This window comes from Crinia signifera, chromosome 3 (assembly GCF_055691185.1).
Source record: "Crinia signifera chromosome 3, ASM5569118v1, whole genome shotgun sequence".
NCBI lineage: Eukaryota > Metazoa > Chordata > Amphibia > Anura > Myobatrachidae > Crinia > Crinia signifera.
Window position 1 is genome coordinate 39,282,461 of NC_139219.1, and position 144,179 is coordinate 39,426,639.

A 144,179-nucleotide genomic window follows, 5' to 3' on the forward strand; every position below is an offset into this window, starting at 1 on the left:
ATGTCCTCGTGTTCTGTTGCTCCTCTTTCTGTGAAGAATGTCTCCCACCTGTACCTTGTTAAAGCCCTTGATATATTTGAAAGTTTCTATCATGTCCCCCCTTTCCCTTCTCTGCTCTAAAGTATACATATTAAGATCTTTTAGTCTTTCCTGGTATGTTTTGTGATGTAGGCCATGCACCATTTTAGTTGCTCTTCTTTGTACAGTCTCTAATGTATTTATATCCTTCTGGAGATATGGCCTCCAGAACTGAACACAATACTCTAGGGCCCTTATTCTGGTCTGTGCGGCCGGAGCCGCATACGTTGCTCCGGCCGCACAAACCAAACCCCGCCTACAAGACGGATCGCCACGGCCGTCCGTACGCGGACGGCTGGCGATCCGCATGAAAATGGTGGGGCGTACGCCTCCACCATGGTGGGAGCTGCCCCCTGCATTCGATGGTCGACGACCATCGAAGGCAGGGCCGCACGCTCCCCCCGCTCACGCAAGCTTAGACCACACGGACAATCGTCCGTGTGAAAGCTTGTATTTGGGCGGAGAGCTGACATCCGGCGATGTCAGCTTTCCGCCCCCATCACTGGCGTCATAGCCTCATTACCATGCATACGCCCCGCGTTTGCATGGGAACGCCCATGAAACGCGGGGCGTATACATAGGTAAATGAGGCTATCAAGCCCCTCACGCCCCTATACGCCCCCTTTGCGGCGTATAATTTTTGTGTGCGGCGAATTCGCCTGCACATGCGCAGAGTGACCTCTGCGCATGTGCAGAGTGAAAACATCGGCGGTACGGCCGCACGCGGGCCGTACCGCACAGATTAGAATAAGGGCCTAGGTGAGGTCGTACCAATGACCTATACAGTGGCATTATTACTTCTTTATTTCTACTGCTGATACCTCTCCCTATGCAACCAAGCATCTGACTTGCCTTCTTCATTGCTTTGTTACATTGCCTACCTGCTTTTAAGTCCCCTGAAATAGTGACACCTAGATCCCTCTATTCCTCAGTAGTTTCCATTATAGTGCCATTTATACTATATTGAGTCTTTGGATTTCTGAGACCCAAGTGCATGATTTTGCATTTTTTGGCATTAAACTGTAGTTGCCATTCTCTTGACCATTTCTCTAATCTGCCTAGATCCTCAATCATTTGTTTTACCCCTCCTGGTGTGTCTACCATGTTGCATACCTTTGTGTCATCTGCAAAAAGGCACATTTTACCCTCAATTCCATTTGCAATATCACCAATATTTCTTGCAAAACTACATCTGTTGCTGAATCAGGCCCAAAGAATGCTAAAGTTATTATTGGTACTTGTTTCCTAGCACGGCGCCCGTCGTAGGTGATCGCATACCTTATCTTAAGGTATGCGATGGACGCGACCAACGCGATTTTAGGGCTATTTTTAGCCTTTTCCCCGACAATTAAAAAATCGCATCCATCGCATGCCTTAAGTTAAGGCATGCGATGCGACTGATGCGATTTTACATAGGGAACAATGTTAAATGGGCCAATGGACCCGATTTTTCATTGTATACCCACCCTTATGGGTATTTTACATGACAAATGCCACCCCCATTGTTAACGCCACCCCACGATGAACGGCAACCTGAAGCGTGGCGAGCGCAGCGAGCCCGCGAGGGTCGGCGGTACGTGTCCTCTGACCTTTTCATACCCCCACTATCCACGTCGGCGTGGAGTTGATTCTTTTTATAGTGTGGCGAGCCCCGCGAAGGGACGCGTAATACCTGTGAAGTAATGTGCGTCTGCTCGCCACGCTTCGGGCTCAGTGGCTCGCTGCGCTCGCCGCACTATATAAAATCAACTCCACACCGGCGTGGATAGTGAGGGTATGAAAAGGTCGGAGGACGCGTACCGCCGCCGCTCGCCACGCTTCGGTTTTGGTATTGATCGTGGGGTGGCGTTAACAATAAGGGGGCATTTGACCCATCAGGGTTGGTAAACAATAAAAATTGAGGTCTGGGGACCATTTAACATAGGGGCCAATGTAAAATCGGGTCTCAGGGACCATTTTACATTGATTCCAATGTAAAAATCACGTTTCTGGGGGTTCCGATGGATACAATTTTTATCGCTGGCGCCGTGCTAGGAAACAAGTACCTTTTTATTATTAGAGATGCCTTTGTGTACCAATGAAACAAATGCTTTGACAAGTATGGAAACCATGTGAAAATAGAATCTGTCCCAAGTGCATAATATTGATTATACAGATATGTACGAGTTAAATAAATATAGAGATTTTGTTACCTTATATATTGAACTACCCTTGTGTGTGTGTATACATTTATATTTCTAAATATATCTAATTTATAAAATAAAAACAGTTGAAAAATAAATATTTATTTTCCTGCAGTTTCTTTTTTTTTATCTTGAAATCTTTATTTTGCTAAATATGCATACATAATTCACCAATGTAAAACATCAGTTTGACCAATACCACTAACAGTTAACAAAAGTTGAAAAAAGAGGATTTTGATCGTTCTGAGAAAAGTTTAAAGTTTTTGTCGGCCCAAAAACATATTTTATTACAATGTTATTGTATTTTTGCATGTATGAGTGAGTGTGTGTATGTGTGTGTGCGTGTCCCCCCCCCCCTCTTTCTCGCTCGCTCTCTCTCTCTGTCTGCTCCTTGTGGCTGAGCAAGGCTCATGTTCCTCTCTCTCTCTCTCTCTGTACACTGCCAGCCCCTGATGTGATGGCGAAGAAACCCCGTTGACAAGGCACTGCTTTTTCATGACGGTGAGTTTCCCTTTGAGTGTATTATAATTTTGTGATAAAAATTTCAAGGAAAAAAAATACACACAACCTCCTTCCTCCCTTCCTTCAGGGAGGGAGAGGAAAAAAAAAGAGATGGGGAAATCTATCTGCAGACAGACAAGGGAGGAAAAAAAAAAGAAAGAAAAGAGGAGCAAATAATACCCCCCAAAAAAGCAGTTGCCAAAAAAGAGAAGCCCCAGCAGCATATTAGGTGTCAGCATAGAGAGCTAGTTATTGGCTGGGGCTTTTGTTGTCACCCCCTCTTCTTTACTCCTCTTTTTTTGTGTGGCTTTTTTGGCAGATGCAGAAAAGGGAAATAATAAAATATTTATTTCTGGTTCGAGCTCTCCTTGTGCCATTGGGGGGTGGGGTGGTGGAGGTTGGAGAGGATGGTGTTGGTGGGGAGGGGGGAGATTGTTTTTTAGCTGGAGGTGGAAATAAAGTAGCTGCTACAAAGGTGATGGTGCAGCACACAGAGGAGGAAGAGGAGGATGGGGGGGTGGACAGTTTTTGTTTTTTGCGCTCTTTAAGCTGATGCAAATCGCAGCACAGGGAGGACAGAGAACTCTTCTCTCACTGACTCATTGATTGGAGCCGGTTTAAAATTAGTTTTTCTCTCAGTCTCTCTCCTTTTCTTGCTCCCACCTCCCCCCTCTCCTCCCCGCCCTGGATCAGCACAGTCAGGGACAGACAGGGAAAAAATAGAAAAGAAAAATAATCTTTAGCTCTCCCCTCCCCTCTCCCCCCTGTCTCCTGCCTTCGCTGGAAACCGCTGCAATATCGGCGGCGGCGACGACTGTGGGGCTGCTGCTCGTCCCGGCGCACAGGCTCCGGGGGTGAGGAAGGCCCCGCCGGCCGCTACCGGACACCGAGCCTGACTGTGAGGCAGCCCCCATCCGCTGCGCCACGGTTTCCCTACGAAGAGGACGCAGCAGTAGGCTCCTGCGATATTGCTGTCGCTGCGGCCTGGTGGTGGCGGAATGGCGGCCGGGGCTTCCGCCGGCTCTTGTGTTTTTTTTTTTTTTTTTTTTTAATGTCCTTTTTTTGGTGTTATAAGATGGATTTGGAAACGAATGCGGTTTACGGACTTCTACTCTGCGCTGGGCTTTTGTGTTGGGAGTGTGCGGACAGTGATGGCGGTGTTCGGGGTTCCCGCCGCGGCTTATACGGGATAATAATGTACATTTTACGGTGTTGCTGAGGGAAGAGGGAAGATGGCGCCGGCTTTTGGCAGCGAGCCAGGCTGGATGGCGCACTTCACCTCGGCCTCCATCTTCTGTGCTGCGCCCTCCTCCCTGGGCTCGCTGCACGGCTGTCTGTGTGCTGTTGCTGTGGGATTTCGCTGTGTCCTTCCGCCCTCAGCAGCTGCCCCGGCTCTATGTCCCCACTGCTTGCTGAGTAATGCCAATAAATGTGCCTATTTGGGCATTTACCTGCACTGTACCTGTATATATGTGTACAATAATATATATAAATGTTTTATATAAATCTGTTCATGGCTTCTATATTTGATTTCTGACTCCCATTAGGCTGTAATATATGTATTATATTTATGTCTATATTAATGCATGTGTAGGGCAGCTGGATGTATATGATAACTATATTTCATTTTATGCTTTTTGCAGCTGTGCTTTTAAAAACTTAAAGGGCTAGTCCCCTTGTGGACATTGTTTTTTAACTTGAGAGGGGGGGAGGGGAGAATATGGGTACTGTAATATACTTTCTCAATGAGGGGTTAGTTTTAGTACAAATGTGAGTCTAGTTCAAATCCATATGTTACAAATGCAATTGTGTGATATTAGGTGGTATTTGTACAAAGCTACTTGGTGTGAACTAATAGACTTCCCCAGATGAGGTATGGGGTGGGTGTAACATTGCCAAAATTCTAGATAATTAAAGGTTAATGCTGCTCCTCAGCTCTAAAGGGGGAATTGGAGTGTTTTGCCTGTCAGCGACCAGTAGATGGCACCCAACGGAGCAACTCCAGTGGTGCTCCGTTTGGGTGCTGGGGTTAACATTACTGTTATGATGTTTTGTCATTTTGATGGGCTAGTAACTAGCGTGATAATGAAGGTGCAGAATTTATGCACTGTTCTGCTAAGTGCACCTGGGATAGTCAGTCTTACACACTTGCTATCCCCTACTCACAAAACAGTCCCTCAAATGTGGCTAAAATTGTTCTGGTTGTAAATTGGGAGGAGGGAAGCGTTGGATGTACTGTGGAATCTGGATCATCTGGGTATGCCTGTTGTGTGTTTTCTATTGGGGGAGGGGAAGTTGTATGACATGCATTTCCTGTTAGAACATGAAGTGTAAATTTACACTCTTTGCATAAAAAGTTTTTAAATAATCTTTCAGAATATTTCTGAACACTTCTTAAAGCAGTTGTCCACCAAGCCGCTAAATGCTATGCTCATTTCAGACAAAACGTAGCTTGGATCTGGGTCACTAAGCACGAGTAGAAGACTGTGTCCCTGATTACACATGGGTGACAACCTGGGTTATTCCCAGGTTGTCACCCTTCACACTGGGCTGAGTCTTCTGACTAATAAGTACAGTGAGGTTCTTGGAGATGTCAAATGCTTTGTCAAATGCTGATGTCCACCTTAAATCAGCTCCTTAGCATGACCCAAGTCATCAAGACCCTAGTCATATCTTACAGCAGGGATGCGGAACATTTGGCCCCTCAGCATGCCCTGCTACTGTTTTGCTATTTGGACATACTAAAACTGTTGCGCAGGGTATGCTGGAATGTGTAGTTTCACAACAGCTGATGGGCCGAAGGTTTCCCATCTCTGCCTTAAGCACAGGAGCTGTGGCACTGGCCGGTTGTTTGGTGATGGGATTTGGGACTATCAACCTAGGTAGATTCTTTCAGACAGGGCCTGATTCAGAGTTGGTCAGAAAAGCCAAATCTTTCTCAAATGGGCAAAACCGTATTGCACTGCAGGTGGAGCACAGTTAATATAACCTGTGCAGAGTTATGCTGAAACTGAAATCTAAATTGCAGTGTACAAATAAAGCTGCTGGTCTTTACCCTGCCTAAAAACAAAAGTGGCCGAAATCTAAAGGTGCCAATACACAGGTCTGATTTGGGCTGTTTTCACCCAATTCTGACTGATCGGACTGACGGATCGGGTGTAAAATGGCTAAATCGGAGCTGTGTTAAAATCTGATCCGCGGTCCAGTGTGCATCGGATCGGAGATCATATGTGCTGCATCTATGAACTCTGACATGGCCCCCTTCCCTGCAGCAGGGAACGGGGATCGCATGCGATAAGTCACATGCAGATGTATCGCATGCAATCCTACCACCCGGGAATGTCCTGGGCAGCTCAAGGCAGATCGGATGCCAATATCCTGTTTCGTGAAGTTTGATCAGTGTATGGCTACTTTTATATATATATATATCTCATATTGCCAGTGATTTCATGTTCTGTGGGAGATAAATCGCCGGGAGTGCACTCCCGCTGCCAGACCTTCATGGGTGCAGGAGTGTGGTCTTCCGATTGGCTAAAAATTGTTGGTCACTGGTGCACAATGCACTGTACTCCAGTGACCAGCGATTTCTAGTCAAAATGAGGTAGAGACAGAATAGCTTGCAATTTTCAGCCAAAGTCGCTGAAGAAAACAGTACACCGAGCAATATATTGCTGAGAGATATTGCCAGTACACTGAGCAATATATTGCTGAGCGATTTGAAGTCAAAATCGCTCCGCGACCAAATTGCACCGAGAGTACACAGCTTTAGAAGAGGTCAGGGAAAGCTGCAGTGTGAGATCATGGATGTGAATTAGCCCAGAAAGGTGAAAAAAAAAAAGGGGTGGGAGAAGGAAAGATTATTTGTAGACAGGTGGTGAGGAGATGAGGGGGAGGGAGGGGGGTAGTGAGCAGTCATGGACTGGAGGAGTAAAGGGAGCCAGGAAGAGGAAGAAATCTCCATTTATTTTTTTTTTTTTTTTTTTTTAAAGCAGCAATTTTTAAATACTTCAAAATCAAACTGGATTTGCAGTGTAATGATTGTCGCTTTAAAAAAACCCTGGAGATCTCTTAGTAAATCTCTCAATTTCTGAATCTCTCATCCTAGTAAATCTCCCCCCATGTGTCTAGCTTTATTATTACAGGCTACTGGTGGTCTTGTGGGTTCCTAGGCCAGAGCTCGACAATTTTTTTTAAAGTGTAGGAGCCAGATGCCAGACAAACTATAAACCGGGACTGTGCGCGCTAAAAATTTACACTGATACACACATAGCACTGCAACACTGAGCTCCCCCAGCACATTGATACACACACAAAACAGTGCACCACGGAGTCCCCCCCCCAGCGCACTGATACACACATAACACTGCACCACCACCCCAGAACTCTCATATACAGAACTTATATATACTGCACACTGCATACCTCAGAATATGACCCTCTAGAGGAGGGACAGTGGCCGCTTTGTGCGGATGGCACAGGGATCACCAGGCATCACTCCAGTGGGTGCCCCGATGAACTGCTCCTCCACCTCCACAATGCTGGCTGCACCATTCCCCCCTCCTGTACACGGTACTGCATGTGCAGCGGCGGCACACAGAGCGCAAGATGACAACTCGACCCCTCTGGCTTCAGATCAGGTCCGCGGCGCAGCTATTTAAAATCTCAAGGCTTCAATCGGCGCTCACTGCCGGCACATGATTAGCTGCTGAACCGTGAGCTCTTCGATAAGCTCGCAGCTATGCAGCCAATCAGGTGCCGACAGCTCCGCGTGAAGCCTTCAGATTGAAATACACGTGCAGCAGACCTGATCCATCAGATACAGAGGCAGCCAGCGGGGGTGAGTTGTCACCTTACGTATCTGCTCTGTGTATTTGTGTGCCAGCGTTCCATGTGCAGGACCGTGTACAGGAGGGGGGAATGGCGTGGCTGGCGCTGTCATGGTAGAGGAGCAGTTCATCAGGGCACCCGCTGGAGTGATGCTTGGTGATCCCTGGGTCACCCGCAAAAAAGCGGCCACTGTCCCTCTATGAGTTTTGAAATAGCCGTGCCGACCGCCAGGGCTCCTGCTCTGCTACAACGGCAGCTGGATGAGTTGTCCACCACTCTGCCGGCTCCATTAACGCAAGCCACCACCCTGCCCGGGGAGATGTGCTTCCTGCGAAACCTGGTCGCCAGGAAGCAAAATCTGGTTGCCGTGGCGACCTGGTGCCCGGGTTTGTCCAGCCCTGTCCTAGGCTGTGAGTAAATGCAGATTAGCGAACAGGTCTGAATCCGGCCCAAACCTGCATAGTTTTTACATAGGTGTGGACAAAGTGGTTTTAGGGGGTTATTCAGACTTGATCACAAAGCTGCTTTTTTCTCAAATGGACATGTAATGTGCAGAGAGTTAAGGTGCATACACACGGGTGCGATTTGACCTTCCGATTTTGACTATGGAGTCAAAATTGGAAGAGAAGTTAACATAAATTGCACTGTGTGTATGCAGCTTGCAATGCCGATGATCACTTCCCGTGGTGTCGGTATTGCAAGGAAAAATAGCGTACAGGCAGCCCAATTTTTACTAAATTATATGCAGTATAGTGTGCTAGTAAAGTCAAAATGTCAAGTAAATATAGTCAAGGTCAAGCATGTATGGTTCTGCGCTTCGGGGAGTAAAGGAAATGTGTGGTTCTGCGCTTCGGGGAGTAAAGGAAAATTGCATAGTCAAGATCATACTAGGCAAAGGCCTAATTCAGGTTGGCTTGCAAAATCTCTCTCTAATGGGCAAAACAATGTGCACTGCAGGTGGGGAAGATGTAACCTGCAGAGAGAGTTAAATTTGAGTAGGGTGTGTTCATACAGAAATCTAATAGCAGTGTAAAGGCACACATATATTACAAGTCAGACCTAATTTTCCCTGAGCTCCCCGGGAGAGCTCACTAACGATATGGCACTTGATGTGCCATTTTTGACATGGGATAAATCGCATGCAATTATCCTGGATAGCTGCAGGAGAATAAAAAAAAAAAAAAAAAGTCAGGGTCTGGGTTGTGCTAAGTGCCCGGGAGGTTGTGGGTGTAGTGTCTGCAGTGTCTGTTAGTGCTGAGCGGACAGTGGCGTTAAAATTTGAAATTGTTTGGCTGAGAGCTCAGGGGCGATACCCACTGGGTGCTCAGGGCAGCCTGGATCCCACTCTGCCCTCCCCTTCACATGTGTGTGCCAGCGATGCTTTATGCACCGGGTCAAATGGGGTGTCAAACACATCCGATTTGGCCCGATCCATCGGGATCGGGTGAAATTGGCCCATATCGGATAAGTGTATAGAGAGACATGCAAAGGGTTGTGTTTTCGTTACACATCCCCTCACATGTTAAAGAGGGGAATCGCCAGCAATGGGCGGCATCTCTGGTGCTCGGTAAATTGCAATCCTTGCAGCTTACTGAGCCAGCCAGAATGACCCCCTTAGTCAGACAAAACCATGGGGCAAATGTACGTAACCTATGCAGAGTTTTTTTCTTTGCTGGGTAAATACGGTCTGTTTTAGTTTTACAATTTCTGTTTGAATACACCCCACCCAAATCTAAATCTCTCTGCACATGTTACTCTACCCCACCTGCATTTAACCTGGTTTTGCTTAGAGAAAAAAATGTGTTTCGTGATTTCGTCTGAATTACGCACATAGTCCACACTGAACAATGTTAAGAATTTGTTGTAACAAATTGTCATTACTAGTTATTAGTTTAAAATGTAAGTTAGTGTGTAGCCAGCTAAAAGGTACTTGATTTGGTTGATAGCAAGTCAGGAAGATTGTAACAGTGACACCAAGAAGCGTGGACGTGGGCTGCTACATCTCAGAGGTGTGTCCTAAAATAACTTGCATCCAAATGTACAGTGTATGAGCCCCAAAGCAAAGTTAGTAACATATAATGTACTTGTTAAATACACTGATATATGTCAGGACTTGTTCATGTATTGCATTTTACACGTGTTAGATATAAGAGGACACAAGAAACCTTATTTAAAATGCATGTAGCCTTACGAATAGTTGTGCTATATAATAAGGTGACAACTTTTCTACATTGAGAAAGAGGACACAAATACATTGAAGACAAAAAATATCATAAAAGAAACAAGGAGCAAACCTAAATACAGTAGCAGGGTGGGCAGTGGCGGAACTAGCTACTCATAGGCCCAGGTGCTTTGTAAACGTACCACCCAACTTCTAATCCATGGCAGGAGGAATATCAACATGCGCCGCCCAATATTTGGGGGCGTGGCCTACAAACCCAGTCAGTGAAAACTAAAAGCCAAACCCATTTTGTACATCTACATTTTCATTTAAAATATTTTTTACATATATCAGCACTGACATCTCCACCCACCCCCCACCTTCTCCATTCTCTGCTGCTCCCATCACCAATATGTTCACTGTGCCCTGACCTGCCTCCTCTTTTGAGACAGGGCTTGGGCTGGGTGTGCTGCTACTAGCTGGAGTCTGGACTCAGGGCCGCAGGGTGCTGCTGCGGGCGAAGCAGCTCTCACGTGGCTATTTTATTATTGCTGCGTACAGTGCTTCTGCGCATGTGCAGAAGCTAGTGTTTGAGCCCGAGAAAGGAACAGCACTGCGCAATCTGAGAGGTCTGATCACGGAAGCCGCTGCCGCCGCAGCAATTTAATTAAGGGCAATAAAGGAGGACATAAAGGGGGACACTTTTCGAGGGAGGACAGAACTTACAAAAGAAGGACTGTCCTCCTTAAAGGAGGATGGTTGGTCATCTTATATATAACCAATCCAATGATTTGGCACTTATGATTCCATTTAAATGTATAAATCTCTGATTTATTTATTTTTTATCAGAAATGGGCATAATGTGGGTAAGTTACATCAGGGAGATTTCTACACTCTTCAGGAAAACAGGGATATTACTACTATTTCAATGCAGGAGTATAGGCAACTATGATTTGGTTTGATTTTGTGAAACCCATGCAAGTGCCCTGGCACCCAGTTTAGGGAGGACTTGGTTAAAATGTTCAAATACTTCCAGCTATTTTTTATCTTTACCAACAGTAAATTTTATATATAAACTTACTGTACATAGTGCCTGATTCAGACCTGATCCCACAAATTTGCACAGTGGGCAATTAGCGATACACTCTGCATGCGTTCAATTCACAGTACGCATGCGTGAGGCCACCCTGCAATGAACTCCTGCAACTAGTTTTGTTCGCTGGCCATTCGCAAGGTGGTTGACGGAGTGGGCCTGTGGGGGTGGAAACCTACAGTTTTTTGGGAGTGGCAAGAAAAATTCTAGGCATGCCTGAGAAAACGCTGTGTCGGCTTGGCGGAGGGTTTGTGACGTCAGCTTCAGCTCCATGCCTGTTTTTCATTGCAGCGGCGAGTAAGTCTCATTCTACGCGGCGCCTGTAATGACGGCCCTATGTAAAATCATTAGATGGTGAGCCTGTTACGAAGGATTTCGGACATATTCACACGGGTGCGAACGTATGTGCACCCGTACACATTAATTCGCACAGCTAGCACATAATTTGCTTAAAGGGATTTTCTTGGAGCAAGGCGGCGACTTCGCTGCCTGCTGCGAATATGCAGCCATGCAATAATTTGCCCCCCATAGTAATCAAAAGACAAAACAATAGGCAAAAAGTTTAGTACCTTACAATTCACAGCAAGTTCTTAGTACCACTTCTCCTGCTGTAATGGCTGCATTTGCTGTTGTAAGTATCTGTATATTACATTCCTCCCCTCTTGTGCTTTCCTGTCTGCACATTCCTACTTCACTTCATGGGGGGTTTTCTACTGGCAACATTAATTTGAAGGAGGGGGAGGCTGATAGCTACATTTTAGTCATAATGGGCTATCCAATTAAAACATTTTTTAACACGTGGGATCTGGGATAAATTCCTGGACCCATTTTTTTATCGCGGAAAAACAGTTCCCCCTAGGGCTGGTTATCAGGGATTTTGCATAATCCCCGATAATTGCTGACTTCTCAGGGCTAATTGGATAGCCCCGGGGATCCATTAGCCATGGTACATTACAGAGTCTTATTTGGATCCCTCTATGTGAGATCTTATAGTCCCTCCCTATGAGATCTTATAGTTCTATTGGAAGAGAAGTCTATACAATATCAACATTTAAATTACTGAATTGTGTGCATTTTGAATTAGCAAATTCGAATTTGGTTCAATATGTCGAAACAAATTGAAGAATCTTTCAAAGCTTTAGTAAGAAAAGTTTTGAAAGAAATTTTGATTATATAAACTATATCGACAAGTGTTTTCAGTCACCTGACCATTACATCACCAGAGACCGTAATGAAATTTCATTTAAGTACAAATACTTTAATATGTAGTTGTTGCCCCTTTTGCAGCTAGAACAGTTTCTCCTTCGAAGGCTTTCCACAAGATTTTTTTGTGTTTCTGTGGAAATTTACACCCATTTATTCTGTGGAGTATTTTTGAATGCAGACACCAATGTTGGTCGAGAAGGCTTGGCTTGCAATATATGTTCTAGTTATCCAAAGATACTAGGATGTGCTGGGATTCTGTATGTTCGGATCGTGCTCTGTCTTCTTCAAGTATTTCTTACTCAACCCAAAGGAAGTTCAACCAAACATTACAGTGTTATTTGGTGACTAACCATCCTAGCACTGCTGATGTAAATATGTACATGTTGTGATTTCAGAGGAAGTAGTGGGGTAAAGCAAAAGAAAAATCAACAATCTTAGTCAAGGTAACATTTGCAGGTAGATTTAGTAAAACATTTAATATGTTAAAATGGCTTAACCTCCACCAACTGTTGTAGATTGCTGTTATATTTGAACACTTTTCACTGTAGTTAGTGGTTGTTATGACTGCACTGCGACTGCAATGATATTTAAGTACCCCATGCACCATATGGTACTACACCAGTCCACATTCACTTTGTCATTAGTGGATTTGCAGTTTGTGAAATTTAAGGTCTGAACAGAACTGTGGCAGACAGTTTATTCTGTGTGGGGTGTTGTGGTTGGGAACACATCTTGTTAAGTATGAAGGACAGGTCCAAAATACTTGTAACTATATATACCCTCAGTTAGTAGAACCGAATGGATCATTTTTCAGATTCCTTGGAATTTCTTACTCAGCCTTTGAGCGATATGGACGTGCTTAATACAAACTTAACATCATAGTATATATTTATTAGGTTTATCAGGTTCTTATATATATTAGGGGCAGTACAGATAGTGTAATGGTTAGCATTACTGCCTCACAGCACTGAGGTCATGGGTTCAATTCCCACCATGGCCCTAACTGTGCGGAGTTTGTATATTCTCCCCGTACTTGTGTGGGTTTCCTCTGGGTACTCCTGTTTCCTCCCACAATCCAAAAATATACTGGTAGGCTAAATAGCTCCCAACAAATTAACCCTAGAATGCCTGTGTGCACGTGTACAAGTGTAGGGAACATAGATTGTAAGCTCCACTGGGGCAGGGACTGATGAGAATGTTCAACTATACTCTGTAAAGCGCTGCGGAATATGTGTGCGCTATATAAGTAAATGTTAATAATAAAATAAATATAGCGCAGCAAATTCCGTTGCGCTTTACAAATTGAAATAGTGATAAAACAAACTGGGTAGTTACAGACAGTTAGAGGTAGGAAGGCCCTGCTCGCAAGCTTGCAATCTATTGGGAAATAGGCATTAATACACAAGGATAGTTGTTCTCATACTCATCCACCAGATTGCAAAGGCTCTTGAGCTGTATGAGACAGTGACCCAGCAATGTTGGCCAGGGGTCAGGAGGATATGTGTGTACTGTACAGTGGGGATTTAATTGGGTCTGAAAAAAATATTGCTTAAAGAGGTGAGTTTTCAGGGAACCCGTAAAGGTTTAGAGACTAGAGGCGACTCTTAAGGGGCCAACTTGTCCTAAGGACATGTCAGACCTGATTTCCCTAGCAGCCCTCCAGGAGGGCTCACATGCGATTTTGCACTTGATGTGCCATTTTTTCACAGTTGATAAATCAGATGCGATTTATCGCATGTACAGTAACTCCCGGAGGGATGCAGGCTATGGGACCCGGATGGAGGGGCCCAGGAGCCGGGAATCAGGCTGCAGGAAAATACAAAGAAACCCATACAAATGAATGGGCAGCCACTGGCTGAGAGAGCTCTCTCAGCCAATCAGTGGTCGCCTGTTCATTTGTGTCTTTTTTTTTATTTTTATTTGCCTGGCTCTTGGCGTCCCCCATTCCAGCACCCCCCGCCTAGCTCTCGGCGTCCGATGCAATACATTGCGGGTGCTGAAAATTTGCCACTGACGGCTGCAAATAAGATTTATCTGCTATTAATGTGCAGCATGTATGATCTCCGATCCGATGCGCACGGGACCGCGCATCGGATCGGATGTCATACACATGCAATTTCGGCCGATTTCATCTGATTTCTTGGCTCGATCTGCCGGAATTGGGTGAAATCGGGCCCAAATTGCATAGTGTATTTATTGTGCGTGAGAGACCATTCCACAGAGTGGGTCCAGCCAGAAGAAAGTCCTGCAATCGTGAATGAGAGCGTATAATGTGCGTGGATGAGAGACCTAGATATTATGAAGAGCGAAGAAGTTGGATTGGGAGTTCTTTTGTTTGCTTGTTTTCTGTAGTAGAAATGGGGTATAAATGTTCTATATTATACCCCTTTATTATACCCCCTTAACAAAGCCGGGTTGGACCCAGGATCACGACCCAGCTCCGACGCATTCAGATTAAACCCCGGTAGCCCATTATTTAAAGGGCGACCTGGGTTTGATCATTTTTATAACCTGGGTAGAAATGCTAGGTTGGTCGACCTAGGATATTCGGTGTGGTGCGTTCACACCGCACCTCTACACATGTCAAAATGTCACTAACCCTGGGTTATCTGTGTGATGTGAAAGGGGTATTAGGTTACAAATGAAATACAAGGACATTGTTAAAATGGGATGCAGATAACATCTCAGCAGATGGGATGCTGGCAGTCAGAATGTGGACATGCGGCTGTAAGACTGATGACAGAATCCCAACATCGATGAGGATGCAAACACCAGAATCCTGACTGCTGGCATCACCATCATAAATATGTGGGGCGAGTAAGATTTTTTTAGGGCAGGGTGCTGACCACCAGGCAGGGCACTTTTTTCAATTGGGAGGGCACATGTTATATAAGAAATTTACATTAGAAGAAAAAAAATAATAATAATAAATATAAATTGCACACTGCGCTAGGATTGCGCCCATTTAATATTGTCATACTCTGCTATGCCTATTACATATTCTGTTGTAATGACAGTTACACATTATGGCACACACTGTAATGCCTCTTACACATTCTTCCACACACCATAATGCCCATTACACATGATGGCATACACCGTAATACCCAGGCCATTACACATGATGACACACACCGAAAGTTCTCAGTGGTATGTTCGCACGGTGGGGGGCAGCATAAGGGCTCACAGTGCCGCACACAAAAAGGGCAGGGTGCATTTTGAGGTTTTGCAGCACCCTGCAAAAGAAGCTTAGAGGGAACTCTATGTAAGTATGCTTATTGAACCCTGCATCAGGATGCCAGCGTTGGTATTCTGACCACCGGCATCCCAACGACCTGTCATCCGTATGTATTCTATTAAAATTATACACTAAGTGGGTTATTTTGGTTCACTCGCAAAGGTAAATTCCTTCTCAAATGGACAAATCCGTGTGCACTGCAGGTGGGGCAGATGTAACTTGTGCAGAGAGAATTTGCTTTGGATGGGGTTTTACTTCAAAGTGAAATCTATATTGCAGTGTAAAAATAAAGCAGTCAGTATTTTCCCTGCACAGAAACAAAATAACTCACCCAAATAGAATTCTCTCTGCACATGTTACATCTGCCCCCCTGCAGTGTACATGGTTTTGTCCATTTGAGAAGGAAATTGCCTTTGCGAGTGAACCAGAATAAGGGCCTAAATCCAAATACTACTACCAAACTATAAGGTTGTCAGATGTACTGTAAGGGTCCAATTTTTTGGCACATTGTGAGGGTGAGTGATAACCTGTATCACCTCCCTGAAGCCCTGCAGCCATGATGGGCATAGCTGGCTGTCGGGTATAATCATCTCCAGACATAAGAGGCGACTTCAGAGCTGTAACATTTCCAACCAAAAAACCCAGTAGCAGCAGTCGGGATAAAGGAGGGCCTAGTTCATTAGGGGCTAATTCAGTAGCAGAAGTGCTAAAATCGCGGTCAGGCAATTTTCGGCCTTCTGCACATGCGCTACAACGTGCCTACTCAAAGCTTCCAGGAAGGATGCAATCACACTGAGTAACAGCAGTGGGCATCAACACATTGTTTAGGATGTGTGGTCCTTGTGTAATAACCAGGAAAAAGATTGTCAGTTCTTTTCTTTTCAGGTAAGTATTATTGAAAGGCTTTATTATACTGCAACTGGATAGGCCTCATTCCGAGTTGGTAATAATGGTTAGACCACAATAAGCAATCACATACTGTACATCTCAAAATAATAATACAAGCAAATTACTAAAATACATTTCAGTAACACCAATATCATTACAAAAATAAACAAAGTTCACGCTTATTTTCTAAATGTGTTTGCAATATAAATATACTGCTCCTTTAATGCAATAGCTTAAATTATGAGTCCTTGTTGTGATAACTCTTTACTAATCTACAGTATTGAGATGCAAGAGCTGTTGTTGCTGCTGACTGTTCTGCTTTTTTCCTAAAAGGGTCACTTTTGGGTGGCAAAGGACTAATGGTTTAAGTTTGCAGAACTAAGATACTCAGATCCTCCTGTCTTGTATATTTGTAATCCAGGGGAATTTTAGGTTACAACCTTAGAGGTTAATGGTCATCAAGCAATGTATCCTTCCTTACTTGTATAATAATTAAATACTTTTCATACTGTGTGTGAAGTCTGTTAAACTCTATTTGAAGCAGTTCATGTTAACTTAGGTTTAAACTAAAGATACTATGTAGCTTTATATAAGAATCCACAATTGGAGTTTTGTGCACATGAAACTTGTACAAGTAATATTTATGACAGGGTCACTGCTGGCTCTCACGATATAGTAGTCTGATTGTACACAGGGCTAAGGATCCTTTACTGAAATAGTATGAGAGCATTAACAGGTTCACAAAAATCAGTCTCTCTCTCTCTAAGGTGTTTAAATCTGTCTCCTTTTATATTTGCTGAGGCTCATATAACTATTTTAATGCCCTCTTTTTTGACAATTGTAGAGAACAATGCTCTGATAATCTGACTTTTATGCCAGTATTTGTAGACTCTTACTGAGATCTGTAGGGAGTTCAGGGATTCCCTGCCAGTCCTTCCAGCAGTCCATTACCTCTAGGCTGCATCTCCATTGCCGCCCTCTGCCAGCCTCCTTACAGTTAGGCTGCATCGCTGTTGCCGGGTCTCCCTGGAAGGCTGCTACATCACCTACAGTTAGGCCTCACCTCCTGTCAGCGGAATGGGATCATTCGTCAGACTGCATTTAGGTCTACAGTCATTAGGTCGACCCCACTAGGTCGACTGGCAGGAAGGTCGACCTGACTTAAGGTCGACATGGGCCAAGGTCGACATGACTTAAGGTCGAATTTGCATAAAGGTCGACATGAGGAAGGTCGACTGGTCATAAGGTCGACATGGGTTTTTCACTGTTTTTGATCCGAATGTCGACACAGTCGACATGGACACAGTTGGCAATGAGAATCGGACCCTCGCATCGCTCGCTTCGCTCGCAATGCTTCGGGCACGGTGCCTCGCTGCGCTCGGCACACTATTTTATTCTCCCACCACGCCCTAGTGGATGGTAGGGCATGAAATACCGCCTGTCGGCACATGTCGGCTCAAAAAACAGTGAAATACCCATGTCGACCTTATGACCAGTCGACCTTCCTCATGTCGACCTTTATGCAAATTCGACCTTAAGTCATGTCGACCTTGGCCCATGTCGACCTTCCTGCCAGTCGACCTAGTGGGGTCGACCTAATGACTGTAGACCTAAGTTCATTCTAATAGATGACCGCATCCCCTGTCAGCTCTGTCTGGCAGTCTCTCCACAGACCGCCCTTCAAACCTTGTATGTCTGTAGGTGTCTGCTTCCTCACCCACCTCTCCTTCACAATCTCTACAGGGAGGCTGTCTCTCACCATCTGGCCCGAGGTAACACACTGGGTTTTTTTCATAACAGTCCAGTGTAGCTCAGTCTCCTCAAAATGGCTACCTTCAACCCTCTCTTCCCAGCCCAACTGTCAGTGCAGGGCTTTTATTTATAGACTGCAGTCACATGACCCACTGTCTGCACATGCTGTTGTAACTGTTAGCTGCCCCTCACAGTTCAGTATTAAAGTCTCATAACATTTTACAAACATTAGGGTGCCATTTATTTTCAGGGTATCACACTTGCCCTGTGCTGGGTTCCCCCCAGCATGCAATAGCATAGTCGCAGATTTGCTACGTTGCAAAACTGTGACTGCTACTGAATTAGCCCCTATGTTCACAAATGTCCCAGTGGCAAGATCCATTGGCAGGCTGAGCTAAAGCTATGTCTACATGCTGTCCTAAATACCAAACAAGAATGTGCAGACCGTAGTTACAGCAGATTTAACACCTGCCACTGTCCGGCTACACCATGCTTTATTTTAGCTGCTTCACTTTTGTATTAAACAGTGGTGGCCCTCAGCATTGGACTGCAGCCCCGTCCACAACTCAAATAGGGGAGTCACACCAACTGCCACCACAGACGCTGCAAAACATATAGAAGGTGATGGTTATTAATCACTGAGGCTATAGCGAGACACACCGCTATAGTGATGCCCCTACTATACACACACGCATCGGTCAGAAAATTGCTTCACATCACTATGTGTGTAGGCCTCTTTAATGTAATGAAGCAGTGATAAGGGTGGAGACATGTGACACTGAGTGCTGCCCATGACAACCAATCAGCTGCTCTGATTTTATAGTATTTTAAATTGTTACATCAATGCTGATTGGTTGCTCATTGGGAACTTCTCCACTGGCTCACTTCTTTATTTACCCAGTGTGTCTTATGTAAGAGAACTGCATCTGAGACATATCATCTTCAGGTAAGAGGCAGTGTACAAAAATGGTGCCTTGTTTTCTTCAGATATTAGTCTTAGAACCCTTTGTAGACAGGCTTCAAGGCAGCAGAATGAGTTCCAGTCAACATGTCAACTACTAAAATGTTGACATTCTGAAAATGTCAACATTATGAATGTCAACATGTAGATTGTCAGAGGTTCCCATGGAGACATCAGTTTGGACAAATACGCGCATAAGCAGACTGGGGGGGCCATTGGAACAGGCTGAATTTGGCCCTGTCCGATCACTAGTGAATCATCCCCCATAGTTTTTTCCTGGTGTTTTCTCTTTCCTCTGAAAGACCAAAATGGTATCCCAGAATATATGAGAGTAGTGTGTACTGTAATAATAGTCTGATAACCAGTAAATATATTAACACACCCATTGGGTGCTAAGGTAGTCATTCTCTGTACTTCTGTAATTGTTCTACCCCATACCGCTATAGTAGGAAACACAATAGGGTTCTACTATGGTGCAGATCAGTTTGGAATCAATACTGTATATTAAATTTTACAGATGATATATATCATGTACTCACAATCAATTGGCTGTGGACATTCCTTTATTATCCCAATGTGCAACAGTATTTAGAATGATCTGAAAATATTGTTCACATCGATGAATGTCTGATAATTTAACACCAAAAGGTTTGTAGAATATTAGAAAATATTAATGTACAGTTTTTTTAGCCAAGCATAAATAAACCATATGCATGAAAGGCAAGATATGTCTATCTGGTATCAGACAATGCTAAATATTGTTATATATAGAATGCATTCATTTATTTATTCATTAAAAAGCAATTTTCAATGTAACATTTAGTGAATGTAACATATAACATGAAAGGACCGATAAATCCAATTAAAAAGTGAAAATGTTGATCAAATAGTATTCATTTCTATGGGGGCATTTCTGTTGTCCTCTGGTGAACTTTTATATAAATGGGCATCTATCAGAGCTATTCAATTGTTTCTCTGATCAGATATTCTCTAGTAGTTTGCACACTTGACAGCTCCAGGTTTAGTCATGCAATGTGGTCAAAACCATCTAAAGATCTTTGTTAGACATCTAGGGTGAGATTTAATAGGATGAGAGAATCAGAAAGTGAGAGATTTGGTAAGAAATCTCCAGTTTTTTTAAAGCGGCAATCATTTACACTGCAAAAACAGTTTGATTTTGAAGTGTAAATGATTGCCGCTTTAAAAAAACTGGAGATTTCTTACCAAATCTCTCACTTTCTGAATCTCTCATCCTATTAAATCTCACCCCTAAAGTCCTAATTTGGGCATCCAAACCTATGGACGATTTTACACATTTTTTCTTGCATGTCCAGAGGTTGCGAGCAAAATTGTGACTGCCGCAGCTGATGCTGGTTTGACTGATGAAATATTGAATAGCTCCGAATAGGCGCTCATCATAGGCGTGCACAATTGGAGGGGCATGTCTATCGTTACTTACTGGGCATGTCTATCTCCGCCTACTGGGTGTTTGTGGGGGTCCCAACTGGTGGATTTACCGGCCACCGGCTCAGGACCCTACTCCCCCCTTCCCGAAGCACCAGCTTAGGCAGGACCCTCCTCCACCAGGTGGGACAACGGGGGGACAAGTTCCCGGGTGGGGGGTGGGGGGGGAATGCCAGTGTAAAAGTGGCTGCGGCTCAGGCTGGCTCCTGCTCGGCGTGGCTTATTGGCTGGCTGCCTGTCACTATCTGTGTGACTAAGGTGAGGAGGTGCTGACAGGCCCGGAGCTGTGGTGTGCTGGCTCCAAAAGGCGGGAAGGCTGGAGTGCGAGCGGGAGGGCGGGCACGAGGACAGGGGTGTGCGCTGTGCCTTATACATGCCCTATATGTATACACTGATATCAATGTAACCAGCACCGCAGCACCCAGTCTGTACACTGAACCCAGCCACCGCGGTGATGATCTGTATAGTTGGCATGCGGGCTGGAGGCCGGAGGCAGGAAAGTAATGAAGTCCAGATCCGGGTGCTGCGCTGCTGCTGCGGGCCGTGAATCAACATTTTTGCCTGCAGTCATGTGGGGGTGCCGGCAGTCATTAGGAGGTGCCAGTGCCCCCCCCCATGCGCTTATTAATATAAGCACCAAGCAGCAGGCGTGAGCCACAAGTGAATCTCCCCCAAACATATTGTTCTTCCAAAAAAGGGATGACTGTAAAACTTATTTTAATGACAAGAGCAATGATCTCAGACCATGGAAGAATAATATAATTAAGGTCAGGGTTTTAGAATTATAGAAATGCCTTGTATAAACAGAAGGTGATGGCTTGACCTAGCAAGTAGAAGGAGGCAGGGTGTGGGAGCTCCAGGAAAATGCTGTTAATTATCCTGCCTACGGACATTTGGACGCCCCAGTTCTACTCACCTCTGTCCCCGATACTCTCCTGCTGCCGACGAGCTCATCCTTACTCCTGTGAGGCGTCTGGTGTGGCCGCAGCAGGACCTCTGGCCTGATACCGCTGGCTCTCTAGATCGTGCACACTTGGGTGTCATCTTGGAGGCTCCATCCCGTGGTGAACTCCTCCTGCCGCGGCTGCTGTGCCTGCAGAACATTCGCTGTTGCACCTGTGAACAGGTCTCCTGGGTGGGAAGGTGCCTGACTGATCGGGCTTGGTGTGCGCTAACTCCCTGCCAGTTGTGCAATAGTGTCCGGGCGCCATCTTGGAAGCTCCGGCTCATCCTGCGGAGCACTCCTCCAGTGACTGCCCTGCTATTATCTCCAACTACCATTTTCTACCCTGCATATTCAAGACCTGCAACTTAGAAACATAGAATTTGACGGCAGATAAGAACCACTTGGCCCATCTAGTCTGCCCCTTTTTTAAACATGTTACCTCAAACCATATTTGATCCTTATTTTTTTGTAAGGATATCAATATGCCTATCCCAAGCATGTTTAAATTGTACTACTGTATTTGCGTCTACCACCTCTGATGGTAGGCTATTCCACTTATCTACAACTCTTTCTGTGAAGTAATTCTTCCTCACATTTCCCCTGAATCTTCCTCCCTCTAGTTTCAGTGCATGTCCTCGTGTTCTGTTGCTCCTCTTCCTGTGAAGAATGTCTCCCACCTGTACCTTGTTAAAACCCTTGATATATTTGAAAGTTTCTATCATGTCCCCCCTTTCCGTTCTCTGCTCTAGAGTATACAGATGGGGCCGGGCTCATCTTTGCAGGGGATGGCGATGGCGACGCCATCGCCATTCCCTGCTCCTGCGCCATCTGTGTGTCGGAAGGGGACGCGCGCGCACGAGGTGCGCGCGCGTCCCCTTCCGACGGTGCTGCCGTCCCCTTCCGACGGTCGCCCGGTGCCCACACCGGGCGCCCGCACCCCCCCACAGCCTCCTCGGGTCCCCCCTCGAGCGGGAGGCGGACAGTATTGCGTCCGCCTCGCCGGCCGGCCGCCCGGATACTGAGACGCGCGTGCGTGGGGGACGCACGCGCGTCTCAGTCAGATGGCGCGCCGTGTTGCTGGCGGATCGCCAGCAGCATGCTGCTGGCGATTCGCCAGCAAGCATAAGGCCGGCGCCGTCTGTACATATTAATATCTTTTAGTCTTTCCTGGTACGTTTTGTGATGTAGGCCATGCACCATTTTAGTTGCCCTTCTTTGTACAGTCTCTAATGTATTTATATCCTTCTGGAGATATGGCCTCCAGAACTGAACACATTACTCTAGGTGAGGTCGTAACAATGACCTATAGAGTGGCATTATTACTTCTTTCTTTCTACTGCTGATACCTCTCCCTATGCAACCAAGCATCTGACTTGCCTTCTTCATTGCTTTGTTACATTGCCTACCTGCTTTTAATTCCCCTGAAATAGTGACACCTAGATCCCTCTCTTCCTCAGTAGTTTCCATTTTAGTGCCAGTTATACTATATTTAGTCTTTGGATTTCTGAGACCCAAGTGCATGATTTTGCATTTTTTGGCATTAAACTGTAGGGTACTCTTTACCTAGCACAGCGCCCACGATCTTGATCGTGGGCATCGTGAGGTAAAAAATCGCGTCGGTCGCGTCGTATGCGGGCTAAAGATGCCCGGACGCGACCGACGCGATGTCCACGATTTCCCATTGAAAACCATGTTAAACATGGACATCGCGTCGGTCGCGGCCGGCCATAAATGTGCACACGATGGCCGCGACGCGATGCCCACGATTTGCCATAGGAATCAATGTTAAAAGGCCCGATGGACACGATTTTCATGTTAAATGGCTGAATGGACCCGATTTTACCATAGGAAACAATGTTAAATGGGCCTTAGAGCCCAAATACTTACCCTGAACTCTGAAATGGCCCCCCCAATTGTTTACGCCACCCCACGATCAACGTCAACCCGAAGCGCGGCGAGCGCAGCGGCGGTACGCGTCCTCCGACCTTTTCATACCCCCACTATCCACGTCGGCGTGGAGTTGGGAATAGAATAGTGTGGCGAGTGCAGCGAGCCACCGAGCCCGAAGCGTGGCGAGCGCACGCGGATACCTTCACAGGTAAACGCGTCCCTTCGCGGGCTTCACAGGTGTCCGCGTCGCCATGGACACCTGTGAAGCCCGCGAGGGGACGCGTATAGCTGTGAAGGTATCCGCGTCCCCGCGCGGGGTCTCGCTGCGCTCGCCACGCTTCGAGCTCGGTGGCTCGCTGCGCTCCCCACACTATTCTATTCTCAACTCCACGCCGACGTGGATAGTGGGGGTATGAAAAGGTCGGAGGACGCGTACCGCTGCGCTCGCCACGCTTCGGGTTCACGTTGATCGTGGGGTGGCGGTAACAATTGGGGGGGCCATTTCCCAGTCAAGGTTGCCTATTTGGCCTCTGTGGCCCATTTAACATTGTTTCCTATGGCCACATCGGGTCCATTGAGGCATTTAACAGTAAAATCGCGTCGGTCGGGCCATTTAACATTGATTGCTATGGGAAATCGGGTGCATCGCGTCGCGGGCATCGCGGGTACATTTATGGCCGGCCGCGACGCGACCGACGCGATTTCCATGTTTAACATGGGTTTCAATGGGAAATCGCGGGCATCGCGTCGGTCGCGTCGCGGCCAGACATAAATGTACCCGCGATGCCCGCGATGGGCGCCGTGATAGGTAAAGAGTACCAACTGTAGTTGCCATGCTCTTGACCATTCCTCTAATCTACCTAGATCATCAATCATTTGTTTTATCCCTCCTGGTGTGTCTACCCTGTTGCATACCTTTGTGTCATCTGCAAAAAGGCACATTTTACCCTCAATTCCATTTGCAATATCTCCAATAAAGATATTAAAAAGCACCGGTCCAAGTACAGATCCCTGGGGTACTCCACTTGTACCCTTTCCCTCCTTTGACTGTACTCCGTTTACTACAACTCTCTGTTTTCTGTCCTGCAACCACGCTTAATATAAGCACCAAGCAGCAACTTCATATTTGTCTGTTACCCTACTCTGCTTGGTGGTGTGCTAGCAACCGTCACCCCTGAAGTTGTTGCTTGGTCCTGTTATTGGGTTGGACATCTCCTGTGTATTATCCACATATATCATGCCTCACAACGTATACCACCTCCTTGAAGCTATCCATGCCTCTACTCAAAGGCTGCTTAATATGTTTGGAGAACCTACAGTGGATACCTCTCCCTCCTCTTACACCTCTATAGTGTTCATTCTAGCACCCACCATCTTTGAAAACCCATGCAGTTCCTCTTCCCTGCTGTGGTGTTTCTAGCACAGGTCTGGTTTGCATATCAATGCTGATATACAGACCACACTGTGCTAGAAGTATTACAGCAGACAGCGACACCCCAGGCAGGGAAGAGGAACTGTATGGGTTTTCAAAGATGGCGGGTGCTAGAATGAGCACTACCTTTGTGGCAGAGTTTAAGACAGGTATACATATGTCTTGCGAGCCATCCATTCTTAAATAACCAATAGCTTATTCTATCCTCGACATGCCCCTGCCTGCGACTCTGCCTAACAATACAGATTCTGACTACTATACTGTATATTCAAACACTGTAAAGTCGCCGCAGACTATTCAAAGTCTTCTTCTGTTCTTTTGATGGATGCCATAGGACTTTGGAACTTGATAGCTATGTCTATGGTATGGTACACCTCTTATTTTAGTTTTGAAGGGCCCTAGGGCAAAATTGGTGCCTTGTCCGTCTTCGGACGGGATATCGAGAGGTGGCCGGACTGACCGTGTTAAATTTGTTATTTATAACAGTACCACTTCCCACCACATCTATTATTCCCTATGTCGATGTGAATTTATAACTCCTGTGTATCTCTACATTGCTGCTACATAACCAAATATCCTATTTGAATTTCCACTTTTTTCTACCTGTTTAGAATTGTAATGTTATTTACCCCGCTTGTCCTTGAGATATGATTATGATCCTACTATGAAGCTGCTTTAATAACTATTTTATGGGAGAGCTAGGCATATCCTACCTTAGGGTCATTAGTTTTTTTTTGCCTCACATAAGGGGGGGGGGGGTTATTAGGCAGCTTTTTTTTATTTATTTTTTTAAATACGTTTTTATAGAGTTTCATATGTAATAACACGAAAAAGCATAACATAGCCATTGAGTATACAGTAGACTAATAGTCATAATATAATAGACAAAATATTATATATATAATATAACTGTCTGCAAGGTAAACAATGTAGCTTCAATTATCGTGTACCATTTGCTGTTACCTTGCCTCTTTAAATGAGAGAGGCACGGTATCACCGGTATCAATCAAGTAAACAAATTAAGTAAATGTAATGTCTAACCCTGAGAAACCTAATCATTAGTTCTCATTTCGCAAAGATGGGGTTTTGTCCTCCAACAGCTAGGCCATGCAGTCTAATATTAAAACAGACAGGTAGACAAATAATACAAACATACAAAGACAGAGACATAGAGGGGGGGGGGGGGGGGGATATAAGACTTGTTAGTAGTATGTCTAGCTGTATTATAACATTTACAGTCAATAAATGATCATTTTGACTAATCTAAGACTTCTGGCTCAGCAGAATGTAGTGGGAAGAACTTGTACGGTACAGACAAATATTAAATAAAATCAATTATTAAATAAAAATAAACCAGTTTGAAGTAGACATAAGGTTAAAAGTAGCATAAACCGGAACCTGGGTCTTATGCAGATGTGCTCGACAAAGGACTGGTTATATAATCTTCTTGATTTTGAGGAGGGCGGGAAAGAAGAGCTGATCTTGAACTTGAGTGATTTAGGCCTTCCAAGTAAGGGTACAGCCTTGTCCATGTCATATGATTGAAAAACTGAAGGATTGCAGATTTGGAATCTTCATCTAAAGAAAAGATGTAATGTCGCCATTTTCTGAAGAAAGATTCAGAGGAGGTATTGTCTGAAAGAAGTAGGGTTCTTAGGTCAAAGTATAGGTGTTGTAGAATTCTCGTTTTCAGTTCTTGGATACTTGGGACCGATTTTTTGATCCAATGTCATAGAATTAACTTTTTGGCCCAGGTGAAGATAATAACCAAAATTGGTTGCGAAATAGGATGAGACAGTCACTGAGTCAAACTTTAAAAGGAGACATAAGTCTGGTGAAGGTGGAATATCAATTTGCAAAGTAGTTTTTATGAAGTTAATGGTTTTGTTCCAAAACCTTCTGATTTTTGAACACTCCCAAAAGCAGTGTAGGAGCTTTGCATTTGCCATTGCGCACTTATAACATTGGCCCGGTTCATCAGCCACCATGTGCTTTCTTTGCGCTGGTGAAATAAATGCTCTATGCAAGAATTTCAAATGTGTTTCCTGTAAATAGGCCGAGCCTAAGTGTTTAGAATACATACAGTACTTTTGTATTACACAGTCCTGACCCTCTGGTATACTTGGGATATCTTGGGACCAACTAGAGAGTAAAAGAGAGGCTTGCTGATTTAGTGGATTATTTACTTCGATCAATATAGGATATAAAAGGTTAATTCTATACGTCATTTTTTCCCTGTACAATAGAACTTTCAGAATAGGATGTGGAGGGATGGTTCCCCCTACCAACGGGCCCAGTGACAGAGCATAGTGTCTTACTTGCAAGTAAAGGTAGAACTGTGAATTAGGGATAGAATACGTCTGTACTAGTGATTCAAAGGGTAATATGATTCCACCTGGGTCAAAGACTTTGGAAACTAGTGACAAGCCTTTCTTCCTCCATCTTTGAAGTGAAGCATTTGTAAGTGAGGGTGGGAAATTAGGATTTCCCCACAGAGGGATATATGGAGAGGTTTTATGGTCTCGTTTTAGTTTTTTGTGGAGGGAGATCCAATTAAGGTGCGTATCTCTGAATAATATATTTGTCATTATTTATTTTGGGACGTCAGAGGCCTTCAAGTGTAATAGGGCTGCAGGGGAATAAGGGAAGAAATTTGCATGATCTAAATCCAGATCAGTTTATACTGATTTCTCCAGTAACCAGTCGCTAGCGTACCTGAAGAAGATAGAGGTGGAGTATGCCTTAAAATCAGGTATACGAAGTCCCCCTTTTTGTTTAGGGGGCATCAATTTTTTCAGAGAAATCCTGGCCCTTTTACCCTTCCAGAGGAACTTTTATATATGGGTATTAATCAACCGCAGGTCTTTATAGTTTAAGGCTATTGGGAGCAATTGCATGGAGTAAAATATTTTAGGGAAGATAATGGATTTTATTTATCTCCCTACCAAGGAGTGAGAGAGGCAAGTGTAACCATGAATTCATTAGTGCTATAATTTTAGTTATAGTAAGGGATATGTTAGCGTTATATAATTTGTCCGTTGTATTTGTTATGTAAATGCCTAGATATTTAAGTTGTGATTGGGCTATTTTAAATTTAGCAAAAATGGGTGGTGATAGTTCTGTCTTTTCTAAGTTGGCTTTATAACCTGAAATCATACCGAATTCTTGTATTAAATTCACAATAGATGAAATAGACTCTGCGGGATTATTGATGAAAAGCAGCATATCATCTGCGAAGAGCGATACTTTTAAGGTATGCCCATTGATCGATATGCCATTAAATCCCGGAGATTGTCGCAGAAGAAGGGCTAACGGTTCGATTGCAATGGCGAAAAGGAGAGGGGATAGAGGGCATCCCTGCCTCGTCCCCTTGTAAAGTTGGAAATGTTCTGAGATTTGGCCATTACATAAAATTTGTAATACTGGTTTTGTGTATAGGAGTTTAATGTATTCAATAAATTCTGTTGGAAAACCAAATTGTGCCATGGTGGAATGGAGATGGGACCAATGAACAAGGTCGAAGGCCTTTTCGGCGTCTATGGACATAATTATTCCCGGGGGGAAATGTCCAGATTTATGTTGCATGTGTTGTACTGCAGTAATTACTTTCCTAACGTTTACTACAGAATATCTCCCTGAGATAAAACCTGTTTGGTCAGGGTGTATAATACACGTCACATAAGCCTTCAGCCCTTCAGTCAGAATTTTGGCCAGAATTTTGTAATCTGAATTTAATAATGAAATCGGCCTATAGGACCCTGGCAGGGAAGGGTCCTTCCCAGGTTTGGGGAGAGTCTTTATATAAGCAGAATTAAAATGATGGGGAAGGATTTTATTAGTCAAAATATGGTTGAAGGCCTTAACTAGCGAATCAAGTATGTGGGGGAGCATACATTTATAAAAACTACTACCGAACCCGTCCGGGCCCGGGGCTTTACCTTTTTTTAATGACTTAATGACTTTGGCTACTTCATCTTTAGTTATAGGTGTTGTTAGAGCTGTTAATTAATCAGGAGGGAGTTTAGGGAATTCAATTTTGGAATATAAGGCTTTTATAGGGGCTATAGGGATTTTAAAGGGTCTGCATATAAGTTAGAATAGAAGCTCATCATCTCCTGGGCAATTTGTTTATATGATGTTGTTGTTGTTGCGTCGTTGCGTTTAAGGGGATGGATAATAGCTGAGGGTCTAGATCCATTAAGAATGTTTGTGAGAAGTTTACCCGTTTTGTTACCAAAACAGTGATAACGATAATTTATACTGTACAGACATTTATTTCCTTTGTTATGGAGATACTCGTTGAAGTGTGTATTTATTAAAATGTATCTTTGTCTATTGAGGGAAGAGGGATCTTTTTGGTATTGGGAGAAGGCCTGTGTTAGTGATTGCTGAAGGGTTAGGAATTTTGCTGAATAATTTTTATTTAATTTAGCTGTATAAGATATAATATTGCCTCTCAAGACAATATTATGTGGTAGGGTGGCTTTGGGGCTTTTAGGGAGGTATTTTGTTTTGTGTTTGACACGTTGATACTATTAGCCTATTTTGTTATTTCATTCTTCTCGTTATACGGCTATTCTGTTGGGAATTTATGCTAAGTGCTTCTAAATATCCTATTAAGATAAGACATCATGTGCATTTGAGTCTCAATATGCTGGACACCTACCCGAATGGCGCCTTCTGGTATATTCGCTATATAACTCCTGCAGAAAATGTGGTCCTTGCTTTGTACCTACTTTTTTGTTCCTCATGCTGTATTATATTTTCTACTTGATTCAAGATGTTTATGTATCGACGTGTTGGCCTGTTTGGGCACTATGGCCCGTATTCTGATTGAGTTGAATGGCTCCGAGTGCAGTCGGACGACCGATGTTTGGTGTTTGCGCATGTGCAGAGGCAATATCTGCGCATGTGCGAACGTCTCACATGTACGAACACGGCGTGAGGTCCGTGCAGAAAATCATCGTACGGAACCATCCGAGCAGGGGGTGGAGAGGGGCGTGAAGGGCTGTTTGGACTCATTCCCATATGCGTACACGCCGCGTTTCATCTGTGTTCCCATGAAAACACTGGGCGTACGTATGGTAATGCGGCCACGACGCACGTGTGGGGGGCAGACAGCTGACATAGCCGGATGTCAGCTGCCCGCCCATATCCCTGCTTTCATACGGAAAAATGTCTGAGTGGTCTGGAGCACTCGGTGCTGTGACCCTTCGGTCCATCATTTGATGGTCGGCGACCATCGGAGGATGGGGGAGGTTCCCACAGATGGGGGAGGTGTTCACATGAAGCATCCACTCGCAGTTCATTCACTCAGCGTCTTACTGCATTTGGACGGTGTGAGCGATCCGTACGGTAAGCAGGGCTAAGAACACTCGGTTCCTGTCCGAAATATGCATCCGTCCGAATCAACTAGAATAAGGGCCCATGTTCTTTGAAAAATCAAAAAAATTTACTGAATAAAAAAAACAAAAACAGAAGGTGATATTCTAACGCTTTTAGGAACCATAAATTCTATAAAATCTTTTAATAACTTCTTTGTCTGAGAACTCTAAACTAGATAGAAACTTCATTGTTCTACCTAAAAACTACATATGAGGATTCTTTAAGTGAAGATATAATGACCATATTATAATTTGCTGTTAGGTGACTAACATCCACATCCAAATGTAATCTGTAATGCACTGTGACTGCTGATAAAGTTCAAACTAAGGGCCTAATTCAGGTTCCTGTGTAGAGCTCCAAAAATCAGTACTCTTCGATTTCTGGCAGTCTTCTCACGTGGGCACTTTAAGTAGTGTTGTGGGCGCCTGGAGCGGCGACAACCATTAGGGAAAGGGGGTGTGACGACGGAGCATTTTGTGGGAGTGGTCCGTACAACGAAGGCGTATCTAAATTGCTCGGGGGGGGGGGGGGGGATGGTCGTGTCTGTTGAGATCCAAAACATGGCCGACCTGCACCTGGTTTTGCCTGGTACTGTGCTCGCACTTTACCTGCCCGCAAACTTTTGCAGGTACATTGCAGGGAGGGACCAATTTGACCCTCTTCATGTGTTTTCGACCCTGTCGACCTATTGCATGTTGGCCTTTTAGGGTAGACCTGTTGACTATCTAGACCAGTGGTTCCCAACCCTGGTCCTCAAGTACCCCCCAACAGTGTACATTTTCCAGGTCTCCACACAGAATCACAAGTGAAATAATTAGCTCCACCTGTGGATCTTTAAAGTGTGCCTGAATAATGAGTGCACCTGCTGGGTTACCTGGAAAACGTGCACTGTTGGGGGTACTTGAGGACCAGGGTTGGGAACCACTGATCTAGACACTGTGAGGGAAATTTACTAAGATGGGACGTTGCTATGGGCATTATTATATTTTGCACCTTCATGAAGATAATAGGTAGTATCTGATTGGTTGCCCATTGCAACATCTCATGTGAAAAAAGAATCCTCATCTTAGTAAATTTCCCCGTCTGTCTAATACTCAACAACCGTGAAGAAGGGCTTTGGCCAAAATGACGCAATTCACACAGAATTGCATCATATTGGCCGCTCCCCTTCCTCTTAGACCCACGGCATTATCCTCCTTGTCCTGCCCAGTTTACAGTACGGGATGCGGGAGGAACACCTTACCTCCCCTCCCTCCAAACTTCCCAGGGGACTACACGAAAACTCAGGAGTCCTTCCAGGGGATGATTTGTTTTATTTTGTCTAACAAATAAAAGGTTTCCCAAGGGTGCTTCATAATTTTAATTATTTTTTCCTTCCAGGTTGCATCTCTTGACTTCTGAAGCTGTATGTGACCATTGCAGCAAAGGATTACTTGTCACAATGAACCTACTGAAGTCATTTCAATATGGTCTCTCTTATGAACGGCACGAATATCGCTTGTGCTGAATCTTTGGAACACAAGGTACTTTCTGCAATTTTTTTTTTTTAAATGCAATTATCTATATTTGCTTAAAGAATTTAGCTGCCCAATGACTGTGCACTACATACCCCCTTGGCAGTCATCCAGTCCAGTATTCAAAGGAATATTTTATAATATAGAAAAGTACTTTAGAACATATTTTTGTGCGTTTAGATATGTACCCTTCTAAGAAACCTCTATTTATTTCTGTAGCTGACATGGATGATGATGACGACTCCGGTCTTCTTGATTTTATCGGGTAAGTGCACAGCTTAATAAATGATTGCTGCTTGTTAATAATGTTATATGCACAGATATGGTGGTCATTGTGTAAGTATGCCCATTAGCTCTAATTCTGTGTACGCATGGTCCCATTTACTGTCATTTTCAACTAGATTTTGACTATAGCAGCCAAGTCGATTTGAAAATAACACTGAATCGAACAGTGTTAGCTGCATTCAATGCAGATTTGATCCCGATGCGAGGCCCCGCGGCATCGGCACCGAAAGCAAAAATAGACTGGACACCCAAGTTTATTTGTGCTTCAATCTGCCAGATCTAATGCAGTTCCATGCTGCTGAATGCAGCACCCCCCCCCCCCACCACCACGAGCCGTCCTTGCGCTGTCCTCCTGCCATCCCTCCCTCCCTACTGGTCGATGCCGACACCTGCTGGATCCCAGCGCCCGTTGATAACGAAACGGTATGTGTACACGGCTATAGAGATAGGGTCTGGGGGCTGTTTTGGGGGTGTGGTACTTTTGCATATATCTGTGGATCGCCCCTCCCCCCTCCTGTCCAGAGAAAAAAGGCATTGATTATGGGGGAAGGGCCCTGATGACTTTATTCAGCGAGAAACGCATCATCGACTCCGCTCAGATGGCCCACTGATCAGTGGTGTAACTAGAAATTTTGTGGGGTTTTTGACTGACAGACACTGTCATGGCCGCGCCCGCGCCGACTCGCCTGTGATCAGCGAGCACACGGGCAGCGGCAGGCGGCCGTTGTGTGTGTGAGACAGACTCACTGATGATTGTCTGTCACACGCACTCAGTGCACCGGACGCCGGGCGGACCCCGGCGCCCACGCAGCCCCCGCTCCCCCAAGCAGCAGCGGGGGCTTCCTTACAGTATCTATGCCACTGCCACTGATTCTTTTTTTGTGGGTGGTCATTGGGGAGTTTGTGATCAGCTGACTTGGGATGCGGATTACTTGCCCGCCTTTCCTGGGGGCCAGGAGCACCACTTGATTTCCAAGTGCCTCCCAGTTATAAAGGGGTTAAGGCAAATATACCCATAATACAGATCAATGTACCACATACAGATGGAGTTGCAGCTGTTCATCCCGTCATCACGCCAGAGCTTTCTCTGGCGTGACATTCAACGAGAAAGGAATGCAAAAGCGTCTCACATTGTTGTGAACGACGCGCCAAGATGGAAAGCTCTGTCACACTGTCTGGATAAATAAACCTGGCTCCATCTGTAGGCAGTGACATCGCTGTGTAATACACCTTTTAGACATACTACCCGGGAATTACCCGGCATTTTGACTGCTGGGTCATTTTCCCGGGTGTAGCCTGCACCCTTTCACATTTACAGTAACAAATTACCGGGTGAAGCAGTTCTACCTGGTAATTTGCAGAAAAACCTGGGTTTTTCTTAATGTCTGAAAGGATCAACCCGGGTCGTAAATCCCGGGTCCTCAACTCAGGTAAAAAGAAGGGTCGAGACGGGGGCGTGGCTATGGCGGCGAGCGGGTAGGACGCGTTTGGACGGAGCTCCCTGGCTAACCATCCGATACCCCATCCTGTGCCTCTTGCGACACCTGAATTCCCCGCCAGCGGTTGCCCGGTGACTCAGGCTAGCCCCGTACTAGCCGCCCGCTCGACAGATTCGGTCCCGGCGTAGCAGCCAGCCCGCCGGACCGAGGAGAGGACTGCGGCCTACCCCCCTTGCCGCACAGCGCACATCCGCCCAGACGCCAGCCGCTGCTGCAGCTGAGACCGCGCCGTGGAGGTGATCCCCGCGAGAGACTCACCCGCTGATACCCTCCGCCTGATAACGGCGTCCATCGAGGGGGAAACATCCTCCATCTGTCCATCCGGAGTCTGGTGAGTCCTGTGCTGCGGGCGCCATCTTGGGCTCAACGCAGCACCTATACAAGCCCACAAGCCTGCAGCAGCCCCCCCAGAAGGGCTTCATATCCCCTGCCAGCTGCACCTGCCCAGAGCGTTTTACACAGAACTGCCATTGCCCTGAACTGCCTGTGGTGAGGGTGGCTCACAGTAACTCACACCCCACCAACTAGATCCAGCACTATAATTTACCCTAACAGAGACTGCCTCAGCTGAGGAGGGGCTATATATTGGCCTGGCACCGGTCAGCCATGGTGAAGCAGAATCATAGCACCTCTGCAGCAAAGCTGGCCAAATTCGCAAGGGGGCAGGAGGCGCAGGGCCCATCGGCACCGCCGGGGGACTCCGGGCAGGGCTCTGGGGACCCAGCTGGCCCTGAGGCCCCCCCCGACGACACTTCACCTGCACCCCATCCCTCCAACAAATCCTGGAGGCCATTGCTGGCACTGAGAAACGTTTATCTGATAAAATGGAGAAGGTGCAGTGTGACCTATCCCTCCTTAGACAGGACGTGCAGCGCATCAGGGAGCGTGTGGGGGAGGTGGAGACCCGGGTCTCAACGGTTGAAGACGCAATAGATCCTATGAAAGCCACAGTCTCTACCCTGACACAGCAGGTCACAAGTATTCAGAATAAACTAATGGATATGGAGGGCCGTTTGAGGAGAAACAATGTCCGTTTCGTCGGCCTGCCGGAAAAGGAGGAGGGCACGGCGCCAGAGGCTTTTTTGGAGGCCTGGCTGATCGAGACATTTGGCAGAGAATCCTTCACCCCTCAATTTGCTGTCGAGAGAGCCCACAGAATCCCTGCCCGTCCACTCCCTCCGGGGGCCCCACCCAGAACTTTCATAGCCAAACTCCTACATTATAAGGACCGTGATGCGATCCTGCAACTGAACCGCACCAAAGGCCCTATGATTAGGAACGGCGTCACCATCTCTACGTTTCCTGATTTCGCCATAGAGGTGCAGAAGGAGAGGGCCTCTTTCTTCCCCGTGAAACGCAGGCTGCGAGATTTGGGCCTTCCCTACTCCATGCTCTTCCCGGCCCGGCTACGGGTGGTGGCGGAGGGAGAGACTAAATTCTTCAGCAGCCCTCGTTAGGTGGCAGCCTGGCTCGATAGATTTGCGCCTGGTCCTCGCCAGTTAGCTCCGGCCTGATCCTCTACAATAGCCAGAAGTAGGACTCGATTTACACTTATGTGGACTTTTCATTGCACTCTCTTATACGCTCTCCAGGAGATCCCAAGACGTCTGAGTGGTACCGATGTTGCTTGATTAACGCAAATTTTATTAGAGATATATTACAATTGATCTGATATACTATGCCTTATGCGGGAGGTGGGGGGGTGGCGGGGGGAATGTTACTAAATGCTGTGTACTTTTTGCATAGGTGTCGCTTTAGACAAATGAAGGCCCAATATATGGCCAGGGGGCCCCGATGCTTGCATTGGTAGTTATTAACTGACTGCTCCCATAGTTCGGAGATATTGCTGACCTTTCTTGGTCTCCATAGTTACTAGGTTAGGGTTACAAGTATGCCTAGGTTGGGGGAGGTATACAGGGAGGGGGTGTATTTTGTTGGGATTGTTTTTTCTATGTCTTCTTGTTTTTCTTTTTTCTTTTTCTCTATTAGTCATGCAAGGTATATTGATTTGATATGCATACAATTGAAGGGTATGATGCTTTTTGAAGTAATGGTTGCGGTATATTCAGGTCCACAAGGTGGCAGCACTGATATAACAGCTTTTTACGGCCCGCGCCCTATAACTCAATATGACGCAACTTAACATTTTAACCTGGAATGTCCGGGGGATAAATGATAGAGTTAAACGTTCCCTAGTTCTTAAAATGGTTAGGCAGTACGGCTCGGACATCACCTGCCTTACCGAGACCCACTTGGAGGGAAATAGACTAATGTCCTTACGCAGGCCCTGGGTGGGATGGGCATACCATAGTTCCCATACGACTCACTCTAGAGGGGTTTCCGTACTAATTAACAAATCCGTACAATTTGTGCTGCTAGATGTTAAGACAGACCCACTGGGTAGGTATGTCTTCCTCCAATGTAAATTATACTCCCAGTCCTTCTTTATCCTGGCGGTCTATGTCCCCCCTCCTTTCAACTATGATGTCCTAAAACAAGCTGCTGCCTATGTGGCCCAATCCCCTGATACACCAGTAGTATGCCTTGGGGATTTTAACAAACTAATGAACCTACGGCTAGACAGATGGTGGCCCCCTGGTTCCGTCCCTACTGACGACCGCCCCACAGGCTTTGCAAAGTATGTGGAGTCGATTGGTTTGAGGGATGCCTGGCGACTAAAGCACCCCGCGGTCACTCAATACTCCTGCTTCTCTAAGACTCATAACTCCTTCTCGCGTATTGATCTAGCCCTACTCACTCCCTCAGTATTGCCCAGACTCCAAAACATCTGCTACAAAGCGAGGGGTGTCTCGGACCACTCTCCTCTGATGCTGACGGTGGGGATGGAATGCCAGAGGGGACAGTCCTTCTGGAAACTACATCCCTCCTGGTTATTACAACTTGGAGAATCCTCGGACCTCCAGACTCTGTGGGATGGGTACTTTGATATCAACACTGGCACAGCCCCTGCCCCGGTAGTGTGGGAAGCATTCAAGGCATACCTGAGGGGCACCCTCATATCTAAAATTGCCTCTATTAAACGAACACATAAAGCTAGGGGTATTGAATTGGAGGATGAATGTCGACACACAGAGATCACACACTTGGAGGAGGGCTCGGAGGAGTCCAGGGCAAGGTGGGAGTTAGCACAAACTACCTGGGTCTCCCATTTGGAGGAGCGTAACACCTGCAGCCTGTTATTCAAATCCCACAAACTTTACATGAATGCGGACAAGACAGGCAGCCTTCTGGCTCACCTGGTACACTTGGACCGCCCTACCAACTCTGTGGCCCAAATATTTGACACTGACGGAGTACTGAGGACATCCCCCAGGGAAATAGCGGATGTGTTTCTCACTTTTTACCAGGAGCTATACCGCTCACGCCTAAGATGCTCGCAGGGGGAACTCACTGACTATCTAGACCGCATAGATTTACCCACACTGTCTGAGGAAGCTAGATCCTCCCTCGAGGCACCGGTTACAATTATTGAAATAGAGGCTGCGATCCGGTCCTTTCCCGGTGGGAAGGCTCCGGGCGTGGACGGGGTTCCGGTAGAACTATACAGGACACACTTGGACTTATTCGCTCCTAAGCTGTTGAACCTATTTAATGACCTCCTTGACCTCAATGTCCTGCCGGACTCTATGTCCGAGGCCGTTATAGTCGTTATACCCAAGCCCGGGAAAGACCCTGAACACCCCGACTCATACAGACCTATCTCCCTGATTACCACTGACATCAAAATTTTGGCGAAGGTCCTGGCTATACGGTTGAATAATGTGATACTGTCCATTATTCATCCGGACCAAACCGGCTTCATGCCAGGTATGTCCACCAGTATAAATTTAAGACGGCTGTTTACACATATTCAGGCCACCCATGAGGAGGAAACGTACTCAGCTATTGTTTCGTTCGACGCCAATAAGGCCTTCGACTCAGTCGAATGGCCTTATCTATGGCTTCGGCCCACAATACCTAAAATGAGTCCAGCTGCTGTACCTCCACCCGATGACCAGGGTCTCTGTCAATAGCCATGTCTCACCTCCCTTCGCGCTGGGAAGGGGTACTAGACAGGGATGCCCCCTTTCCCCTGGTCTTTTCGCTATAGCTATCGAGCCGCTTGCTTGCATCCTTAGGACACACCGAGACATAGTTGGGCTCCAACTGGGTCAGAGGACGGACACAGTGGCACTCTATGCCGATGACTTACTTCTCCTTTTAAAAGACTATAGACTGTCAGTACCGATTGCCCTGCAGCTGATGGAGGAGTTTGGCGGTTTCTCCGGCCTCACTGTGAACTGGTCTAAATCCTCCATGATGCCCCTAAGAGGCCCACCACCGCAGACCCTGGGCACCCCTCTTCCACTTAGCTGGGTTTCCCAATTCAAATATTTGGGGATTAATATCACCAACACCAGTCAGGACTTTATCCCTAGAAACCTACATCCACTGCTGTCCGTCGTTAAGGACAAACTGTCGGTGTGGACCAAGTTGCCCCTAAATGTCGTCGGTAGGGTCAACTTGGTTAAAATGATCTTACAGCCCAAGATAACATATGTCTTAAATCAATCCCCGGTGTACGTACCCGCTTCTTTCTTCAGGCACCTAAATAGCTTACTATCTTCACTGATATGGGCTAATAAGCGCCCCAGAATCAGCATCAGCACCCTTACTAGACCACGGATAGATGGGGGTCTGGCTTTACCACAATTCAGACTATACTACTACTCTGGCCAGTTCTCGCACCTTAGGCATTGGATGCAGGACACTGACCAGAGCTCGCTCCCGACCACATTTTTGCACCAAATATGTCCCGACACTACAACCACGCAGCTACTATTGGGTGGGAGGATACCCGGGGGGGCCCCTCCGCTGGTGGTCCAGGCCATCAAGATATGGCAGGAGGCCCAATCCGTGATGGGATACACGGCTATAGATCCTGGAGCTCCCCTCTGGCATTCTACCAAATTGTCTGAACTCGCTTGTTTGTCGGGCAGGAGTCTGTGGTCATCTGGGGGGGTGGTGACGATTGGACAACTATATGAGGCAACCGTGCTAAAATCCTTTCAACAGCTAAAGGAGGAATACGGGTTATCTCAGGTGTACTTCTTTAGATACCTGCAGTTGCGCCACGCCCTTAACACCCAGTTTAACAACAGCCCCCCTGTGCTACTATCCTCCCCGGCAAAAATATTCCTTGCCAATCTTGGACAGGTAAAAACCATCTCTCTAGCCTATTCATTCCTGTTATCCTTTTTACATAAGGACTCGCTTCCCGCCTTGAAGGCCAAGTGGGAGGTCGATGTGGGTGCTTTTGAGGAGGAGTGGGAGGAGGCACTGGCATCACCACGATATGCCACGGTCTCCGCAAGGTTTCAACAAGTCCAGCTATTCATTATACACAGAACATACCTAACACCGTGCACTATGGTTAAATTCGGCGGACGGGCCTCCCCGGCCTGCCCAAAGTGTGGTTCCACACAGGGGAACCTATGGCATCTCCTCTGGGAATGTCCTCTGGTTAACTCTTTCTGGGCGACGGTTAAATCAGCCATTATATCAACTGGGATATCTGGGCAAACTGACGCCCAAGATGTGTATTTTAGGAAGCAAGGAAAATACATCATTGAATAACACGGAGGGACAATACGTGACCAACTTGTGTTCCCTAGCTAAAGTTGTCATAGCTAGACATTGGATGGCTAGCTCGGGACCCACGATGGTGGAGTGGAGAGCTCTAGTTAACACCGCAGTACAGCATGAAAAATATGTTTACATGTCCGGGGTACCTTGCCTAAATTTGACAAGATATGGGGCAAGTGGCTGGAGTCCCCGCACTCAGCACATTCCTGATGACACAAAGCTGGGCTATAATGTTAACTGTGGACGCTGATAACCATACCGCTCATATACATGTAAGAACTGATCGACCCAAGATTATGTATAGATTTATCACCCTAAATGGGATTGAACCCCTAATATGCACATTAATTAATGACTAATGTTCTCCCTTTTTCTCCCACCTCTTCTTCTCTTCTTCTGTTTCTTTCTCTCTTAATGTATAATTTAAAATAAACAAAAAATTAAATTTTGATACTCAGTCAGAATAGGATGGCGATATCACCTCTCTTTATCAATTGATTCTTTATTATATTTTCTAATACATATGTAAGGTGACGATACTGTATGTGAACATAATGTACGTTTTGATATTCAATGCTTGATTTTGATTGACTGTTCCACATGCACAATGCTTGATTTTGCTGTTCTGTTTTGTATTAATGACCTGTGAAATAAAAATACTTTATTAAAAAAAAAAGAAGGGTCGAAGACTCTGGTTTTAACACCCGGGTTGATCCTTTCAGACATACCAAAATCCCGGGTTGATGCGCGTTTATGTGCAAAAACCTGGGATTTTGGTGTATGTCTGAAAGGGGTATAATACCCCGTTCTCACTGTAGGCAAATTCCTGGGTCTAGCATGTCGACCCGGAAATTTGTCTTTTAACACAGGGTTTTTTTGCAGTGTGAACGGGTCGCATACCCAGATCTCATACACGGGTAAAACCCTTCTTTTTACCCGTGTTTGAGATCCGGGTATGCAGAAACGGGTTGACCCGTTCTCACTTCATAAAAACCTGTGTTAAAAGGCAAATTACTTCTTCACCCGAGAATTTGCCTTGCAGTGAGAATGGGGGTCGGTCCCTGCTGTCCCCGGAATTTTAATGCCGGGTAAAAGCAGTGAGAACACGGTATAAGTAATCTAATTCAGTTGTGTAACTGCCATAGCTACATATTAATTTATTTACAGTTTCTTATATAGCGCAGCAGATTCCGTTGTGCTTTACAATTGGAACATTAATGTTAAATAATGGCTTTATCTGTCACAATAACAAGGTATAGGAGGCAGTTGGCCAACTTAATGTTTGCACTTTAAACAATATAATCATGAAATATGTCCTCAGCCATCTTGTTCAAATGTAATTATGATTCTGCTTCACCTCTTCCATTATGCTTGTTATATGTTGAAAACTTTTTTTGTTTTTGATCTTTCAGTGACCAGCAGGCATTGAATTACTTTCTGCACGGATCTGACAGTAAATCGGTAAGTTTATCATCTTGCGCAGCCTTCATTAAAGTAACCTGGAATTTATCCTGATTGGATTTTTCAATAACCTTATTATTTTTCTTTTTTTACAAATCTCTGTAAAAACATAGTAGGCTTTCTGTGTGATGCTGGGTCATATGGACTAGTAGTAGTAGTACGTTTATTTATAAGGCGCCGCAAAGTGTCTGCAGCGCCGTACATAGCAAACAAAAACAAAAATTACAAGGTAACGTACAGGGTGTGTTGAAAAATACAGTATGAATAGGGGTATAGCTGGTAGAACTAAAATCAGCATCAGTTCAGAAGTAGGTGTCAAAATTGTCGAGGAGACTGAAGATGAAGTAGAGGAAGGGAAGAACAGGACAGGAGCACAGGTGAGGTAAAGAGGTAGGGTGAGTACGTGAGGAAGGAGGACCCTACTCATAAGCGTTAACATACTAAAAATAGGTGGGTGGACGAACGAAAAACAATAGGATAAGTAGGAACGGAGGGGAACGGAGGCAGGATAGGAGGATCAAAAGAGGTTAGGAGGAGGGATAGGCTAGTCGAAAAAAGTGGGTTTTGAGGAAGCGCTTGAAGGAGGTAAGGGAATCAGAAAGCCTGATGGGTGGTGGGAGGTTGTTCCAGTGCAGGGGGGCAGTGCGAGAGAAGTCTTGGACACGGGAGTGGGAGGAGGTGATTAGGTGAGAGGTCAGTCGGTGGTCAGCGATGGAGCGAAGAGGACGGGAGGGAGTGTGGATAGAGATCAGTGAAGAGAGGTAAGGAGTGGTGGAGGAGGAGAGAGCCTTGCAGGTGGTGGTGAGGAGTTTAAAGAGAACTCGGAAAGGAATGGGGAGCCAGTTAAGAGATAGACAGAGGGGGGAGGCGGAGGTAGATCGGCGGGAGAGGAAGATGAGCCTAGCAGCAGCGTTAAGAATGGATTGGAGAGGTGCGAGGCAGGTGAGAGGTAGCCCAGAGTGAAGGATGTTGTAGTAGTCAAGGTGGGAGATGACAAGAGAATGAATGAGAATTTTGGTCGCGTCAGTGGAGAGGAATGGTCTGATGCGTGAGATGTTGCGTAGGTGAAAGCGGCAAGACTGTGAGAGAGCACGAATGTGGGGGGTGAAAGAGAGGGAGGAGTCAATGATGACACCGAGGCAGCGCGTTTGGTCGGTGGAGGTGATCTCGGTTTCACCAATGCTGATGGAGATAGTGGGAGAAGAGGGGGTGTTCGGGGGATGGAAGATTAGAAGTTCAGTTTTAGCCATGTTTAGTTTCAGGAAGCGTTGGGTCATCTAGGCTGAGATGGCCGTGAGGCATTCGGAGACCTAGGACAGGAGTGATGGGGATAGGTCGGGGGAGGAGAGATAGATTAGGGTATCATCAGCATAAAGGTGTTAATGAAAACCATAGGAGCTGATAAGGGTGCCCAGAGAGGTGGTGTAGAGGGAGAAGAGGGGAGGGCCAAGGACTGACCCTTGGGGAACACCGACTGGCTGCGGGGTAGTAGGAGAGGAGGAGCTCGGAGTGGAGACGGAGAAGGAGCGATCGGAGAGGTATGAGGTGAACCAGGAGAAGACCGTGCCAGTGATGCCAAAAGAGTGGAGGGTGTTGAGTAGGAGAGAATGGTCAACAGTGTCAAAGGCAGCCGACAGATCAAGCTGGATGAGGATAGAGAAGAGGCCTTTTGATTTAGCCGATAGTAGATCGTTAGTGACTTTGGTCAGGGCAGTTTCAGTGGAATGTAAAGGGCGGAACCCGGATTGGAAAGGGTCTAGAATGGAGTTAGCAGTAAGGTGGCTTAGGAGACGATTATAGGTCAGACGTTCTAGGAGCTTGGAGGCAAAAGGGAGGAGGGAGATGGGCCTGTAGTTGGATGGAGAGTTGGGGTCCAGATTTGTATTTTTGAGAATTGGGGAGACAAGAGCGTGTTTGAGGGAGGAAGGGAAGATCCCAGAGGATAGGGAAAGATTAAAGAGATGAGCCAGGTGAGAGCAGACTGACGGACTGAGGCGACGGATAATATTGGAGGGGATAGGATAGAGCGGGTAGGTGGAGGGAGAAGCTGATTGAAGGATAGAGTGGACTTCAGCAGCAGGGGTGGGGCAAAATGAGGACAGGGGTTGAAAGGAAGGGAGTGGAGATGTAGGAGGGGAGGAGGGAGAGGGTGAGGTCATGGCAGCAGTGATGGCAGTCCTGAGAGAGGAGATTTTGGTTGAAAAGTAGGTAGCAAAATCGGTGGCTACGATGGAGGACGGAAGAGCTGGAGGAGGGGGGGGGGGGGGGGAGCAAGGAGTTGAAGGTGGCGAAGAGCCTGCGGGGATTGGATGATTGGGAAAGGATGAGGGACTTAAAGTAGGATTCCTTGGCCAGAGCAAGGGCAGAGCTGAAGGAGGAAAGAATGAATTTGAAATGGAGATAATCCGCAAGGGAGAGTGATTTCTTCCAGAAGCGCTCAGCAGTGCGAGAGCACTTTTTAAGGAATCAGGTGATAGGCGAGTGCCACGGTTGGGTAACGTCAAGTGTGTTGACGTTATGCCGTGAGACAATGTGCTTGGGGGGGGGGGGGGGGGTGGGAGAGGGGGAAGCAGTGAGGGAGAAGGAGATGAGGTGATGGTCAGAAAGAGGAAAAGCCAAGATAGTGTAGTCAGTAAGGGAAGAAGGGCGAGAGAAGACGAGATCGAGGGAGTGTCCTTGGATGTGGGTGGGAGAGGTAGTCCACCTATGCAGGTGTGTGAACTGATCGTGGGTGTTAAGCTAGTTGGAATCTCAGGCTAGAGCTAATATGTGGAGGGTGTTCTTTATTGCTATGCTGGTGTGCATTGGAGCAGGGGCATGCATATAATTGCCGTCTTCTTGTGACCACTGCTTTTGGGCCTTATTCTAGTTCACTCTTAGAGGCAAATTCCTTCTCAGATGGACAAAACCATGTGCACTGCAAGGGTGCAGATGTAACAGGTGCAGATAGAATTAGACTTATGTGAGTTATTTTGTTTCTGTGCAGGGAAAATACTGACTGCTTTATTATTACACTGCAATATAGATCTCACTTTGAAGAAAAACCCCACCCAAATCTAATTCTCTCTGCACAAGTAACATCTGCCCCACCTGCAGTGCACATGGTTTTGTCCATCTTAAGGATCCCATACATGCTCCGTTCTGGGCTTCCGTTTTGTACTTTTAAAGTACACATCGTATCGCATCGCATGCCTTGTGCATGCAATGTGATGCGATATGATGTAAAGCTAGTACAAAAAGTATGTGCAGCACATACTTTTTGTACTGTACGATGAGATGCGCGGGAGCGCGCATCTCAGAGTACAAAACGGACGGAGCAGGAACGGAGCGTGTATGGGCTACTTAAGAAGGATTTTGTCAGAAAGAGTGAACCAAAATAATCCCTATTGTCTCTTGTTTGATCTGTATAAATTGATTTAGAAAATAAATTTTACAGCTTGTACCCCTTTCAAAAATGTTTTATTTTTAATGGAAATGGAACCTAGCCTGCAATTTTTTTTTAGAATGTTAATATTTACAACCAAACTGGAAAACACATGTGCAGATTATACATATTAACACCATAATAATTTCCTGTCTTAATAAAATTTTATTTTTGTTAACATTTAGCTTTCCGATTCTAAATCGTCCGTTAAAAGTGTACAAAGTCTGGCGGAAGAAGAATCCAGTGATGGACTGCAGCTCTCTAATAGCATTCAGTTCTTCGAAGACGACCTTGGATCTTCCTCTATCCCAGACCTCAGCGAGGACATTCTTCAGAAATCGCTGCAGGAGGCCAACATCACAGAGCAGATATTAGCAGAAGAGGCTTATTTGGATGCCAGCATAGGATCCAGCCAACAGTTTGCAAATGTTTCACTTAATTCTCATTCATCAGCATCTTTTACTCAGACTACCAGTGCCCCTAATTACTCAGGTCAAACATTACATCCCGTAGGAGTGACCCACACGCAGGTTGGCACATCGTTTGCAAGCAATACAGGCGCGCAGCATGGTTTTATGCAGCAAGTCGGAATTATTCCTAGCCAGCATATGCCCAACAGTAACCAAAGCAGTTCTGGGCAGATACACCTTATTGGCTCGATCAACAATCAGACTCCAATGATGACGATTAACAATGTGGATGGGTCACACATTATACTGAAAAGCGGTCAGCAGGCACCTTCAAATGCAAGCGGTGGACTATTAGTGCAGAGGCATACTCCGAATGGAAATGCAATGTTTGGCAGTCCGAACACAAGTCCAGCAAGGCATTCGGTCACCGTTCCATTCAATAGTGGCCATTTCCAGACTTCATTACCTGTTCATAATATAATTATTCATAGAGGACCAGCGCCAAATTCTTCTAAAGGCCCAATTAATATTCAGCCAAAGCCTGTCCAGGTAGGGCAGCAGGCCTCATACAATGTCAATCATTTAGGAATACAGCATCACAGGCAGCAAGGGGTCCATTTTATCCCTGCAAACTCTTCCCAAAGCTCTCCAATGGGTCAGAAAATGCCTGGTAGTCACCAAGGATCTCACATACCATCCAGTCAGCAATCCGGTGGTAGTATAGTAATCCATTCTCCCTTAGGTCATACACATGGTCATCATAACCAGTTCTTCATCCCTACAGGCCTCTCTGTAAACCCTAATTCAGTCCAGCACATCCAGACCATAAATAAGCAGCTTGTGCAGACACAGGCCTCACAGCTTGGACCCCACCAGGTTCATGCAGAACAGGTCATGATGAACAGGAATACAGCTTCCATGGTTAGGCCTTCCCAGCAGTATCAAGGGCAAATGATAAATAACCAGGGCACAGCTTTGCAATTTGTTTCCGGTCAGACCTTCACAGGATCAGGAGGGCAAGTCATTTTGAACCATGGACAATCTCAAGTTGTCGGAGGACAGATGTCACAAGTATCCCCTACACTCTTACATTTGTCACCTGGTCAAGGCAATACCGGTCAAAGTAGACCAGGTATGTCATCCACACCGTCTGGTTGCCCAAACATGTCACCTGCAAACCGCTTCACTGTTCTAAGCTCTGGCACAATGCTTCAAGGCATGGGGGCATCATTTCAGAGTCCGGGAGGAGGTGCAAATTACATTGCTGAACAGCAACAGAACCGACCCCAGTCTGCAGTCAGTGATTCTCATCGTCAAGCTGGCAACAGTATGTTCTGCCCCAGCACAGGCGCACAGCAGTCATTTTCCTGCAATCAGGTAATTCATCATCCTGCATGTCAGGACTCTGTTAGCACATTTTTTTTTATTATTGTATTTGAAGCAAGGTGTGCATTGGTACATTGGTCAAAAAGGATTTAATTCAGGTTCATATATACATTGTTGAGAAAAGCTTACATACCATTTCATCATCAGTGTTTACATGTATACATTGATGGCAAGGGTGTTGGTACAAATGCCCTATACATTCTCCTCTGAACGGAGCCCCAAAGTGGTCTTATATAGTTGGACCCTAACGGATACATTCTGTAGGCCTCTCCCCATTTTACCGACTTAATCACAAGGAAAACTCCCCAGTAAGGGCCATTATAGAGATTTTTTTTTTTATTTATATACCCCCTTTTTTGTTCCTTAAGTTAGTGAGGTGCTCCGTTAAGAGAGGAAATCATAGGTTTAATCCTAACTCATAAAAAAGAGATCATTAAACATACAACAAATAATATAAAATATACAACGTAATTAAACACCAAATAATATAAAACGACATAAGGAGCCACTGTTATCTTGCTTATTAAAAAATAGGTTTCACCCACTAGGCTATCCCTATATTAGTGATTTAGTGCTCTTTTGTCCCAGGAGCCTCTAACTATGTGGTAGGTGGTAACGATTATCTCTATTCTTTCTCTTTGCCTACCTCTCTCCTGGTTGGTTTAAGTGGTACTAATCGGGTCTTCATGTAGTGCTACTCTCGTTTCATACCAGCTTGTTATTTGAAAAAAAATTCTTAGATGTATCTTTATTATGTTTGGTTGTTTTTCTATAATGGCTCTCCATGTTTCAAAGAGCTCTTTCACCCTTTTTTCTTTTTGGAGTCACGCCTCCACCCATTCCATACGGAATATGTAAAATCATTTTTCCTCAAAGAGTTTCATTGAGGGGCAGATCTGTCTATCCACCTGTGTAAAATGCTTTTCCTGGCTGCAGCTGATATTGCCAGTAATAGTTTTTTTTTACCTTTTGCGATCTTTATCTCTCAATTATCCCGAAGATCGCCTATTCTGGGGTTAGTGGGAAAGCGTATGCCAGTATATTGGTGGAAAATTGCCATACTTCCTCCCAGAATTTTTTGATCTGTCCGCATTTCCACAGGCAGTGAAACAGGTCTGCCTCCATTCTGTCAAATTTTAGACCAGTGGTAGCCAACTCCAGTCCTCGAGAGCTACCAACATTTCAAATTTTCCAGACAACCTAGCTGCTGCAAATGTGCACTCATTACTCACTGACACATTTTAAAAGATCCACAGGTGGAGCTAATTACTTCACTTGTGATTCTGTGAGGAGATCTGGAAAACATTAACTGTTGGTAGCTCTCGAAGACTGGAGTTGGCTACCCCAGTTTTAGACATTTACTGTTTGGCGCTATACCCATATTAAACCTTCTTTTTGGTGTTAAGTATGTCTGGTGGGTGATGTTATAGAACATTTCTGTATACATTATTGCTGGTATGGTTTTTACTGATTCTTCAAGTGATTTTAACAATTTTTCTAAGGACAGGTTTGGAAAGTCTTCTCTCCATTTTATTGTACCTGTTTTTATTTTATCATAATCCAACGATTGGTATAGAAATTTATAATGGGTTGTTATGATTTTCTTATGTGGCAATTGTTTTTTAAGGAGCATATCTAGGGGGTTATTCAGATCTCTTGGTGTTAAGTGTTGAAGTACCTGGTTTGTGTAGTGTTGGGCCTGTAAAAATGTGAGGTTATGCGTAGTGAAGGTGCCATATTTTCCTACCGCCTGGGCATATGTCAAAGTTTTACCCCCTTGCTCATCCCCCAGATGTTCTATTCGTCTTATCCCTTGCTGTTTCCAGATCTTAAAGGGGATTCCTGATTTCCCCTCTTGGAATTCAGGATTTTGTAGGAATGTTATAAATTGTGATTTATGTGGGTTTAATTGCATTATTTTTCTTAATATAAACCATAATCTTCTAGTTGACATTAATAATGGGTTATTCAGTGTATCAGGCTCTATTTTTGTTTTTTTCCAAATGTAGGAAATTAGCGAGGTTTGTGTCCCCTATAAACTCCTGCTCCAGGGCTGTATTTGTATAAATTTCTGACTGCTGTATCCAGTCCCTTAGGTGTCTTAGCACAGCCGCTTGGTTGTACCACGTCACATTAGGGAAATTAAAACCCCCGTTGTTTCTTTTCTGTTGCATCTTGATTAAGCTAATTCTTGCCATTTTATCTTTCCAGATAAAATCGCGAAACAGTTTATTTACTTCGGATGCGTTTTTAAGTTCAATCTATTTTATTTTTTCATCATATGTTATTGCTTGTAATTAACTGTGCTTGTGGGCTATTAATAAGCACAGGAGAGTAGGCTGGACTTTAGGCTGGTACCTGAAGTTATAAAACAGATATATTAGGCAATGAAAGGGTTAGATGTTGGCAGGGCTGGGGCAAGGCTTCTCAGCACCCTCGGCAAAACGTCGACCTATCACCCCCCCCCCTCCCCTCAAACCACACAATACCCGCTTTCAAGTTAAATTGTGGAGGTGACAGCTGCCACGTGCATTAAATATCCCCTCCAGATCCCTGCGCCTTGGGCAGTTACCTAAAGCTGCCTAATGGTAGAGCCAGCTCTGGACTTCAGACATTTAAAGTCTCATTTTAATCAACCGATTTGATCCTAGGACCTACGTATCATAATGAAAGTTAGGGTTAGGCTGCGGTGGGGAGGGGGAGCTCGCCAACCCCATCACGGTCTTTGCCTCCTGTTGAGTCTCTACATTGGGGGAAATTTACTAAAAGGACCATTTTGGCCAATCTCATGTACGAACGGGTAAGACTGGGATTGTCCGGAATTGGCCCGAAAACTCGAACGGAGAATACTAATTTAAAAAGGTGCCGTAACCTCTGGATTCGTATTTTCCGATGGTGAGGTGATTCGCATTTTGGCTGTTGAGTTACGGAGGAGCATGAAGCATCTCATGGATCACTCAGATCTGGGCAGTGCTTCTCTGTGTAAAAAAAAAAGAAAGAAAAATAAAGACATTGGGGCAGATGTATTAAGCCTTAACAAAAGATAAATGCAAGGGTGATAAGGAGAGATAAACATCCAGCCAATCACCTCCTTACTGACTTTTTTTAGGCTGTAATATGGCAGTTAGCAGGTGATTGGCTGGACGTTTATCTCTCCTTATCACACTTACAATTATCTCTTGTTAAGGCTTAATACATCTGCCCCTTTATTTAAAAAATGGCGTGGGGTCCCCCCAAAGCATAACCAGCTTCGAGCTCATGTTAGTGTTAGAAATAGATATTGGGTTCTGTAGTAGAACTACAGGGCCCAGCAAGCCTCCCCCGCATGCTGGGACTTGGAGAACCACAAGTCCCAGCATGTGGGGTCATTAATGGTGGTCCTACTACAGAACCAGTACCCCAAGAATATACACACACACCTGTAAATTAAAATTGTAATACATTCCACATGCATTCCTACACACTCACCTATAGGGTCGAATGTAGACTTGTCCAGTAGATCCACATTGGTGAAAAAAAAAAATTCATACTCCCCATCCCATCTCGCTTCCTCTTCGGTCCAAGTAGCATTCGGGGCATAAAAAAAAAAAAAAAACCTCAGCCAGTATCCAGCGGACTGAGGGAGCTTGCAACCCCTCCTCGAGAATGAGGGAATTCAGTCTTCCCTCAGCCAATCAGAAGCGGGCTCCATAAAAGCCCATGTTATGAATTTAACATGGGCTTCTATAGTGGGAACTGACAACTCAGGCTGACCGGAAGGTGACGCCATTGAGGGCACTTTTTCCCAGCTGCTAAAATGAGCTGCCATTACATCCCGGCCATAATGTAAGGACATCTTCCATATATAATTTTCCCTGTTAATATAATGTATGGACAACTTCCATATGTGACTATTTCTGTTAGTATACAGATATAATGTATATAACTTCCATATGTGACTATCTCTGTTAGTATACATATATAATGTATATAACTTCCATATGTGACTATCTCTATTAGTATACAGATATAATGTATATAACTTCCATATGTGACTATCTCTATTAGTATACAGATATAATGTATATAACTTCCATATGTGACTATCTCTGCTGGTATACAGATATAATGTATATAGCTTCCATATGTGACTATCTCTGTTGGTATACAGATATAATGTATATAACTTCCATATGTGACTATTTCTGTTGGTATACAGATATAATGTATATAACTTCCATATGTGACTATCTCTGTTAGTATACAGATATAATGTATATAACTTCCATATGTGACTATCTCTGTTAGTATACAGATATAATGTATATAACTTCCATATGTGACTATCTCTGTTAGTATACAGATATAATGTATTTAACTTCCATATGTGACTATCTCTGTTAGTATACAGATATAATGTATATAACTTCCATATGTGACTATCTCTGTTAGTATACAGATATAATGTATATAACTTCCATATGTGACTATCTCTGTTGGTATACAGATATAATGTATATAACTTCCATATGTGATTATCTCTGTTAGTATACAGATATAATGTATTTAACTTCCATATGTGACTATCTCTGTTAGTATACAGATATAATGTATATAACTTCCATATGTGACTATCTCTGTTGGTATACAGATATAATGTATATAACTTCCATATGTGACTATCTCTGTTAGTATACAGATATAATGTATATAACTTCCATATGTGACTATCTCTGTTGGTATACAGATATAATGTATATAACTTCCATATGGGACTATCTCTGTTAGTATACAGATATAATGTATATAACTTCCATATGTGACTATCTCTGTTGGTATACAGATATAATTTAGAGATTCAATATGTGACTTTAAATGTGATTTTGATGCTTCTGTGGCAGGGTCAGAACAAAATGCTGAACAGCCTTTCACCACTCTCACCGTTGAAGAACCAGGATAGACAGCCGCATACGCCAGGTACGTGTAGCTGCGCTGCCCTACCATGTACCCACAACAATGTTGTTCTATACTGAAGGTTAGAACTGTATGCCACCACAGAACGCCTTGGCGTGCCATGGTTTTATATTGCTCTTCACAGGTTGCTCCTACTCTCTGAAGCCGATAAATCTGGGGATGCACCCTGTGCAAAATGCCCTATCAAACTCGATCCTCCGGCCACTTAAGAACCACTGCTTTTGGTTTAATTTCCCCCCAAAAAACATTATGTCTGATGTAGCACGTTTGTGTGTGAAGCTTTTATTTACAAACTCCAAACTGCATCCAGACAGCTGGGATGAACTTACGCCTCTGTATTGCTATCCAGCTACAGTACCAGTGGTCTCTCTATAATCTGCATGCAGGGGCATGTTTATTTACAGAGCCTTGCCCCAAATGGGAGAATACTTTTAAATATAATGTAGAGATAAGAAGCTTGTCTGCTTTAAAATTTACATGTATGTGTGTTGGGCGCAATGCATCAAAAGGGACCACAAATACAGGACAAGGGAGGTGCATGTACGAGTATTTTTCAAAGTTTGAATGGGGGATGTCTATACTTATTTAAAGTTACTCATGATTTTGTCTTTTAACCCACAGATCACAATTCTGGAAATAAACATTTGCAACATCATTTATTGTCACAAGAATCTCTCATGGCATCACACCTGCTGAATGCTGAGGTAATAACCATTGCACATCTCACATTTATGCGGTTACAGTAGGTATACGTTTATTTACTGTGCCCTTTCATTCAGAGAAAAACAGAAGATTGTGGCTAAAATATCGTGCGCTAAAATAAGCAGCCCTAATAACCACTTCCAAAAGTTGGAGAACCACTCCAAAAAGAATTATACATACAATACCATACAGAGTTATGTTAATTTTTTTCAAGTCGAAACCCCAAAAAAGAAAGAAAGAACCACAATAGTGTAATATTGTTAAGCAATATAATATCTTAGAACTGTGACAGTATTTGACTCGTACCCAATGATGAGGTCTACATATGAGGTAGACAACAGCGCATAATGGGAGGGACGACACTCGCCACTGTGGAACACGTACTCCTTTCACTCTCCTTCTTGGATGAGATGTTATCTTAAAAGGATAGAGAGGACATCATGGTGCAGTATGTACACATTTATTAAAAAACACAATTAAAATGAATAACAGCGTACAGGATCTTGGGACTCTCACCATTCAGTTTTGTCCACAAATGCATGTAGACAAAAAAGCATAAATTGTTAATCCAAACAGGCATCCCTGGTTGCTGGAATGAGGTGGGAATCCTTCAGATCCTGTCACGGTTTTCTCCTAATGACCACGGCCGACCGGTTTCAGTACCTTGCGGTATCTTTATCAAGGCATCAAGATCCTGTACGCTGTTGTTCGTTTTAATTGTGTTTTTTTTAATAAATGTGTACATACTGCACCATGATGTCCTCTCTATCCTTTTGAGATAACATCTCATCCAAGAAGGAGAGTGAAAGGAGTACGTGTTCCACAATGACGAGTATCGTCCTTCCCATTATGCGCTGTTGTCTACCTCATATGTAGACCTCATCATTGGGTACGAGTCAAATACTGTCACAGTTCTAAGATATTACATTGCTTAACAATATTACACTATTGTGGTTCTTTCTTTTTTGGGTTTCGACTTGAAAAAATTTCATATTTCTAAGCGCCTTGAAAACCTGCCAAACTTAAACTCTGTATGGTATTGTATGTCCCCTTTTATTGTTCTGGAACCTTTCATGTTTAACAAACATAAAGTAACTAGAAGTGAGCACATTGCAGAAGTCTTTCTAGGCCCCCAGTTAACTTGACCAGCCTTGTACAAATAATTAACCTAGGTTAATGTATAGAGCGCTTATATATGGGTGGTTTTCTTGGTTAGCTGCTGCTTAAGGGGGTGGTCGGTTCCCCAAATATATAGAAAAACAGAAAAACAAGGTATAAGCAGCGCTTTCATACAATAATTGCAAGTGTATGCATCAATCTTAATTGTAAAAAATTTAATAAAACAATACACATAAAATACAGTAATAGTAAAATACAGTAGAATTATATGGACCACTGATTGGAATATAGTCACCACCAATGTTGGAAAGACCTGCACTGATCTTGACAGCAAATGTCCAATGTGAAATGGAGGGAGTCCGTCCAAACGTTCTTATGTCACCTGGGGATGCTTGGTTGTTGGCCCGTTGGCAAATGTTGGTATAGCCAATCCGGGAAACTTTATTTGTATAGGCAATCCACTTTACAGGAATAGTTGGTCGGTCTGCAACCTCTCTCGTCAGGATTGAGGACAGGAACAGGATCAGATGATTTAGCAGGAGATATTGATTTTGCAAAGGGTGGTGTAATTGTTCTTCTCAGATGGGTGGTCCATATAATTCTACTGTATTTTACTATTACTGTATTTTATGTGTATTGTTTTATTAAATTTTTTACAATTAAGATTGATGCATACACTTGCAATTATTGTATGAAAGCGCTGCTTATACCTTGTTTTTCAACTTGACCAGCCCTCATAGACACTAAGATGATGCAGATATACTGTATCAGCCATCTGGGTAGTCCGCCAACCGCCCGTACATTTGCATTTATCTCTTATTAAGGCTTAATACATCTGCCCCCATGGTTTGAAAAATGACAGTTAGGGGCTAATTGGTTGATGGTTTATGACTCCATTTGCTCACTTTCAAGGCTTAGTACATCTGGCCCTAGCCTTTTGACAAATCCACCTTGAAGAACAAAAAACAAAAATAAATGAATAATATGAGGAGAAATTAGATGAAAGACTAAAGGACCCCCGACTCCACTGACTTCTGCAGTATTAGAAGTACCTGAATGTGGTGCTTTGTAAAGATTGTTTCTGTTTCTCTATTGTTAGGTAGAGGGATGCCCAGGAGGACTGAAGAGGTCGGCTACTAATCAGCTTACAAGAGAAGCTCTGTGGGTTTAAGTATATAAGTAGACATGCCCTTAATTTAATCCAATGCATATGCTGAAAATGTCACAATATATTTTGGATTTTCATATATTTTAGACTTCTACAGCAGCTGCGTAAGGACCAGGAGCACTCAGTGCTGCCAGTTAAAGGGGAATTCCAATCATTACACGATGCTGCTCAGAGGCTTCTCCCATACCACGTGTTCCAGGGATCACTACCTACTGAGGAAGACTTATATAAAGGTAATTCACAACATTGCCCATATGCTATGATATATCGCAGTATCAGGTGGCAAGAATACAGAGGGCCCAACTTTGGGGGGTGATTCTGGTTGGTTTGCAAAAGCAAAATCCTTCTTTAATGGACAAAACCATGTTGCACTGCAGGTGGGGCAGATGTAAGATGTGCAGAGAGAGTTAGATTTGTGTAAAAATAAGGCTGCCAGTATTTACTCTGCACAGAAACAAAAAAACTCTCCCAAATGTAACTCACTCTGCACATGTTACATCTGTTTATCTATATATTTAATTGAATAAGCATTTTTTGTGTGAGAGCAAGTACACCGCAATGACAGCACTGATGTTGATGGTTCAGGTGTCATCTAATATGGTGTGTGAAGTAATCAGATTGCTAAGGATTAACGTGTTAAAGTTGTGATCTGTTTCCATAGAAAAAGCATTGAGTGGGGGGGGGGGGGGGGAACTTTTTGACTTTCCCTTTGGCTGGTAAATTGCACCTTTTTTCCAAATTCGGTTTATATAATGAATTCTTTCTACTTTCGGGATACAGTAAACTGTCGGGATGCAGTAAATGTCCAATGATTTCAAGCAACATGGTTGACTTGTTTTATTTTATTCTATACACTTATCTTATTGTAGTTTTTCAATTGTGTGCTGCACATACTTTTTGTACTGCCCTTGGATCGCATCGGATGCAAAACGCATCACCATGCACCGTGTATGGGCACCTTTATTGTTTATTCAGTTTTTATTTTACAGTATCGATATTTTTCTTTCTAGTGGACAATGAGTTTGAGTCTATGGCCACGCATTTTTTAAAGAAGACCCAGGCAATGTTAAATAAGTACCGCTTGCTGCTAATGGAAGATGCAATGGTATGTAATGTAGAAATAATGAATGCGTATCACTGCATGCAGTATTTTATGCTTAGTATTTTAAATGACACAATCTGGCATTTAAGAAAATATGTAAAGTCTCAGTGAAAAACCCCCCACAAAGTCCATAGTAAATTCTTCATTACGGAATTCTGCTCAAATTGTGCTCACCAATTTCCTTGTAAACAGATGTCATCCTCTTTGTAAAAATACAACTCTGCCGGGAGCAGCACAGTGTGTATTAGGGTCTGAGCAATAGAATCTCTGGCAAAATGGCCACGTGCCATTTTTCTGTCGATTTCGGCAGCGCTCCTGCTGCCATCACTGGATTGAGTAGGGTAAGTATAAAGAAAATGGGTTCAGCGTGGGACTCAGGGACCTGTGTGCACAGCGCACACTGCACCCATTAGAAATAGACCACTGCCTTTGAGAAGCATGGAACCTGGAACTCTTGCTGTTTCTACAGCTTTCCTGTCTGCTCTTTTTAAGGTAACATCTTTTTTCAAGATGGCTTTTCTTTTATGGATGGAAAAAACTTCCGGAAGTGGGCAAAATTTATTATGATTGGTAATTATCATCATGGCTCCTAATAGTGGGACCAGACAGCTCAATTGTATATTGTATTTGCAGCTTTAAAGGGGCATACACACGTTGCGTTCATCGTAGCCGCCGCTATCGGCAGCCACGGGAACCCGGTGGGGTGTCAGGATTGCCAAGTGCATAAGCACTTGCCGATGCCATCGAGTGACGAACGACCATAGTAAAAATACACTGTGCCTGGGATTCAACATTGCGGCCATTAGTCACTATGTTCCACACAGACAGCCAGTTGAGTAAGTCTCAGCATGCAAAGCTGGCCAAAGGAAGTGGGGGCTGCAAAGCTAGGAAGTCTATGAGGTGAGATCATTGGCTCCCCCTCTCATTCGCCGGGACACGGACGTGCGAACGTCTCACGCGATTGCTCGTCCATTGCCAATAATGGGGCACCCGCTCCATGGTGCACCGAGAGCAGCGCAAATCAACGTGGCTTCATCTGTAGGTGCAATTTGTGGATTGCAATGCCTCTACCCACCTCTGAATCAGGCCCATAGTCTGGTATAATAATCCTACTGATATAGCTATGGTTTCAGGGCTCTTGCTCTGGCTGCTTGCAGTACACTACACACTGCTTCCTGACTGCCAACCTGATTGGAGGCTCAACCAAAGTTGCCCAGTTCAATCAAGACCATCAACAAAGCACTTTACAGTTCTCCAACAATGGTTGGGAAACCATTGATGGTTGATCCATTGATAGTTTTCGAATGTGCATAGGCAAATGAAAGAGAACCATGGCCACCCATATGCAAAGGAAAGGAAACCTGAAAGAGATCCATTGGGTCCCTGCTAGCAAGTGTAAAAACTCTGTTGTGGGCAAAAAAACCCTGATGTTTGCAATCCATTGATCATGGATGGACAGTCCTTCCGCATGTGTGCAAAGCAACAGTGGATATGTGTAATGAATTACTTGATGAGGGAGGGATTATGTCACCAACAGCACAGAATTTTGCTTAGACCAATGGATACAGTACCTCGTGACTTAAGCCGCTTTATACATGTGATGCGGCATGGGCAGGCTGGTTGCTACACTTGGTGGTGAGCTGCGTAGAAGACCCAGATTTGTTCTCGCTCTAAAATAAAAAAACTATTTCTTTCCTCTCTCTTTAAGCTATAGAGATGATAAGTCAACCAGAGAAGAGATAGCATAATGCAAAAATATATTTGTATTTCTCCAAAGATGTTACTTAGACTATATAATACAGGTTGAGCATCTCTTATCCAAAATGCTCGGAACCACAGGCATTTTGGATAAGGGATTTTTTTAGATTTTTGGAATATAGATTTTTTTCCATACTTAACTGGTGCCCTGGTGGTGCTCCGATGGTCCCCTGACATCCATGGTGTCCCCCGGCATCCACAGCGGCTTTCAGGATCCTCTTAAGTGGCATCTCCAGTCCCAGGGGTGCATTGCGCGGGCGTGCCGGTGGCATCACCGGCGCACTCACGCAATGCGCCCCTTGGGACTGGAGATGACGCTGAAGAGGATTTCGGAGGCCGCCGTGGACACGGGGGGACGAGGTAAGTATGGAAAAAACAACAACAACAAAAAATTCTGAAAAACTGAATGTTTTGGTTTTTGCAATACACGGATAAGGGAGACCCGACCTGTAATACTACTACTATGCTTTATAACAGTACTACCACTCCTCTCCTATTACTCCTACTGCTACTTATCCTAATACTAATCTTACCACTACTACCACTGCTATTAATGCTACTACTACCATTCATACTACTACTGCTACTACTATACTACTACTAATTTTACTACTACTATACGCCTACTACTACTAATTTTACTACTACTCCAGCTATTACTCTTACTACTACTCCTATACACCCATTACTACTGCTACCACTTCTGCTACTACTACACTAATAGACACAATAAAACAGTTAAAAAGCTTTTTAAAGAGCACATTATCTCTTTCGCTCTCATAAATTCCTTTAAGCTACAGAACACTGAAACTCTATAATGAAAAGTTTTATGTGTGACCGTATAGCATTGGTAACATTGCTTGTATTTCTGCATTAGCGGATCAATCCTTCTGCAGAAATGGTGATGTTAGACAGAATGTTCAACCAGGAGGAGAGAGCCACTCTGACACGTGAGAAACGGATGGCATTAGTTGATCCTGGTGAGTATTAAGCCATACATTGTACAAACTAGTGAAATAGTTTACTAAACCCAGGAATTACACATAAAAGTGATCTACAACCAGCAAACTGTATGCCATGGACCCGCTGAGCATCCCTGATTAATTCCATGAATCTAGATTTTTCCCAAGCAGTATAGCTTTAGGGAGCAGTGCACAAACAAGCTTTGCTTTTGTTGAGTGAGATTATTGAAATTAAACGTCAAGGTGAGGCAGCTTGAAGCTGGTGCTCTTGAGTTTGTTCACTACCTTTAGTAGTACCTCATTGCACATTGCACTCTGATCAATATAATAATGCACAGCTGCAATGTGTATTAAAAACAGATTCCATAAATTCTCACTGCTATGATTACTTTAATCTAGAAACTAGGTGAAAAACAGAACATTAATAAGAGGTTTTTATTTTACCTGTGTTTCCATATACATAGGTGCTAAGATTGAGATGTACTAAGCCTTGAAAAGTGATAAAATAGAGAGTGATCAACCTCCAACCAATCAGCTCCTACCTGTCATTTTTCAAACATAGTCTGTAACATGGCAGTTGGGAGATAGACAAAAAATTAGAAAAAAACAAATATACTAAAAGTACATTGGGCGCAAATGAGAATTACAATTTAAAATTATATGTTTAGTTAAAATTAATAATTTACTATATATGACTTCACAGCTTCAATTATAATGTATGCTGCTCCCAAAGTAATTAATTTAATTCTCTAAGCAACTGTGTTGATTTAATTAATATTTATTAAATAAAGGAATATATAGATTAAGTATAGACATACAAATGTAATGAAAATATTTATATATATATATAATGACTGAGTTGAATTCATTGCTAATACAACACACATTATCCACACAATGAATAATAAAAATCTAAATATATAAATATGAACCTTTGCGGCTCTTACCCGCTAATATGCAAATTTAATTTTTGTCCAACTAAAAGTGGGGAGTTCAAAAAGGGAATAAAGTGCCCTTTCCAATAATCCTTCTCAGTGGGTGGTCATTTAAGAGATGCTCCTTTTTGTTATATATATTGGGATGGTTTATGGCCAAGTTCCAATAATAAAATGCAGTATAATTCTGTTAATATTAGTGCTGTTCTGTTAAACATGTAAGGGTCCTGGTATGCGTGGAGGTGCGACGCTGAGTTACAGCTTACCCCGGCAATTACAAACATCAAGGAGGTTACCGCACAAGTGGGACTTTGCCCGCTCCCAGCGTCGACTCCCATTCCACCGGAGCCACGCCAGTAGACAGCAGTCCACCATCTACCACCACCTTCAAGCGGTAAGGTCTGCTCCTGGAACCTACTCTATTACATCAGAGCAGATCAGACCGGAGCGACACTCAGCGCCGCACCTCCACGCATACCGCGACCCTTACATGTTTAACAGCACGGCACTAATATTAACAGAATTATACTGCATTTTTTTTATCCTTAATCCATCCCAATATATATAACAAAAAGGAGCATCTATTAAATGACCACCCACTGAGGAGGATTATTGGAAAGGTCACTTTATTCCCTTTTTGAACTCCCCACTTTTAGTTGGACAAAATTTCAATTTGAATAATAGCGGGTAAGAACCACAAAGGTTCATATGAAATACTGTTGTATTTATATATTTTGATTTTGTGTGGATAATGTGTGTTGTATTAGTAAGGAATTCAACTCAGTCATTATATATAGAAATCTTTTAATTACATTTGTATGTCTATATCTATATATTCCTTTATTTAATAAATATTAATTAGATCAACACAGTGCACTCTCTTATTATCCAGTTTGGAGCTAATTGGCTGGTGGTTTATCACTCTCCAATTACGTTTGAAGCTTAGTACATCTGGCCCTAAGAGTGCAGAGGCTCAGGGTGCAGTTTGATGAGGCTGGGCAGTTCCTCCAGGTGCATTTCTGCTAGAGCAAGGTGTTTTGTGAAATGCGTCAGTTTGCCTTCACTATGGGGGAGACTTTTACTCCTGTGAAATGCATCAAGTTTATCACTAAGAACCATTGATGAAGTCAGTGTTTTTGTGTTATTTATACTAATGTAGCCTCTGATTTTACTTTATTATTATAAAAAATAAAATAAAACAATTCCAGTACACCGAAAAAAACCACAAAAGGTAAAAAAACATTGGTAATATGAAATCTAATTGGCTGCATCCTTTGACTAACAATCCCATTTTGCAGATGGCTACCTGGCAGAATTCTGTTGCTCAACCCAATTTCAAGAACAATCTTCTGAAGGGAAGCAACTGAGCAATCACAATGCAGACGCAGTTCCTACCTTAGCTTGTCCGATGGCCAATGTCGCTAAACACAAGACAGATATACGTTCCTCTAACGATAACACGCCATGCTTAGTGCCTAACAACAATTTATCGTCACACAAACGTAAATATTATTCTGATGAAAAAGATGGCCTTAACGAAGACAGTGCATTGAAGAATCCATGTCTTTCACCGTGCGAACAGTTTGAAAACATTTTCAAACTGAAGGGCAAGTACAGTGAACATTCTTCAGATCCAGATGCATCTTCTCGGACATCGAAGAAAACAGACTCGGTTGTCAATGCTCAAATGTCCATTCCTGCTCCTGGATTAAACGTGGACACAAGTGATGTAGAACATCCCCAAGGTAAAACCCCAGGACCTTGTCTAGAAGCTGCGTGCGAGCAAAGAGACATGGCAGCGAGCCCTGGAAACCGCTGCAAAAGTCTAGCTCGTAGTAAGACTATAAAAGAAACAGTCCGAAATGTTGTAGAACTGAAAATAAGTGCGAAACGCTTGAAAAGCGAGATCAATAGTAGCAATTCCGAAGAATTAGAATTTAAGTGCCCAGCAACATCATCGGAAGAAAACTGCACAGACAAACAAAGTGCAGAGCCTAAGGAAGGTGTAGCAGAAACAGATTCAGTTTTAGAAGCAGCTGTTAATAGCATATTAGAGTGTTAAAGGACATGACCACCTTCTTCTGCAGGACATATGTGACCACTGGTTGAAAAGCAATAGTGATTTTATTCACAAAAGAAACCTAGCAAGACCTAGCACACAGAAGTTTGAGGAGACCCATCAAATAGAAATTAAAGCAAGCCTACCTTAGACAATCAGGATGGTCTTTTTTTTAATACATGAATGGAAACCATGTTGGTTTATTTTTTTTTTCATTTTCAAGAAAAGGTGCAATCTTCTCTATACCGAATAACATAAAACCCTTAGGTAGGGACGGAATTATCCAAAAGTATCTGCGAGATATGCGCAAATACTAAGGATCCCTTGAATATAGGTCCTGCAATCCCACATTTTCAATTGTAAAAGCAGACCCCATAGGTTTATGAGGACTTTATCTCTCTCTGAGAGATATTATCTCTCTCTAAGATTTATCTCTCTCTAAGATTTATTTCTTATTACTGTGAAAAGTGGCAATAAGAATGATAATTTATCAAGTGCTGATAATAAATAGGCCCCTTAGGGAGAGATTTATCAAGCCTTGGGGACAGATGCACTAAGCCTTGGCGTGTGATAAAGTGTTAGACGATAAATACTAGCCAATCAGCTCCTGACATTTTTCAAGCACAGCCTGTAACCTGACAGCTAGGAGCTGATTGGTGGGTATTTTATCTCCATACGCTCTATCTCTATACAAGCTTCGGTAAAGCTGCTCATTAGTCCTTAAATATCAAATGATCCCTGTTTAAAAACAGTGAGCACTGCCTGCGATAGATTATGTTCTATCCTCCTTGTTTTACTGTCGATTTGAAAAGGTACTCAACAAGCTTATGAAGCCGAGAATATGTGTTCTGAGAGATTGCATCTTTACTGAAACATCCATTTAGTTTAGAACTTCCGATACAGTATAGTTTTGGTCTCTCCGAGATTCCTGGCACCACTCAACATATTACATTCAGAATAGATTAGGAGCTAATTAGCATATACGTCACATTAAATGTGCTTCATTTATTAGCAATGTCGAATTTGGATAATTTATGGTTTCTAGTGACAATTTGAATGGTATTCTGTACCATTGTAAGCAATACATAGAACAAAAAAGTACATGTACACTCAGAAAAGGAGAGCGGGACTCATTGTTCCACTCTCGGATAAAATGCGGTTATTCATGATTAACTAAAGCACACAAGCTGGCATCACTTGTGCCATGTTCTAGAGCCAGCTAGGTGCTTTGCTTCATTCTCCTATGAACCGAAGATGCTATGTAGGCGAGATGAGTTAGGCCACCGAATAAGCAAAATACAGGACACTGTGTCCAACTTGATCCTATTGAAATCTGGTGACCTCTAGGTGTTTACAGAAAAGGAATTACTGGGAATTATGTTTGTGTATAGGCATTTATTCTCATTTAAGCTGTTCTTTATATCTAGCGCATCAAAGGTTGTGCGCAGCGTTTCTTACGGCTGCATCAATGGCAAATTCCACGGCATTTGGTTACATTATAGGACACATTTTGCTTGATTCAGAGACACCGCATCATTCATGTCAGCACCTTCAATTCATTTAAATGGTGTTTATTAAGTTACCTGAAATCAAGCCGTGATTTTATATATCATTGATTCATATTTATAATATCTAGAAAGGAAGAACACAGAAGTACATTAGATTCCAATGGTTTAGCAATGTAATACAGTGATACAAACCTGCAGATATATGTGAAGTGTAGGGTCCAATACGCAAATTGAGGCAAGTGGCAGGATGTTGTTTGACTGTTCCAGTGAAAAGTTTTGTTCTGGATTTGGTCTCCCAAAAACTGTTGTACTTTATATTTAGTGACTAATATAAACATTTCATTACTACTATTCCATATTACATTACACGTCAGATTACGCTGTCATTATAATATCTGTCTACATGAGTTTGGTTGTACAAAAATAAATTATTTTGTAGATAGTGCATACTCCTGAAACATCCGGGAGGCTCACGAAAGCCATGCGCAATGATGCAATTCGTACTGAAACCTGGCATAGTAGTCCCGTCGCCCTATTTACAATGCCACTAAACTGACCAATAAATAGCGGGGCTGTGCTCTAGCACCCATGCCCCCACACCGCCCTCGTTGGATCATGCTAGTCCCTCTGTTGAGGCAACATGGCTGCCCCCTCCTGGGTTGGAATAGTTGGATGTATGGATATTTTTTACATCGTATGCCAAGAGCATACTTTATCTAAGCATTGCAGGGAGATTTATTTGCGCTTCTAAAATGGAAAAAGCGTTCCTCTATCATCCAGTCAGATTCTACCTTATCATTTTCTTGGATGGAATTATAGATTCTGGTTGCTAGTGGCAACCAGTTTTCATTGGTGGAAGCTGCCATGTTTGGAAAGTGATATTGGCATAATATAAAAATAAAAAAGTGGGCATACTAGGAGAACAAATCCCAAGAAAATATCATCTTTTCGTTAAAATCATATCAATTTATATTTTCCTCATAACAGTTTGCGAATATGAGAAGAATGAATGTAAGGAGGTGTTTCACTCGTTTCATCCCAGGATACAAAATGGAGCCTTGGCTGTGGGTGATTGGGAAACTGTTAGCACCAACGAGTAAGGTTTAGCAAATCAAAAAAGGTTTAATAGTATTTATATATTATCACACAAGATGAAAAGCGTAACTTGCAGCTTCCAATCATATATCCGCTTGTAGCAACCTAGGCCCTTATTCTGATTGACTCTGTAAGCTGCAAAGCTTGTAATGCAGCCCCAGTGATTACAACCCCCCCCCCCTCCACAGTCGAATCCCCTCGCAACCATGCAAGGTGATGTGTCACGAAGACACGTCCCTCCCGCATGTGGCCGCAGCTGGAAAAATAATTCAATGGCCGATGACTTTCTCCAGGGCTCGCAAATATAAGTCCGTGGAGACGGGTTTATATTTGAGGGCTTCCGGCCCGAAGGCAGTGCAGGCGGCTCACGTCAGCTGCCCACCCCGGCAAACATCGGCAGGCCCGCATTCCCATGGGAATGCCTGTCCCGCTAGCCTCTCACCGCTCCGTGTGAACGGCCCTGCACATTGTAAATTGCCGTGGCCATTCGCACAGTGGACCTGCACATGTGCACAAAAGACTGTGCGCATGTGCAGCCCATCAACCATCGGAACGGGGCCGAATTTGGACCTGTCCAAACAAAACAGAATGACCCCCCTAGTATAAACATCTAGGCCAATGAATACAACCTAGAATATGTTTGGCTGCCATGGTGTGCTTTTAGTAAATATACTATCTGGTATACCCCACTTTAGTAAATATACCCTCTGGTCTCTAACTGAATAGCTCAAAGCACCCAATGGAAAAGTGGATCAGCCTCCGGCTTACTGCATGTGCGCCTATTTATGACAGTGCTACCTATCTGATGACATCCCTTATGTACTAATCAGTCAGCCATTTTGTAATCTTATACAAATGCAGCCTTTCAATGAACTACAAAACAGTGATATCACTGAGAATTCAGCCTATCACTTCTCTAGGAGCCACATAGGCAGTTTGTAATGTCATTAAGTTAAGTGATTTGATAGGCCGCATTCTTCTGAATATTGGTTCAATCAACAAAATGGCTGTACGAAGGTATAAAGCAAAATTTTAATATTGGTTCAATCTACAAAATGGCTGTACGAAGGTATAAAGCAAAATTTGTTTTGCAACTTAACTCTAGACACTCTATTTCTGGTTAACTTTTTAAATCTACTAATTCACTAATGAGCCACCTCCACATTTATGAACACCTACACAATGTTGTGTATAGTCTTTGTACTGTGTATATTGGTTTGCAGCTGTTCGTTGTATCTTTTTTGTTGTTGCCTTTATCAGTGTTGTTGTTTACGTAAACTGATTACAATATACTGAATTAAAGAGCCACTAAACTGATCCGCAAGTTGATACAATATGAAAAGGTATTATTTTTAACATTTACAAGTATATATGTTAATATTCCTATACTGTGATAGGATTCAATATATTTAACCTGATATGAACTTGCTCTCTATGACTAAGTGCAAACTTTGACACATACCAGCTGTTTTATGCTCTGGGCCAGATGCACTAAGCTTCAAAAGTGATAAAATGGAGAGAGATAAACAGCCAGCCAATCAGCTACTACCTGCCATGTCACAGACTGTGTTTGAAAAATGTCAGGAAGGAGCTGATTGGTCGGTTGTTTATCACTCTCCATTTTATCACTTTTGAAGCTTAGTGCATCTGGCCCTCTGTCTTCCCATAGAGTCCTTTAATAGGTTTACAGGCTAGTATGCATAGGAGAAAATACTTCCCCATGACCAAATAAAAGAAACTAAAAAGTTTCATTGTAAAAATATTTACAATGAAACTTTTTTTAGTTGCATATATTTTTTTGAATGTTCCTAATGACCCTTTCATATAAAATAACTTGCATTTTAGGTTAAGTGGCCCTCGAAACCTATTCAGATTACTTTTTTTGTCATATGCTGCCTTTTTTTTTAGTTATATTGCATATATTGCATAATAAATAAAGATGATTTTTATTTAGAGAATAACTTTCAATGTTAAACAGACATTGTCTTTCTATGGGAACCTGCTCTTCTTGTACCGACCATTGTCGGCTGTAGTTACAGGTCTAACATGCACAGCAATAGGAATGTAAGTCTGGAAAACCATATTGTTTATTTTGGTTAATATGATGGGGTAGGTTTTTTTTTTTGTACATTCTTATTGCCATTTTTTTTCATATGTGCCAATTATCAGAAATTATTTCAGTTTTTATAGCTTTTCAACATTCCAATATAAGAGTAACATGGAAATGTCAGTTTTAAATGTATTTATTTTAATGTATTGTGTAGTATAATGTCGCTTTTTTACATTTAACACAACTTTTATGACACCTCACCTCATAGTGAATCAAGGGGTATTGGTTCAATCATTTTTTTTCACATATTATGATGACATTTAGTCTGTTAATAAATAAAGACATCCTTTTCCTTGCTTGTTAGTTACCAGCTGTTATTATTTCAATGTATTAAGATCAGAAGCATACAGTTATCACTACAGCAATTCAGCCATTAACTAGATATTTTATAAACAATCAATACTCTCATATTATCATATTATATAGTTTAATTCTAGCACCCTGCACCCTTGAAAACCCATACATTTCCTCAATCATGCCTGGGGTGTCTAATTTGATCCTTCTAGCACAGTCTGGTCTGTGTGGCAATACAGAACAGACTGTTCTAGAAACACCACAGCAGAGATAGGTGCATGGTGCTAGAATTTACACTACATGTATATATATATATATATATATATATATATATATATATATATATATATATATATATAACATTAACAAATTCTCCTCTATCAGATATGCTCTGACACTTCCCCAAACTATTATCAATATTTCTACGAGAAAATTTTGGTTTGACTCCAACATAGACTGTGTTTTTGTATCTGAAACACATAATTTTACAAAGGATGAGATAATGATGAGTGAATTCAATGCACATACAAGCGTAAGGCCGATATCCTATTAGCCCTGTTAATTGTTCCCCTGAAAAAGCCCATTGGTGAGTATTGGACTATCCCATTAAACATTGGATTTTTTTCGGATGAAAAACTCGCTGCTATCCTGTATGGGATCCAGTATAAGTTCCCTGGGGATACGGCCATTAGGTCTACAACAACTAGGTCGACAAGCATTGGGTCGACACCACAAGGCCGACATGGGTCAAGGTTGACATGGATCTAGGATGACATTAGGTCGACACAAGCATTATGTCGACATGGGCTAGGTCGACAGTTAAAAGGTCGACATGGGGGTTTTCACAGCTTTTTGTGCCGACAGGCGGCATTTCATGCCCTACCATCCACTAGGGCATGGTGGGAGAATAAAATAGTGTGCCGAATATAGCGAGGCACCATGCCCGAAGCATTGCACTTCAAACTGTGTCCACATCGACTGTGTCAACATTCAATTAAAAAAACACTAAAAAACCCCATGTCGACCTAATGCTTGTGTCGACCTAATGTCATGTAGACCTTGACCCATGTCAACCTTAACCCATGTCGACCTTGCTGCATGTCGACCTAGTGGTGTCGACCCAATGCTTGTCGACCTTGTTGTTGTAGGCCAAACGATTCACACCCGTTCCCAGAATAATGTGTTATTGCGGCTCTGAAGGGCTGTTTATCAGTGATTATGCTCCGCGTGCCTGAGGCATCTGAAGAATAATCCCCTAAAAATGCTGGCATCAGGGCTAATTGGATAGTCATGGTGAACCTATTACCTTTTAATTTCTCTTATTCCAATATTCACCTAGATAAATGAAACCTCTGAAATGATCTTTCTTTTCATTCTGTGAAATTAAAATGCGAGTTTAACTGTCCACTTTACTGTCCAGGCATTTGAATCAAGTGCTTTTACCTTCCTAATGCTTTAACACAAAGTAAAAAAATCACTGCCTTATTTTTTTGTCTTCCAAATTTAGTTTTATTCACTTTATAGCCTTTTCAGTCTGTCTGAAAGATAACTAAATTAGCTCTTACTGTTTTTATTTTGCAACCTTAGTTTTTAATTATCCATATCATTACCCATTTTATACGGCTTACTCAGTGTCTCGGCGGAAATGTAATACTGGCATTTTCTTTCGTGATTTTTAACTGGAGCAAACATTTGAAGTAGGAGGTCGAGGCTTAATATGTATTTTATTTACAGCAATTGACTGAATTGTATCATTACTGATATGCATTTGTATAGAATGACTCATGAATTGCTTTGTATACATTTTGTAAAAATATTTATAAAATGTTTTGTAAAAAAACAAACAAAAACTATGGAAATTGCGGTTTATTTTGTTATGTCGAGTAAATAGTGTTTAATTACGCATTTTGTAAATACATTGTTTAATCCATGGTTAGAACTGTTTGACTGTAAATTACCCATTAAAATGATCACTGCAATACAACCAAAGACTTGGGGAAAAAGGTTCAGGTGTGGTGTCTTGATTGAGTGTCAGAAATGGAGGAATTTATTTATGTGAATGACATGATATTTTGGGATAAATGTATGAAGCTTGGAGAAGTATTGAACGTCATGTGCCAAGTGATAATGCTTCAGCCATTCAGCTCCTAACTGTCAATTTGTGTTTCGACCCGGCTTTTGTTTCAAATTATGGTTCATATGTTCAGAGCAACAACAATCTGAGCTACTTGTATGAGATGACACTATACAGTTCACCTGTTTAGTAGGGGTGAGCGGGTTTGGATTTACACCCGGACACCCCTGATCCGAGTACAGACCGAGTACTGTTCAGGTATTCCCGCCCAAAACTCAGAACGCGTCAAAATGTCCTCATCCTTCATTGGATCTCGCAAGATCCGGACTCAATATAAGTCCCACGCTGTCAGTGCCATCTTTTACTCCAGCATTGGAGAGGGAAGTGGGTGGACAGGTCTCTGGTGCTGTGGTGGTCTGTGGGGCTGGTGTAGTCCAGTCCTGTGCTGCTGTGCTATATAATGGGAAAAGAGAGTATTGATTGCGCTTATATTAGCTGCTTAATAAGAAATTGGATACTGGGAAAATATATATATATTAAGTGCTTGTAGTTATGTTTAGTGTACATGCCATAAATATTGCCCTTTTTTGACAATACAAAATAAAAAAAATAAAAAATTAACATAAAAATGTTAAATAAACAAAAGATAAATAATGATCAATAACTGTTTAGTAAAAACTGTTTAAAAAAATAATAAAAACAAGTGGAGACTTGTGTTAAGAAGTTTACAGCTCTTTTATAGAGCAAAGTTGGGGGGTGCCGCAGTGTCCGATATATGTGGTTTTGCGAGCTATGGATGGTATTCTGGAGGTGTCCTGGTGGAGTGGCTACTGCGGTGGAACTGGTTATCTGAACCTGCTTACCTAACTTCCAGTCCGTGCACCGATGGTAAGATTGCCCTCTTCTTCCCCCGTCACTCTCCATCTGAAGTGGCTTGTTTTCTCTGCGACCGGAAGTTCGGATGTGGCCTTCCGGTCCGGGCGGTGTGCGGTTGTGACTGCTTCCCCTTCTTCCCCAAAGTGTTTCAAGGCTCTCCGGCCTCTTTGTCAGGGATCTGTGCTGCTTAGTTCTGGTGTCCTGTGCTGCCTAGTGCTGGTGTCCTGTGTTGCCATACAGTCGGTCCATTGGTGCTGCTGTATAGGTCCAGTCCATTGATAATGCTGCATAAATCCAGTTCAGTGGTACTACCTTAAAGTCCAATGATACTGCCCTTAAAGTCCAGTCCAGTAATACTGCTGTATAATTCCTGTTGAGTGAAACTGCTACGTAATTCTAGACCAGTGGCAGTAGTACTGCTGTTAAAGTCCAGTGGTACTGCCGTTAAAATCCAGTCCAGTGGTACTGCTGTTAAAGCCCAGGACCAGTGATACTGCTGTATAATTCTAGTACAGTGATAATGCCAATAAAGTCCAGTCCAGTGGTACTGCTATTAAAGTCTATTGGGTCTGCTGTTAAAGTCCAGTCCAGTAGTACTGCTATATAATTAAAGTGGAATGGTGAATGTGTTGTATATAATTCCAGGGGTTCTGCCATATGTTGTGTATAAATCCAGGGGTGCTCCATTTGAGCTGAATAATTCCAGGGGTGCTGTCATGTGTCATATATAATTCCAGGGGTGCTGCCATATGTCGTGTATAATTCCGGAGAAGCTACCATGTGTTGTGTATAATTCCAGAGTTGCCCCAGGTTTGTCCCATGTGTGCCATATAATTCCAGGGGTGCTACTAAGTCTGCCATATCAGTCCAGGGGGCTGCCCTTTTTTTATTAATAGAATAAAAAAGGTTGTTTTTATTTTTACTGCAGGAGTGTCGCCATATGTACTGTATAATTCCATGTGTGCCGTATCAGTCCAGGGGTGCTGCCATCTGTGCCGTATAATTCCATGTGTGCTGTATCAGATCAGGGGTGCCACCATCTGTGCTGAATAATTCCTGGGATAAGCCAAGTGTGCCATATAATTCCTGGGGTGAGCCAAGACTGCCATATCAGTCCAGGGGTGATGCTAAGTGTGCTATATCAGTCCAGGGGTGCTACTGAGTTTACCATATCAGTCCAGTGTTTGTGTCGCCCACTTGTGTGGCTTAGCATAGTCATCCATCTACCTCGGCGCAACCCTTTGGCCTAAACATTGTGAGGTGTGAGGTGTTCAGGATAGAAATGAGTGGAAATTAATGTTATTGAGGCAGTGGCGTATATAGCAATTTTGCTCCCCCTGCCCAAAAAAAATCTGGTGCCCCCCCAAAATGCCAGCAGGCATCGGGGATCGTGTGGAGTAGGCAGTGCTGCACTAGGATCAGGGGAAGCTGCACGCTGACACACACATGGTGGCCGGCAGGGGATAATAGCCGGCAGAGGTGAGCACTGGTGCTTGGCGCTCTCTAATCTACCCTCCTCTCTCCCCCCCCCCCCCTGCCAGCTCCTGCCCCCGTTTTCCACCAGCCGCGCTGTTCCTGGCCACAGTGATCAGACAGCCTATCTGATCACTGCGGCCAGGAGCAGTGAGGCAGGCAGAAAAACTGTCTAGCCGCTGTCCCGCGAACTACAATCTTCGTCCACTGTACACAGCATGAGCACGGTACATTCGCCGGCTGGCTACAGGGAGCCCGGAAATACACAGCAGCATGCAAGCAGGAAGGGCAGCGGGCATGGTGGAAGGGGGAGCGCTCTCTGGCTGTCTGTGTTCTCACACAGTCAGAGAGCGCTCCCCCTTCCACCATGCCCGCTGCCCTTGGGCTACATTAGAACACCATGAACCTGCTCCCCGGTGGCGCCTACTCCCCCCGCCACCTCCGGGGCTGCGGTGCCCAAGTTACGGCACTTTATTGAGGTTAATAATAGTGTATCTGGAGCAAAAAAAAGACCCAAATTCTGCGATTTAAAAAAAAAATCCAGATCCAAAACGCGAAAATGGTGGTGTTTTGGAAGAGATCCAGATCAAAAACACTGCAAGAGATAAAGACCCAAAACATGTAACACGAAAAGTGACTGATGCACACTCCTACTGTTTAGTGGTATCATTAGGGTATCATCATGTAGCACATGTCCTGGGTGCCAGATTTTAGTTTCCCCAATTTTCATGGTTAAAATATATAAAATTAATTGTTTAATAATAAAAAAATATTTTATATAATTAATCTGTAACCCCTATAATATACAAGTAACCAGATTGAACACCAATATAAGAGTTTAATCAGAATTTTAAAGAACAGATTTCAGAGTCATTTTAAAAAAATTGTCATGGGCACCATCAACCCTTGTTATGACACAATGGGGCAGATGTATTAGGCCTTAACAAGAGATAAATGGAAGGGTGATAAAGAGAGATAAATGTTCAGCCAATCAGCTCCTTACTGACTTTTTTCAAATATAGCCTGTAACATGGCAGTTAGCAGGTGATTGGCTGGACGTTTATCTCTCTTTATCAGCCTTGCATTTATCTCTTGTTAAGGCTTAATACATCTGCCCCACTGTACTGTTATTCCATGTTTAAATGCATCAGTTAGCAACTGTCTCTGATTTTTCATGTGCTATGACTGGTCTGAGAGACCAGAGCAGCAATGAGGATGACTGACAGTGTTCCCAGATCCTTGCTTTCAATCGCTTAGGTCACTTCTAGAAATTGTTGATGGTGCTGGGTTTGTGCTTAGCTTTCTAGGATTGTTTGCAAATACCACCATCTAGTGGCAAAATGAGGAATTACTTTTTTGAATTTATGAACGCTAGCAATATTTTATTTATAATTTCCAGAATCTTTTAGGGTCCATTTATTAAGATACAAGGCAGCAATGAGTCACACATCCCACTAAACTGGAAGCCAGTAACAGAATACAAAGAAAATGAGAAAAGGAAGGAAACAAGAACAGAAAGAAAAAAAATTGCAAACTGAGAGCCATTTGCTGTGTGGCTGGAAGTAGATAGATACTGCTGCACTTTGATTGGTTGAAAGCTCCAACCAGCCACCAGTTAGAACACTATCAGCCATTCAGTGTCTTGCTGCAAGCTGGAAGGCAGGTCAGAATGCTGTCTCACTACTCTGATTTTGTGACCAGCACCCATCTCTGTCCAAGCCCCTAGAAATGTGCGGCCCTGGGTAGTTGACTTTGTTTCTATACATTACGGTGCCTGTATGTTAAGATGGCCCTGAAAGAAACAGGGAGAAAGCAACAAAGAGGTCTGTAAATCCCACTACAGTCACAGCTCTACAACTTCCTGCTACTCTAAGCTCCTGGCTTGATAAATCACACAGGCCTGCATTGGAAAAATGATCTGAAAACAAAGAGCTGATTTTTGTAGGTTTTTGAGTGTTATTTTCATATACTAAAATACTCAATACTAACTGCCAGATGTATCAAGTGTCAAAAAGTGATACATGGAGAGTGAGAAACAGCCAGCCAATCAGCTCCTACCTGCCATGATACAAACTGGGTTTGAAAAATGACAGCTACCTGTAGGAGCTGATTGGCTGTTTATCACTCTCCAATTTGTCACTTTTTAAAGCTTGATACACCTGGCCCTTAGGGAGGGTGGACGTTCAGACAGGCGGCGGGTGGTGTTAAGCCTCGCTGATTAGTGAGCGGTGTTGAATTAGGCCCCATGTGTACTGTCCAAATTGCATAGCACACATTGTATAGGCTCAAATTGCACCTAGCACACATCTCACCGTGTGCGGGCATCATCTGACCATTTTAAGATCACACAGCAGCCAATTAGCTCTTAACTGTCAAATTACAGGCTGTGTTTGAAAAATGAGCGTTAGAAGCTGATTGACTTCTGCATTATCACCTTCCACATCAGTGACCCTGCACACTCAGATATTAGCCACAAGCCTGAATGGGAACAGTTTTACGGACTAGTGCCATCTATATACTGTCAGTAAAAGTGCAGAGTAAACCACTTATACCCCTTTCAAATGCCAAATCCCAGTGGCACACACAAATGGGACACTGGTCCATCCGTGAGCGACCCGACATTTGCAGTGTTCAGCTACTGGCAGCGAACCGGCTTATTCCCGGGTCGCTGATGTCATCTGGGGGGCAGGGCACAGCAGCGGCACATCAGGTGGGGGCCCTGAGGTGACACTGCTGACTCCTCCATAGAAGTGAACGGGACCCAGGTCGCTCGACTCGCGTTGGTTCTTCACACTGCCCACCAACCCGGGAATAACAATACTTTTATCCCAGGTCGGATTGGCAGGTTTCTGGACCCGGGATATTTGGCCCTTTAACACCACACGCCAATCTGGGTCGACCTGGCATCGACCCGGGTTATTTGTGCGGTATAAAATGGGTATTAATGGTGCAGGTTTTATGAATACATCCGGTGATGTTGGGAGAGGCATATAACTGATGACAGAAGAAAAAGCCTCAATTGCTCCTACACGAATCCCTTATCCTTATACTGCCTCCTTCAGGAGGAAGCTATAGTTCTTTGTCACTAGACGAAAAAAATCCTCTTTACCTGCCTTATAATTAGAGGATCAATAGAACCTGCCTAAAGTGAGTGAACCGTATTGGCTTTTCTAGGCATTTCACCACTCTCCCTTACAGCATCTAGCAGGGTACAGTATTACATATTTATATATCACCACCAGTTGTGGCTGCTGCTCATGGGCTGCAGGGTAGACCACATATTGCATGGTGACAATGTATGTAATATATGTTCTGGCTGCCTGACCCCAGGATCAGAAGAGCTTTGTTTTACTGTGCTTCCGCTGCACCCAGGACACAGCACTCCATTGTCTTTCCTCTAAAATCCTACACTCTGTTAACCCCTTCCCGACATTTGACGTACATTTACGTCATGGTCGGGAAGTACTTCCCGACACATGGCGTAAATGTACGTCATGGCTTGTAACTGTCACCGCGTCTATAGACGCGGTGACAGTTTCAACATGTCTGCTGTCCCTGACAGCAGACATGTCCCTGCATGCCCAGGGGGGCTGCGATGCCGCCCCCCCGTCGGCGATCGCTGTGATTGGCTGTTCAGTGTGAACAGCCATTCACAGCGTTTTCTGTGTCACCGGCGAATAACGTTCGCCGGTGACACGCGATCGGAGGTGATTGGTGCTGTAAAGTACAGCACCAATCACCGCGGGGTGTAAGGGTGACACTGGTGTCACCCCACCTCACCCTGCCCGCCCCCAAAGGCCGTGATTGGTTCGTCGGACCGACGGACCAATCACAGCCAAGGTGGGGGATTTAAACTAACGGTGACTGCACTGCAGACGCCATTCCGGTCTGGAATTGCGTGCAGTGCGGTCACCGTGCCTAGCTGCCGCAGTATACTGACCTGAACCGAGCAAAATACTTACCTGATCACTGCTTCATCACTGCTTGTAGTGTGCTGCATGCTTCCTGGATCCTGTTACTACTTGTGACTTCCTGTGTTGTGAACTTGTGCTGCTGCAGTGTAATAGCGTTAGATAGAGAGAGATAGATAGAGAGAGATAGAGAGAGATAGTGTCAGAGAGTGCTATATTTTGTGCTGCTGCAGTGTGATATAGTTATAGATAGAGAGATAGAGAGAGAGAGATAGAGAGATAGTGACAGATTGTGCTATATATTTTTTATATAACTGACTGCTGCCCCCCCTTTTGTGCTGATCAGTATAAATTAACTGATCAGCAACTTTTTGGGGGCGCAGGTTTTTTTTTATATATATATATATACCTGTCAGTGCTGCTGCTGCAGTGTCATAGAGTGATAGATAGTGAGAGATAGAGAGATAGAGAGATAGAGAGAGATAGTGACAGAGAGTGATAGAGACTGCTATATTTTGTGTCTGCTGCCCCCCTTTTGTGCACCCCCAGCAACTTTTTGGGGGTGCAGGGGTTATTTTTCATATATATAACTGTCAGTGCTGCTGCTGCAGTGTCATAGAGTGATAGATAGTGAGAGATAGAGAGATAGAGAGAGATAGTGACAGAGAGTGATAGAGAGTGCTAAATTTTGTGTCTGCTGCCCCCGCCTTTTGTGCTGATCACTATATCTGAGGTGATCAGCAACTTTTTGGGGGTGCAGAGGTTTTTTTTTTTTATATATACCTGTCAGTTGCTGCCAGTTGCACTGTCAGTTGCACCAAAGGTTGTGCACCTGCTGCCCCTCACTGGTAATCAGTGTCGCATCACTGATCACCTTTTTTTTTTTTTGTGGGTGCTGTGGGGTCTTTTTTTAATTTTTTTTTTACACACACTGTGATTTTGTGGGTGTCCTGTGGCCACTGTGCGCTGATCGTGACGTACATCACTGATCAGCTTTTTCGGCACAGGGTTGATCTATTTTTTTTTTTTTATCAAATTCCTGTTGCCTTTGAGCGCTGTTCAGTGACGGACGTTACTGACCAACATCTGTGCTCAATTTTTGGCGCAGGACCTTTTTTTTTTTTTTTTAACCCCTTCAATTTTTTTTTTTTTTTAACCCCTTCAATTTTTTTTTTTTGTATAAAGTATTTTTTTTTTCTGCACTACATACACACTACACACTACATACCCCCCGGGTTGAAATAAAGTTTGTACCCCCCCCTACACTATACACGTGTTGAAACATTTCACTACCAGTAACACAAAAATAAAAATGTCATCCCAAATGTCATCCCAAATGTCATCCCAGTCATCCAGACAGGGGCGGATTGGGGACCAAAAGTGGCCCTGGAAAATTTCTGGAAGTGGCCTCATGTGGGCAGCACCAAATGTGATGTCAACGCGGGGAGCATCTGGCTTCCAGTGATCGTCGGTGCTGGTGACGGTGCTGCTGGGGTGCTTTCCTGTCAATGCCCGGAGCTTCTGCTCCGCACGCAGCCTGCTGAGAGCTCGCCATCTCAGCGCTACCCATTCTAAGGAGCAAGCACTTACCTGCCACACTTCTTGCACTGCAGCCCCTGGCACACCCCGCTTCTGAGCCGCATCTCCGGCCCGTCCTGCGGGTGGTGCCGCCTCTGGTCAGATAAGGCTGGTGACCTGTCCTCCAGCACTGGCCAGGGAGAGGCTGAGCCCGCTACCACACCACTCTCTGCACTGGTAAGGACCCCCTTATAAATCCATATACCAGCCACATACACACCCCTTATATACCCATATATCTGCCTATATACCCCTGATACCTGCCACATATATACACACCCCGTATATACCCATATACCTGCCTATATACCCCTTATACCCATATACCTGCCACATATTTACACACCACTTATATACCCATATACCTGCCTATATACCTGCCACATATATACCCCACTTATACCCATGTAGCTGCCCATAAACCATACTCATATACCTGCCAAATATATACCCCGCTTATCCCCATATACCTGCCTATATACCCCGCTTATACCCATATACCTGCCTATATAGTCCTTATACCTCTATAGTTGCCACATATATAGCCCCCTTATACCCATACACCCGCCTATATACCATGCAGTGCTATACCTACCCTTATACCCATACACCTGCCACATATCCACCTGTGGAAACACCACACCCACCCCTCCCGCACCCGCAGTATTTTCCCACCGCCACTCACACTCAAACTATATTCCACACAATAAATGCTGTCACAGGTTAAGAGGATGGAGCCCCTTACGACGGTGTGAAGAGCGCCCGTAGGGCACAATGAATCACCTAGTATATATATATATATATATATAACGCTTGAGTATATGAGTACAAAGTTTTACACAAGCCCATCAGGTCTGCGTATTTATCTATATCAAATTCCTTAATAAAAAATATATGTATATATATATTTTTTTTTTCATTTGTTTCCAACTTGAAAACAGTTAGTCATTAAACTGAAATGTTGTTGACTGCATATTCAACTCATCATTATTTGGGTGCCGCACCTCCAACATCTGCATATTTTCACTTTTGTGAGGGCACCGGAGCAAGTTTCTTGTGGTTGCTGGGAGTGCCCGACAGCTGCCATACATATATACACATATATGTATATATGTATATATAACAGCGGAATCAAAACAGCGGCACTCCACGGTGTTTATAAGGCACATTTTAGTGCAAGGAACCAATGTTTTGGAGCCTATTTACCCCTTTGTCAAGGTGCCGTCACCTACCTACTTGGACTGGAGGGCACCCGCGGGAGAGTGCCGGACTTACAAGCGTTATATTAGTGCTGGGCAACGATTACAGTTTTGAATTGTGATTAATCGCGTAAAATTTTTGCGATTACCCACATTGTTAGGCACATACTGTAAGTGCCGCTTACCTACGTTACCTAAGTGCCGCTTACCTACGTTACCTCATTGCCAAGGGGGATTGAATGCTCGTTGCCAGGGAGGATTACATGCTTCAGGGGAAGATCTTTTAACTGCAGGGGGATTGGCGCCACGTCTCTGACGGCATTAGAGACCCTGCACCCCTCCAAAGATTTTTAGAGAGGTTTTTATTCCGCACTGAAAGTTCCTTTTTGTTCGTCTTTGCATATTTTATCTTCTATTTCTTCATCATTTAGTCATTCTTTTGTGTGATTATTCTCACTTTATTTGTTCAAAAAAAGGGGAGAAAAACGCGGTGCTACCTATCTCTAATGTAATAAGTTTATATCGGAGAAACAGAAATAGTAGAGATATCAGCGGCGCACTCTTGAAGATATTTATGCTGGACGTCCAACTGATATTTACTTGTTCTTAAAATGTAACTTTTATTCAAAGATTCATTTAAAAAGAGGTGTACTGTTTACACACTCTTAAAGAAACGATAGTACAAGTGTGCAAAATAGTTTACGAAAAAGTGATTAAAATTGTGATGTGGATGCTTAAATTGAGAGCGTTTTATGAGTTACATGTGTGATTTTATCATATATGGGGATATTTTTCTTAGCTCTTATTGTATATTTACCACACCTTATTTATCTTGACTGAGTTCTTGTATTTTTCAGCAGATAATAAAGCATGGTACTTGTGTAATATCTGGACACCCGATTATTTGAATGTATGCCTTAACTTAAGCCGTACAATCAGATGTGATGCGATTTTCCGGTAAAATCGCGTCGATCGCATCGCGACCAAATCGCATGCGATGGACGCAATTTTCCATAGGATTCAATGTTAAAATGTTCCTGTTCATTTCCCCACTATCCAAGTGGGCATAGAGTTGATTTTATATAGCGTGGTGAGCGCAGCGAGCCACCGAGCCCGAAGCGTGGCGAGGGGACGCGGATAACTTAAAATGTATTCCGCTGCGCTCGCCACGCTTCGAGCTCGGTGGTTCGCCACACTATATAAAATCAATTCTATGCCCACTTGGATAGTGGGGAAATGAACAGGACCATTTTAACATTGAATCCTATGGGAAATCGCGTTGAGCGCATCGCATGCGATTTGGTTGCATGCGATGCGATTTTTTACGACCCGATCTCAAAATCGGGCGTCCAGTTATTACACAAGTACCTAAAGCACTACTACATTTGCTGGTTTTCTATGTTATTTCTTCTGCACCTATTTGTTGGAACAGGCTATTATTTTATTCAGTTACAATGTCACACTTTTGTTTCCATGACCAACTTTGTTGTGAATATATGGATACCATTTTTTTCTTTCTAGTCTGTATATTTTACAATAGGCTGGGATGGTTTCTGCGCTTTATTTATATGATTAACCCCTCTCCTAGGTGGTTTAAATATTCTATTGTATTAAATTAAATAAACGGTGTGCTCCCCAAGCTCTGCTTGAGTATTTCGTACAGTTAGGTGCGAGTTGTATTTATTGGTATTATCTTGTTGGAAACATCCCATATTTCAGATGTGACTGGGTCCCATATTCACAGGCTTACTATAATTCTTGCGCATAGATTGGTTGTCTGGTATTCCTGTACTTTTATTTGTGTTGCTATATTGTCAAGCACGTTTAATGCACAAGTGTTTTGGTGTATTTTATGCCGTTTTTTCAGCTATAGATGTGCAGTGTTCCCCACTGTCACTGGCGTCCGCGTCTCGCCTCATGCAGGCTGAGAGCAGCCGCTCCTGTGTATTAATGTGCGGCATCTCATTGCCGTTACCCAGATACAGCTATGCACATTGAGCTTGGTACTGCAGCCGACGTCTTGGACTCCGCCTGATGCAGGCTGAGAAAAGCCGTTTATTCTTATATTGGTATGCGGCGTCTCAGCCCCGCTGCCCGGGTATAGTTGTACACACAGTGCTCGGTACTGCAGTCGGCGTCCTAGGTCTCACCTCGTGCAGCCTGAGCGCAATAGCCGCTTCCCCTATTATTGGTGTGCAGTATCAGCGCTGTGTAAATGGGACTGTTCACTACCGTTTCCTATTATTTACATATATACATAAAAACGCTCTTTCACATTTCATTGATAATATTTCAACATTCCTAGCAATCCTACATCACGCGCCTATGCGCATTTCACCGGCTGTGCCGGCTTCCTCAGGAAAGTGCGGGAAATATACAATAAGAGCTAATATCCCCATATATGAAAAAATTACACATGTAAATCATAAAAGGTGTAAATCATAAAACACTCTCAATTTAAGCATCCACATCACATATTTTATTACTTTTTCTTAAACTTTTTTGCACACTTGTACTATCATTTCTTTAAGAGGGTGTAAATACTGTAGTACACCTCTTTTTAAATGAATCTTTGAATAAAAGTAAAATTTGAAGCCCAAGTAACTATCAGTCGGACGTCCAGCATAAATATCATCAAGAGTGCACCGCTCATATCTCTACTATTTCTGTTTCTCCAATATAAACCTCTCCAAAGTTGACCGCTGCAGCAAAGGACTTCTCTGTGACGGCGGCCATTTTTGGAGGGGCACAGGATCTCTGTAATGGCGTCAGATGCTGAGAGTCTGCGTCTTCGCAATGCTGCTCGCTGCCGCACATGTACAGGGGTGGAAGGGTGGGAGTGAGGTTAACTACATGGGGAAAGCTGGAAGAAAGGAGAGAGGTACATGGGTGAGAGGTGGAAGGTACACAAAGATACTGCAGCCAGACAGGCCTGAAATTCTGACACCTCACCTTATTATACAGGATGAGGACAGTCAGACAGGCCACCTTCACAAAGTTTTGTGGTGTGCTGCTCGGCCTGGCTCTGATGTGCGGGTACGGCTGAGTGTGGCAGCGGCGGGGGTCTTCATGAATGCAAAACGTCTCCTCGTCCGAAGGAGGAGCCAAGTATGTGGCGCAGGGAGGAGGAGGACTAGAAGAGCCTTCCACTGTGTAGCTGCGCGGCCAGGACAGGATACACAGTGACGTAACAATAGCCCCGCAGACCCCGCGGTCAAGGGGAGGCGCTAAATAAGTGTGGGCGCCAGGATTCTGTGGGGCTATCATGCGCTGCACTGCTGACCAACCTTGCTCTGTTCGCTGCCGCGGGACACGCAACCGACTTCACCCCTCTGTTCACCACCGCCGCCGGGACCGCAGATCTACTTGTCTGCGGTCCCGGCTCTCATCCTGTCAGGTTTGTTAATGAAAAGGGACCTCCCAAAATGCCCCCCCCCCCCCCCCCCCCATCAGCAAACCATTTTTGAGGATGCTAGTAGCATCCTCAAAAAGAGACAAATATATCTGCGGTCCCGGCAGCAGCGGCGAGCAGAGGGGTAAGTGCAGAGTTGAGGCAGGCTTTACTTTGGGGGTAACCCGTTTGGGGGTAACCCGTTCGGTTACCTTATTCTCATTATGGCACCCGGATTGGCGAGCTGTCTGACGGAGGAAAGTGTCTGCACACAAACCGCACGGTAAAGATGCATCGAGCGACAGCAAGCACGCGCTGAAGCGGTCGTCGTAAGTGACGCACTCCCCCCTCGAGCTTGCAAGTGGTACAGTCCAAGCAAAGGACTACGTCAGCCATTGTTTACAAACCTTTGGGGGGGGGTGGCCACTTTGGGGGGGGGTGGCCTTTATTTTAGGGGGGGGGGGGGCGAAGGGGGGGGCGAAGGGGGGAAAATAAATAGTTACGCCACTGAGGATACACTATATGCCGATGTCGGCATTCTTTTTACAGGTGACTGGTACAGTGGCTGTGTTGTTGAGGCCGGAGGGGGCGGGGCTTAGGAGGCTGCGGGCTGCAGAAGAATGATTTTATTTCCTGGCTTCTACTGCAGAGAATCACTGCAGTGCTGTGTGCCGATTTGCAGTGTGGGCCTGGAGCTGCAGCTCCATCAGGCCCTTTGTTAATCCATACCTGGTTTACTCAGTGTTGTGGCCAGATGACTTACATCATTAGGCCCCTCCCCCCACGGCGTTTTACCGCGAATCGCGGTAAAATGCCGGTTTTGCACAACGATACCCTTTCCTTACCTGCTCTTTCCTGCAAGGGCTTCTCTGCTCCTCCAGCTGCTGCATTTTGTGGAGGATTTCATTGCTCCTGTGCCCAGTCGTAGTCCCCCGCTGTCCCCCCAGCCTCAGCTCCACCATCAGATGAGCTGCTGCTGCTGCTGCTGGTGTTAGCTCCGGCTCCAGCTGGCTCCTTATGCTGCAAAAATGCACCTGTGGGGACTGGAGCAGGAGGAAGCGCAGCTTTGACTAGCTCATTGCTGGAGCCAGGGAATTGCTTCCGGCTACCCATAACTCCGCGGTGGCCGGCCCCTTATTTCCTGCCATCCATTACCTTAGCGATGGGGCTAAGTGGGGGATTTCTACTATCTGGGCCACCTGCAGATTTCGGCCTCAGGGTCGGACGGCCTCCCGGGAAACTTCCCGGTAACTTTAATGGCCAATCCGCCCCTGCATCCAGAAGAATGTATTCAGCGGAGGAGGCATATGCCATGCTTGCCTCTGACTCTGACACAGCCAGTGATGCAAGCGGGGAATTTGAAGGATTCGTCTTAAGCTCCTCTTCCTCCTCTGGTGATGAGGGACCCCCTCAAAGACGCCCCCGTAGAGCAGCTGAGACCCCCCCCCCAATAATTGATCTCGTATGGACCCCACCACCAGACAATTTTGAGCCCCAGGTTCCTGAGTTTTTGGCCATGCCAGGAATCCAATTTGATTCCACAGGTCTCAGAGAAATTGACTTTTTCAAATTATTTTTCTCTGATGATTTTATAAATTTAATGGTGGACCAAACTAATTTATATGCCCAGCAGTTTATTGCTCAAAACCCCACGTCATCATTTGCTAGGTGGACCCCTGTAGATGCAGTAGAGATGATGACGTTTTGGGGTCTGGTGTTTCATATGGGCATAGTAAAAAAGCCAGAAATTAGGCAATATTGGAGTACAGATGTTCTGTACAGCACCCCATTTTACTGTATGGCCATGCCCCGGGCTCGATTTGAGACGATCCTTAAATTTTTGCATTACAACGATAATGCACAGTGCCCACCCAGAGATGATCCCACCTTTGACCGGCTATTCAAAGTCAGGCCGGTCATTGATCATTTCAGTGCCAAATTTGAAGAGATGTACATCCCAGATAAATTCATTTGCATAGACGAGTCCCTTATACATTTTAAAGGAAGGGTTAAATTCCGCCAGTACCTTCCCAGTAAGAGGGCAAGGTATGGCATAAAAATTTATAAGCTGTGTGAAAGCACCTCAGGGTACACTCACAGGTTTAGGGTATATGAAGGGAAGGATTCAAGAATTGAACCGCCAGAATGCCCCCCCTCCCTCGTAGGTGTTAGTGGAAAAATTGTCTGGGATTTAGTGCACCCCTTCCTGGATAAAGGTTATCACCTCTATGTGGATAACTTTTACACTAGCATCCCCCTGTTTAAGGCCCTTGGTTCAAGAGGTACAGCAGCTTGCGGTACTGTGCGCAAGAACCAAAAACGCACATTGCCCAAGTAATGAGAAGGGGTGAAAGCAGGGCACAGTCCACCGAAAATATGTTGTTGGTCAAATATAAGGACAAGAGGGATGTCCTTATACTGACAACAATTCACGGAGACAGTACCACCTCCGTCCCTGTACGAGGTACCAGTACCCACACCTCAAAACCTAATTGTATCCTGGATTACAATAGGTACATGGGCGGAGTGGATCTTTCAGATCAGGTACTGAAGCCGTACAGTGCCCTGCGGAAAACAAAAATCTGGTACAAGAAGCTGGCCGTGTATATCATCCAGATGGCACTGTATAACGCTTACGTGCTATTCCGTTCTACCGGCCAGAGGGGGACATTTATGCACTTTCAAGAGGAAGTCATAAAGGGCCTAATATTTGGGAACCAGCAGGCAGAGGGCCCCAGTACTTCTAGTACTGGCCCCCGTATTGTACCAGGGCAGCATTTTCCTGATGAAATCCCCTCCACTGGAAAAAAGGGCAGGACACAAAAAAGGTGCAAAGTTTGCTATAAAAAGGGAATAAGAAAGCAAACTATTTTCCAGTGTGACACTTGCCCCGACAAACCCGGCCTATGTATAAAGGAGTGTTTTAAATTATACCACACATCTATGGATTATTAGGTTCATAATTTCACCGTGCTTCGGGGGTCTTGCTAATGCCACATAGCACCCACCATTCATTCCACCAGAATCTGAGCCGCAAAATCCAAAAATCACTCCTTCCCTTCTGAGTCCTGCCATGCACCCAACTGGTATTTTTTGGTCACATGTGAGGCATTGCCGTACTCGGGAGAAATTGGGGCACAGATTTTGGGGTGCTTTTTCTCCTTCATACCTTCTGAAAATAAAAAATTTTGAGCCAGAACTGCATTTTTGTGTAAAAAAAATGTAATTTTTCATTTTCACTGCCCAGTTGTATCAAAATTGGTGAAACCCCTGGGGGTTTGAAATGTACACTATACCCCTAGATGAATTCCCTGAGGGGTGTAGTTTGCAAAATGGGGTCACTTGTGGGGTGGTTCCACTGTATTGGTGCTTTGGGGGTCTTGCTAATGCGACATAGCACCCACCAACATTCCACCAGAATTTGTGCTGCAAAATCCAAATATCACTCCTTCCCTTCTGAGTCCTGCCACTTTTTGGTCACACATGAGGCATTGCCGTACTCGGGAGAAATTGGGGCACAGATTTTAGGGTGCTTTTTCTCCTTCATACCTTCTGAAAATGAAAAATTTTGAGCCAGAACTGCATTTTTGTGTAAAAAAATGTAATTTTTCATTTTCACTGCCCAGTTGTATAAAATTGGTGAAACCCCTGGGGGTTTGAAATGTACACTGTACCCCTAGATGAATTCCCTGAGGGGTGTAGTTTGCAAAATGGGGTCACTTGTGGGGGGGTTCCACTGTATTGGTGCTTGGGGGGTCTTGGTAATGCGACATAGCACCCACCAAAATTCCACCAGAATCTGAGCTGCAAAATCCAAAAATCACTCCTTCCCTTCTGAGTCCTGCCATGCACCCAAATGGTATTTTTTGGTCACATGTGAGGCATTGCCGTACTCGGGAGAAATTGGGGCACAGATTTTGGGGTGCTTTGTCTCCTTCATTCCTTGTAAAAATGAAAAATTTTGAGCCAGAACTGCATTTTTGTGTAAAAAATTTAATTTTGCATTTGCACAGCCCAGTTGTATCAAAATTAGTGAAACCCCTGGGGGTTTGAAATGTACACTATACCCCTAGATGAATTCCCTGAGGGGTGTAGTTTGCAAAATGGGGTCACTTGTGGGGGGGTTCCACTGTATTGGTGCTTGGGGGGTCTTGGTAATGCGACATAGCACCCACCAAAATTCCACCAGAATCTGAGCTGCAAAATCCAAAAATCACTCCTTCCCTTCTGAGTCCTGCCATGCACCCAAATGGTATTTTTTGGTCACATGTGAGGCATTGCCGTACTCGGGAGAAATTGGGGCACAGATTTTGGGGTGCTTTTTCTCCTTCATACCTTCTGAAAATGAAAAACTTTGAGCCAGAACTGCATTTTTGTGTAAAAAAATGTAATTTTTCATTTTCACTGCCCAGTTGTATCAAAATTGGTGAAACCCCTGGGGGTTTGAAATGTACACTATACCCCTAGATGAATTCCCTGAGGGATGTAGTTTGCAAAATGGGGTCACTTGTGGGGGGGTTCCACTGTATTGGTGCTTGGGGGGTCTTGGTAATGCGACATAGCACCCACCAAAATTCCACCAGAATCTGAGCTGCAAAATCCAAAAATCACTCCTTCCCTTCTGAGTCCTGCCATGCACCCAAATGGTATTTTTTGGTCACATGTGAGGCATTGCCGTACTCGGGAGAAATTGGGGCACAGATTTTGGGGTGCTTTGTCTCCTTCATTCCTTGTGAAAATGAAAAATTTTGAGCCAGAACTGCATTTTTGTGTAAAAAATGTAATTTTGCATTTGCACAGCCCAGTTGTATCAAAATTGGTGAAACCCCTGGGGGTTTGAAATGTACACTATACCCCTAGATGAATTCCCTGAGGGGTGTAGTTTGCAAAATGGGGTCACTTGTGGGGGGGTTCCACTGTATTGGTGCTTGGGGGGTCTTGCTAATGCGACATAGCACCCACCAAAATTCCACCAGAATCTGAGCTGCAAAATCCAAAAATCACTCCTTCCCTTCTGAGTCCTGCCATGCACCCAAATGGTATTTTTTGGTCACATGTGAGGCATTGCCGTACTCGGGAGAAATTGGGGCACAGATTTTGGGGTGCTTTTTCTCCTTCATACCTTCTGAAAATGAAAAATTTTGAGCCAGAACTGCATTTTTGTGTAAAAAAATGTAATTTTTCATTTTCACTGCCCAGTTGTATCAAAATTGGTGAAACCCCTGGGGGTTTGAAATGTACACTATACCCCTAGATGAATTCCCTGAGGGGTGTAGTTTGCAAAATGGGGTCACTTGTGGGGGGGTTCCTAAATTTTAGCATCTTATGGTGCCTAGAAACCTACATGGTGCCTAAAAAATAATCTCATAAAAAGGAGGCTCCAAAATCAAGTAGGTGCTCCTTCTATTATGAAGCCTGTGGTTTGGTCAACGTGCACACTAGGGCCACATATAGGATATTTATGAAAACAAAAGAATTGGGGGAATTAATTTTTAGTCACATTTCTCTAGTAAAATGTACTGTGTTCCTTAGAAAAATGTATTAAAATTGCAAATCTGCAAAAAAAATGAAATTTTGAAATTTCACCTACACTTTGTTTTAATTCCTGTGAAACACCTAAAGGGTTAACAAACTTCCAAAATGCTGTTTTGAATACTGTGAGGGGTGCAGTTTTTGAAATGGTATCATTTATGGGGGTGTCTCACATACAAGTCCCTCAAAGTCACATCAGAACTGAACTGGTCCCTAAAAAAAATCAGTGTTTGAAATTTTCTTGAAAATTTGAGAATTTGCTATTCATATTGTAAGCCTCCTAGTGTCCAAAAAAATGAAAAGGAAATTGAAATAATGATGGAAACATAAAGTAGACATATGGTCTATGTTAGTTATTAACTATTTTGAGTGGTATGATTATTTGTCTCACAAGCAGAAAATTTAACATTTTGCAAATTGCTAAATTTTCCATTTTTTTACGACATTTTGGTATTTTTCACAAAAAAACACAGACTGTATCGACCCAAATTTACCACTAATTTGAAGTACAATGTGTCACGAAAAAACTATCTCAAAATCACTGGGATAAGTAAAAGCAAAAAAAAGTTATCCCCACTTAAGTGATACATGTCAGATTTGAAAAAAAGGGCTCTGTCAGGAACGCAAAAACTGGCTCTGTCAGGAAGGGGTTAAACTAGCCAATGGGACTTAAAAGGAGAAGTGTAGCTGAATGTGGTGTCCGTGTTGCAGAGGCAGCTGTGAAACGCACAGTGATGCGGATCTCCACCATATCATTGGCTTCTAGCCTTGTTACAGCGGGGGTCTGGTGGTCGGATCGCCAGCCACCGAAAGGGGACGCGCACTGGTCCCCGCTGCCCAATCCCACCTCTCCGTTCCCCCTCCTTAACCCTGCCCGTCTCCCTGAAGTGGGGCCGGCAGTGTACGCGTCCCCCACTGCCTGGATACTGGGACGTGTGTGTGTGGGATGCTCACGCTTCCCAGTCAGATGGAGCGCCATCTCGCCGGCGGGGGCATTCTGGCGAGCCCCGGCGCTGGCTGAGAGGCACTCCATCTGTAAAAGGCAGCAGGTTACATTACAAACTAGTCATGTCTTCATAGCTATAGCAGTTTACAATATATATATAATATTATTTACCCCCAAGTTTTTTACTTTTGAAAGGGAGAGCACACTTTCCCTTTCCTTTTTAAAAGTTGTTGATCCTTGTCCTTCTCCAGCGGCGCCAATGGTAGTCCTGGTCCCCCAAAGGTGGCACTCCAGGTCCTCCTCATTGATGGAGGTGGTCCAGGCAGGGCCGGCGCCACCACTCAGGGCCGCCAAGAGAAATCCTGGGCCCCGGTACAACAACTTCCTGGGGCCCCATGGACGAAACTCCCCGCGGACCCATTGTTACACCACTGCTTACAAGGTGGATACAGGGACAAAGATTTACACCATAATGCATATTACACATATCACACACCAATTACATATTATACCACATGCTATTATGCCCATTACATGTTATTCCACACACCGTAATGCTCCTTGCATATTAGGGTGTTAGCATTCTCTTTGCCATGGGATTAACCTGCTCTGCAAGGGGATCACATTCTCTGCCAGGGGTTAACATGCTCTTTGGCATGGGATTAACCTGCTCTGCCAGGAGGTACATGCTCTGCCAGGGGTTAACATGCTCGTTGCCATGGATTAACATGCTCTGCCATGGGCTACATGCTTTGCCAGGGGATAACATGCTCGTTGTCATGGAGTTACAGTACATTCTCTGCCAGGGGTTACATGCTGACTTCCAGAGTTGGATCTCAGCCCCAGCAGCATGCAGGGAGGCTGCAGACACAGAGCAACCAGCCACCCACCTTCCATCTTGGAACACAGTGACCTGGACATCGGTGGCACCTGCTGCTGCTGGTCGCGGCTGGGATAGGAATGTGGGGAGTAGGGTGGGCTGCGATTCTGCGGAGTGGGTGGTACTACCATGGAAGGTGGCCTGTCTCTGACCCAGTTCCTCCCAGCACCCAGGGACTACCTACCCTAAGTATCCTCCTGTCGCGGAGCCACGGTAAACTCCTGTCACATGGCTGGCTCTCAGCAGGCCCTGGAGTGCCTCAAAAGGACCTCTGTGATGCTGCTGCCCCCATGCAGGCCCACGTCTGCCCACATCCGCAATCCCAATGCCGCCGCTGAACAGCTGACTCCGGCACACTCAGACCCACCAAATAAAAAAAGAACTGTGTGTCCAGACCAGGGCCCCACTTGACAGGCCCGGGCCCGGGTAAAGTGTACCTGCTCCCCCCCCCTCTCGGCACCCCTGCCACCACTAGGCAGCATTAGGCATTTGCCTAGGGCGCCGGCCACTGGAGGGCGGAAGTCAGGAGCAGGAGTCCCCCCATCCGGGAATGAGGTGAGTGGCAACTCTCCCCCTTCCCCCCCATCACTATCCCCCATCGAGCGTATTACCAACCCGACACCCCCCCCCCCCCTGTTGGATCGATGCAGCTGCGGCCGCATCACCCTCAACCCCCTTGCTGGAGCAAGTGAGCGCCGGGCCATGGAGGTGAGCAGCAACTCTCCTCCCCCCTGGCACCCCCCCTCCGTCCCCGCCATGGAGCGATGAGGTGGTGATGGCCGCGACACTTCACCCGGCATAAGGCGCCATCCCCCTGTGAATCCCCCCTGTCCCCGTGGAGCAACGCAGTGGGTGAACGCTGGGCCGCATCACACACACACCCCCGATAGCAAGGGAGCGCCGGGGCGCCCCCCCCCCTGCCTGGGGCGCTCCGGTGCCTTGCACCGGCCCTGGGTCCAGGTCCCTATCAGTGGTGGTGATGGCGGGGTGGACAAAAAGAAAAAATCCACCGTCAGGCAATAACTGCTTTCCAAGGGTACGCCAGCGCTGGTTGTGAACAAAAAAATTAAGACGGTTCTCATAGATAAATAATATTTATTACCTCTAATAATATAAAATGTAACAAACAATATAAATAACTAAGGCAATGCACAACACAATATATAAAAATTAAAAAAGAAACCTATTACTTGTTCACTTTTGTGACAATACGGGTGGTATGTTCAATAAAAAGATTTTTGTTGAAATGTCACTTATTAATAAAAAAGCTGGGTAAGAATTTTTCATATTACCATTGATATGATCTCCATATATTTTTAAGGAGTGTTGAAGAGAACGATGAACTTTCCTTTGTTAGCAATAAAAGGATAATTGATTAATTCACTGTCTCTGTATAGTGAAGTATCCTGATGGCAGTCACTTGTCCTTCTGGTGTGTGTCTTTAGGGATTGGTCTAGGTATCCCAAATGTCTGTAGGATCACTTTACCAGTGTATCAGATGGCGCTCTATTTTTTCAGGTATCAGATGGTGATAGATAGAATGCAATTCAATGGTAGATGATAGAGTCCCAGTATAGCAAATAGTTTAAAAGACTCAACGCGTTTCCCCGGATAATTGTAACCTCCGGCTTCCTCAACAATTGCTCTCTGCATCATTGCCCCGCTCCCTTGAGCTGGATATATTAGCCAGCACGAGACAGGGGACCTGAGTGTTCCCCCTGTATCTTCCACCGGTGATATAATTCTACTGGTAATGCGCACATTAGAAATAGTTGTGCTGTGTTTTATAAATGATACAATGGTGGGAACAGGCCCATAAGAATCTATAAAGCCTATAGTTAATGTGTTTTTCATTTGTTATTAGCAAATGCATCAATACCAAGTAGCCGTGAACGTTCTCCTTTGAGGAAGACTGGACCTAAAAAAAAGCGACGAGAATGACTGTTAAGGTAGAGACAAAGGGGCCCATTTATCAATGAGTGATAAAACTTATTGTGAATGATAAAACGTATTGAGTATGGTGCTCTGGACAATCGTGACAGTTAGGAGCTGATTGGATTGAGCACCATTGATTACACGTAATGAGTTTTATAGCCCCTTAATATTAGAACAAAATGTATTTATTACTTAATGCCATTGATGAATAATATTAGTTGGTGAGTGGGGGTCATGGTATATCTAAGGATTATCTAGGTGAAGTAAGTAGCAAGTTTACCATAAGATACTGACCTTTTGATTTATAAGGGTAATTATTATCTTTTTATTTTGAAAGTATCAGAACAAATAAATAGCTTGAACTCTGTAATTCCCTGTCAATAAGGGAATATCTTCTAACTTATATAGTTATTAAAGAAATGGAAGTGAAGTGGATATTGTTAGAAACATATCGTCAGGGGCGTAGCTAAGGGTTCATGGGCCCTGGTGCGAAAGGTCAGCTTGGGGCCCCCCTACATACAACAAAATTAAAATCTCGGTCTGTTTATATTTTAATACATCAAGTATATTATGTTAATAATAGAACTAACATTTAAACATAGGATAGTAGTTTATTTAAAAAAATATTAAAAGAACAAAGATGATAAAACTGGAGAGGCCCAGGTTAGCAGTTTCCTGGCTTTCAATCTTATCAAAATGCAATCCTAGTGGGGAAGGACAGTCTGCAGTGACATCGCAGCACTGCATGCAATGATAGTGGCAACAAGCAATTACTCCCATTAGAATGTCCAGTGCATGCATTGTTACCACTAACTAGTCTCTTCCAAGTTCCATGTGAGATCCCCATAACACTGTCTGTAACTAATGTGTTATCCTTCACAAAGGTGCAGGCAAGATAAAATGATAGTTTAAGGTGAAGCCTCCAACATTTATATGTATGCAATTGCCCACTCACTCTGTGTTCTGCTCACTGCTCCCCTCTCACTGTGTCCAGACTCCCGCCAGCCGCCGCAGGTGCTCCACAGTCCTTCTGCTCCACGGCGCTTTGTATACTCTGCAGAGTATGCGCCCGCGGAGGAGTGTGGGAGGTTCTCCTAATCCATGGCGCCTCAGCAGACCATACGCCAACAGAGGAGTACGGGAGGGTACGTGTCAGAGCCGCGTGACGTCAGCGCGACGCACGCTGGCCGGGCCCGCAAAGCACCACTGGGAACGGGTGCTACTGTTCACTACCCTCATCCAGGACGGCCGGACAGTGGCGGGGGCTGGGCCCCCCCTGGCTCAGGGGCCCGGTCGCAGGTGCGACCGCTGCGACCCCTGTAGCTACGCCACTGCATATCGTTCTTACTGTTACTTAATTGAATCACCAGTGCTGTCTAGTGCTGTCTATTGACGAGATGTACTAAGCTTTGAAAAGTGATAATATTGACAGTGATAAACCACCAATCAATCAGCTCCTACCTGTCATTTTTTCAAACACAGCCTGTGACATGGTAGTTAGAAGCTGATTGGCTGGTGGTTTATCACTCTCCATTTTATCACTTTTGAAGCTTAGTACATCTGGCCCTATGGCACAAGAAGTGAACAACCGTACAACAACAGAGATAGCAGGGTTATAGGGAAAGTGCTGTCTGTAGTAACATCTATGGCACAAGAGGAAAACTACCGTACAACAACGGTGATAGCAGGGTTATAGTGAAGTCTGTAGTAATGTCTATGGCACACGAGGAGACCTACCACACAACAACAGAGATAGCAGGGTTATAGGGAAAGTGCTGTCTGTAGTAACATCTATGGCACAAGAGGAAAACTACCGTACAATAATGGTGATAGCAGGGTTATAGTGAAGTCTGTAATAATGTCTATGACACACGAGGAGACCTACCACACAACAACAGAGATAGCAGGGTTATAGGGAAAGTGCTGTCTGTAGTAACATCTATGGCACAAGAGGAAAACTACCGTACAATAATGGTGATAGCAGGGTTATAGTGAAGTCTGTAATAATGTCTATGACACACGAGGAGACCTACCACACAACAACAGAGATAGCGGGGTTATAGGGAAAGTGCTGTCTGGGTGCCAGATGTCATTACACCATTGTCCGAATACCGACTGGTAAAAGCCCGACAGTCGGGATCCCAACTTACTTGGGCTTTTCTCCATCGTGGGGGTCTACGACCCCCATAAAGAGAGAAGAAAATAGGTGGCAAGCTCAGTGAGCCACCGAGCCCTCAAGGGGCTTTGTTGCCCTACAGCCCACATGCATGACACTGCTGGCAATGGGCAAATAACCCCTGGCAACAAGCAAGAAATCTCTGGAAAGGAGCATATAGGTAAAAAAAACGTATCTTCGCATTTTTGTGCGTGGGCCATAACATGGTGTCAGCAGCATAATATGTTATAGGAATTACGGTGTGTGGCATCATGTGTAATGGGCATTATGGTTTGTGTGGCATAATATGTAATGGGCATTACGGTTTGTGTGGCATATTGTGTAAGCGGCAGTTTGGTGCATGGCATAATGTGGTGTGTTGCATAGTGGCATTACAATAAGAAGGAAAAAGGGCTAAGGAGGGGGGGGGGGGGGGGGGCAGAATCATACCCTTGCTCCATGCACCATGTCATACATCTACATCTCTGACAAGAGGAGACCTACTGTGCCACAACGGTGATAGCAGGGTTATAGGGAAAGCTCTGTGTGTAGTAATGTGTATGGCACAAGAGGAGACCTACTGTACAGCAGAGATAGCAGTATTATAGGGAATGTGCTGCCTGTAGTAAAATAGTTTCTCAAAGAAATTTCCGCAGAGAATGTCCGGTCTCCGGTGTTGATATATGATTAGGATCTCGGTACCTTTTTTTTGATTATTTTCTTTTGCGTAAAGAATGAAGACTCCCTCGATGCTTCTACCATATAATAAGATATCTTCTGTTTTTCTGTATAAAAGTGCTGAACTCCCTAAAATAAAATAAATAGTTGTAGAAGAGAAAAATAATACTAGCACAGCATATATACTGTAACAGAGTGCAACCGGCGGTCAGCGGCACTCGCTGTGATCACTCATCGCATGGGAAAATCTAAACACAACACAGAGCAGGAATCATCACGGGTCCTTGTCTGTTGTATTTTTCATCTGTATCTACTTCTTTATTATAAGTAAACATCTAGTTTATTGATTTCTTGCAGAGGTTAACCTGTGACTGAACTCACATCTGTGTTAATTTATCTTCTTTGATTTCCTTTGTATTTTTTTTTTTCTAAATAGGGATGTTGGGGAATTGTATATTTTTGTTTCGATAAGTCATCCCGACTCTTCTTCAGGAAATACAAAAAGTCTCCGTGTAAGCCACAGTGCATCTGATATTTAGTTCTTGTTTTATATTTGTAAATATAGAAATAACTAATTTTTTAAAATAACTAATTAATGCCATTCATTTGACATGTCAATGCTCTACATCTGCTCTGACGGTAATTTACGTAAAAGAGAAGAATATCCGACGCGAAGCAAGTTAAAAGTTTTGTGGCTAGATTCAATACTGCTCGCTAGGCTGCGTGTTTTTGCAGCCTAGCAAGCAAGTTAACGCCGCTCCGCTAAATGCACTCCCGGCCGAGCGAATCCGTGTGCAGGGAATGCGAACGGGGGTGCTGATGGGGGTGGGAGGGGTTGAGGTGCAAATCATTGAGGCTGAACCTGCTTGTGGTCCTGGGACTGCCTCTGTAGTTTATGTCCCGATCACCGCGGTTCTGCATTACAGAGAGGCAGTGACCAGGCACCTTGGGCTTGCGCAGTTGTGCCAGTTGTGATGCATGGTGCTTATTATGGTTGTGGATTTGTAGATAGACAGTGTCTAGAAAGACCGTCAATGGGTTGACCCAAAAAGGGCGACATGCAGTAGGTTGACAGGGCCAAGATGTCTAAATGGGAAAGATCGACAGGGTCAAAAGGTCGACAGGGTATAAAGGTATAGACACATGGAAATGTTGACATGAGGTTTTCACTTTTTTTGTGTCACTGCCGAAAACTGTCGACATGGACCCCCAATTAGTGTAACGTGAAGTGTAATGCTTTAGGCTCAGTGCCTCGCTATTCTCGGCACCTTGTTATATTCTCCCTTTATGTCGACATGAATGGTGAAGTAAGCCGGTTTAAAGAAAAAATGACGAAAAACTCATGTCGACATTGCCATGTGTCTACCTTTTTCACATCAACCTGTTGACCTAGTGCATGTCAACATTTTTCATGTCGACATTTTGACCCTGTTAAACTCATAACATAGAGTCCTATGGTAAGAACCGCCCCATGGTTTAATTTAGTGGTGGGCAATAATTAAAATTTTTAATCGCGATTAATCTCAGGAAAATTTGCTATCAAGAACGTATTCAAAAGTAGTGTATTGCGCACTTTTATGAAGAACTGCTATTCAGATGGAGCGGGACTTATCTATCCAGGGGATGGCAATGGTGACTCCAGCCGCCATCCCCTGCCCCGCGCCATCTGTATGCCGGTGCTGCCGGCGGTCGCCCGATGTCTACACCGGGTCCCCGCACCCCCCCCCGCAGCCCCCTGAAGCCCCCCGCAGCCCCCTGAAGCGGGAGGCGGACAGGATTGAGTCCGCCTCGCCGCCCGGATACGTGCGTCCCGTGGGGGACGCACGCGCGTCTAAGTCAGATGGAGCGCCGTGTTGCTGGCGGATCGCCAGCAACAATAAGACCCGCTCCATCTGTAGAAACAACAGTGCAATAAGATTTGGTTTGCAAACACTTAGCAGAATGTGCTTTTTCACAGCAGTACTTACTTTACTGTAGCATGTAAAAGAATAAAAAAATTCTAATATTTCCTCCCAACATGACCCATGACTGGAGGGACAAACTACTCTACTCCTGGACTTTCCTCTTAATTTATGATTTAAGAGGAAAGCCCAGGAATAGAGCATTCTGTCCCTACAGGAGAGGGTCATGTTGGGAGGTATGCTTTAACATCAACATTAGCATGTAATATTTCTTTAGCATTGATGTAAAATAAATTGTAAAATTTTAATATATTATAAAACCAAAGCTATTTGCCACTGGCATGGCATTAGTGTTTGCTAGCTTTTTAGAGAAACGTTACCCACAGAGTCCAGAGTCCACGATCATAATGTAGCAGTATAAACAGTGTATGGGGCAGATGTATTAAGCCTGGAGAAGGGGCTAAAGCTGGGATAGCCAACTCCAGTCCTTGAGAGCTACTGTACCAACAGTTAATGTTTTCCAGATCTCCTCACAGAATCACAAGTGAAGTAATTAGCGCCACCTGTGGATCTTTGAAAATGTTTCAGCTAGTAATGAGTGCACCTTTGCAGCAGCAAGGTTGTCTGGAAAATGTGAACTGTTGGTAGCTCTCGAGGACCGTGGTTGGCTACCACTGGGCTAAAGCATACCTCCCAACATGCCCCTCTCCAGGAGGAACAGAATGCTCTATTCCTGGACTTTCCTCTTAATTAATGATTGCCATCATCTGTTGTGGAACACCTTTCTTATCCATTATTAACCTGTTTAAAACAGGTAAAGGCAATCATAAAATAAGAGGGAAGTCCAGAAACAGAGCATTCTATCCTCCTGGAATAGGTCACGTTGGGAGGTATTTATTTTATTTATACATTTATTTATTAACAGTTTTTTATATAGCGCACACATATTCCGCAGCGCTTTACAGAGAATATTTGAACATTCACATCAGTCCCTGCCCCAGTAGAGCTTACAATCTATATCATACTTGCCTACCTGACCCTCTCCATGCGGAAGATCATGCTCTGTTTCTGGACTTCTCTGGTAATGTAGGATTGCCATCACCTGTGGGGAGCTAGGTAATTGATAAGAAAGGTGTTTCCCCACAGGTGATGGCAATCATACATTACCAGGGAAGTTCAGGAGCAGAGCATTTTCTTCGCATGGAGAGGGTCAGGTAGGCAAGTATGATCTATATTCCCTACCACATGTACACGCACACACAGACATTCTAGGGTTAATTTTTTTGGAAGCCAATTAACCTACCTGTATATTTTTGGATTGTGAGAGGAAACCGGAGTACCCGCAAGCACGGGGAGAGTATACAAACTCCACACAGTTAGGGCCATGGTGGCGGGATGCGGTAATTTGGTCTACAGCATGATGGTCGACAGTCATTAGGTCGATACCATTAGGTCGACATGGGAAAAGGTCAACGTGGGTCTAGGTCAACATAGGAAAAGGTCGACATGGTTCTAGGTCAAAAGGTTATTAGTTCGACAATGTCTAGGTTGACAGTCAAAAGGTCGACATGGGGTTTTTCACTGTTTTTTTGAGCCAACATGTGCCAACAGGCGGTATTTCATGCCCTACCATCCACTAGGGCGTGGTGGTAGAATAAAATAGTGTGCCAAGCGTAACGAGGCACCGTGCCCGAGGCATTGCGAGCGTAGCACTTTAAACTGTGTCCATGTTGACTGTGTTGACATCCAGGTAAAAAAACTGTGAAAAACCCCATGTCGACCTTTTGACTGTCGACCTAGACATTGTCGAACTAATGACCTGTCGAACTAATCACTTACCCGCTCCAGGGGGTCATCTGCCGGGTCCAGTGATGCGGCGCACGCCGTGACGTACTGGGAGGGGCGCTTGCTGTGTAATGCACAGGCGGCACTGGCCGCGACTCTCCTCAGGGAGGGGAGGGGGTGTCCGGCGCTGTGACATTCCAAGGGGGGGGGGGGAGCTTGCCGTGCGATTCTGCACTGGCCGCAGCGACTATACCCAGGGTGGTGCGGGTCACCGTGACACGACGTGACGCTCCCCAGGGAGGGGCGGCTTGCTGGCTGATGCGGCACTGGGGGACCAGCTCCAAACTGCCACCCTGAACCTATTTAGTCCTCTGCAACAAGCCAGTTGCTAAGACACACCAGGTTATTTACATTTTCAGATGATAAACAAACTCTCTTCCTTTGCACAATATGCCCAGCAAGAGAAAACAACCTTTCACAGGGTACTGATGTTGCAGGTGTGGCCAAGTACTTCTGTGCAAGGGATGCAGTCAATTTCCCGGCGGTCGGAATCCCGGCGGTCAAAATCCTGACGCCGAAATCCCAAAACTTTCTCCCTTCATGGGGGTCCACGACACCCATAGAAGGAGAATAAATTAGTGTGCCGAGCGTAGCGAGGCACTGGGCCCGCTGCGTGGTGATCGCAGCGATCCACATCCCCCCCTGTCGGGATTTCGGTGGTCGGGATTACGGCATCGGGATTTTGACCGCCGGGATTCCTAACCAAATCCCTGTGCAATAGAGGCCAGCCTGCTGTGTGAGCCTGCATGTTTGGACCACCACCCTAACAGACAGGACTCTGTACTGATGGTGGGCTCCGCTCTGTATCAACGCACACTGTTCTCTACTGAATCTTCCTCTTGTTCAGAATCAGACTCTGATGAAGCTGCCAATAGGGCTATCTTTTTATTTGGTGGCTCTGATGTTGTTGCTTCCACCGGTTTCTCTGCAGCAAACCTCTATTCTATCCTTGAGTAAGTTGGTGACTGAGGCCCACACCTCACGCCTCTCAGGTCTGGGTACACACTTGAGGTCTTTGAATCTTGGATCCAATGCGCTAGCTATCTTCAGATATGCAAGATTGGCATTTCCCTTGCGTGTCTCCAGGTCTGTTATGAATGTAGACTTAAATTTGACCACATAGGCAGGGTCATCATCTGAGCTCTCCATGACCCGAGAGAGATGGCAAAAAGCAGGCAGAACCACAGAGCATGAAACATATTTGGTACTCTTTACTTAGAACGGCGCCCACGATTTTGATCGTGGGCATCGTTAGTAAAAAATCTCGGGCATCTCGGGCATTGAATGCACTAAAAAATCGGGTGCGATCAACCGACGAGATGCCCGCGATTTCCCATAGGGAACAATGTTAAATGTCTCAATTGACCCAATTTTCCTGTTCAATGCCTCAATTGACCCGATTTTTCCATAGGAAACAATGTTAAATGGGCCACAGAGGCCTAATAGGCACCCTGAAGTGTATAATGGCCACCCGAATTGTTAACGCCACCCCACGATCAACGTCAACCCGAAGCGTGGCGAGCGCAGCGGTACGCGTCCTACGACCTTTTCATACCCCCACTATCCACGTCGGCGTGGAGTTGAGAATAGAAAGTGTGGCGAGCGCACGCGGACAGCTGTGAAGCCTGCGAGGGGACGCGGATACCTGTGAAGGTATCCGCGTCCCCTCGCGGGTCTCGCTGCGCTCGCCACGCTTCGGGCTCGGTGGCTCGCTGCGCTCGCCACACTTTCTATTCTCAACTCCACACCGACGTGGATAGTGGGGGTATGAAAAGGTCGTAGGACGCGTACCGCCGCCCCACGCGGGCTCGTTGCGCTCGCCACGCTTCGGGTAGACGTTGATCGTGGGGTGGTTTTAACAATTCGGGTGGCCATTATTCACTTCAGGGTGCCTATTTGGCCTCTGTGGCCCATTTAACATTGTTTCCTATGGAAAAATTGGGTCAATTGAGGCATTAAACAGGAAAATCGGGTCAATTGAGACATTTAACATTGTTCCCTATGGGAAATCTCGGGCATCTCGTCGGTCGCATCGCACCCGATTTTTTAGTGCATTCAATGCCCGAGATGGCCATGATGGGCGCCCTTCTAAGTAAAGAGTACCACATATTTTTCTCCTCCCAGAAGTTCAGTCACATACCTGCAACAGCAAAACAAAAATTCAAACCCATTTTGTTGGGTATGGGAGACCGGCACTGACAATTCTCATGGATACCGACAGCGGCATCCCAGAAGTCAGACCCCAGTAAGCAGGGCTATTTTTGTGCAGGCTCTAGCAGGAACTGTGGCCCTTATTCTAGTTCACTCTTTCTGACAAAATATTTGTTAGATGGACAAAACCATTTGCACTGCAGGTGAGGCAGGTGTAAAACCCCACCCAAATCTAATTATCTCTGCACAAGTAACACCTGCCTCACCTGCAGTGCACATGGTTTTGTCCATCTAACAAATATTTTGTCAGAAAGAGTGAACTAGAATAAGGGCCACAGTTCCTGCTAGAGCCTGCACAAAAATAGCCCTGCCAGTAAGTATACTAAACCCCCTACCCTTAACCCTCCCTGCAGGATCTTGACTGCTGTGATACCGAGAGCCAGCATCGTAACTACATCCCATTCATGCTATATTTTTTTACAGGCAGGACAGTGAGAAATGAAATATATGATGTATGTAAAATATACCTGCAGGGGTCCAGCAGCGTTTCCAACCTCTGCAGTTTCTCCATTTCAGCTTAGTGTGACGAGGGGATGTGGATTACTTTACATGTATTCCGCATCCCCTCGCTGAGCTCGCCACACTTTGGCGTCGGTGGCTCGCTGGGCTCGCCACACTTTATAAAATCAACTCCACGCCGACATGGATAGTAGGGGTATGAAAAGGTCGGAGGATGCGTTCCGCTGCGCTCGCCACACTTCGGGGTGGCGTGGATAGTGGGGGGTGCCTAAAACATCATTGTATGTCATTATTGCATACCTAATGGCCTTGTACACCCTATAAAATATATATAAGAGAGCACTGAATAAATAACATAGGAAAACCCGATCGCATCTCGCACGACCCTTCAAATGGCCGTGTGATGAGATGCGATGCAATTTTCCTACGCAGAATAGCCCACTAAGCAAATAGCTTAGTGGGCACCGTGATAATACACAAGTACCAAATATTTTATTGAGTAAAATTAAAAATACAAAAATAAAATGACGTTTCTCAGTGCTCAGGACTTCCACAGGCCAGACCATTGTTCCGCTGGACCATCAAAGAGTACAAATAGAACAGATTAAGTAATGAGAACATGTCACATTCTTATTTATATAATAATGCATTTACAGCTTTATTACATAAATAACAATAATACATACTTGTGGTGAAGCTGTGGTACAGAGCTGCATGCTGTAGATAACTGGCATGTACTGTACTGCACTAATGTGAGATGAGTCCAGCTCTGCAATACTGTAGTGAATATGCATGAGACACAGTGACATGAGCACCGGGGGCACACTGTGTTGGGGCTTATTCCAAGAGAAGGGCTGCATTGATTGCTCGGAAATAAATGTGGATTGCCGCCTGCTCCCAGATGCACCCACTCAGCTACAAGAGGATATTCACACTACTATGTACTACTAACCTGCAGAAATACTATTGCTATTACTTTTCCACAACTTTCCACCTCTCTGCAACAACAGCTGTCACCCATTTCTACATTTATCTCTACTGCTTCTCACCTGTACCAGACTCTAAATAGCCCTTGATGAAGTGGCTCCAGCTTCCCATTACGCCCCACATAGGCTTAGATGCCAGCCATGACACTACAAGATAAAGGGGGTTATTCTAGTCCATTCTTTCTGACAAAATCCTTCTTAGATGGACAAAACCATGTGCACTGCGGGTGGGGCAGATGTAACTTGTGCAGAGAGAATTAGATTTGGGTGTGGTTTTTCTTCAAAGTGAGATCTATATTGAAGTGTAAAATCATGCAGTCAGTATTTTCCCTGCAGAAACAAAATAACTCACCCAAATCTAATTCTCTCTGCACATGTTACATCTGCCCCCCTGCAGTGCACATGGTTTTGTCCATCTAAGAAGGATTTTGTCAGAAAGAATGAACTAGAATAAACCCCAAAGAGACAACTATGAAATCAGTCAAGTAAAGTAGAACGCCAATGGCGTAATTCTCGTAATCTGACTGATTTCCTCACATATAAGAATATCTACTATTCCTACTGCAATGCTTTGGACACTGCCAGACACATGTACTTCCAATCTCTTATCTCTTCAAATGCCACCAACCCTAAGCGACTTTTCAACACATTTAAGTCTCTTTTGTACCCTCCCTCTCCTCCCCCACCAGCGACCATCAGTGTACAAGAACTTGCATCCTACTTTAAGGACAAGATTGATAACATCCAAGATGAAATGGTATCCTCTTCCACAACCTCTAACCCTCTTTCTTCCCCACCTGAACCCTCTGGTACTTTCTCTTCATTTGAGCCCAAAACTGAAAAGGAAGTTTCCACACTCTTCGTATCCTTCTACTCTACTACCTTTCCTCTTGATCCTATACCTGTATACCTATATCTCTCAGCTCCCAAGCATCTCCAAGCTACTCAAGAGACTTGTCTACTCTCGTCTCACACACTTTCTTAACTCTCACACCCTATTAGACCCACTTCAGTCAGTCTTTAATTCCAAACACTCCACTGAGACAGCACTGACTAAAGTGGTGAATGATCTGGTAACTGCCAAGTCTAAAGACCATTACTCACTACTCATTCTTTTAGATCTCTCTGCTGCATTTGACACTGTTGATCACACTCTTCTCATACAAACACTACAATCCCTAGATCTTACAGCCCTTTCCTGGTTCTCAACTTACCTATCTGATCACTCTTTCAGTGTTCGCTTCTGTGACTCTACCTGCTCTTCACTACTGTGATTTATCGCATGTAAAAAATGGGGTACTTATGTAGTATCTGGGCATCCGATTTAGAAATCGGATCGCATCGCATCAAATCGTATGCGATGGTCAAGATTTTTCCATAGGATTCAATGTTAAAATGGTCCATTTTAACATAGAAATCAATGGGAAAAAGGGGTCCTTTTCCTTTCCCCACTATCCAAGTGGGCATGGAGTTGGATATAAACCTGTGTGCGAGCGTAGCGAGCCACCGAGCCCGAAGCGTGGCGAGCGTAGCGAGCCCCGCGAGGGGACACAGAATACTTTTTAAGAAATATGCGTCCCCTCGCCACGCTTCGGGCTCGGTGGCTCGCTGCGCTCGCCACGCTATATAAAATCAACTCTATGCCCACTTGGATAGTGGGGAAATGAACAGGACCTTCTTAACATTGAATCCTATGCAAAATCGCATCGAATCGCATCGCATCGCATCTGATTGTATGCCTTAAGGTAAGGCATACAATCACAAAATCGGCAGCCCAGATACTACATAAGTACCAAAAATGGTATATCAAGTGCCAAATCGTATGGAAGCCCTCCCAGGGAGCTGCCGGGGGAGTTCATAGGATATTGTGTCAGATTTGCCCTTCAGACATTTATTTATAACCTAAAAAAAAAACTTTGATCTTGCAAAATACTGTACGCAAGAGTCTAAGGGTGGAGCAATGGCGCCCAGAGCAAGCTTATGTCACAGTGCCCTCACTTCCCATATATACACAAACATGTAGACATTGTCCTTGGCATGGAATAAAACAATAGACCTCACAGAAAAAAATATGCAATAGCACCCCACAAGGAAAAAACACACAAACATTTTCCTACACATTAAAATGAGATATCTAGATGCAAAGATTTCTCCCACAGGACAAACATAACTCATTGATTAAGTGCCACCATAGCCATAAAAAAAATTGATTCTCCCAGCCCCTAGAGAAGACTGACTTCACATGCTGAGTTGTCAGTTACTGCAGTTGCAGAGCTAATCACAGGAGACCAGCCTCCAAGCACTACAGAATGTAAAGACCAGCCCAGTGCCTCCACACCCTCCATCACTGTGCCCTTAGCACCTTATCAACATCCTCATCCCTCATCACCTCAGCATCTTATCACCTTCCTCACTCCCACAATACCTTCCTCAGCACCCATCACCATACTTACACCCAAAACCTTTCTCAGCCATAGCACCAATCAACATCCTCAGCCAGAGCACCCATCACCACACTGAGCCACAGCACCCATCACCATCCACAGCCCACAGCACTCATCACTATCTTTAGCCACATCACTTATTACCATCCTCAGCCCACATGCTACATCACCATCCTCACTCCACAGTCCTATCACCATTCTGAGCCACATCACCCATCACTATTCTCGGCTACAGCACCCATCACCATCCTCAGCCAGAGCACCCATCACCATCCTCAGTCCACAGCCCCATCACCATCCTCAGCTACAGCACCAATCACCATCCTCAGACCACAGCCCCATCACCATCCTCAGCCACAGCACCAATCACCATCCTTAGCCCACAGCTCCGTCACCATCCTCACTCCACAGTCCCATCACCATTCTGAGCCACAGCACCCATCACTATCCTTGGCTACAGCACCCATCACCATCCTCAGCCAGATCACCCACCACCATCCTCAGTCCACAGCCCCATCACCATCCTCAGCTACAGCACCAATCACGGTTATGGTATAAAACATAGACTGACTCATGATAGACAGTCATATGGTCGACCACTAATGGTAGACCGTCACAAGGTCAACAGTGTCTAAAGATTGACAGGGTCTAAAGGTCGACATGGTTAAAATGTCAACATGAAAAAGGTCGACATGGGCAAAAGGTCGACATGGAAAAAGGTCGACAAGAGTTTTTATTGTTTTACGGGTGTCTATTTCAACATAGGTCGACATGGACACTGTCTAAGTGTACCGTGTCCCCTTGCATAGCTCGCTGCATGCTTCGGGCTCAGTGCCTCGCTCCGCTCGGCACACTATTTTATTCTCCCTCCGCACCCTAGTGCAGGGCTGGGCAACACCGGCCCTCCAGATGTTGATGAACTACACATCCCAGCATGCCTTGCATCAGTTTCAGCATGCCCACATAGCAAAACTAATGCAAAGCTTCCTGGGATGTGTAGTTCATTAACATCTGGAGGGCCGGTATTGCCCAGCCCTGCCCTAGTGGATGGTAGGGCATGAAATACAGCCTGTCAGCACATGTCGGTTTAAAATTTACTAAAAAAAAAAAATGCATGTCTACCTTTTCCATGTCTACCTTTTCCATGTCGACCTTTTCCATGTCGACCTTTAGACCCTGTTGACCTTTTATCTGTCAACCTATTGACCCTGTCGACCTTCTGTCTGTCGACCATTACTGGTCGACCATATGACTGTCATGAGTCCGGCTATGATCAGTCCACAGCCACCAATCACCATCCTCAGTCCACAGCCCCATCACCATCCTCAACCACAGCACCAATCTCTATCCTCACCCCACAGCACTCATCACCATCCTCAGCCCACAGCACTCATCCCCATCCTCAGCTCACAGCTACGTCACCATCCTCACTCCACAGTCCCATCACCATTCTGAGCCACAGCACCCATCACTATCCTCGGCTACAGCACCCATCACCATCCTCAGCCAGAGCACCCATCGCCTTCCTCAGTCCACAGCCCCATCACCATCCTCAGCTACAGCACCAATCACCATCCTCAGTCCACAGCCCCATCACCATCCTCAGCCCATAGCACTCATCACCATCCTTAGCTACAGCACCAAACACCATCCTCAGTCCACAGCCCCATCACCATCTTCAGCCACAGCATTCATCACCATCCTCAGCCCACAGCATTCATCACCATCCTCAGCCAGAGCATCCATCACCATCCTCAGCCACAGCTACGTCACCATCCTCACTCCACAGTCCCATCACCATTCTGAGTCACAGCACCCATCACTATCCTCAGCTACAGCACCCATCACCATCCTCAGTCCACAGCCCCATCACCATCCTCAGCCCATAGCACTCATCACCATCCTTAGCTACAGCACCAAACACCATCCTCAGTCCACAGCCCCATCACCATCTTCAGCCACAGCATTCATCACCATCCTCAGCCCACAGCATTCATCACCATCCTCAGCCAGAGCATCCATCACCATCCTCAGCCACAGCTACGTCACCATCCTCACTCCACAGTCCCATCACCATTCTGAGTCACAGCACCCATCACTATCCTCAGCTACAGCACCCATCACCATCCTTAGTCCACAGCCCCATCACCATCCTCAGCTACAGCACCAATCACCATCCTCAGCCACAGCACCCATCACCATTCTGAGTCACAGCACCCATCACTATCCTCGGCTACAGCACCCATCACTATCCTCGGCTACAGCACCTATCACTATCCTCAGACACATCACATCCCTATCCGCAGCCCACAGCCTCATCATCTTCCACAGTGCCCAGCCACATACAGGGCTACCATCAGAAATTGTGGGGCTCAGGACTAATAAAACAGGTATGACCCCCTGGTGTGTGGTAAGGAGAAAAGTGGGTAGCGTAGGCAATATAGAGGAGAACATAAATTTAAGGATATAGGAGGGTTGCAACTGGAGGGTCACAGGGCAGGTAAAACTGTACCCAAGGATGCAGGGCAGGGAGGGCTGAACCCAGGGCCGGTACAAGGCACCGGAGCGCCCCAGGTGAGGGGGGGTGGGGCGCCCTGGTGCCTACAGGGGGGGGGGGTACCTTCGGCGCTGTGTGATCTGGCGGCGGGGTCCCTGCAGTGATGCGCGCTATCCGGCAGCCAGGCGGCGTGGGAAGCGCTGATGGGTTTGAAAACTCGCCGCACGCTGATTGGCTGAATCTCAGCCAATCAGCATGCGGAATGTTTTCAAACCCAGCAGCGCTTCCCGCGCCGCCGCCTGGCTGCCGGATAGCGCGCATCACTGCAGGGACCCGCCGCCAGATCACACAGCGCCGCAGTTACCCGGCACGGACACCCCTGCAGCCTCCATGTGAGAGGCGAGGGGCGAAGTGCCGCCCTCCAGTGGCTGGCGCCCTAGGCAAATGCCTAGATTTGTCTAGTGGTGGCGCCGGCCCTGGCTGAACCTAGTTAAATGCAGGGCAGTGAGGGCTGGACCTAGTTAAATGCCAGACAGGGAGGGCTGGCCCTATTAAAGAACAGGGATGGTTAGACATGATGTGGGGGTGGTGGGGTTGGAGGTACAGGGCAGGGAAGGCTGGACCTTAATGGGAGCAGAAGTGTAGGTTCTGGAACAGAGGGCGCGCTTGTGGGGGGAGGGGGTAGAGCCAGAGATGCAAAAAGAACAGCTGAAAAAGGGGTATGGGGCTGGATGGAGCAGAGCACAAAAAAAAATTACAATTTTTTAAAAACTATTTCCAGTTATTAAAATAAAGTGTAGGTGGCCAGTCCTGTGCACGCTCACACAGCATACCTTCGCAACAGGACCCATACATGGAGCGTTATTTCCACTACACTACAATTTGAAGCGTATGTAGGCATACAATATGACCCCCTGATGGGCAGCAAGGTTGGGGGCCTTCGGGGCCATTGCCTGCAGGATGTCCTCCAGCATTTCCACTTTTGTCGCGCCAATCATCCATGGTCGTTGCTGGGCCTGTACACAGATTAAGGACTGTTAAGAGATTGAAGTGGGGTACAGAAATCAGAGCATGGAGGATCAGAGAGAGGGGGGCATGGATCCAAGAGAAGGGGGCATTGAGGAACAGAGAGAAGGGGACATGGAGGAACAGAGAGAGGGGCATGGATCAGAGAGAAGAGGGGCATGGAGAAACAGAGAGAGGGGGGCATGGCTCAGAGAGAAGGGGGTATGGAGGAACAGAGAGAGGGGGGCATGGATCCAAGAGAAGGGGGCATAGAGGAACAGAGAGAGGGGGGCATCGATCTGAGAGAAGGGGGCATAGAGGAACAGAGAGAGGGGGGCATGGAGAAACAGAGAGAGGGGGCATGGGGCAGGGATCAGGGGGAAGGACAGGTGCAGTAGATGTGATGGTCAGACGATCATGCAGTTTGCTAGAAGTGCTGATGCCCTTCTTCATCAGCCCGAGGGCAGGACGTTGGGTGGCACTGATCTGTTCCCTAAGCTGCGAGTATACACAGCCTAGCAAACAGGTCTGATCCAGGGCCTTTGTGTGATATCCCTTCTCCTATTTCAACTGAGCTTTTAAAAAATCCTTTTAAAAAGGAATAAGAACATTTTTTTAAATTTGATTGTGAATGGTGAAATACCCTTTCCTTAAACTGACTAAAATTAGATTGATCAATTTATTTATGATTTTATTATGGCAATTTATGGAGATTTTGATTTTTACTCACACGTTGCATCTCAAATGTTATAAACGTCACTGACAGACAAACACTGGGGACAAGTGGGGAACAAACAGACACACAGATAAAGTGAACTAGCAAGATGTAATGTGCTTTCACTAGGAGCAACAATGCTCAGGAAGGAGTTAATAATAACAAAACCATAAACTTCCTAGCCAGGAAGAATTCCCTCTGCGTTCAAGTGTAAAAGTGAGATGAAACTGACACACTTGAACCGCAGGCAGGCTGGAAGTAAATCACGGGATGGAGTCTGGATTGGAAGCACTTACTCTGCAGGAGGTAACAGCAGAACCCAATGCCCAAGATCAATCCAGACACCTGCTCTCAGATGTTTTAGAGCTAAAACTCTGGATGTGGAATCTGAGCTGAAGCACTGGCTCTGAAGATGAAGATAGCAGAGAGCAGTGTCCAGAACAGACCAGAAACCAGTACACAGAAGTGACAGAGTTCAGTCTCTGGAGGAAGAGGACAATCCTTTCCAAATCCTGCTCCACTCTCCTGTACTGGCCAGATGGAATAAACAGAGACTGAACTTACAATATTGCTACTAGGTGTTGCAATCGAGTGGGGGAAACCCGTCACTGACTCAATCACCTATATTGTAGCAATGGCAATACAATTCTAACACAGGCTAACAGGTACAATACACAGCAGAGCTCTGGTATACAAATTCAGCAGCAACCCCTGCTCTCTTAATGAGCCTTATAAAGGGAGTGCTGCTGCAGACATCAGGGAGTGTTCCCTGCCCAGTTGCCATGGTGATCCAGGGCGGCGTCCTCTCCCTTGCTAGAGCCATGCCCCCCTGTGTCATGCTGCCTTTGGGTTGCTCTCACAACCTGGCCTGTAACATCAAAACATTTGGTAAGATGAGGAAAAATGAAAGACAACAGATAGAACATCGCCCCCCCCCAGTGACCAATGTGTCTGCTTTATGTTGCTCTAAGCTCCAATTATTAACAAAGCTTCACAGATCAATATACAATATATTTAATATTTAATATTTTCAAACTAAGTATTTATTCCAGTGTAATAGCGCTAATATCTATTGTACTAGTCCCATGGTTTTTTTCTGCCTATGATTATTTCTAGGCTTATCCAAAAACAGTAGTCTACCACAAAAACCTTTTGGTTTGGCCACAGAGATGCAATGCGGAAATACCATTTAAACCAACGTCATTTTACTTTTCTAATGTAACGCGACTCCTGGAAATTCAATGCTGTTGGGGCAGGAGGTCAATAACACCAGACTCGCTAAGAAAGTTGTGTTTAAATCCCTTACAAAGCTTCATATCACTAATTAAAAACAGAAACAATAATAAAGTACAATCATGTATTTTCGATTTTGTGGTAAAAAAAATGGTAAAAAAAATAAAATTAAATAAAATACAGACATTATTTACAAAAGTTTACATTGGCATATGTATTTTACTATTGTCGTTCAGCTTTCTTGCATTTAAATATGTTTGTTACACTGGAATTGCATTAAGATTTGGTTAGTGAAAAAAATTTGATTTCTTTATTCAAAACTGCAATTCCAGAGATCACCACATGAGGGCAAAATAACATTACACATTTGCTAAAAAGGCTTTCATACATTCTTTCATCCTTTTGAATACTTTGTAGTCTTCATGTTGTTTAACAGCTTTATGGATTCAAATCAATTTGACATTTGTGTGCGTGCATGAATGCATATGTACCTGGACGTGTGATGCAATCATGGTAACCATTACACCGTCTGTATCATCACATATTGTTATATATATAAAACGGGAGAACAGTATGTTGTTAAAATATAAATGGTGATGAAATAAATAGATTGTAAATGTAGAAAGAACTGGAACCCAAGGAGACATGTAACAATGTTCCACAAACAGAAGCATTGCTGCAAGATTTGTGACGTACAGTGAGTTATACTACAGATGCTACACGCTACACCCTCTGCTATTTACACCCCAAAGCAACACCCTATCTTATTCTGCACTGTATGTTTTGTATGAAGCTCACAGCAATGGGTGCCGGACAGGTTCCCGACAGTCGGCTCCCGACAGTCATTTACCCGACGTCGGGATCCCGACTGTCAAAACGCCGACAGTCGGGTGCCCGACGGCCACCCGCTATTTTCCCTCGCGGGGGTCCACGACCCCCATAGAGGGAGAATAGAATAGGTAGCTCGCATAGCAAGCCACCGTGCCCACAGCGTGGCGAGCGCAGCGAGCCCGCAAGGGGCTTTTTTGCGCTCGCCATGCTGTCTGACTCCGGGCAGTCGGGATCCCGACGTCGGGATAATGACTGTATGGAATCCCAGCTGTCGGAGTCCCATACCACACCCACAGCAATCCGACAAGTCCATCACCCTGTGGGGGTTTGGAAAATACGGAAAGGGTTGCTGGCTGACTGTGTGCCGGGGAGCATGGGTTTTCCACAAGCCAACCTATGCAGTTGCCTAGGGCCCAGCAGGTCCTAAGGGGCCCGATAATGGTATCCTGGCCTTCTAAAATGTTTTCAGAGAAGCATTGCGCAAGTACCCTGTGACATCATGACATCATATGGACATGCCCCCATGTATTTGATAAAGATATTTGGACAAACAAGATAGTTTCATCCACTGTATGTGAGGAGTCAGTTATTAAACCTTCTTCCAAAAGACCTAGAGCCTGATCCAGATTTATACACGATGCTGATGTTCACGCAGTTGAGAATTTATCGGTCGACTGTGCAAGACCAAGGTATTCTATCGATGCCTGCTGCAATCAGCAGCAAAAAGATAGTGCTATGGACTGTTTGAGATGGGCCCCAAACTCGTATCTTGCCTAGGGCCCTATGAGGACTAAAGCCACCCCTGTCTGTGGTTGCTGCTTGTTGCTGTGATTACAAAGCATCTGGCAGCTGGAGGGGCGGGAAGTACAGGGATAAATATATGAATGCAGACTGGTAACTGGTATTCATGTTTTATATATATATATATATATATATATATATATATATATATATATATATATATATATATATCAGGGTTGCCGACTTCAGTGAGGCACAGGGGGTGGGGCCACTGACAGGGCAGACGTTGGGTGATCAGTGTGGCGATGTGGCCAATGCGATTGCGTCCTTGTTGCCATGCCTCCCACAGTGCAATGCCGGTATTTCAGGTATTTTTGTGCCAACTTTATAATATTCTGTGGAATTTGAGCAGATAAGACAGGCGACTTAGAAGAACTTGAACCAAATTCTTTGGGACCAAATTTCTTAACAACACCATCACTAAATGCCTGGACAGCTTTAAGAATGGGATCTTTGGTTTTAATTAATTTGTACTCCCCTTTCAAAAGGCTTCTCTCTGAAGGAATATGTCAGAACACAATATTATCTGAAGTGATACCTAAAGATGGTCTGGACTACATAATGGTGACATAGTGTTTTTTAATCGGCACATGATATTGGGCTAAGTCCCCATCAAAGACTATTGATGTAGAGACATAATCTAAAGAGTCAGGATCTGCTTTCTTCCCATCTGACCAGCTGGAGTCCTCTCCTGAGGCCGTGACTTTTAGGACCCCCTTTGGGGCTATGGCCTTTGGGACCCCTCCTGGGGTTATGGCTTTCAAGACACCTTCTGGGATTATCGCCTTTGTGGGGCTGTGGTCTCCAGGACCCCTTCAGAGGCTGTGGCCTTCTGGACTTCTGCTGAGGCTGTGCCTTTTGAGTCTCCTCCTGGGGATATGACTTCTGGGACCCCTTCCAGGGCTATGCCTCTCATGTTCCCTTCAATGGTAACCATTCCTGGGACTCCAGTTTGGGCTTTGCCTCTCAAGTCCCCTCCTGGGGCTATGGCTTCTGGGACCCCTCCTTGGGCTGTGCCTCTCATGTCCCATCCTGGAGATATGGCTACTAGGACCCCTACTGGGGCTATGCCACTTGAGACCCTTTCAGGGACAGACACCTGAGACTCCCATACAGAAGTTTGCAGCTCTGGTTTACCAGGAAAGGAGAAAGATGAGGGAAATATCCTCCTTTGATTCCAGAATCTATAATGTGTTTCCCTTGTCCAAGGACACCAATTATGGATCAGAGTTCTTTGTATTGGTGGTTCCATGATAGGTTCCTTCGCCACAGAGGAGCAAGGCATGGATCTTGAAACCTGACTCAACTTGGCCAGAGAAGAACACCTGTCACCACCTCTTGGCCTACATAATTTACAGGCCTGTAGATAGTGACACGAACCCCCACAATATAAGCACAGGGCATGGTCTCTGAGACGCTTTTGCTCCTAAACTGAGGACTGCAGAAACCCACTATGCCTTTTCTTATCCACCAGATTTCAGTACTCACTGGCCAATAAACTTTAAGCTTTGGAGACAGATAAGTTCCCAACAAACTCTTCTTCTCAACAACTGTTCATCCAATGCTGTGACTTTGCACGCATGCAGTGGATCTTAGCTATTGGCATTGGTTGGCTTAGTGAAGCATTTGCATATCTTCCCAGATCCAATGGGACTGAAGACGCAGCTCTGACCCGATGTGTGTCCATCTATGGCCCAATATCAGTCTTAAATGCTGATAATAGAGCACTGTAACTTGTATTCAGCCACACAGTACATTTCAATTTAATCCTAAATTCCTAATTTCCAGGTCTATGTGTATATAAGTTATTAACAATTCTTAAATAAGTAAACTTCTACTGTGTGCTGCTCTTTAATGTAGGTTTGCATAGTTTCCATTAGAAATGCTAATTTGTGTCATTTCTTCTAGCTTGGCTTATAAGACCAAGTGACCCTTTAACCTACACACTCCTTTGTAAAAATAATTACTGCCAGGATAGGCATTAGGAATAATATAACACATGTTTAACTTTCACTGCCTTTATGACCTATGTGACCCTTATAATAAGACCCTCATTTACTAACAATATTAATACACAAGTGATACGAATTTAGTGATGTCTGTAAAAATATATCCTAATATCTGGCTAGTAGTGATGTCATATGTGTCTCAGATGTGTTATCGGGGGTAATTCAGATCCCAGAGGATCTGCGTCCTGATTCTCAAAGTACAGATGTCTGCATGCATGAATAGATCGGGATACGGTCATTGGGTCAACAGCATGATGGTCGACAGTCATTAGGTCGACATGAGTCTAGGTCGACATGCAGGAAGGTCGACATGAGTCTAGGTCAACATGGGTTAGGTCAACAGGGTCATTAGGTCAACAGGGTCATTACGTTGACATGGGTTTCGTTCGAGTCAAAAGGTTGACATGGGGTTTTTCACATTTTTTTCGTCCAGAATGTCGACACAGTCAACATGGACTCTGAAACATAGCACCGCATCCCATCGCATGGCTCGCTGCACTCGCCATGCTTCGGGCACGGTGCCTCGCTATGCTCAGCACACTATTTTAATGACCCTCTCGACCTAATGACCCTGTTGACCTAACCCAGTGACTTACAGTTCAAGACAGCATAGGACGAGTACAGGGTATATAAATATACCTGCATTAGCAGACGATACTAAAATAAGTATTAGGGTGGCATAAAACAGAGGGATTAGATCCCATTGAAGAAAGTATGGAGATGTTTTAGGCAAAACAAGGAAGGGCACATGAGGGAAGAGGGCCCTGCTCCTGAGAGCTTGCATTCTAAAGATCCCACCTCATTCCCTAGGGAAGTGGATAGGGTGGTGCTTGATTTTGCGTTTCACGTCAACTTGTGTGATGAAAATGTTTGTGACAGGGGAAGCCCGAAAGTCGTGAGTTTGTAAGGTGTCCCCTGGCAACTCTGTGATGTGTTTATATGAACACATCACAAAATCATGAAAAACTACTCAAGGGCTTTAAATATCCTCTCTTTCTTACAGTAGGTCAGCATTATTCCCAATACAGTCAGTGTTTTGTTCTTCTATACTATGCTGGCATAGATAGTGAACCTCATTTGTATGTATGATTTAAATCTATTTATGTGTTAACATGTACTTGGCAGCTACCTCTGTTTTAAAGACTGTAATGAAATAACATATGAAGGATACATACCATCTTACCATCTGGTTTCAGAACTTCACAATCACTTTACAAGTTTCACCACTTAATGTGGAAGGGAATGAATCATTTTGTCATTGTATTAATTAATTAAAAAATCCCTTGAATAGAAATATTTATGATGCATTGGTCCAATGTTTGACAAATGCAAAAGTCCATAGGATTATAATTAAGTTAGTTCTCTACATATGTGAAATTTTACACCAAATATAGACATATTATCCACTTGACTTAAGACGCAGCTGGACCTGCATCCTACTTTTTGCTTAGGGTCAAGCAAAGTGTAGATGTGGTGTAGAGAAACTACTACAAAGATGTATTTCCAACAGCTGTGCCCTTCATTAGCGTACACTGACTAACATTGTCACAATAGTAACTGATATTGATACATAAGAAAAGTGTTTCGATAGGTTCATACTCGTACAATCATTGGACAGTTCCAACCAGTTCATGATAAATCCTGTGTGTATACAGCTATGACAATGTTTTATTGGAAGAATACTGGGGGCATCACGAGACCAGAAAAGTCTTTCTATATTCACCAGATGCGATGGTACAGGATAGGACAAAGGGCCGGATGCACTAAGCTTCAAAAGTGATAAAACAGAGTGATAAACAGCCAGCCAATCAGCTCCTGCCTGACATTTTTCAAACAGTCTGTGATACAGCAGTTAGGATCTGATTGGCTGGCTGTTTATCTCCATTTTATCACTTTTGAAGCTTAGTGCAACTGGCCCAAAGTGTGAAGTGAACTGTCCGATACTTATGCCCATGTTCCAACTGCAGCAGTGCCACTGCTGTGTCTTTTCAACATATGATTTTGTAGATGGCTAGGTAGATTGGAAAGGGGTGTATGCACAAATCGGCACTTTGATCAGGATTTCCAGTACCTATTGTAATTGAAAGTAAAATCACATCTGAATGTTTTGTTCCCCTTTTCTCTGGCACTGCACGCCACTTTAGAACACACTGTTCTGTGCATACTTCCTAAAGCTCTTTGATCACAGGCAGGACACAAACCTGACTGGACAAGATTACACACACCATCAGAAAAAAGGTTTCTGTCAAACACGATTCTCTGTAAATTTGGCGCTAGATGACACAGGAGTGCTGGGAAGAGTCATGACACCATCACCCTTCCCAGCAGGCTCTCAGACAAGTGTAGGGGTGATGATGCAGGATGAAGGGGAAGCTGGACTGTTGGCAGAAGGCATGATGCCATCAGAAATGCCATCTCAAATGCCACAGGTCCGTTTCCTGTACCACAGATGGATTATATCCAATGCAAATATGAATAAACTAGGTGTTTCATCGCGCCCTACGGGCACTCTTCACACCGTCGTAAGGGGCTACGCCCCATTAAAATTATAAATATATTTTAATGTGAATTATGTTTGTTATTTGTGGATAAATGTGTTTAATTTTGGGTGGGGCGGATGGGGTTGGCGGGAAGGGGTGTGTTGGGTTAGGGATTTTGGTGGTGTGTCTGCGTGTTGACCTGGGAAGTGTGTCAGTGAGTAATGAGTACACCTGTGTGTCTGCGTGTTGACCTGGGAAGTGTGTCAGTGAGTAATGAGTACACCTGTGTGTCTGTGTGGTGACCTGGGAAGTGACAGTGAGTAATGAGTACACCTGTGTGTCTGCGAGGTGATCTGGGAAGTGTGTCAGTGAGTAATGAGTACACCTGTGTGTCTGCGCTGTGACCTGGAAAGTATGTTAGTGAGTAATGAGTACACCTGTGTCTGCACTGTAGCCTGGGAAGTGTCCGTGAGTAATTACACCTGTGTGTCTGCGCTGTGACCTGGGAAGTGTGTCAGTGAGTAATGAGTACACCTGTGTGTCTGCGCTGTGACCTGGGAAGTGTGTCAGTGAGTAAAGAGTACACCTGTGTGTCTGCGCTGTGACCTGGGAAGTGTGTCAGTGAGTAATGAGTACACCTGTGTGTCTACGTTGTGACCCGGGAAGTGTGTCAGTGAGTAATGAGTACACCTGTGTGTCTGCGCTGTGACCTGGGAAGTATGTAAGTGAGTAATGAGTACACTTGTGTGTCTGCGCTGTGACCTGGGTAGTATATTAGTGAGTAATGAGTACACCTGTGTGTCTACGCAGTGACCTGGGAAGTGTGTCAGTGAGTAATGAGTACACCTGTGTGTTTACTTGGTGACCTGGGAAGTGTGTCAGTGAGTAATGAGCACACCTGTGTGTTTGCCTGGTGACCTGGGAAGTGTGTCAGTGAGTAATGAGCACACCTGTGTGTTTGCCTGGTGACCTGGGAAGTGTGTCAGTGAGTAATGAGTACACCTGTGTGTGTCTGCCCGGTGACCTTGCTGCTGTGTGCAGGCGGGGGTGTGTGTGCCAGGGGTGGGTGTGCAGGATGGTGGGGTGTGCAGGCCGGGGGGGGGGGGGGAAAGCGGGTTGCTGCTGCTGCTGTGTGCAGGCAGGGGGGGGGGGGCGTGGTGTGTGTGTGCCAGGGGTGGGTATGCAGGACGGTGGGGTGTGCAGGCCGGGGGGGGGGGGGAGCGGGTTGCTGCTGCCTTGTGCACCCCCCGTCCTAAGTTATTATAGACAACCTCCTCCTCTCTGCCTCCTTCCCCAGACTTGCTGGCATCCCCCTCCCACATGTGACATACCTGTGGCGCCTGACACTCACAGGGCAGTCTTGCTTCACCCGGCCAGCGGCAGATTGGAAATGCCTGAGAGGAGCTACAGCCAGCCCAGAGCTTTACTATAAAGGAGGAGGCAGCTCTGCCGAGTCACAGCTGCATCATGCTTCTCTCCTCTCAGGCTGTGACCATGTGACTCTGTCTGCGACTCGAGGTCAGCCTGAGAGGAGGCAGAGCTGCTCCCCCTGGCTGCCAGAGGCTGCTATGTCAGCACCACAGATCTGCAGCTGCGCAGACTTAATTTATTCACTGCACTCCGGACCCTTCCGCCCCCATCCACGCTGGCTGAGCTACATGTGTCTGTGAGTATTATAGGTGTGTGGTATTGCGGGGGGTGTAGTGCAGGCAGGCAGGGGCCAATATGTGTGTATTATCTCTTATATATTAGGCTACGTGTGTGTGGGTATTATGTGTGGTGTGTGTGTGTATAAGGCTGGGTGGGGGGTGGAGTTTCATGTGTGACCCTGTCCAGTGTTATACACACACTCTAAGGATGATTGACACATGTAGCCAAATATATAAGAGATATGTGAATATTAATGGAGGACATAGCTCTTTCCAAAGAGCAGAATCCCACTAGACCACAGGTTATCAAACTCGGTCCACAGGACCCCACACAGTGCATGTTTTGCAGGTTTCCTCACAGAACCACAAGTGAAATAATTAGCTCCACCTGTGGATCTTTTAAAATGTTAAAATGTGTCAATGAGCATCGTGCACCTGCCAGATGACCTGGAAAAGGTGAACTGTATGGGGTTCAAAGGACTGAGTTTGAGAACCCCTGCACTAGATGATACCTCCTTCCAGGCAAACACATTTTGAGATTTTCATCACAGGGGGTAATTCAGACCCTGTTAGCTGCTCTGCTAAATTGCAGAACCCTACGATCAGTCTCTGCCCTGCCAGAGTTAAAAACCCACCCTGTGCAAGGCTGTGAATGGCTTATGAAAATCCATACACATGGGCAACTGACCGATAATTGGATGCCTTGCAAAATTGCAGTGCTTTGATCAGGGGCATGATGTAAGCCTTGAAAAGTGAGAACAGCTGCTAACTATCATTTTTCAAACCCAGCCTGCAACATGGTAGGTATGAGCTGATTGACTGGTGGTTTATTACTCTCCATTTTATCACTTTTCAAGCTTAGTACATCTAGCCCCAGGCCCCAGGTCTGAATAACCCCCTCAGTAGAATATGTTTTTACTTTGTTTCTATTGTTTGTTTTAATTCATTTTGTTTTTATGTCATAATAAATTTCCTACTATTGAAAGTAATATTATACAAACAAAACATTGCACAAACAAAATTAATCTTTACAAACAAAAGAAACCTTTATATGTTGAGTTATACCATTACATATTTTAGCAAAGAAAACAAGACAACAGCGTTTGCATCTTTTCCCATTTTTTGTGTGTGAGTGAGGTATACTATTCCAAATTACATTAAATCTAATTTGATACTTTAATAATAAATCGGAATAGATACAGTTAAAGGACATTATCAACAAGAAAATCCTCTATGCATACAGTATATGAGAAAACATCCATATGGGAGACCTTCTCCCATGCATGAAAGATACCTTTATAGGAGTCAAACAAAGTTTTGCCCAGTGAGTTTGGGTGTGCTCTTGTTCGTTGATCATTTCATTCATGATATGGATGTCATAATGAAAACGCTCCTTAAGGACAGATATAAGAAACACACTGAAAACAAGCAGACCTCCTTCTTTGGATAAGGGTATAATTTTTGATGAATACCAACAAACTTTTATACCTCTAAACCATAAGGTAGCGCCATTTTCCGCACCACACACATATCTACCACAATCTTCTGGGATGGAACCTTGAGTTGATGTGGGTGCGCAGCAACCTTTTGTATGTGAAGTGTTCACCCCATTTCCCTCCACCTTTTAGTATGTTTTAGTATCCACTTTTTTAGTATCTTTGTCGGCTCTACTATTAGGCAGCTATGGCTGCTTCCTAGGGGCTCCAGGATCGTGGGGGCACCCCTGAGTCTTACTATAACAAATTGAAGGATAACTCTGAGAGATGCATCCTTGGTGAACTTAATGCAAGCAGCAGTTATTGAACATCCAAGGTGTCACTTCCACACGTTCACCCGAGGTTCTGGAAAGTCAGTATTGGTGTGTGGGTGGGATCATTAAGCTGAAGTTTTGCCTAGGGTGCTGAAAACCTTACACCGGTCGTGGCTACAAAGCATCACTATATATCAATATAATCAGTGCCGGAGCCACCACTAGGCAGCTTTAGGAATTTGCCAACGAGCGGTGGACACCGGTGGGCCCTGCCGCATGAAGCAGGAAAGAAGATTCAGGAAAGAAGCTGCCACCCTCAACGAAGAGCAGGAAGGACATAGCCACCCACCCGAGCATTAACCATCCCAGCTGGCCAGAGTAGGCCAAGGTAAGCTCCCTCACATCACGAGCACCCCCTCGTCATGTATAGAACCCCCCGGTGCAGGTTAGCAGCCACGAGTATCCCCCCGTGGAACAGGTTAGCTGCCATCATGCAGATTAGTGGCAGTAGTGCCCGCAAGTATTTTCCCCCGGCACAAGTTAGCGGCTGCAAGTATCTCCCCCGGCGCAGGTTAGCCGCGGCTGTAGATAGCACACTATCCCCCCACTGCTGGAGCTGGACAACAGCGGTGGTAGCACCGCCCCCTGCCTGGGACACATAGATGCCTTGCACCGGCCCTGAATATTATGCAATTTCATGTTCTAAATAAATAGAACTCATGGATTCCTACACATAGTAATGTACAATGACACAAACCAAGCATATGAAATAACGCAGGAAGGAGTAGATTTTGTACCTCCATTTTTTCTGCAATCATAAATGATCCCCTCCATAGCATCTCCAGTCTTTCCTTAACCCATTTCAATGGACATTATTAAAAAAAAAAAAATTGTGTAAACCAGATGTTCCCAAACCTTTTTAAATCATGGCACCCTGGAGTATCACAATTTTTTTGAAGGCACCCCTAAAAGAGAAAGAGAAAAAAAATATTAAATTAAATAAATTCTGTGATCCTTAGGTTTAATTATGTGTACAGGGACAGATTTCACTTCTGTTCATCCACACAGTTCATGATTGGCAGCTACCAGCACTAGTTTTGGCTATTACAATGAACATTAGTCATTTGCATTGGTCCTGGACCATCAACCTGAGGCACCCCCACAAGGGTCCGGAGGCACCCCAGGGTGCCACAGCACACAGTTTGGGAACCACTGGTGTAAACTGTATTGTGATGAATATTGCAATCCCAAAAAATTCTGCCAGATGCTAGAATATCAAAATATTGAATTAGAATGAAGTGCAATTATTTGGTGTATGAGCTACTATTATGTACTAAAAATGAAATATGACCAAACCATAGTTTTTCGGTGTTACTTAGGGCCTTTACCAGTATCGTCACTGGGATACACCGGAAACATGCAATGTGTCATAAAGGGTTAAGCAAAGTGAATATTAGAGACCCACATCGGAACATAGAGAATTCTGTTCCCGTAAAATAAAATGTGTCTTTCCGTATTGCACATGTGTTCATTGGGTAGCCATCTTGCTCTGTACAGTTTACAACAAAAACTATATTTGCACCTTCTAAATTACAACGTTTTTGCCTAGCATGTAATTGTTACTGAAAAGTTAATTTTTATGTTTCTTTTTTCTGAAGAATGTTTAGGTTTCTCATTACATACTTTACCCTAACTTTAAAAAAATAAATTAATTTATATTGATTGATTATGCTCTATATGTATTTGAAAGCATAACAATTCACACATAGTGGTGAGATCCAAACAAGTGGCTGGCTGCCTTTCTGCCCATTCTACCCCTTCCTCCATGGACAATTCTCCCTCTGGTTGTAATCCCCCTTTTTTCTCTTCCCTCTTATGATGCCACCACTATTCAACCTCCTAAAGCCCCATACATATGGGGTGATTTCCGCCATAATCGCCGTGGATATGGTCCATGAGCCACGCTATCCCCATGTGTACGGGGCGACTGTCCCCGGGAGCACGCTTCCGTGACCAGTCCTGGGGTAGTCGCTGGTAGGAGGAGCATGCTCCTTTGACCAGCGGTTTCCCCCGGAAGAGAGTCTCGTTTTTATTAGCGACCATCTCTGGTCGCTGATGGAAACGGGACACTGAGCAATATATTGCTCAGCGATCATATTGCTCCGTGTGTTTAGACACAACTTTAACCCTTTGAGTGCCAATGTTGCTGTGAGCGATCCTCAAAATAACCACTAAAAATGCCCATGTCGCTCACAGCGACTGCTCTTTTACTATAAATAAATACAAATACAGCCAAGTCAATGAATTGAAGTTTAGTTAAATATTGCACCCCAAAAAAAGAACAATCGCTGTGAGCGATGCCGGCATTTTAACAGATATTTTGAGGATCTCAGCAACGATGACACTCAAAGGGTTTAATGAAAATTTTTGCCTGCCAATTTTCACACTTATTTTGACAAATTCCCTTGGCACTCAAAGGGTTAAGCCAGCTCGCTATACAGCTTATTCATTATCTCAATGCCTCGCTGCCTTTGGCTCTTTATAAGGTAAGAGACCCCTCAATTTGAACCTGCCTTTTGCTGTGGCCAGGAGAGGTGTTTGATGGGGTTAGGAGGATAATCATTTTTCAGGACTGTGAGAGTCAAGCAGAAATATAAAGGTTTTTTGGATATGTGTAAATATTTAGTTGAGAATTAATACTCAATTTGCATTTCTTTACCCTGCTAAATTTAGGGGTTTGGAATTGTCTGCATATTTTTTTGTTTTGTTCTTTGGTTTGCGCCAGCTGCTTGCTACTTGATATGTTAAGATTGGAAAATTTGAAAATGCTTATTGGTGTCTTTTTTTGTACTTTTTTAAGTGTCACTGTTCTTTTTTTAGACATAGGCATGGGAGAATCATATGCTCAGAACTGTAACTACATGTAGGTTCAAATGCGCCCAGAACTGAAGGCTGCCCATTTTGGAGTGACCACGGGGCACCCAATACTCCCAGCATCCCATACCCAATTTGGCATAATTTCTGGGAATGTCAGTGGGTTTAATACCCCAATTAAAAGTTATAAGGTTACATAATTTAATAAATCATTCCCCCCGTTGTGGTGTTCCTCCAAAAAACTCATTGGAAATTCGAAGATGTTTTATCCCTTAAAGATGTGTGGATTGCCCATCATATATCTACACCTTATAGGAACAAATTGAGAGGTGTGGTGATACTGCTACACCATGCTTTTTCTTATAATACAGTATTTTGAAAACTGTTTTAGACCCTTTGGGTAGGTTTATTCTCTTGGATATTCATATTTTTGATATAGGTTGTACGTTTTAAATAATTGCACCATAGTTTGCCCTCCAAATTTTTACTTACTACTCATGACACTCCTAAATTAATTGTGATGGGTGATCCAAGGCTGGACTGATCTCCTTCTCCGTGCCTTATATCTACTGATGATGTGTCCTCAGTTACTAGCTCTGAATTGCTTTGTGGCTTGATATACCCTTGGTGGTTGTTGCATTCCTCAGTACCTTATACACATTCCTTTCTGGAGTTAACAGTTTATTTTCCAGAATTTATTCTTTTGATTACAAGATGGCTAAAGTGGGAAGTGTTGTAGGCAAGAATTGTAGATATGCTCATGTCTATTCATACTCTTAGAAGCTTTAATTTTGGCCTCAGCTCACACTTTAACTGTCCCAAATGTGGTGGCTTTGTAACTGACTTCTTACATTGTCTACGAGCTTTCCTTGTTATATGTCTGTTGTTAATACATGTATGGAGGTTTGCTTTAAATGTCACTCAATTATGGCTCTTCAACTCATGTGTGTACCCATTTATAGGAACAGATCTAGAAGAAAATCATAAGGAAGGCACCATAACAGGGGAAGACAGTGGGTGGCTATTGTGCTCTTGACTTCATCGATGGCACATCTGGTAAAGGGCATGTGGTCTAACAGCAAGGGCATGGTTTAGCACCAAGAGGCAGAGACAGAGGCAGTGGGTGGCAGGAAAAGGCAGTGGTTGATGCCTGTGATTGGGTGATGGGGAGGAAGTGGGTGACACCAGGGGAGGTTCTGGGTGACATAGAGGAAGACAGGTAGATCCAGTGGGTGACAGTAGAAGGTGACAGAAGACATAGAAAATAAGGCAGTGGGTGACAGGAGAGACAGTGGGAGACAGAGAGGTATCGGATGTCTTGGTGCTCCCCCCACCCCTGAAACTGCCACTGCCCATTTAGGTGATCTCCCATATGGCATGAGAATCTGTAAGGGAGAGAAAAAAAAATAGATTCTTGCCAAATCAGCAGCAGCTATGAAATGCATCATCCAGGTGTGGACCCAACAGCTCTCCCACTCTTGGTTTGTTTAAGGAACAGTTGTGTTTTCTCATAGGAATGGTCTGGTTGGAGATGTCGCTTTGAAAGCTTCATTTACGTAAATTCCACCCCTATCAAGGAAAATATTTTTGTTGCTTCCACTCTGTCCTTAAGTATGAAAAATGTGTGTTTTTGCAGGTTCTATGATTCTTACTCAAGACTTCTTAAGTGAGAGATTTGGTAAGAAATCTCCATTTTTTTTAAAGCACCAATCATATACACTTCAAAATCAAACTGGTTTTGCCATGTAAATGATTGCTGCTTTAAAAAAAAATATGGAGATTTCTTACCAAATTCTCTCATCCTATTATATTACATTTCACCCTTTGTGTCGTCTCTCTATTGAATGTATGATGTTTACTAATCTGTGGTGATCACTTAATCTGATACCTACCTTTATTAACATATATTTCTGTTATCCAGAGTGTATACAGTGACTATGAGGGAGACCTGATGGCTTCTCTGCTAATTTGCAGGGCCCTGCCATCAGATAGACACTGTTACATAATTATATAACTTCTATCTATCTATTGATCTATCTAGAAATGAGAGAGAGAGAGAAACCGTGATCAGGATGAGAGGGGAAGGGGGGGGGGGGGGGCATGGGGGTGAGGGTTCTGGCTATCTCCTATGCAGCAGGGATCCAGAAATAGAAATATTGAACGTCTACTTGATCCTTTTTAAGCACATTAAATCAAGGATGTTTTACACTCAGTTTGATCTACAACAATGTAAAAGAAAGATGAATAGAAGTTCAGATATAAAAGTAGAAGTATAAGATAGCGAAAGATAGGCTATTAACAAAGAAGGACATTAATTCAGAGTTCTAAACAGATTCAATTCTCTGAAATTCTAGCCCAGGAAAAATATGCAAATTACTTATGGATCAAATGCAGCTCGCACCAGAAATCCTGTCTCCCTCATTATAAATTGGGTGTTATGGGAGATACAGCATTTTTCTCCTAATGAATCCAAGGTCTGAAGCTGATTCCCCCCTGATAAGGTTCAAAGCTTTTGCTTCTCGGTCATCTCTGCCAAACGCAAGAGGAAACACTACTCTTTAAGCAGAATGCCTTTGTGTGCGCACACATCCAACACAAACACAAAAAAAGGAAAAATGAAAGAAACATGGCAAAGACACAACTATGCACGTCAATGCCAAGAACACATCACAAAACCCTTCTCGTTTCCATGTTATATATATATTTTTATTGCTGGAAAGTATTTTGCCGCCATCATGCACTGAAATATTTTAAAGCCGATAATTACAGTTCAAATATATCATCTCTGGGAGAAAACGGCAAGGATTTGGCGGAATCATTTGCATTTTTTCTAGAATAAACCATAAAGGTTCCATTTCAGTTTTTATATACAGTACGTAAAATTGAAAACCATATTTGCAATGAAGTGAAATCAATATCTTTAGGATTCTAAGGAAATACTGACATTCGTTTCAAAACAGACGTCTTCATTTATCTTTCTAAGGGGTCTATGTACTAAGCATTGGCGAACGATAAAGTGGACAGAGATAAAATCCCTGCCAATCAGCTCCTAACTACCATGTTAAAGGCTGTGGGGCAGATGTATCAAGCTTCAAAATGTGATAAAATGGAGAGTGATAAACAACCAGCCAATCAGCTCCTACCTGCCATGTTACAGGCTGGGTTTATAAAATGACAGGGAGGAGCTGATTGGCTGGTCATTTATCATTCTCCACTTTTCACATTTTCAGGCTTAGTACATCTGGCCCTAAAAAAGATAAATGTGAGGGCAAAAAAGAGTGTTAAATGTCCAGCCAATCAGCCCCTAATGGCCATTTCCCAAACACAGCTTATAACATACCAGTTAGGAGCTGATTGGCTGGATGTTTATCACGCTTTATCTGCCTCGCTTTTACCACTTTTTAAAGCTTGATACAAGCTTTAAAAAATGACAAGTTAAAAATGACAGTTAGGAGCTGGTTGGTTAGTACTTTATCTTTCTCTTTCTACTAAGCGTACATAGACCCCTTAGAGCCAGATTGCCACTGGAGGCGTCTGTGAACCGCCACATGTGTATGAAGACATAACCATCGGACATATCATGCAAACAGCAAACCCTATTGTTGAGCACCATGGCCGTTGTAAGTAAGACATTTGCAATATGTACAGGATTGTAATCGCAAACTGTGATGCCCCGGAAACAGTTGTGACGTTTAACGGCCCACTCCTCCGTTACCTTGATCCCTTGCTGTCAGTAAGTAAATCCTCTCTTCGACATTGGTTGCATTGTTACTTCAATGCATATGCAGTGGCAAAAAACCATTCAATTATGTGCAATATCGACATTGCATCATCTCTGAATCAGGTCCCTTAGTTAAATGCAATACAGTATGTGTGCAGACGCAATAGGAAAACAACCGGAGATGTGGCATCACTGTAAGGTACTCTTACCTACTCTCCGTGTTCCTGTGGGATGTTTGGTGCACTGTAATCCTGTTATTATATCACGGCCCACAACAGTTATACCATTTTTGCATAATTCAGTGTGTCTTTTGACAGATGTAGTCAGTGGCTGTCATTACCCCCTTGCCAGGCCAGTCACATTTACGCCGGTTAGTTGGCCATCTTAGGACACACATTACCCCCTTCTCTGGCCCCTTGCTTAAGGTAGTTAAGTGGAACATGCTTCCATGTTTCCAGTGCAAAAGGCATGCATCATAAATTAGCGTGCATGCTAGGAAAGGGTAGGTTGCTGGGAAAGAAGCAGACTGTATTTGCATCCATTTCTTTCTTTGGACCTTTGTTTTACAATCTCTTTGTTAATAAGGCCTGTGCCACCATGGGCAGGAAACTTGGTGTTGCGGGAGCTGTGACCAAATGTGGGGAGGCGTGGACATGTCCCCGCAAAACAATTAGAAATAATAAACAGGGGTCACAGGTGGACGCACCATGTGAACATTTGTCCAACTCAGCAGCAATGACCTGGGCCCCTCTAATGAGCCAGGGTAAATACCCGCTACCCTCTTCTCATGGTGCCTCTGAGTAAAGGATAACATTAATGGGTATCATGTAATCCTTTACTTCTACTATTAATCATGTACCCTTGCCAGCTTCTGGTTGACAATGTCACACATTTTTACCCCTTCATCACTGGACATAACTACCATCAGGTATAGTACCAAATCACTAGCGTCAGGTATAGTACCAAAAGATTGGAGAATAGCAGATGTAGTGCCAATATTCAAAAAAGGAAAAAAGGAAGATCCCGCTAATTACAGACCCGTTAGTTTAACATCAATTGTGGGTAAACTATTTGAAGGATTTTTAAGGGATGGTATCCAGGAATATTTAGATCATCACCGTCTACTCAGTACTAACCAACATGGGTTCGTGAAAAATCGTTCATGCCAAACTAATCTACTAGGGTTCTATGAAGAGGTTAGCAAAAACCTCGATAATGGAAATGCTGTAGATGTGATTTTCCTAGATTTCGCTAAAGCATTTGATACTGTCCCACACAAGAGATTGATTAATAAAATGGAGAACCTAGGATTGGGTGAAAATATCTGCAGATGGGTAGGGAATTGGCTATGTAATAGAGAACAAAGAGTGGTTGTGAATGGTGCCGTATCAGATATGATACCGGTACTAAGTGGAGTGCCCCAGGGTTCGGTTTTGGGGCCCATTTTGTTTAAATTTTTTATTAACGATATTGGGATAGGGTTACTCAGCAATGTATCCATCTTTGCGGACGATACAAAACTTAGCAAAGTCATCAAATCATCAGATGTCACCATGCTTCAAAATTTACTTGCAATTCTAGATGAGTGGGCAAAAAAATGGAAGATGAGGTTTAATGTAGATAAATGTAAGTTTATGCACCTTGGGAGACACAAACAGTGTGCAAGTTACAACCTTAGCGGAGAGGAACTGGGTAATTCCATACTTGAAAAGGATCTAGGAGTCCAAATAGACAGCAAACTGGGATGTAGTGCCCATTGTAATGCAGCTACAAAAAAGGCCAACAAAATTCTGGCATGTATTAAGAGGGGAATGGAAACTAGGGACTCAAGGGTAATTATGCCACTGTATAAAGCATTGGTGAGACCTCACCTCGAGCACGGAGTGCAGTTCTGGGCCCCACACTATAAAAAGGACATCATAGAATTAGAAAAAGTCCAAAGGCGAGCAACAAAGCTTATTAGGGGAATGGAGAATTTAAGCTACGGGGAGAGATTAAGCAATTTGGGACTATTTACATTAGAAAAGAGACATTTAAGGGGGGACATGCTCAACATGTACAAGTATATCAAGGGCCAATATAAGGAACTGTCACACACCCTCTTTTCTACTAGAAAGGAATCTAGGACATGAGGGCATGAGTATAGATTAGAAGAAAAAAGATTTCATTCAGCTAGTAGAAAGAATTTCTTTACGGTCAGAACAGTCAAACTCTGGAACTCTCTTCCCAGAGAGGTGGTAACGGCTGGCTCATTCTATGCGTTCAAGGCAAAGTTGGACAAACATTTACTAGAGAAAAAAATCCATGGGTACAAATAAGAAATATAATTTGTCTGTAAAATATCAGAACCTACCAAATCAGCAGTGGATATCTATACCAGGTTGAACTAGATGGACGCAAGTCTTTTTTCAGCCTTACCTACTATGTAACTATGTAACTATATTAACTGTAACTGGAACAATTTTTGAGGCTTTTATTGTGCTGACTTGCTGGAATAACTGTTTTCTAGGACTCCCTGTGGATATACATATTTTCCCAATTAGTGTGCATGCTATATACCGTATATCATTACAGATATCGTACAACTGGATCGAGTCAACCCTTTCTATTAGATCCATTACCTTAGGTCTATTAGCATCATCTTTGCTGGGACATTTCTACCCTGTAGGGAAATCACTGTGATGTCACAAGATGACATCACTACTGTTTTATCTTACAATGTTGGATTGCATAGCACCACTCTGCAAGGCTCCTGGTTACACCACTGTTTGCCACCAATGTTACTAAGAGCAGAGGTTTGGAATTACGGGCGGGCATACAAATGTTCAACTAGCTTTCAATTTTCTACTTAGAAATGGTGCCAATGAAAACTTCAGAAGACCATATACACATACAGTGGGAACTATATTAAAAATGTAGTTCTGCTGGCACACATTGTAGTAATTAGGTCAGTTACATTGTCAATTTATGTACACTTAGGAGTAAATATACTAAGATGGGATTTCTATTAAAGATGTATCGTTGCCCACAGCAACCAATGTTACGAGCCGCCTCTGGTGGGTCTGTGTAAATGCAGTCTGACTCTTGTATTTGTTCTGTACTTGAACCTGTTCTGGGCAAAAATTTACTTTCCATATTTTAAAGTCTCCTGTGAGTGCCTTTGTTTCTAAATACTATGGGGGTATATTCAATGCCAATCAGGCGAGATATGACAGCGAGCAGTGCCTATTGCTCTCCGTCATAGCCCGCCCTCAGTATTCAACTGAGCCCCTGCACTCGCCTTTTCCACCTTGCTATTTCTAAAACGGCGAGTGCGGCCATCAAAACGGCGAGGCTCGCAGCTATATTCATGGAGCTCGCTGCATTAGCCGCAAACTTCACCGGAATATAAAATAGTGCTAGCGCACGGTGAAGCGGTTAAACGGCGAGGATGGCTTGTGCGATCTTTGCCGAAAAACAAGCCATCCTCACAATAAAAACCCCATCGCAGGCCACAATGAATACACCCCAATATATACAACTCTTTCTCTTTTTCTTTCTATCTCTCTCTCCATTTTTATTTAATTGATCCACCCCTGGAGTTCCTGGGCTTATTTTTTGAGGAAAAATAGTACTGCTTACAATGATGAAATCGCTATTAAACTCTCTATAGGACAATATCCAGCACAGTTGAGTTAGCCACTTTTTGGAGTCCTAAATATGGGAACAGCAGTCTCCAGCTGCTAAACTCTTATATATTTAGCCAGATCTGTCAATCATGTGTGTGTGTGTATAACGCAGGGCGGAGTTACACAGTCAATTCTGCCCCCCGTCCAGCATTATACACAATCTGGCTAAATAGGAACTGCATATCCCCCTGTCTGGTGCCCCCCCCCCCAACCACCCACCCACCTACCTCCCGGCAGTGACCACAGCCCCTCCTCAGTCACCCGCCAGCATCCCCGGCCGCACCAAAAGTTCCCCCAAAAATCCCCCCCGCCAGTGTCCCCAGCCTCTCCTCAGTACCGTAACACAACCCCCCCCCCACCACCTCCACCGGTACAAGCGGTACTGTACTGGTACTGTCACCCCGAGCCGAGGCCCGAGGAGGTGGCTGCGGCCCGGGATGGCAAGAAGGAGCCCAAAAACTTTGTTTACGCAGCTGTCACGTCACATCACATGTCCGCTTACTAACAGGTATTTCTGTGCGCTTACTCACAATTCACATACATTTCTTGGTGATAAGTTATAGTGGCCTTACTGATATGTATTTCTGTGTCTTTATATTGCGCTTACTAAATTATGTGGGTTTACTAAGATGTAGCCTGTGTGTGTTTTGGAATGTAATGGAAAGTTCTTTTGGCCAAATCTGCACCCCCCGCTCCCACCCCACACTCTCCTGCCAGTTTTCCCAGCACTTCCTCAATCCCTCGGCAGCATCCCCCACCACTCCCCCACCAACACCACCCCCAAGCACCTAACCCCCCCCTAGCACCCTTGCACCCAACCCTCACCCACGCAATAAATGTGCCGACCCATTAAGGGGCACAGCCCCTTTCGACGGTGTGAAGAGCGCCCGTAGGGTGCAATGAATCACCTAGTGTTCTTATATTTGTGTGCTCAGCACCTAACAAAGTGTATCTACAGTCATTTTTTTTTCTTGACATCATTAACTAAATTCTTCACTTATCTAATAGAATCACCTTATATATATATATACTGAAGACTCAATGGCATCAATATGAAACTTGTTCTATTCACTTGGTACTGGAAAAGGACTGAGAAACTTGACCCCTGCAGGACTCCCCTGTTCATTTCCTCCCGAGTCGCATGACAATTATTAAGGTGAGGCTGACTTGCAGTGACATACCTCTATGGCTTTCAAACTACCTAAAGAAAGGAAATGTCAGGGCACACTTTGCATTTATCATCTGGGGAATATTTTAATGTATGGCCAGCCCGGGGAACCCATACTGCTGATTTACTACCTTCCACTTTTATTCAAAAGATTGCTCATCAAATATTTTTGCCACTCATCTGCACTTTACTTTCTTGCTTTTAATTGCATGTCCCTGAGACGCAGCCATGGGAAAATAATTGAATTTACAATAATATATGGATTCATAAAACATACCGAGGAAGTAAAAAAAAAAGAACATTAAAGGGCCAATGAGTTTGGGTTGGTAGAAACACTCCATTCATTAAAACAATAGTAAGGAGGTTAATTAGCTGTAGTCTTGTGATTGATAGTAACATTAATGATCAATACAACCATAAATTAGCTCAGTAAAATGTTTTTTTCTTTCAATTTTCCAATAGAATGAAATATTTATTTGTAAAACAGACTGAGCAAAATAATAAATAAACGGATTGTGGATAAATGCAATTCAATGGAAAAATTGTTTTAAAAATATTTTTAGAAATTAAGTATACATATATCCTTTCTTAGTAAATGTGGTTTATCTGCATTAATATTTTTAAAATACATTTACCAAATGTGAAGTGTTAAGTGAACATGGTTTCAAGCCGTATCACCAGTGCCAGATTAAGGTCCCCATGGGTCTGGAGCTGACATTTCTGAAGGGCGTATTGTGTTCTTCCACAGGGGGTGTTACCAGGGATGTGTGCTACAACAGGGGGTGTGACCAGTGATGTGTGCTACAACAGGGGGTGTGACCAGTGATGTGTTCTACAACAGGGGGTGTGACCAGTGATCTGTACTGCCACAGGGGGTGTGACCAATGATATGTGCTGCCACAGGCGGTGTGACCAGTGATGTGTGCTACAACAGTGGGTGTCATGACCAGTGATGTGTGCTACCACAGGGGGTATGACCAGTGATGTGTGCTGCCACAGGGGGTGTGACCAGTGATGTGTGCTGCCACAGGGGGTGTGACCATTGATGTGTGCTTCCACAGCGGGCGTGACCAGTGATGTGTGCTACAGCAGGGGGTGTCATGACCAGTACTTTGAGGGTGTGGTCTTCGGAGGACAGCGACGTATCTGGGTTGGTCCTGGGTTTGGCCATGGTTGAAACCAGGCTTGAGGACCTATACAACCCAGGTCGATTATTTCACACCGAGCCAGAAACTGGGTTGCCCAAACAATATCCCGGGTCAGAGGCTTGGCATGGAGATTTTTAACCACTTGAGTTTGCCATTACCTGTAAAATACAGTATTAAAAACTATAAAGAAAACTAGGCATAGGCAGATATGATAGACATCTGTCAGAAAAAAAATGGTTAAGGAAAACAACTAGTTCAGTTCAGTACATAATACTGGACACCTTTTTGTAGCTGTAAATCATTTGCTATAACTTCATTAATTTGGTAAAGCAGAACATACTTACATTTGTATGTGAATGTTTGTTCACGTGTCTCCACTATGGGATATAGTTATAAAGATCAGCTGCTAGAACAATGGGGCAATGTCAACAGTTTTGATGTCAGCATTCTGAAAATGGGGACAAGTAAATTGTCAACACCAGTCATAGGCTTCATGCAGCAAGGTTAGGGTTGGGCTGCATGGGTTAGGCAAAGTCTGAAGGGAGTAGGATTAGGCATTAGAGGTAGAGTAAGGAGTACGGATTAGGGTTTGTGATAGGGGCAAAATACTTACCAGAATACCACAGGATCAGATTCCTGGTACAGGAGGACATTTTATTCACTTATTGTGGTCACTGGGCTCCCAGTGTATGGGAAATCATACGAAAACCCTGCTTGATGGAGGTCTGTACATTATGGTAAGGACAGAGACAGGCATTACAATTTTTTGAGACTACATTTTGATACATCTGATATTTTTTGACGTTTCTTTTTGTAGGTAAGGCACACTACTGTTTATTATGTCTGTAGCGTTATTTTACATTTCAGCTGGATGCTATGAATAGGTCACCCAGTAAGAGCAGAGGCATTTTATTCATAGGAAGCAGCGGTGACCTCTACACATCTGGTGAAGAAAACTGAGTAATTTGTTTACACCTTTTCTGATGAATGAGATAATTCTGGGACAAAAACTATAAAGTGACTGAGAAAACAAGATTACATCTTCCATTGGAGATTTAAATTGTGTATTTGCATAGAAATTTTCTACTTCGATAACAATTAACCTTCTTTAACACCTTCAGACTTCATAATATGCTGATGTCTGCTTAAAATTAAACACATCTGGACCCCTCTGTGATTGATACAAGCTGAGTGATAACCTCTGGTTTTCTGCACTTATATTGTTTGTTGTGCTGAATCTTTCTCTGAAATGTGGAGAATTTCATACTGAGTGACAATGTTTGGCTCTGAAGTGCATATTTTTACCTGAATCCTGGTGGTCTTACTAGGGTCAGTTTAAGGCTAGAGCTGTTCTAGCACCAGTAAAGATAAGAGGTCTTAACCGTTTTGCAATGCGAACTTAACAAGTTCACTTCTTATAGTACCAGTTACAGTTGCATCCAATCAGACAGAAGAAACTACATATAAGATGCTCTTCTGGGGATCTCAATTTAAAAATTCAAATGTTATTTAAGTTGAACATTAAAGTCAACCTGATTACAAGTTGGCATTGAAAACAAATGGCAGTAATCAAGGTGGGACTTCCATACTAACACAACATATATGTTAGGACTGACCGGTTGCATGCAATTATAACCTTCTGTCCAGGGCAAACAAAGGATTTCTAGAAAGGTTTTCCAATTACTTGATTTTAGATCATGTGTGTCCAGCATACGAAGCAGGCACACTTAGCATTTCATGCAGATAAGTTTATGCAATAGTGTAATGGGCAAGCAAGCTGTTTGGTGTGGCCGTTGGGCATGCACTCCTGAGCTTATGTTTTTTTAGTTACCGGATGTGGGAACAATACAAGTTCCCTGCTCTGTGGTCGGTTTCCAGGGAACTGGAATTCCCTCCCCACCATGCATTTTCCTAGTATAACCATAGGTTTTACAAGGTACCAGCTGTTTTTGGAAGACACAAAGTGCTACTTTCAACTATACATTATATCTTGATTGCACCAAATTTGAAATTACACTTTCACACAAAAATGTTAATTTTACTTTTTTAAATATGCTGACTTTTAAAAAGAATAAATAAAATGTTGACCAAGATTAAATGTAAGGGCTTATACACCAATTCTAGCTCGAGTGTGGGTTAATATAATCTACAGAGGTGGGATTAAAATCATTAAGAGATGGACGCTGGTAAGGGGGAAAAAAAGCATTTACCGTACTATAGAGATTCACAGAGAAGAGTCTCATTTATGGAAGATTTTAATTGAAAACTTCAACCAATCAGACAGTAATGGGAAACAATATGTCCCCTATTGTTTGAAACTCAACCTTCCAATTACTTAAGAACTAGTGGAAAAACATGTTTGAATTCCAACTTTCAGTCTTTGCAGTGGAATCCTCTTTTCTATTTCTATTTACAGAATTCTAACAATTTTTTAACTGTTCATTAAAGCTAACAACAAGACAAAGGGCCATATGTATCAAGCTTCAACAAGTGATAAAATGGAAAGTGATAAACAACCAGCCAATCCGCTCCTCCCCTGTCTTGTTACAGGCTGCATTTGAAAAATGACAGGTAGACAGGGCCGCCACTAGGAATTGCGGGGCCCGGGACTGACCCCCCCAGTACCATTACGGCCACCCCCTACCCCCCCCCCCCCAAGTACCATTACTTACCTAGCTGTGGCGTGCATCTCCTCAGGAGTGCACACTGCACAGTGCAGCCTGCAGAGTGCTGAGCCTCCAGTTAGGCACTGATTGGTTGGTTGTTTATCACTCTCCAATTTATCACTTTTGAAGCTTGATACATCTGGGCCCAAAGTAGGTAAAGAATTAATGCACTCACCTTTTTTTCCTCTATTATTAACATTGGCATTTTCCCTATTTATTTCATTAAGATACAAATAGATCTCTCATATATGGGTCTGCCTTTAAATAATGTATTATATTTATATGCTACTTACTGTATACATACAACACAAACATACTGCACAGTAAGATAACTCTTTCTCTATATACAGCACTTTATTGATCTAAAAAGTAGTATTTTCATAGTATGGTTGGTGCTCCCCCCAAAACAAATATTTATGGCAAGATCTAAAGACAGAAAGTATTCTTGCATCAAGGCACAGGCTGTCAAAATAATATATTATCTGAAAAATGATTATTAATATATATTATAGTTATGAAATATCAAAACCCATCATCCCTAAATCAAACAAATAAATGATGGATTTATAAATGACTTATAAATACCCATTTATCTTATTTTGTCATTCTACACACACAGACGTGCATACAAATAATGAATAAGAACATTTTCCTAAATAACACATAGTTCTTTAATAACAAGCATTGGCTAGTCTTTATTTCATGTAATGTTCATTGAATGTGTCATTTTGAAATGCCCCATTATCGTTGCAAACAGAAACCGGTGCCTGTGAATATTTTCTATTTTGTGAAGCTGCTTTGTGAAAGAAAATCATTTTAATAATATTCCAACACTTACGCTTTGTGTACACTGAAACCCAGTCTGTGTATTACTGTTTCTTCAAATATTTATGGGATTTCATTTAAAAAATGTTTTTAATTAGTACAAGCGTGCCACTGGGATTAGTGAAATGCCGAAATTAAAGGAGAACACTCTAGTTTTACATTTAATGTGCTTTCATAACATTTATGCTTATTATTAAAAAAATATATGACTTGTTTTTTTTTAAGACCCCCACTCCCCTTTTATTTCTTGTGGTCCTTTTGAATATATTTTTATATGTGTTTGGCAAGCTGAGCTATTTTTATCACAGAGCAAAAATATTTAACCGCAATGTTTTCTGTTGCTTTTATTGCTTATTGTTTCATGTTTTATTTCATTTAAAGTGTTGTGTACAGACAGAATTTTGTTTGTGTTATTAAGAATAGCTTTTATGAAAATGATTTAAGAAAATTATTTATAATAATCAACTGTGCCGGACTCCCTATGGTATACAGTAAATATAGAGATTGTAATATATAGCAACATATATTACTAAAGATTCTTTAATGAAAGAAACATTTAAAGTGCAATACTATACACTTCATTTCAACTGCTTTTAGACTAAGGGACATATTTTTCACAATCCGCATCTCAGATGTGGATGGGTTGTGATAGATACAGGCAAAATCGCATTGCAGTAATTCAATATACAGTATTACAAAGATGTATCAATTGTTGCATGAAAGCTCTTCTCACTGTACAAAAGATACAGTTAGAAAGTGTCCATGCAGGTGTCGGCAGCGGCTATCTATACCTCCCCAGTCTCACCCACCTTTGCCTGTCCGCTAACATTTACCAGTGCTGTGATCATTGAGTCTCTCCTCTATTCAGCTGGTCGCTGGGCTCCTGTACACTTAGATGGCAGTTTACAGCAGTGGCACCTCAGTTTACAGCCTAGAGCAGCTGACCAGTGTCACAGAGCAGGAGACTGTCAGCTAGCTGACTTGGGGAGGGAGTGCACTGATCACGGACATCTGGGTGACAAAGCAGAGCAGGAGTCAGGGAATGAGGGGGAGACTCTGCTTAATGCCATCTCCAGATAGCTTTGTTGTTGCAGAACTCACCCTCAATATTTTTTCACAATTCCCTTTAGTAAATTTCAAGAAGATTGAGCTGCTGCCAGCATGTGCTTCATTGAATCTGCCTCAAAATATCTAAAAGCATAAATATGTTACCTGGTATTCTATCATTATTATTTATTTTAATTTACCACATAGTGCATTTATTTATGTATAGTTTTAAAATTATGGAAATATTTAGGCATATGTTAAAATTTTGTTCTTAATGTAAAAGATAACAAAGGTTGCAATAAAAGCAATATATAAAGGATTTAGAGCAAAGAGCAAAATAGTATTTGTTGAGTTATCATTTTCAAATAACATTTTATACAATTGTAATGTCTTTTTAAACTTTTTTTGATTGAAACATGTAGTCAATTATTGATTTTAGATACATTATAGTTCTTAAAAACAACTGTAATTTTTAAACACCAACCTATCACACTCATTCTTTAAAACTGGAAATTATTGGGTTAGCTGAGAGTAAAGTAGGTGGGGCTAGGAATTTATCATTGATCAAAGTGCTAAGATCATCAGACTAGAACATACAGTATAAACTCCGCCTACTCTTGCCAAGAATAAAAGTGGGAAGGGCTCGAAGAGAGATAGCATTATGAGAGATAAAGTACCAGCTAATCAGCTTCTGCCTTACATGTTACAAGCTGTGTTTGAATTATGATAGTTAGGAGCAGATTGAATGGTACTATGGGCCTTATTCTAGTTCACTCTTTCTGACAAAATCCTTCTTAGATGGACAAAACCATGTGCACTGCAGGGGGGCAGATGTAAAATGTGCAGAGAGAATTAGATTTGGTTGAGTTATTTTGTTTCTGTGCAGGGTAAATACTGGCTGCTTTATTTTTACACTGCAATATAGATCTCACTTTGAAGTAAAACCCCACCCAATCTAATTCTCTCTGCACAAGTAACATCTGCCCCACCTGCAGTGCACATGGTTTTGTCCATCTAAGAAGGATTTTGTCAGAAAGAGTGAACTAGAATAAGGCCCATTATTCTCACAACTCTCACAAGGGGCAGATGTATTAAGCCTGGTGAAGAGATAAAGTGGAGAAAAAGTGGAGATAAAATGAAAGGAGACAACGCACCAATCAATGCCCAACTGTCATTTTTCAAACACATTTGATTGGCTGGTGCGTTATCTCCTTTCATTTTATGTCCACTTTATTTCTTCACCAGGCTTAATACATCTGCCCCAATGTTTGATAAACCTGCAGTTATTGAAATATTTATTATAACAATTAGTGCATTTCCTTCTCATTTTTTTAAGACACAGCAGTCATCTCATTATCATGAACCTGGGTGTTTGTTCTTCTGTTCTCCAGTTTCTTTCAATGTGTTCTGCCTGGATTCATTCAGCTTGCACCTAGGTTTCAATCAATGTGTGTGAAACTATGGTCAGTACCTACTGTCATGACTTTGGGCAGTATTCAATGAGAATACTCGGCATGTGCAGCAAATCCTGTTTAGGATTCGCTGCACAGTCGCCGTGTTCCGGAAGGCTGGAGCATTCGCTGCCAGGCCTCCCAGTCACTGTATTCAATGCCCCAGGGGCTCGCTGCCCCTGACGGCAATTCTTAACCCCTGCGGCGAATGCCGCAGGGAGCCTGGGGACGGCGGCAGGCAGGGGGGTTGAAGCATCCCTGCCTGTGCTGGACACTGTGGGGCAGAAGCAGGGCTCCCAGGGACACAGGCAGCAGAAGCTACCCCCCCGGGAGAGCTGGCAGGGGACGCGGGTAGGGAGCCACTTGCACTGCTCCCGCTCGTGCATATGTAATGATCGGGAGCAGTGTGAAGTGAATATATGAATATGTAATGAGCGGCTCTTGGCTTCCGGTTCCCTGCTGGCTGTTATGTGTAAAAAAAATAAAAAATAAAAAATTAAAAATAGCATGCCCCTTCACATAATAAAATTCCTGTTTTTTTTAGACCAAATTTAAAAAAAACCCTTTATTTTAAAAGTTCACATTCCAGTTCACCATAAAAAGATGGCGATTGCTATACTGTGACACACAGCTAAAATAATTTAGAAAGCAATTCGCCATCTGATCATTGAATACACTCACGGCGAATCACATTGAAAACCCCATTGAAAAACCACAGTGAATTGCGGTGACTATCAGACGGCGAATTGTCCGTCATTCACTGTTCGCCGTCGGCAAATAGTGCACGTTGAATAGGGTGAATCACTTTTTCAGTAAAAAGATTCACCTTAGAGCACGAAAATAGCACATATTCGCCATAGAACATGGCGAATCAGCCTCATTGAATACTGCCCTATGAGTTTTGTGAACCTGGTGTGTGTGTGAAGTCTGTGCAAGCAAGTGCAGGTCTGTGAGAGCAGAGAGATGAAGGGAAAAGTATAGCTGAATGTCTGAGGTGATCAGGTTGTCAGTTCACTGTGGACAAGACTGTGTGTTGATGCTTTTAACCGACGCTGGATACTGAATACTGCAGGAGCAGGTTAAATTCTGGGTGCAACTGACGTAGACTGGGTGCAGGATACGACTGACATAGACAGAATACAAGATGTGACTGAACACGGCTGTACCGGACTGTACTGGTAGATACTGGAAGCAACTGCTGTAGACTGGATACTGAAGCTGGACCGGTCTGCGCCGATGGACACTGGAATTGGGCCGGACTGCACTGGTGAGCACTGAGGCTGGGCTGGACTGCGTCGGCAAACACTGGACAGGACTGCTCCAGTGGACACTGGAATGGATTGCGCCGGTGGACACTGGAATTGGGCCGGACTGCACTGGTGGGCACTGAGGCTGGGCTGGACTGCTTCGGCAAACACTGGACAGGACTGCTTCAGTGGACCTTGGATCGTATTGCGCCGGTGGACACTGGACCAGACTACACAGGTGGACACTGGACCGGACTGTGCCGGTGGACACTGGAGCTGGATACCGAATAGTTGCTTAGGAACAACTGAGTAACAGGAATTCACAAGAGCTAGGGTAGCCAGTATATTCACACAGGATGCTAGTCACACAGCCTTTTCAGCTTAAAGGGGCTGCAAAGAGGGGGTCTGAGTCAGCAATGATGGTAGCAAATCTCTAGAAAATGTGCAGCGAGAGATCTGTCCTACATCAGCAACCCACTTTCTTGGTGTCCCTTTGACAGGTGCCTCCAATGACTCTGGGAGTTACACTAATGGTGGTACTTCACCATCTTCTTTATTATGCAGGTTAAAGTTTTGCATGAACAACTTCATATATCAGTGCTGTTTACTAACAGAATGTCCCCCTCTGTCGTGTAATTTGAATTAGAAAGGGACCATGCTTCTTTCACTAAGAACAAGATAATAATGTTGGTATTCTACAGTATGTCCCACAAATGATGGCATGTCAGAAAATATGTGAATATGATGTGTGTGCTCTGTCAATGCTTAGTGTAAGCTATAATGTGTGATATGCCATTCCAGAACTCCCCCCATGGATACTTCTGTGTATATATTTTTGCATCCTCTTGGGGACATTTTCTTCAGTCTCCCATAAAGGTTCTTTGGCCCATAGTGGCCTTCCTTTGTCTAGTATTGATACAAAATGAATACAAATGTAGAACTCATTGCTTGGAATTACAGCCCTCTTGCACAATTACCCTTGCACCAATTTATATAAGTGTCCTCCGATTAGGTTTTTCAGGGTTCTTAGGGAGCCTCAATAAAGCTTTGGAATGTCATATCTAATGAAGATCACCACTAGAACAGGCATGAGGCAGAGGAGAACTAGTGGTGGAGCAAAGCTTTCTTCAGAGTAAATTCAACCCAACAGATAATAGACACGGCAAGAGGACATAAGACGATTACAAAGAAACAGAAGTAGCCTGCAAATAGAAGATGGGGCATTTGGAGGGTATATAATAAGATAACTACAAAGGAAAGGGAGCATTCAATGCCAATAAATGGGTCATGATTTTCCTGGAGTAGAATTTCATATCTGGCGACAAGTAGTAGTATCACTTTGTCATGAGACAGCTCCACAAGAAAAGAAAAACGAATATCAGACAGACAGGACTGTAAAAGTCTCTTTCAGCAGGGCTGTGGTTGGAACTGATAACTGCTCCCGCTAGTCTGCTGCCAATTCAATGTCTGACACCAATTTTAATAGAACATAAACTGACTGCTCCAGTGTAGATCTTTTCCCAGCTTCGCATATTGCCATAATTTTAAAGGAATCCTGCTGTCCCCTCCAGGACCACAGATGATTGCTCTATTTATTTACTCTCACTTTCCTTCCTGTTGCAGTAAGAATGACTGACAGCTGTTCTATGCGATTTCCGCACTCGGGAAAGGTGCTGCGATTTTCATGCATTTATACTTGTTTTTCCTATGTCATGTCGCATTTGATTTCAAATCCTTACACCTCCTTTCTTTTTCTAACAGTCTTTAATGTCTCTCTGGAATTTTAGTAAGTTGCAATGCAAAAAACCAAATGACAAAAACATAAAATAAATAGAACTAAACCACAAGTCTTTCATCACTTGTCGGTAAGTTAATGATTTTTTGGAGCTTACTTGGTTAAAAGAAAGTCAAAACATTTTAATATCTACACTGTAAAAAAAAAAGATCAGCTTAAAACGAGATAGAATTTAATACCACCTCAAATCTCTTTAAAACTTGATTTTCTTCAGTCTGAAATCAGTTTATCAATGTCGTTACATGTCATTTTAAGAGGCAAATGGCTTTGACAAAGAACATTAAAAACTTTTCATGTGAAAATAAATACAAATCTGTTCTCTACTTTTCACACTATAATTGCTGTTTTATATTTCAAAATAAAAAAAATATAAAAAGATTGTGTAAAAATAAAAAAAAATCCTTGAGAACATCACATAAATAAACAGGGGCTATATATTAAAATACAGTTATTTTTAGAGATTAACCCAAGTGATGTGACTATGAAGGAAGGTTCCATTTCCACGACCTCTGTAGCTCTTCAGTCTTATGGTTCAGGGGGTTACTGGGAAACTGAGATATAAAGGGAGTGATTTGGAACTGGATATAGTGGAGTTCATGCACAGGTTCTACAATTTTATCCCTACTGTGTATGTGTCTTTATTCGATATTTCGCTTTGTGCATGCATCAAATTAGAATTAGTTGTTCAAAGTTCTATTTATCTCTGTCCCTGTGCGTTTGTAGGAAACTAAGCGGGGAGTACTGATTCAGCAAAATGTATTTCCAAAGGAGTGTTATGAGAGTGTCTAGACGTGTATTAAAAGTCATTGCCTCTTTGTACTTTTGTGTGATCTACTCCAGGAATGGGGCTGATGGAAATTCAGATGATAATGATGATGACAGCTGCATACAACATGGATGGACTAGGGCAGTAATTTATCTTCAGCATCACTCTGGGCACACGCATTAAAAAGGAGCATGATCATGCATAAAGTTTGGCACTACCTCATCTCTATGAATGCCAGCCAAGCAGGTCACCAAGATGCATAGCTGCGTGGCCTAGTTCTTTTAGGCCAGACCAGACCAACAGGCGACTGGCCCTTCTGGCATTTGAGGTTTGACTGGTCAGCCCCGTACTCCCACAAGGAAGCAGAAGCTACATTAGGAGCTCACAGTACTGACCTCTTTACCTCTGGGTGCTCTACATAGGTAAGCATGGTGGAAGGATGCAATTCCTGAGACTTAAGGCTTCTGAGGGGTTTGGGGACATATGATAGGTGGGTATCTGGGACAACCTCTATAACCTACACGTTGCGGAACAAACTATGGGTTGTATTTCATTGTTTTGCTGCGTGATAATTACTAATGGAAAAAACACTCATACTTAACCTAAAAACACAACAACAGTAGTCTACATTTAGGGGGAAATTTACTAAAGGAAATTTATAAAAAAATAGGTGTATTTGTATCCAGAAATACACTTATTTTTGACATTTACTATCCCAAAAATACGGCAATTCGTATTTGTATTGACAGCACATCAATACGAATACGAATTGCCATATTTTCGGGATAGTAAATGTCAAAAATAAGTGTATTTCTGGATACAAATACACCTATTTTTTTTTTTACAAATTTACTTTAGTAAATTTCCCCCTTAATGTCTAAATATAAAAAAATTACACTCACCAACAATTTTAAAAATATTGAGATCTGTGTATAAAGAAAATATAAAGTAAATCATTTATGAGGGTGGTTCAATAAGAAAAGTAAAAATACTTCTCACATGTGTAATGTTCACCGTTCCATTCTGTTATTTCCACCAGAGCAGGTGCTTCCTCTAATGGTTATTAGACAGTGACTTAGTCACACTGTCCCAACATCAGGTGTAAGATGACGAGGCTGGAGTAAACATGGCCATGCATTGAGGTGGGAAGTGTGATCAGAAATCTGATCACACTACCAATCACAATGTGTGACCATGTTTCCTACAGCTCCGCTATCTTACACTATGCTATCTTACATCCGGTGATTGGACAGTAGGACCGATATAAGGCCACCCTTATTGAACCATCATTTGGACTTAGAATAAAAAATGATGCCAAAACTGATGCAGTGCTAAATAGTAAAAACTCCCTGGCCTTTTATAATATCAAAATTAAAAGGATTAAAAAAAGGCATTCTCAATTCTCAAAGGTGCTCAGTTAAAATATATACAGTTGTGCTCATAAGTTTACCCTAGCAGAATTTGTGATTTTATGGCCATTTGTCAGAGAATATGAATGATAACTTACAAACTTTTCTTTCACTCATGGTTAGTGGTTGGGTGAAGCCATTTATTGTCAAACAACTGTGTTTACTCTTTAAATCATAATGACAACAGAAACTACCCAAATGACCCTGATCAAAAGTTTACATACCTTGGAGATTTTGGCCTGATAACTTGCACACAAGTTTACACAAACGGGTTTGAATGGCTACTAAAGCTAACCATCCTCACCTGTGATCTGTTTGCTTGTAATCAGTGTGTGTGTTTGTAAAAAATGTCAGTGAGTTTCTGGTCTCCCGAAAGACCCTTGCATCTTTCATTCAGTCCTGTAATGAAATGTCTGGATTCTGAGTCATGGGGAAAGCAAAAGAATTGTCAAAGGATCTGCGGAAAAAGGTAATTGAACAGTATAAAACAGGAAAGGTATATAAAAAATATCCAAGCAATTAAGAATGCCAATCAGCAATGTTCAAACTCTAATTAAGAAGTGGAAAATGAGGGATTCTATAGAAACCAAATCACGTTCAGGTAGACCAACAAAAATTTCAGCCACAACCGCCAGGAAAATTGTTTGGATGCAAAGAAAAATCTACAAATACAGGTTCAAAATGCACAATAAAGGAGGCATTTGAAGAAAAATTGGCTGCATGGTCAAGTCACCAGAAGAAAGCCATTACTACGCAAATGCCACAAAGCATCCTGCTTACAATACTCCGAACAGCACAAGAGACAAGCCTCAAAACTTCTGGAGTGATGACACCAAAATTGAACCTTTTGGCCACAACCATAAACGTTACATTTGGAGAGGAGTCAACAAGGCCTATGATGAAAGGTACACCATTCCTAATGTGAAACACGAAGGTGGATCGCTGATGTTTTATGGATGTGTGAGTTACAAAGGCACTGGAAAAATTGATGGCAAGATGAATGCAGCATGTTATCAGAAAATGCTGGAGGAAAATTTGCACTCATCAGCCCGGAAACTGCGCATGGGACGTACTTGGACGTTCCAACATGACAATGATCCAAAACACAAGGCCATGTCAACTTGTCATTGGCTACAGCAGAATAAAGTGAAGGTTCTGGAGTGGCCATCTCAGTCTCCTGACCTCAATATCGTTGGGCCACTCTGGGGAGATCTCCAACGTGCAGTTCATGCAAGACAGCCCAAGAAATTACAGGAACTGGAGGCTTTTTGCCAAGAAGAATTGGCGGCTTAACCATCTGAGAAAATAAATAGCCTCATCCACAACTACCACAAAATACTTCAAGCTGTCATTGATGTTAAAGGGGCAATATGCGGTATTAAGAACTGGGGTATGTAAACTTTTGAACAGGGTCATTTGGGTAGTTTCTGTTGTCATTATGATTTAAAAAAGAGTAAACACAATTGATTGACAATAAACAGCTTCACCCAACCACTAACCGCGAGTGCAAGAAAAGTTAGTAAGTTATCATTCATATTCTCTGACAAATGGCCAGAAAATCACACATTCTGCTAAGGTATGTAAACTTATAAGCACAACTGTATATATACTGATATTAACTTGGTAATGTTGATCATTGCTAAGGGGTAGAGTACATATTATGCTTCTACTATAATTAGCTCTGCAGTCTGAGTTATTGGCGCTTCCACAAAGTTTGTTCTCAAAATGGGCAAAACCATGTTCACTGCAGGTGGGGCCTTTGTTTGTCACCATTAGGTGCAATAAATATCATGCAATTAATAATGTTGCAATGCTTGTGTAAAAATGTATGTCTTTGCCTGATGGTGCAAAGCTTGATAACATGCACTCCAGCAGCTCACTATGGGGCAGATATATTAAGCCTGGTGAAGCCTTACTAGTACTGCCAGTTCCAAGACAAACCATCTCCTAAAGACATTTATATATACACATATAGGACCTTATTCTGGTCCGCATGCAATGTTGTGAAATTTGCAGCATTGCGTGTGGACTAAATGCCCTTGGGTGTAAAGGGGGAGTGGCAGAGGGGCACTGGGGAACTTGAAGAGGGGTAAATTCATACAAAAGATTAAAAAAGTCTGCATTATAAAAGTGTAATGGTGACTTGAGTGACTTTCTGCAGGCTACACACATTTTGCTCTGCGTCATTTGCTTGAGGCTGGCTGCTTGAGCATACAAGCTAGGGCAGGGTCTCTTTTGGAGTCTCCATGGGAAATCAGCGAGCAGGCCGTTTGGAAGGAGGAGACCCCCGTATATGATTGGGACTTGTGGGCGGGCTTATGGGCAAGCAGAAGCGGGCTGTTGCCGTCTTACGGCATATATCAGGCTCTTCGGGGTCCTGAGAAGCTTGTGTCAGGACCCTGAGCAGCCGGCCAGATTCTGCAAAAATGCTGCTATCAGCTGCGTTCTGCGCCGCAGCGACGGTGTATAGAAAGAAAACACAACTCGTAAACGACCATTTACTAACATTAATAGAGGTTCTGGAACTCCGTTACTGATTATGTCATTTTTCATCTGAACTTCAGGAGCGGTGTTCGTGCCCGTTCCGGCTGAAAAATATCAGCTTATAATGTAATTAAAGAAATAATAAAAGTACATAACATATTCTGTCATTTATTTATTATTCAAGGCTTCATTTTCTCAAGCAGGCCAGCTAGACAACCCTACGCAACTCCACACCCAATCATTCACCATTCCAGACAGATAGCAAGCATTTTTTGTTAGATAACTTTCAATTTCAAAGAACCTTGTGTCACTGGAGAATCTTCATACTGCCCACGGATGAATGTTAAACATATTTAAAAAAATTGTAATGATTTTTTTCACCCATGTGCTCGTGCTCCAGATGAAATAAGCCACAACTGCCTTTTGTATGTATAGCTTGTAATGAATACATATAACTATTTTGCAACCCACTTCAAGGTCTTTATATATGAGCTACTTGCTTGTAATAACAGTGCACAAGTCATCTGGATAAGCAAGAAAACGCAAAAAAAAAGACATTCAAAGCGATTTATATGGAAATTTATCCTCTGATATTTCTTAAGGCCTGTTTTTTTAATTTGGTGTTTGCTACTGTGGGTTACAGGACATGAAAATGTTCCACCATGTTCTCCTTCCTCATCTGTATTACATACCATTTCTTTTTTTGAACATCTACAGCTCAAGTCAATAATGCCACACGTCTTCTGAAAATCAGCAAATTTGTAAAATGCTGTGCTGTCTTGGGTTTATTTTTCTGCTTGCTTCATGCCGCTCTAGAACATCTGCTTGTATTTAATGGTAAAATGAAAAACATTGCTAGGACATAGAAGCTTCTTAAAATAAGAGACAAAAAATTTATTAAGCCAGAAAAAACATAACTGCAAAATATATGTATTAGTGGGTGGTAGCCATATTCACCTTTTTTTTGTATTAATTTTTCAGCTTGCAGATGACATCGAGGCAGACTAGTTATTTCATTGAAAATCTGCTGGTTCGATTATAAAGGCAAAGGACTTAACGTTGACTGTAAAT

At 43.8% G+C, this 144,179-nt stretch overlaps 1 protein-coding gene across 2 annotated transcripts; it reads left to right on the forward strand.

Annotated features, from left to right (window-relative positions):
- Window positions 1-2,640: 2,640 nt before the first annotated feature.
- On the forward strand, window positions 2,641-63,164 carry BICRAL (BICRA like chromatin remodeling complex associated protein). 2 transcript variants are annotated; one of them, XM_083175682.1, is made up of 13 exons: window positions 2,705-2,762; window positions 27,806-27,873; window positions 31,386-31,528; window positions 31,739-31,784; window positions 40,362-40,410; window positions 44,020-45,621; window positions 50,511-50,586; window positions 51,205-51,287; window positions 53,504-53,565; window positions 53,660-53,805; window positions 54,583-54,677; window positions 57,310-57,412; window positions 59,628-63,164. In XM_083175682.1, the coding sequence occupies exons 4-13, from the start codon at window positions 31,744-31,746 to the stop codon at window positions 60,389-60,391; spliced, it is 3,021 nt and encodes a 1,006-aa protein (XP_083031808.1). In that variant the 5' UTR covers window positions 2,705-2,762; window positions 27,806-27,873; window positions 31,386-31,528; window positions 31,739-31,743; the 3' UTR covers window positions 60,392-63,164. The 2 variants fall into 2 exon arrangements, with proteins under 2 accessions (XP_083031807.1, XP_083031808.1); XM_083175681.1 differs by lacking the exon at window positions 27,806-27,873 and having other exon boundaries at window positions 2,641-2,762.
- Window positions 63,165-144,179: the final 81,015 nt, after the last annotated feature.

What these genes read in the sequence shown, in the direction of transcription:
- BICRAL (XM_083175681.1), top strand. Translation starts at nt 31,744, where the DNA reads ATGGATGATGATGACGACTCCGGTCTTCTTGATTTTATCGG. An exon ending in ACGGATCTGACAGTAAATCG is followed by an intron (nt 40,411 to 44,019) that starts GTAAGTTTATCA and finishes GTTAACATTTAG; the next exon opens with CTTTCCGATTCTAAATCGTC. An exon ending in CAGCTTACAAGAGAAGCTCT is followed by an intron (nt 53,566 to 53,659) that starts GTGGGTTTAAGT and finishes CATATATTTTAG; the next exon opens with ACTTCTACAGCAGCTGCGTA.